Genomic DNA, 144,179 nt, shown 5'->3' with positions numbered 1-144,179 from the left:
GTCTATAAACTGGTAAGAATCTTAAGAGCAAGATGAAAATTACAGGAAAATAATTTTGCTTGTACTATAAGAAAAATAAATAGTATTCTTGTTCTAAGAAAAACTTAATTGAGGGGCTCCTGGGTGGCTCAGTGAGTTAAGCGGTCTGACTCGGCGTCATCTCAGGTCACGGTCTTGCGGTTTGTGGGATCAAGCTCCAAGTGGGGCTCTGTGCTGACAGCTGGGAGCCTGCTTGGGATTCTCTCTCTCTCCCTCTGCCCCTCCCCCACTCTCGCCTTTTCAATCTCAAAATAAACATTTATTTTTTTGTTTTTTTAAAAAATTTTTTTCAACGTTTTTTATTTATTTTTGGGACAGAGAGAGACAGAGCATGAACGGGGGAGGGGCAGAGAGAGAGGGAGACACAGAATCGGAAACAGGCTCCAGGCTCTGAGCCATCAGCCCAGAGCCTGACGCGGGGCTCGAACTCACGGACCGCGAGATCGTGACCTGGCTGAAGTCGGACGCTTAACCGACTGCGCCACCCAGGCGCCCCTCAAAATAAACATTTAAAAAGTAAAAACTTACTTGAGTTGTTAGATCCTGTAATCCCAGGACAGCTAGAACTGTGTTAAATTCCAAGCTGCTCCATGTATTTGCTCTGTGATCTTGGGACAGAGTCTAAGCAGATCAGAAAATCAACTTTCTTAAATGGAAATGATACAGTATCCATCTCATAGGACACTTACAGGAACTAAGTAAAATTTCACATGAAAATACAGAGTACAGAGTTTGTATGATAGATTAACAACAGTTCACCAACTGCTAGTTATTTGAGCCACTTTCAGTAATTGAAATTTATTATTAATCTTATCTTAATACTTAAGCTTAACACTTCTCCAACAATTGTAATTTATTTCAATCAAAATCAATCATTGGGGAGGGGCGCCTTGTGGCTCAGGTGGTTAAGCATCTGATTCTTCTTGTTTCTGGCTTAGGTCATGATCTCAATTTCTCTCTCAGATCCTGCTCTGCTCTTGTTGGCTCTTTCTCTCTCTTTCTCTCTCTTTTTCTCTCTCTTCAAAAAAAAAAATACTAATAATAGTAAAAACAATTAAAAATCATTGGAAAATTAGGACTATGTTTTTTGTTTGTTTTTATTTCTAAAGTTTATTTATTTATTTTGAGAGAGAGGGGAAGGGAGGGTCTGAGAGGGAGAGAGAATCCCAAGGAGGCTCCATGCTGTCAGTGCAGAGCCCAATGCAGGCCTGGATCTCATGAACCCTAAGACCATGACCTGAGGGAAACCAAGAGTAGGATGCTCAATCAACTGAGCCACCCAGGCACCCCAGGACTGTGTTTTAAATATATTCATATATTGCATACGTTATGTTTTCAATAAACAATTATGCATATATAAATATCATAAATAAATAGTATCTTTTAAATTATTTTTTTTCTTTTCAAGATTCTGTAGATCTTATTGAGATAATTAATTTTATAGTTTTGCAAATCTTTTTCTTATAACCTGAGTATTGTGTAGCACTAGGTAAATTTAACCACTGTGATATTCTCTAGAACTGAGTTTCAACTGCTGTATTATTATTTTGACCTTTCAAAATCTTTTTAGAACCTCTTATATAAAATACAAATGGGTTGTCATTGAGTGACTGGCGTCAAAGTCTCATCTTCCAAAAAAAATCTTGTTCTTTTCTATTCCAAAGCATAAAACATAGAGGTCACTAATATTTCAATCTGAAAGAAAAAAATTTATACAATTAAATGGATATTTTTAAAAAGATAAAAAATCATTGATTTACTAAAGTATCTATCTCAAGAAGTTAAAAAGCCAAAGGAAAAAATTAAACATAATGAATGTGGAAGTTAAGAACTATTAAAAAATAAGAGTAAAAAAATCAAAGTAGAAGACAAATATAGAATTGAGAAACCCACAAACTACAAAGCTGAGTCTTTGTGAAGTTTAATAAAATTAAATATTATAAGAATTATTTTAAAAAAACAAAATTGAAGAGATCAGAAATATCAGCAACAAACTGAAAATAAAATTTAAAATACTAAATAAATTAAACTAAAATTAAAATATTACTAACAAAAGGTATAAAGAGATCAAATAAATAATACTAAAGTTATATAAGATCTTTAAAACAAAACAAGATAATATTATAAAATATGTTTGAGAAAAATTATAAAACAAATTAGGATTATACTATACTTATGGATGGATTCAGAGAAAACATTGTAAGTATATTAATGTTTTCAGAATATTCACCTATAGATTTAATGTAATCCAAGCAAGTTCCTAGTAGATTATTTTATGAAAATTAACACACTGATTATAAAATATACACGGAAATGCAAATGATCAATAATAACAAAGACAATGGTGGTACTGGATATTTAACTTTCATAAAATTTTAGTGTGAGTGAACAGTGAGGTATTGACATATGTATTAACTGCTCAAGGGAACAGAATATGAAATACAGAGGCATACCCACACATATACAGTCAGCTAATTATGACATGAAAAAAAGTAACCTAAAAAAAAGGAAAACTGACAAATTGGACTTCATTAAAATTAAGAAATTCTGTTTCTCAAAATACACTATTAGGAGTTTGAAAAGGCAAGCCATAGGGAAAAGATTATATGTAAACATGTGTGTGGTGTATGTGTATGTATGAATGACAAATTTGAGAATACAAAAAGAAGTATTTCAATTAACAATATCAAGATAGACAACCCAAGAAAAAATAAGCTAAAGATTTGGTCAGGTACTTCAAATAAAGGCCATCCAATGATCCATAAACATGGAAACATGCTCAACCTCATTCATCATCAGGGAGATGAAAATCAAAGCAATGAATTACTACTCTACACTTGCTAGAATGGCTAAAATATAATAAAATACTTCCCATTTCCAAGTATTGGTAAGGATATGTAACTCTCATAATATATGGATGATGGGAGTGTTACTTTGTACACTAGGGGAGTGTTTTTTCCCTTTGGAAAAGTGTTTGAGGATATTTGCTGAAGCTAAGCATACATACATTTTGCAAATCAACAATTCTATATCTATGTATATAAGGTGAATACATATGCTCATCCAAATACATGAAAACAATCATTTTATCAACATTACTTATAGTAGATAAAATATCCATCACTATTAACTAGATCTAGAATTATGTATCCATATTATGGAAAGCTTTATGTTAATGAAAATTAGTGAACTAGTTATGTACAATGACATTGATAAATTTCACTAACATAATGTTAAGCAAAAAAAGCTAGAACAAAATGTACATATGGTATAATTTCATTTATATGCATTTCAGATGTAATTAAAAGTAGTTAACGGTGATAGATGTTCAAAGGGGTAGTCTTCCATGGTGGAAGCAACAACTATGAAACATAATCATATTATTATTGAGTTATGGGATGTACAACTGTCAGGAATGGAACATATTGCATTTCCTCTCTTTAGTTTCTAATATATATTTTTAAATAGGGTTTCTTTTTTTATTATTTTTTAAACATTTATTCATTTATGAGAGACAAAGAGCACAAGCAGGGTAGAGGCAGAGAGAGAGAGGGAGACACAGAATTGAAACAGGCTCCAGGCTGCAAGCCGTCAGCACAGAGCCGGACGCGGGGCTCGAACTCACAAGCTGTGAGATCATGACCTGAGCCGAAGTCGGACGCCCAACCGACTAAGCCACCCAGGCGCCCCTGGTTTCTTTTTTAAAAATACTTATTTATTTTTGAGAGACAGAGAGAGACAGAGTGTGAGCGGGGGAGGAGCAGAGAGAGAAAGACAGAATCTGAAGAGGCTCCAGGCTCTGAGCTGTCAGCACAGAGCCCGCCGCGGGGTTCCAACTCAAGCCGTGAGATCGTGACCTGAACCGAACTCGGACACTTAACCGACTGAGCCACTCAGACGCCCCTTAACTAGAGTTTCCAAACTACAGGATTGCCTTTGCCTTTAGTAACAAAAGATGAAGAACACTTAACAAGTAGATTCTAAAAGAAATATGATGCAATCTGTTAGCCTTGTTGATCCAAAGCTAACCTGTTTTAAAGATCTATTACATCTCATGAATCAGAATCGAAACATATGTGTTCAGAATAATGCAAGTCAGATTCACTGAAATTCTCTTTGCTTTATTCCCCTAGAAATCAAATATGAATACCTTGAAAAGGTGATGGTGGCATCCAAATTAAATGATGACCTCTGATTTGTCATGTTGTGGACCCATTTATAATCTTCCCCAGTCTCAATTAGCAGAATAAAGAGGAAGGACACTTTCAATTATCTTATTGATCCATGTATAACGTGAACAATGTTGAAACACATAGTGGTTTGCTTTTCTAAATCTGACCTCAGGAACTAAAGACAAAATTGTCAAGCTTCCAGCTGTGCTCATTCTCTGCCACAATCTAAATTGTACACTCATGCATGTTACACCCTCCCCTTTTCTTATGTGTTTCACAGTGTGTAATTTTGCTAAAACAAGCCCTTTAATTATACATTGCCAAAAGTGTCACCTACTGTTAAATGATCCTTGTGCTGCAAACAGAGAAACTGTGGGTCCTGTAAGGTTCTGAAGTTTCCATTATGTGCACAGACCCCAGGAGCATCTGTTAACAAATCTGTTGGTGGCTTTGTGTAAAAAAGAGCCAGGCTGGACTCCTGCTGTACTTTTGGTCAGAGAGTGCAATTTACATCTTGACAAGCTTAGTGGGTAAGAGAGAAGACCGCACAAGTATAAAAACAGCTCAACATGAAACATTTTGGACTAATAGATTACTAATATTGAAAGACTTATTAAATAATGAGGAGTGATCAGAGATAAATTTATCTTGGGGAAAAGTAATAGGAAAGCTATTTATTTTGATTTTGCATTACTCATAAGTCTATTTTTTTTAAAAATGTATAGCGTAATAGTCTATTAGACTGTTTAACACAATTCTGATTTGATCAAAATCAAGTAGAATAAGATAAACCTGGGTGGTAATACAAATCAGTTTTGTCTTTAAGAATTTTTTTTAAATATTTGAATTCTCTGTTCTTTTATTATACTCTAAATCCTTTATCTATGTTGGACTTCACTATTTATGCCAAATAATTTAAGCTATAAGAAATTATATATAAGTACACATTATGTAACTTTTCCTGGTAAACAAAATACCTGAACTTTCATTGTAGTCACAATTCCATTTTTTTTTTTTTAGCAGACCTTAAACATAGTGATTTAGAGTAGAGAATAAGTAGTGCTGGATTTAAATGCTAAATCTAAATGAACTATTATTGTAGCCAAATTATTTTACTCAAGTCTTCACTGGGTAATAGAGACAATAATAACTTCAAAAATGTTTACATCAACCATAGATCTCACCATAAAAGAATTCACATTTATAAAATGTTAATAAAAAATAAAGTCATCTTAACTGTGGTAGATTATTTACCAATATTTAGTGCTTCTCTGGTGGCCAGACATACATAAATACCTTTGTTTTCCAGCTTCTTTGTTTCTCTGTGGGGACATGAGACATAATCTTGGCTGGAATGCAAGGCAATTGAATATCCCTCTGACACTTTCTGTCTTTCCTCTCCCAAGCCCTAAAAAACTGGCAGACACAATACAAGGTGGGGTATACCTGAGTCAGAGCATGGAAAGGAGCTGTCCACAAGAGCTGTCTAGCAAGGACCAAAGTACTGGACCTCACACAAACGAAAAATAAAATTTTATTGCATTAACCACAGAGATTTAGGGAGTCATTTGTTTTCATGGTTACTCTACCCTGAGTAATATTATTATCATACAAATATTTAATCAAGATATGCATGCCTTCCTAAAAAAAGGTCTGAATTAACTTCCTTAACTTAAAGTTTTCTTTTGTTGTTGTTGTTTGCTGTTATTTTTGGCAAGTAAGCTAGACAATTAGAGGCTAATGTGGTAGAGACTCTAGATGCGAAACTTCGAATACAGAGACTCAAATATAGTACATGAGTAACCAAGAAAAATAGCATAATTCTTTTGAGATTTGTAACTGTTGTCTTAACTATCCATTATGTCACAAAAAATAAACAGATAATTTTAGAGATAATTTTATTTTATTGCAAGTACCCATGCTTTGTTTTAATTACATGCTGTGTAAGCTACATAAAAACACAGGAATTTTGCCTTTAAAAAAGTGGCTTATAAATAAGTGTACTAAAATGTGCATTTAGTTATCAATAAATAGTATAGTAACTCTATAATTCTTATGTATATAGTATTTTTCAGACTAAAAACTCAATCCTATTTCTTTAGTTATATTATTGTATATCTAACCAATTTTTATACAAAAATTTTGTAGATTATACAGTCTATACAATAGATTCATACAATCTATTGTATAGATTAATATAACTAAACATTTATTTAACCAAAGGGGTTGGGAGTGAAGTAACATTGTATATATAATGTTATGTATATAATTATCATGTAATACAATGATTCCCCGAAAACGAAGTGCAAATCATATGCAAAACTAGGAAAAAGTAGTTTTCTGAGCTAAAACTTTTAAAACAATACTTTCTTAGACAAGTATACTATAACATTTTTCTCAAATAAAGATCTACAGTGAATAGAGAACATATCCTGAAGACAAACAGATGATGATTCATTTTAGTGAGTCTCTCTATGACTAACACGTTTCTCATTTTTACATTTTCCCTTGAAGGAGCAACATGTCGTAGGCCCTGAAGTGTCCAAGGCAAACACCTGCTTTGTCACGTTTTCCATTTCCGCATGCTGTCCACCTAACTTCTTTGCCCACCCCCCCACAGTCCCACTAACTTTCTAATTTTCCCACCGCTCAACACATTCTGTGTGTCTCCAATTTGATCCATGTAGCTATCAATCATCATTCCATTCAAGGTGGTACAATGACTTAGTACCAGAGTGAGTGCAGTGTTATGCAAATGATATTTCCAGACTGACTGGCAAACTTGAAGCTTAGCCTGCCTTATTGACACTGCAGCTCTGAGCAATATACAGGCAGTCCCCAAATTATGATGGTTCAAGTGGCCATGTTTCAACTTTATGATGGTGTGAAAGTGACATGCATTCAACAGAAGCTGTACTTTGAGTTTTGAATTTGGATCTTTTCCTGGACTAGAGTTGTGTGGTACAATCCTCTCTGGTGACACTGGGTGCAGTGAGCAGCAGCTACCGGTCAGCTATGCGATCACAAGGGTAAACAACTAGATACACGTACAATCATTCTATACTCGTACAATCGCTGCGTTTCCTTTTCGGTACAGTATTCAATAAATTACATGATATATTCAATACTTTATTATAAAACAGGCTTTGTGTCAGATGATTTTGCCCAAATGTAGGCTAATGTAAGTGTTCTGAGCATGTTTAAGGTAGGCTAGGCTAAGCTAGGATGTTTGGTAGGTTGGGTGTGTTAAATGTATTTTTAATTTATAATATTTTCAATTTACAATGGATTTATCCTGACAAAACACCATCATAAGTTAGAAGGATCTGTACAAAGGATCTTAATAAACTTTGCCCCTGGATGAGTTTGAGCTGTAGTGTGGATTGGGAAGTTCCCAATCAATTCAGAGATTTCTGAACCAATGTTGAAAATACAACCCATTAAAGCCACTGGTTTAAAGCAAGCCAAGTATCAGGACATTGAACAAATGGATCTAGGAAGGGTTTAATCCAGACAGTTGAAGATCAGCATGGAATAAACCCATGTGAAATGAACATATTTCTGATAAGAAATTTGTTTTTACCCACCAAGCAAATTTTGGATCAACGTGGTAGATTGAACACAGAGGAAAAGTACCAATCAGCCAAGCCTGTAAAGCCATCCTAATATATACCAATACAAAACTATTTTTTTAAACTTTATTCAATGTAAAGAATTGCAACATTTTACCTTTAATTCATTTTACTGCCAGATTTCTTGAAAGTTCTATAGCATGCTCTGCTTTTATATATTTTCAACTGTAATTCACTACTCTCTCGACTCTTTACATCTGGTTCCTTTTTTCATGTTTTATCAAGATTTCTGTCTTAAAGATCATAGAGAGACTTCAAATTTGCTGCATCCTCAAATTGTTCTAAGGCCTCATCTCTGATATCATTTACTCACACTCATATTAACAAAATGCTGTTCTCTCAGACACAGTGACATCATTTTTCTGTCTGATTTTGCTTTATGTGATACATTTGTGCCTTCCTTAGTTTTTTTTTTTTTTTTAATCATGCTTTATTTTGCTGCACCAGATTACATTTCAATTTACTTGTAATACTCTTCATATCCTAACTGCTATGGATTTATCTCCAAAATACTTGCTCTCATATCAGATGCTTCAAATGTACTGAATTTCTTTTACTTGCTTGTACATGACATTTGTGTGAGCCATCCTCTCTATGGAGTCCTTTGTACTTTCCTTCTAAATTATGCTCAGCAAAATGGCCTTCAAATTGCCCTCAGCTTGACTGGACTTTCAGCAGGCTTATTCCTGCCTCTAAGCCCTGACCTCTCTATCACAGAGATCTTTACAGAATCTTACAGGCCTAACCACAGAGGTCTACTGCCTCCCATTTCTTAGAGCACTTACTTAAAAAAATTGCACCTGTAAATTTTGTCTCTGTCCCTTTATGGTGTCAATCTTTTAAAAACTTCTTACCAGTTTTACATCTCAGGACTGTCTGTCTCAAGGACCTGAGAGCCACCACTCCAAAATGTAATCATTAAGGAAGATGGCATCTCTATCTCCAATCTCTGTGGGAAGTTCAGAGCCTAACTTCAGTGGGCGCCTCGTCACACGTTGTAGTATTACCTCCTGTTATAAAGATATATGCAAGTGTCCTTTTCCTTGGGGTAAGGCCAGTTAGCAACACAGAATGCCTATAATCTCCCACCCCAGCGATATGGAAATGGCCACCTGAGAGAGACGTTGTCTTCAGTAAGGGTCACTTGCAAATCATAGCAACCCTGATAGAAGAAAACTAGGTTGGCAGGAGGTTAATGGAATATACATCCTGATCATCCTCGCTCCTTTCCCACTATTTGCCTGCCAATACCCATCTGAAAGTCAGGGGTTAACAGAGCCTCTGGATGAGGTCATATGGGCCATAGAGTAGAGCAGCTAGTTGATTTACCCATCTGTTCCTTAACTCTTCAACAAACATTTTTGTGACAGACATTATATTAAGTCCTAGAGATGAAAAGATGAAATACAGCATTATATTAATCGAAGCCCTATAACTGCTATTATAGAAATGTTTCCAAACCCTATGGAATTCCAGGAAATAAAGTTAGTAAAGTAGTGAAATCTTTTTTTACTACCATTTGATATAGGACTTATAGATAAATACACTGCCAGAAAAGATGTGGAAGCTAAGCTTGCTAGGCGTGAGGAGCTCCATACACCTGGACCATGTTAATGAGTGAATGAGATTTAAAAAAAAAAATTCAAAGATGTTGGTAAAACAATAGATAGACGGTGCATAGATAGAACATCACATTAGAGACAAAGAAAGGAAAGGGTTTCCAGTGGTTACCATCAGCAGTGTTTTCAATGTGGAATATTCAAAGAAATCAAGACGATAATTGACCTTTGAGTTTTGATTGTGAGATGTGTTGACCTTCACAAGATTGCATAACAAATTACAAAAAGTAGATCTTTATTCCAAGTTGAAGAAGTCTAAAAAAATCTAAATAGTTATGTGAAAATGCTTCAAAATGATCTATGATAAAAGGGTTAGCTTGAAGTACAACTGTTTTTCTCATTTTTTTTTCCTTTTTTGTTTTCTGACAGAGGAGATTTTATTTATTTTATTTTACTTTAAGGTTTGCTTATGTATTTTGAGAGAGAGAGAGAGAGAGAGTGAGAGCAAGAGAGGGGTAGAGAGAGAAGAAGAGAGAGAATCTCAAGCATCCCAACACGGGGCTCCATCCCAGGAACTGTGAGGTCACGAGCTAAGCTGAAATCGAGAGTCAGACACTCAAATGACTGAGCCAGCCAACTGCCTCACAAGAGATTTTAATGGTGTATTGTATTCTCACTGTCTTCCAAACCCAGCCTTTGTCATCAGCGAAAAGAATAAAAAAAGGTGAAACCATTATCTACAGACAGCACATGAGATGTTCTAAATTGATATTACCATGTATACATAAATGTTGAGCCATATCTACATAAATCCTAAATGTATAAGAAGTGAACTCACATTTTTAATCTATCAGATCATTCAAAAGAATATTTTTCTATCATTCATTTTCTGTTTTTTACTTATAAAGCATCAATGAAATTGTCAACTACAATCTATTAATTATGAACTTGTGTCCTACTTCTAGGTAGTGTTTGCAAGTTGTTAATTATAGGTTTGATTATAAGTACTATGGGGAAATATTTATACCTTAGTATTCTAAAATTTTACTTTGAAAATTGATATCTGATCCTATTTATAAGAGCTGCTCCAGAGAATAAATTAAGAGTAAATACAAGAATGGGGCAGCTGGCTCACTCAATCAGTGGAGAGTGTGACTTTTGATCTCAGGAATGTGGGTTTGAGCCCCATGCTGGGTGTAGATTACTCACAAAATTTTTAAAAATCTAAAAAAAAAAAAAGAACAGATATGAAGAAAGTACATATCAGCCTATAAGAGAAAGATAAAGGAGTGCCGTAAATCCAGATGGAAAGACAGTTTCACTATAAGATGCAACAAAACAAATCAAAGTCTAAATAGATCATACTAAGAATATAACTTTTAGAGACAAAGATAATAAAACAGATACAATATATGTCAATCTAACAAATTATGCTAGTATACCCTTATTTTCCCATTAATTTTGAATTCCATTGTCCATTAAGATATTCTGCAACTTTGGTGGCCAAAGATGTTAATGGAATTCTTATCATGTGTCAGTAAATTTGTGTAGAATTTAGTATGTTTTGTTATTCAGTTAGGAACCCATAATAGAGGGATTTTTCCTAGATAACCCATCTATTGGTGCTACAGTGTTGCATTTCACATTATAACATTATTGCATGTATCTTTTCTCCACTCTAGACTCTAAGCTTCTTAAGGCATAAATTAAACGTTTTCCACCTACTCATTTTTCTCTTTACTACCACAGTGACAAACAATGTATGAATAAATTGGAATGTAGATATATATAACACAATAAACAAGATACCATAATATACATGGTAACAGTTTACATTAAATTATATCAGAAATTCTAGAAATCAATCAGTGGCTTCGTGAAAATTCTGACATGCTGAGCAAATACTAAAGGAATGGCCAAATGTTTGCATGACCCAGGGATGTTTTACTTGGAGCCTGGCAGATTTGGTTTCAAGCTGCTTTAGGAAATTAATCAGAGTCTGAAAACCAAGATTTAGGAAGAATTCCAATAGATAGATGATAGATAGATAGATAGATAGATAGATGATAGATAGAGATAGAAAGAGATAGCTATCAGTGGCAAAAACAAAACAAAACAAAAAAACTTCTGAGAACTCAGAGTCAGCTGACATAAAGCAAACTGGTCATGAATTCATAAGGTTCTGTAGGTCATTATAAAATGCCAGTAAGCACAGAATCTAGGTGACCCTAGCTAGAAACTTTTGTTTCTGTAATCTCTTCTATAGTTAGAGACACATGTGGTTGGTCTTGCCTGTGACTAGAAGGTACACTTAAAAGGCAGAATCAAGAGTAAGAGTTTTTAATTTTTCTTTCAGGGAAATAGATATTTCTAGGATTATAGGGAACATTTCTTATATAGAAGATAACAGCAAAAATATTTTGTCATCAATTTATGCAACAAGCAGTTCATACACTTAGGAAATTAGCTTTGTAAAACTTGTCTGCCACCAAAAGTAAGAACCAAGTGTGGAGTAAATATTTAAATGAATATATATCCATTTGTGGTCTTTTAGAATCAGACTTTGGGTAGATATATGTATATACTATCTCATGACTGAATGAAACTTACCTTCCCTATTTCCTCCACATTAAAAGAATTTTAGCATCCTTAGGGGATAATATAAGGTCTGATAACAAGTTTTAAAAACACAATTTTGATCTAAAGGTCTAAGCTTATGAACCTTGAAAAATATTTGAAATCATTAAGATTTTGTCAATTTGCCTTTCATTGGTAAATAAAGCATCTGGAGTTTAAGGGATTTTTGCTATTTTTTTTTCCCTTCAAAGCTGAAGTAATAAACGTTTTGATAACAGGTTTTAGAGTGGAACATGCTACCACATGAAGAAATTAGCAACCGCATTAAAATTCCCAAGCCATTATATTGTATTTTCCTCCTGAATTTATCATATATGTAGGCCTATGGAAAAGTTTTTTGTTAGAAGACAATGTTTTACAAGTATAATCATGTATGGATGTGGATGTCCAGTTGTATCAGAAATGCTTTGTGGTTGAAGTGATATTTGGTATTGCCAGGGAGTGTCACCTGTAATTAGAAGAAGACATGAAAAAACAAATAGGGCATAGTGTGTGGCCCTTTCTGAGTAAATAAGTGTGGAGAGACTTGTGTGACCAACAAAACAACTTATGAATCAACTGCATAATTGAATTTTATATTTTCTAGAACCTTTTTTCTTCTAATACAAATAGCAATTAATCATTATTTGAACTACTAAATACAAGCTTGAAGGGATGTCAGAACAACTATTTAAATAGTAGATATTATCATTTTTAAAAGTCATGCCTGGAAACCCAATTAGATACCACATGCAATTAAGCAGAAAATATGTCACAATGCTGCTTCTATAAAAACACATCCGACCAGATTTCCAAACTGAAAACTGATTAAACAAGATGATTCTAAGTATAATCCCTAAGTACACTCTGTGTTATGAATTTCTTGAGAAATTGATAAACTCTTCTATAATAATTTGCTTGATAAAATAGTATTTATTATCCAAAATTCTTTAGGATTCAGAACACTAAGAACTTATTTTGCCTTTGCTGCCTTCATTTTCTGTCAGAACCAAAATATTTTTAATTCTGAAAGCTCATCCTGAGAGAAGAATGGGTGTAAGAGAGTTTTAGATATATATAAACGTGCTAAAGGACTATCTATTGGGTTAGACAGGCAAACAAGAGTCTATTTGCATATAGGAGGAGGTGTTGAGGGCTCTTCTGAAAGAAAATGAATTCTAACATGAGAAAGATCTGGACTCTACAGACATAACCCTATAATAATACCACCAATAAAATTATAGGCAGGAGTGATAATTCTGAACAAAATTTAATGCTTACTAATTATATTTTTCTTCTTACCCAGCCTCTTAGTGTGAGGGACCATAAATAAACACTGAAATCTATAAAGCACTGGACCACAAACAATATTGTTTTAAGACATCAAACGCATCACTGAACTAGAAGAGTATAAGGTTCACAAATATACCCTCTTAATTCCCACAGATATCACCTTGCTTTTGTACTGGGTGACAGTGTGAGTTATCAAGTAGAATGGCTGAAATAAAATGTTGCTAAGGCTACTAAGGGGCCTGGAAGAACAACAGTGGTGTCTGGAGGGAAGCCATGAGTAAGCCATGAAACACCCTCAGCACTGGTGCTGGTAACACTGCTCATCCTTCTTAGGAGCAGAAGACATAACTCCCCAAGGGTTTCTGTATGTATCCTTTCCTCTATCTCAGTCTGTGACCTGTATATCTGGAATACACATAGACTTACACTGGATGTGGCAAATTTCTCATTTCATTTATTTTTTATGTACTTTCACACCTTTTTTGTTCCTAGTCCTGAAATGATGTATTCAGGAGGCTTTCTAAATAACTAACATGTTTCTCTGAAGCACTCACTGTGGTATCTGTTGCTTCCATATTACTGGCAACCCTGTTTTCTCTTTTTATTTTTCTTTTAGAGAGAGGGAGATGTAGGGGCAGAGAGAGAGAGAAGGAGAAAGAGAATCCCAAGCAGGCCCCATACTCTCAGCTCAGAGCCCGATGTGGGGATCAATTCCATGAACTGTGAGATCGTGACCTGAGTGGAAATCAAGATTCAGACATTTAACTGACTGAGCCACCCACACACCCCTGGCAACCATGTTTTCTATTTCTCTTTTATTATCAGCATGATGGAATAATTTTTTTTGTATCATGGAAATCTTCAATTATATAGTTTATGCAAAATAGTCCTTAATCTGTTTTCATAGAGATTTTCTTCCAGTGAGGTTCATTTGTTCTAAGTGTTCAGATGATACCCGTATTTTAAGCCACTCTTGCCCCCATCCCTTATACTTATTGGAGATTTAGTTTAGTCAGTATTGGTGTTTATTTGGGCTCTATTAGTAATAGTGTAAATTCACTGTTTACTTCTTTCAAACACAAGCTAGAGAAACATGGAAAATTCAGATTTTTCTTTCTCTTTGGTAGTACCAAAGCATTGCAAGTTATACAAATATGTGTCAACGCTCTAGACACAAAAATGTAGGTAGAAACTTGGGAAATGTTTATCTTGAAACCCTAAAGTCAATTAGGGAAAGGAAGTTTTTGTTGTTGTTATCGTTGTTTCATTTTTACTCTTCAGCATCTGACCTGGATGATTGCATTTGCCATTGTGACATCCCATAAACACTTGTTTTTGTTTTTGTTTTTCAGGAAGAGGGTAACTGCTCTTTGCAGGCTCATGATTGATTTGGAAGTTTAGGATATATCCCATTTCTTTCCTGTCCTTAGCCATATTTCTGAGTTTTTTTTTTTTTTTTCTCTATCAGACTCTTGTCTGTTACTCTCTTAGACTCAACTTTCATCAAATAGTCTTTGTAGAGCTGGAATGTGGACAAGTATGTGTTTTACCTATTCTCTGGCCGGTGAAAGGATTCTAATTTGTCACCTAGACTGCTCTGGTTCTGAAGACAGATGGGTGTCAAATGCATGGGCCTATTAGACCACTACATTGGTCCTGAAAGTAAGAGATAGATGATGGATGAGAGAGACAGAGAGAGAGAGAGAGAGAGAGAGATCTTCATAACAGCTTTATTGAGATATAATTCGCATACCATACAACTTTGGTATATTCACAGAGTTGTGCAACCATCCCCATAATCAATTTTGAAGTGTATCTGTTACCTAGAAATGAGAGTCCCTTTAGTTATCACTCCCATATCCCCAAACCCTAGAAAAGCACTGATATAATTTCTGTCCTTATAGATTTGCCTATTCAAGACTTTTATATAGATGGAATTATATGTGATCTTTTATGACAAGTTTTCTTGACACAATGTTTTTAAAGTTCGCCATGTTATGGGATGTGTTATACTTCATTCGCTTTTGTGACTGAGCAATATTTCACTGTTTGGGTATAGGACCTTTTATTTATCCATCTGTTAGTAGTTCAACAATTGAGTTGTTTCCATGTTTTGGTTATTATCAATAATGTTGCTATGAATATTCGTGTACAAGTTTTTGTTCCTTCATATATTTTCATTTCCTTGGGGAATGTATCTGGAAGTGGAATTTCAGGGTCAAATTATGCCTATATGTTTAACTTTTTGAAGAAATGACAGACTGTCTCCTAAAGTGACTCTATCACTTTACATTCCTACCAGTAGCTTATGAGAGTTCCAATTTCTCTGTATCTTCGCTAACACTTTTTATTATCTACCTTTTTGATTATAATGATCTTAAGAATGTGAAGTAGGGGCGCCTGGGTGGCTCAGTCGGTTGAGCGTCCGACTTCGGCTCAGGTCATGATCTCACAGCTCGTGAGTTCGAGCCCCGCATCGGGCTCTGTGCTGACAGCTCAGAGCCTGGAGCCTGCTTCTGCTTCTGTGTCTCCCTCTCTCTCTGCCCCTAACCCACTCACATTCTGTCTCTGTCTCTGTCAAAAATAAATAAACATTAAAAAAAAAAAAAAGAATGTGAAGTAGTATTTCATTGTGATTTTGATTTGCCTTTTCAGGGAAAAAGCACATTTTCATGGGCTTATTCACCATCTGTGTATTTTCTTTGGGGAAGTTTGTTGACAGTGTCAATAGTGTTCTTTTTTTTTCAATATATGAAATTTATTGTCAAATCGGTTTCCATACAACACCCAGGGCTCATCCCAAAAGGTGCCCTCCTCAATACCCATCACCCACCCTCCCCTCCCTCCCACCCCCCATCAACCCGCAGTTTGTTCTCAGTTTTTAAGAGTCTCTTATGCTTTGGCTCTCTCCCACTAATAGTGTTCATTTTGATGAAGTACAATTTATCTAGCTTTCTTTTCTTGTTTGTACTTTTGGGGTTAAAGATGAAACTGCTGCAAATTTCAGGATGATGAACATTCATTCCTTCTAGACTTTTATAGTTTTAGCTCCTAAGTTTCAGTCTTTTCTCCATCTTGAGCTAATTTTGTGTATGGTGTGAGATAAAGGTCCAATTTCATTCTTTTACTTGCATATATCGCTTGTCCCTATACCATTTGTTGAAAGACTATTATTCTCATCGAACAGTCTTAGTACCCTTCGATAAAAACAATTGACCATAGTTATATTCATGTATTTCTGTACTCTTGATTTGATTCCATTGATCTATATGCTTATTGTTTTCTTCTTGTTTATTGTTAAGAATTGTTTTCTTAATTTTTTTGTGCCTGGATTTTTCAATCTGGTGGACACAAAAACTATTGATTTTTTTTATTTTGTTTCCTGCAACTTTGCTGAATTCACTTGTTAATTTTAATAGATTTTTAGTAGATTTATTACTATTTTCTATATATAAAATAATGGCATGTGTTAATATACTTTTACTTTTTCTTTTCCATTATGGATTTTTTTTTCTAATTTTGACTAATTGCCCCTGCTAGACTTCCAACACAACGTTGAATAGAAGTGACGGGAATGGACATCCTATTTTTGTTCCTGATATTAGAGGGAAATTATCTAATCTCTTATTTTCAGATGTGGGCTTTTCATAGATTTCTTTCAAGTTGAGAATGTTTTTTTTTCTACTAGTTTGTTTTTCTTATTACAAAACAGTGTTAGGTTTTGTCAGATGATTTTCTGCATCAATTGAGATAATCATGTGGCTTTTTATCTTTATTCGATTAATGTGATCGTAGCACGTTGATTGATTTTCATATGTTGAAACATCCTTGCATTTCCAGGATAAATGCCACTTGGTCATGGAGTCTGTTTAATAATATTTTTAAATATGCTTCTGGATATTGTTTGGTAGGGTTTTTTTTTATGATTTTTGTATTAAGGGCACCTAAGTGGTTCAGTTGTTTAAGTGTCCAATTTAGGCTCAGGTCATGATCTCACGGTTCATGAGTTAGAGCCCCAAATATGGCTCTAAGACGACAGCACAGAGCCTGCTTCGGATACTCTATCTCCCTTTCTCTCTGCCCCTCCCACTGTTCTCTCTCTCAAAAATAAATAAACATTACAAAAAAGATATTAGCATTTATATTCATAAGGGATATTAGTCTGTAGCTTCCATTTCTTTCATGCCTTTGGCTTTGGTGTCAGGATAATGCTTGTCTCATAGAATGAGTTGAGAACTGTTTCACGTTCTATTTTTGCGGAAGAGTTTATGAAAGATTGGTATTAATCTTCTTAGACATTTGTTAAACTAACTAGTTAAGCCATTTGGCCTGGAATTTTTGGGAGGATTGTTATTTCTTATTATTAATTCAATTTCTCTACATGTTACAGATCTATTTAATTATCTATTTTTTCTTAAGCCAGTTCTGACAGCTTGCGACTTTTTAATAATTTGTCTATTTCATATAAATTTTTATAAATTCATTGGCATACTATTATACATAGAATTCATATATATATATGAAATGTTATATGTATATATATGTAAGATATATGTATATCTTCATTCCCATAATAGAATGTATCTATTCCCTTTCTGATGCTAGTGATTTTAATTTTCCTCTCTCTCTCTTTTTTCCTCATGTAACTAATCATTTATATATTTTCTTGATTTTTTTAAAGAACTAATTTTTGGTTTCATCAATTTTCTCTATTGTTTTTCTATTCTTTATTTTATTAGTTCTTTCAATCTAATAATTTTTTTCCTTTTTGTTCCAGATTTATTTTGCTCTCTTAAAGTAAAAGTTTAGGCTACTGATTAGAAATTTTTCTTCCTTTTTATTATAGCTATTTACAGCTTTAAATTTTCCTCCAAACACTGCTTTACTTACATTTCATAAGTTTTGGTGTGTTGTGTCTTCATTTTTATTAATGTCAAGGTATTTTTTTAATTTTTCTTCATTCTGAGTGTGGAAAAGTTTAAACCTAAGAGCAATCTCAAAATCACCAGAAGCTTTGGTTGAAAACAATGAAAAGGAGATTGAGATATTTGAGGTGAGTTAAATATGACCCAACATTTGAAATATGTTAAATCATAGGCCAATTTGTTTGTCAGAGAGGATGAATAAAATAGGTTAAAAAGAGCCTTCTTGAGGTCAGAGCAGACCTAAAATATTGAACTCAAATAAACTTGGCTATTGGAGGAATAGAAGGAAACTCAGGTGGCTGTACTATGGTGGATGAGGAGGAAAACGAATATATATTTTTAGTCTTTCTGTCATCAAATCTCCTAATCAAATAAACATATGTAATCAACTAATATCAACAGCTAACTATTATATAAAAATGTAATTCTCACTCCATACCCCAGATTTTGCAAATTCTATGAAACATGATTATGATTACTAACATGATCTCCTGTTCCCATCATAACTGATTATTCTTAAAATGTAGGTATTTTGTCAAGAGAACTATTTTCAAGTTAGATTTGATCCTTTTGTTATTTGTCTATATTTGATGTTACTCTAAAATGCTGAGGGGTAATTCGTAATATGGTAATTCATTTATTTCCGCTTCTTGGATTTCGACTTCATTTACTCTTCTTCCATGAGTGTCCTATAACTTCATGTAGGCAGATTATTAAATAATTTCTAATTGCTCCAATCTAGAGCAAATTTAGCATTGTTAACCATACAAAGTAGTTGTAGAACCAATATACAGGAACTTTGGAAATTATGTTGCCTGTGTAAAGAGCAGAGAAATGTGTGTGGTTCATAATAGAAATAAACAAAAATATGGTTTGTTGTTGTTCTTGATTATTTCTCTTCTCTCTTCATCACTTTTCCCTTGCATGAGAAGAACCTGAAACAGGTGTTGGGGCTCTCTATTTTTGTACATCCTAATGGCAGGCACAGTGGTGTTTCAGAAGGAAATTGTAATAAAATGGGAAATCACAGGTTTTGGTACCAAAATACTTGAGCTTGTGGGTTAGTACCAATTTTTCTTGGTTATGTGATCTTCAAAAATTTACTTAAGTTTCTGAATGTTAGTTTATTCCTTACATTACAACTGGTGGTAAGATCCCACAAAAGAAAAATGTTATGAGGAATATATAAAGTGAATAGATAAAATATAGAGAAGCATTCTGTAACTGTTTTTGCCATATTATTTACCGTTATTTTGCTTGGTTTAACCAAAGCAGTTAAAATAAGTAAGACCGGTGGGAAGAGAAAGGGGGAAAAAAAAGTTACAGAGAGGGAAGGAGGCAAACCATAAGAGACTCTTAAATACTGAGAATAAACTGAGGGTTGATCGGGGGTGGGGGGGATGGGAATATGGGTGATGGGCATTGAGGAGGGCACCTGTTGGGATGAGCACTGGGTGTTGTATGCAAACCAATTTGACAATAAATTTCATATTAAAAAATAAAATAAAATAAAGTAAGCAGCTATAGGAATTTTCAAATTACACAATTCAAGGTTCGTTTATACGCTTAATGATCACATCTGGCATCTTTTTACTTTATGGAGATACAGTGTTCTATTATACAGCATATATTCTATTGAAGACTTTGTAACTTTTGGTGTCCTTTGAGAAAAATTGGTAAATACCCTAAAAAGACATGAAGATTATAACTTTTTTGAAGGTTTTTTAGAACTTCATCCCAAGCCAACCTAAGTTAGTTTCAGATATTACTTTAGGGTCTTCTTTATTGTTCTTTGTTTAAATCATTCACAAGAGAGAGATCATGAGACCACTTGAACTAAAGTCGCATCTGGCACTGTCTGGGGTGGGGAATAGTGCAGAGTCAGGAGGATTGGGCAGGCATCAGGTGCTGTTTTCTGTTTAACAGTTAATAATTACGTTGAGGAATTTTGCTCACACTTCTGTTGTGTTCTAATTATTTATAGTTCAGGTCCCCAGCTCTGTCATCCTACTTTCTGCACAGGTCTCTTGAGATGTCTGAAAGCAGCTGCAAGAGGACAGTGACTTCAGGCCATGCACTAAGTTGGATTTAAAGTCTTCATGTTGTCGAATATGTTACGTTGGTTTGTCCTTCCTATAACGGCAACAAAACATCTTTTGCTTTATTGATCATTTCCAGGCCGTGGCAAAGAATGACAATCAATAGATAAATTGGAGGGGGGGAAAGGGCAAAGAAGAGGTATTACATTCATGCAAGATTTCTGTTTATGCTGCTTGACGTGACATATTCAAATGTGGTTGTGAGTGTTGGGTAAGGGAAAATATTCCAGAAAAAGTTGAGTTCTTAAAAGACAGAAATCTGATTAAAACACAGAATCATACTCAGAGAGTGTACTGTACCTTTCTTGTTTTAAAATTTTCACATGTTACATTAAACAGGACATGCACCAATTTCGGATATGCAGAGGATTAAAAGATTGAGAAAAATCTTTAAAATACTAAAATGAGTAGGAGAAGTTGAAGAAAAATGAAGTAAAGACAAACATTGAGGAAAACAGCTCCCTTGGCTAAAAACTTCCATATAGCATATTGAGTTGCTTCTCAAAAAGTGTCAAAACTATACTTTGTACCAGATTGATTGAATCTGGCTGTCTGTGGTTATATACCTGTGTAGACAGCAAAGAAAAATGAAGGTCATATTGAATGTTATATGCAGTTACTATGTTTTTTAAAAACCAAGGAATAGCTACACTTTAAATGGAATTTAATTTTTTTTAATTTTAGAAACTGAGATGATTTTGTATTTATTTATTGCACATCAATCATTTAATATGAATAATTCAACTTGTAGATGTGAAATACTCTATACTTAAATATTTTTTCAAGCTATAAATTTTATTACAACACATTCGTCTAGTCTGAAAAGCTTGTCAGTATAAATCCCTTGAATTAATGCAAGATACTAGTCACAAAAATGGTTCCAAGTTCTCTCCAACTTGTAAATTCCTTAAATATAAAGATCAATACTTTGGCTCCCAGTGAATTAAGAAAAATCCAAATTCTAATATTACTACGTATATAAATATGTGTGCAAATATGATGATTTATATGCATATTTTAGCTACATTAACAAATTAACTTCACTTGTAGCTTTTTTATATATATAATTTTATACATTCTTATATTTCAAAAGAGATAAAAGGCTTCTTGATATACATCAGGGTAGTCTTGATAGTGAAACTATGTTAAAGGTCAGCTGATACAAAATAGATGACCCACAAAGGCACCCTACAGAGATGGCATTAAAAATTCTCAAATCTAGGGGAGCCTGGGTGGTTCAGTTGGTTAAGTGTCTGACTTCAGCTCAGGTCATGATCTCATGGTCCGTGAGTTCGAGCCCCGTGTTGGACTCTGTGCTCTCAGTTCAGAGCCTGGAGCTTGCTTCAGATTCTGTCTCCCTCTCTTTCTGCCCCTCCCCCACTCACTCTCTGTTTCTATCAAAAAATGAATAAACAGTAAAAAAAATATTTAAAAAAAATTCTCAAATCTATATGCATTTCTGTCCAGTTGCTTTCAATGAAAAAAGTTCTATCAAAAATTAAAGTAATTTTTAGTTAATTGTAGAACTAACCCAACTAAAATGACTTAAAAGTATTTTACATAAAGAATCATATGTAGAAATACATGGAAAAAAATCAGCTACACTTTGCAAAGATACTCTTCGATTAAACAGCAAGTTGCTCACAGAACTGTTCTAAATTGAGAGTAAATTAGAGATATAAAAGCATAAGTGAATGGAATTGGCAGGTCTTTTCCAATATTAAATTTTTATAATTGCATGACAACATGTAAATCCACTAATTTACAATGAAAATAGTTGAGGACAATGGATCAAACAATGATGCAAATTCTAAATGTGATGGCTCCTTAATCTATTTTTTGGTGGGCATAAAACAAAAAGGTGAGGTTTCAGAGTCATTTTTTTTTAACTTTTATATTTGTCTTTCATTGCTACTAAATTGCTAAATGCACACTTTTCCCAACATTATCTGGCATGCTGAAGAGAAAGAAAGATACTATACTTAATCAGATATCAGCAAATTATTGAAAATGTGGCCCCATTTGAAAATCTTACAGTCACACAAATATGGTGTTACTGTGGGCTAAGTATAGCCTCAGAGCTGAAATAGATACTAAAATTTATCTGATTCAACAGCCCTCAATTAAAGGTTGGAAGAATGAAGACTCAGAGGTCCTAGGATCAGGTAGAGAGTTAGTGCCAAGAACCTGAAATGGAAAACTTTCTGAATTAGAATCCATTTCTCTTTTGATTAGACATTTAGTCTCTCCATTTTATTTTGGCCTATATTCAGTTTTATCCATTATACTGGATTCCATTCATAGATGATGTTTAGTGGGGTAAGGAGCCAGGAGGAACTGTAATGCCTAATAAAATTTACAAAAATTTAAAATTGTGAATACTTAATATTATTTTAAAATGCATTTGATTTTCAAGCACTGAATTAACAGTGCTCATATAAAGAAATTGTCGTCAATATATGTGGCTTCAGCCAACGATGTCAATTGATCATTCATATGCACATTAAATGCTTCTGATATTTTTAGCAGAAAAATTACTCAAGCATCATTTCTTGTCAAAATTATTATAATGTCATAATAATGTGTTTAAAAGGCTATAATTAGGAATGTCAGCAGTGCCATTTGAAACTCAAAATTGAAAGATGATTATAGTTTAACCCGATTACTCTATTACACATGATGTCAGCCTTTTAAGAAGTAACTAAACTTATATTGTATCTTTACTGAATATGTGCCACCTAAAATATTCTGATGATAAAGCTCCTGATTAAAATCATGTGTTTGAGAGAAAACAATCTGATGATCTCATGTATTGATAAAAATATCTAAAATACTCAAGTTTGATACTGTTCAAAAATGAGAGAAGCAAACCCGAACATATTGAAATAATGTCTAATTTTCTATGAATTGGCAACTTTTTCCATTTGTTTTGTGAATTCACAGGAATCGAGACTGGGAAAAACATATCTATATTTTGTCAAGTGAAATTATCTTCTGTTTGCAAAATATTTGTGAACTGCACTGGAAGAAATTGAATCTTATACTTGGGGTAAAATGCAAAGCTAAAAAAGAGAGAAGATAATTTTCTATCAATTTATGCTCCATGATCCCTTTTTTTTGCAAGTTGTTTCTAATGACCATGTATTGGAGGCAGGCAGCCTGGTTCTTAGAATGAATCAAATGGCACATCAATAAGTCACTTGTTCTTGTTCTAAATGGCAGAGGATTTTAAAATGTATTCATTCTGTTACTCTGTACCTGATGTAGAAGTTACTGGGTTCTTCCCACCTTTGTGATAATCTCCCATGCTAAAATTTTAACAGAGAAAATGTGCCTACCTTCCTTGGCTTTTAGGTGCTTGGGTGCCTAGGATAGTTCAATTCCCTTTAGATGGATAGTACTTAAGCTATCTGTAGTGAAAAAAAATTTTTTATAATTATTCCAATGTATTGATTTTGTGAATCGAGACTTTTGTAAAATAAAGTAACTAGAAGATTTAAAATGTACACAAACACAGCCAAACTGGACTCCAGAAAGATAATATTATTATGCTGTAAAATTTCCAAACACCTATTATATTATGGTGTTAATCTCTTCACTGCTGTTAGTTTACTGGCAGGCACTGTAGTCTTTGCTTTGTGTAGCACTGCTTATTGAATGGGGTCATGGGAGGGAGAATTAATTACTTCCTGGCTTATTCTTGCCAGTTCCATTTCCTGAAAATGGAATCTTTCTCATTGTCTATTGTCTTTCGTCAAGTAGAATTCTTGGCTTGGCTTCGGTTCTGCCTGATTTATTTCTCTTTTTCATGCGTGTAATGAAGTTCTCTAACTCTTTACCTGAGTCTTCCTCTTTTTCAGCTCCCTGTGTCCTGCCTCAAACCGAAGAGAATCTTTGATCTTTGTTCGTGTGGGCTTTATATGACACCCAGTGTATTGCCCTGACCACCAAATGGTTCCCTACCTAAAGGTACCCCAGCTTCCATTTCAGTCTGAAGTACGCCATGATGCCGTATTGCTTACCCTAACTTAAAGGTTCTTTTCTTTTTTTTTTTTTTTTTCAACATTTATTTATTTTTGGGAGAGAGAGAGACAGAGCATGAACGGGGGAGGGGCAGAGAGAGAGGAAGACACAGAATCGGAAACAGGCTCCAGGCTCTGAGCCATCAGTCCAGAGCCTGACGCGGGGCTCGAACTCACGGACCGCGAGATCGTGACCTGGCTGAAGTCGGACGCTTAACCGACTGCGCCACCCAGGCGCCCCTAACTTAAAGGTTCTTAACTGAGCTTCCTAGACTCTATAGATTTACCTTAAAAGGTTCATGAATCTACTAAACTACGGTCAACATTTTGGGCATTGGTACACATGTTCAGGTTTAAGTCTTTTGTGTTAAAAAAGATTTATTGTCACAATTTATACGGAAATGTTATTATGCCATAAGGCAATAAACTGTAATAGATTTAAAATCCCAATCTTCTTGATAGGTAACTTTGGCTCAAGGCAATAATAGCATTATTATCTGTATCATTGCCATACATCAGTACAAAGCATTATTTTTCAGGAGTTTAAAAAAAAAAAAATATATATATATATATATATATATATATATATATATATATACAATTTTTGCCTTCTTGTGCTCTGCACAGGCCAAATACAGCATTAACAAAAGAATCAAGCATATTTCTATCAACATTCAAATCTACAGCATGTGATCATGCCCAGCAGGTACAGGAAAGATTTGAACATGATACAACAGGAGAAAGAGGCAACCGGCCACTGCTGGTTTCGAGATGAAAGGGGATCACAGAGAAATGAGAGCAGCCTCTAACAGCTAGAAAAAGTGAGAAAACATTCTTACCTAGAAACCTTTAAAAAGGAAGGTAGCCCTACCAACCCCTCAATTTTAGCCTAGCGAGACCCATTTCAGACTTCTGACCTTCAGAATTTTAAGACAATACATTTCTCTTGTTTTAAAAAGCAGAAGGGGACCCATTAACATGTAGAACAAACTGATGATTGCCAGAGGGGAAGGGCAGGGGATGGGCAATATGGGGGAAGGGGGGAATGGGAGGTACAGGATTGCAGTTATGGAGTGGATAAGTCACAGGGATAGAAGGTGCAGCATAGAGAATATAATCAATGATATTGTCTTTTTTAAATTTTTTTAATGTTTATTTATTTCTGAGACATAGAGAGACAGAGCATGAGTGAGGGAGGGGCAGAGAGAGAGGGAGACACAGAATCGGAAGCAGGCTCCAGGCTCTGAGATGTCAGCACAGAGCCCGACGCAGGGCTCGAAATCACAGACCATGAGATCACGACCTGAGCCGAAGTCAGACGCTTAACCGACTGAGCCACCCAGGCGCCCCTATAATCAATGATATTGTAATAGCTTGTGGTCACAGACGGTAGCTTCATTTGTGGTGAGCATAGCATAATGTATAGACGTGTTTGTTGAATCGCCATGTTGTATACCTGAAACTAATGTAACATTGTGTGTCAACTATAATTAAAAATGTGTTGTCTTAAGCTACAAAGATGTCCTGTGATAAGTTGTATATTGCATTTTATTTAAAAATTTTTTTTAATGTTTATTCATTTTTGAAAGACAGAGAGACAGAGCACAAGCAGGGTTGGGGCGGAGAAAGAGGGGGACACAAAATCTGAAGCAGGCTCCAGGCTCTGACCTGTCAGCACAGAGCCTGATGTGGGGCTCAAACTCACGAACCCATGAGATCATGACCTGAGCCGAAGTCGGATGCTCAACGGACTGAGCCACCCAGGCATCCCTGTATATCACATTTTATAACATAAATGTTACACAAATGTTATAACATAAAGTCTTGAATGAAAAATAAATCAAATTTGTAATGAATACACCAGAAGTGTTTTCTTGCCAATACTCACCCTGACATTCTTCTTTTGCTTCCATTTTTACTTTTTTTTTTTTTTCCTCCAAAAGTCACAGTAAATGGCCATGGAACTACACAGTAAAGAAGGATATTTTTAAAGACTATATTCGATTTTAACATTTTTAATTTCCTAAAAGCCTTTCAATAAGTCAGTATGTCTATAGTTAGTAATTTGAAGAAGCCATTTAATAATCAGATTGCAGATGGATACACACTTCCATAAAAATGAATTATTAGACAAATTGAAAAATGAAGGAAGCTATATTTAGGTGTAATTTATTCATGTTCGATGCAGGCCTATGGAGCAGCAAAGACAAATTACAATTTCTAATAAATGATTGCAATGTGTAACATTTTTAAGAAACCATGACTAAATAATTCTGTGTGCTGCAGAATACATATTGAAGTGGCAGGTGTTGCGTGGGCAGTAAGTTTAAAGAGCTGCCATAAGTGTGTGTGTGTGTGTGTGTGTGTGTGTGTGGGAGAGAGAGAGAGGAATTAATGTCTATGTCTATCCATATTAAACTACGAAAAATGAGTTCTTTTATTTAAAAATATATTTGTATCTAAAAATGACTTTTATCTTTTTATCTATACCAGAATCAACTTTATGGGTTACTAAAATAACACCTATTTTAAGAACTAGAAACACATTCAATAATCATCCCCAATTCACTTATGTGATCCCATCAATGTTTTATGAGATGAAAATGTTTTGTAAAATGAATGGGAAGGATCATACCTAGTGAAAGGAAATTATTTCCTGCTAATTAGAAAATGTTTATCAAATGTTAGTGAGTAAAAGTCATGAATTTGACATTATAATAATATGATATAAGCCATACCTCCCAAGCCCTTCAAATTTATGATATAGTGAAAAATGTTTTACTTTAAACACATTTTCATGTTAAAGACAAAATAACAAAAGGAAACATGTCACAAACTAGTCCCTGTTTATTTGCCAAATGAATTGCTATGACATCGAAATAAAGTTATTGAAGTAATAAACCTATCTAACTCTATCCAAAGTGGCTCAGATAAATCTATCTAAAATGACAAACAAAATGCCTATTGAATAAAACTAATTCCTCAATTGTTATAGGAAGGTTGATACCTGTCTGATGGCACAAGATTTATATAACCAGATATAAGATTCCCTAGCATATAGTATGATCTCAGTCTATATAAACATATTTCTATATATTTTAAAGTGTAGAAGAATGAGAGAAACGTCGATTATATTCTTTATCTTGAACATTTATTTTATTCACATACATAAAAGAATGTATACAAATATTTCCAGCTTAGATATCTAAATGTAACATTAGTATCAACTGTTATATTTGACTAGTGTGAATTCTCCAAAGTTCCAATGTTTTGCATATATTGCTGTCATAAAGAAAAATATAATTATCACAAAACAATAAATAAACATAAAACAGTGAAATTCCAAAAGAAAATGAGTTAGCTTCAAAAGATATTTATGTATATGCCATAATGAGTGTCTTCATTTTCTCAAGCACATCTCGCTTTCTCTATCTCTCTCCATCCCTCTCTCTCTCTTTCAAGTAAGGGAAGAGTCAACACAGATTTAAATTCTATGTAATTACTCTAGTTGTATTTTGGAGAATGAACTAAAGGAAGATACAGAAATCACTGTAAAAACTTGTAGCAAGAATTCAATGATAGTGGACTAGTTTAGTAAAGTGTCAATAGAGGTGGAAGGGAATAACTTACATGGGTTTTAAGAGTTATTTAGAAGGCAGTATAGACAGAGAATTATAATTGCTCAATTTCAGAGTATGAGGAAGAAAGAAAATAAATAAGGGGTTATGGTTTCTAACTTAGAAATATATAAAGAGATGATGTTGCAATTCATTGGGATAAAAAACAATGGTGAAAATTGGAAAACAGAGTCATATTTGCAGTATTTTGCAATATCTATATTAGAACTAGGCCAGTAAGCAATCAAATGTGCATGTTTGATTTGAAAGCTATCAATAAATAATGTGATCGAATCATCCTAGGTAGCATTAAGATAAAGTTTAAGGAATGTGTAAGAATAAGAAGAGAGAGTTGGGAGCAGACTATGTAAAATCAAAACATTTGATAAGTAGAAAGAAAGAAAGGATCACAAAGTGTCAATATCACAAAACCTGGGAATATGGACTTTTTTCTTTACCAACTTTTTTATAACATTTTTATTTCAAATAATACAAGTTGGCCTAGTCAAAGAATTGAGATGTGATTTTTTGTTCGATATTAACAAGTAGATTGACGATGAAACTGTTAAACTTAGGATGTGAGTTTCACTTCCTTTTGAGGTGAAATTTCCTTCTTTCTGCATGATGCCCTTCAACATCTCCCTGGTCTCAGTGCAGATGACAAACATTATTTGTGGCCATACACTTATCTTCATCTTCTTACTCCTGTGTCAATGACTCCTGAGATCTGAAACACACAAAATTATACAGTTTATTTGTGTGGTGTAAGCCAATTGTTACCATGTAATTTAGTGCAGGTATTTTTAACCAACATTATTGAGGTATAAATTACATATAATAAAATAAGTCAATTACAGATCAATGAATTTGATAAATGTATATACATGTGAAACCATCAAAACAATCAAGATATATGAGATATTTCTATCCGCCTTTGAAGTTCATTCTTCAAATTCTGATACTCACAGTGTAAATCATCATGCCCAGTATGCAATGAAAAATTAGTAGCCATGTGAAACAAGAGGAAAATATGATTCATAACTCATACCAATCAAACAGAGAACTAGTCATGGCAGAGATGATGAAATTACCAGGCAGATATTTGGAAAACAAACAGCTATTATAAATCTGTTAAAAATTACTGAAAATATGTGTCAAGGAGAGAAAGAAACTATTAAAAAATGAACGAATTTCTTTATTTGAGAAAATATATATGAAATTAAAATTTGTGAAATGGGCTCAAAAAAAGCCAAGGCACAAGAACAGGGGCACCTGGGTGGCTCAGTCTGTTAAGCCTCCGAGTTCGGCTTAGGTCATGATCTCGCGGTCCGTGAGTTCGAGCCCCGCGTCGGGCTCTGTGCTAACAGCTCAGAGGCTGGAGCCTGTTTCAGATTGTCTCCCGCTCTTTCTGACCCTCCCCCGTTCATGCTCTATCTCTCTCTGTCTCAAAAATAAATAAACGTTAAAAAAAAAAAAGGCAAGGCAAAAGAATAGTAGATCATTGAATTTAGAGGCAGGAAAACAGAATCTATCAAAATTGAAGTACAGAGAAAATGAGGGGAAAAATATTAAAAAATGAACAGAGGTTCAAAGACTTGGCTAATGATGTCACAAGAATCTAAAATATATGTAATTGTAATTGCATAAATAAATCAAAGGCAGCATATCATAATCGAGTCTCCAAAAACCAATGATAAAGAAAAACCTTAAAGGAGCTATAGGGAAAAAATATGTACAGAGAAATACATGCATGTTCATAAGATTCTCACCAAAAACAATGTAAGTCAAAATAAAATGGAATGGCATGATTGTAATTGTTTTTAAAAAAGTTAATATAAAATTTATATTCCACAAAAACATATTTGAAAAATAAATTAAGACCTAGAAAGGCAATGAAATGATGCTTATAGCTATGATGTTATTTCTGTCAGAACATTTTAATAAAGTTAAGTACATCAGACCTTACCATTAGGGGCTTATTAACCAAAGTCAAACAGCCTTTTTATTGGAATACAAATAAACATCTGTGAATCCAAAGAAGTGACTTTGGGCCCATTTAAGTCATTAGCAATCATGATTTCTATGTATCTGAGTTTCGTGTTCATATTAACAAACAGTGAATTGAGTCTACATAAACTTTTCCAAACTATATTTTAGGAAACATCATCCTATAATCTGATTAATAAAATAGAATTTCATGCTGAAATAAAGCTTAAAATGTGATTTTTAAATATTAATACATCAAAGGCTTTGAGAACTCTTAAAGACATTTGTCAACAACTTTTTAACTGAAAATATTTGGGTAGTATATTTTTTTCTAGATCAACACTCAATACCATTGTATTATATTCCTTTAAGGAAATGTTCTTACTCCCATTTCAAATTTCAAATTTTATATTCATATTGTAGCTCCATATGCTACTATATCCCAAATGGCATAATATTGGCTTGCAAGGATATAATTATTATAATGCTCAGAGGCCTTGCCAATTTGGGTATTACCTTTACAGCAATGGACCATATCAAATGACACACAGGTAGCAAAAGTTTTGTGTGAGAACATTGATGTTTTTATATTATAAATCAGATACATGGGCTAATTAAAAAGTTAATCCATTAACTTAACTGTACCATTTCCTACTGCTACTGTAACAAATTACAAAAATTTGAGAGCTCGAAATAACACGAACTTACTATCTTTTATTTTTGAATGTCAGAAATCTAAAATAGTTTCACTAGGTTAAAATTAAGGTGTTGTGAAGGCCACATTCCTTTCCGGAGGCTCTAAGGAAGTATCTGTTCTTTTACCTTTTCTAGCTTCTTGGCTATAGTCCCTTTTCAAATCTTTTTCTCTATGATACTCTTGTATTTCACTTCAGCTTTTATTAGGACCTTTTTGGTTACATTGGCCACCTGGATAAAACAGGATAATCTCTCCATCTCAAGATTATTAATTTGTTGACAGCTTGCAAATTCCCTTTTGCCAAAGAAGGTAACACATTTCTAGATTCTAGGGACTAGGGATTCTGGCATGTCATTTTTCTGACTGCTGCAGTAACAAATGTAATTTAGCATCTTCCAGTGCTGGACATCATGCAGGCATCTTCCCTGCTACAAAGTGATCATCAGTGACATATCTGTAGACAAAACAGATACACATTTATGCTCTAGTAGAGCTTACATTCTAGCAAAAGGAGACAGACAATAAAGAATAAATATAGTAAGTATATATTTTAGAAGGAGATAGGTACTAGGGAAAAAAAGAGCAGAGTAAGATAAAACAGGATTGGGGGTTGGTGGAAGTGACAACTTATATGGGTAGTCCGGAGAGAGAACACTGAGAGGTAACGTTTGGTTAATTCCATGCAATTATCTGGAGGAAGATGTCAGAGGAAATAGCTATTGCCAAGGCTCCAAGACGGTAGCAAGCATGATAGTCTAAGAAAGTGAAGAGACTAATAATAGTTCGACTGCAGTGAAAGAAGTGTGGCTGGTGGATCCTTGTGGGCACATGCAAGGACCTTCACCTTTCTGTGCATGAAATGGAAACCATCCGAAGGTTTTCAGTAATAGGGAAAATGACTTAATTCATGTTTTGAACGTTCACTATCACTTAGAAGTCAGAGAAGGGAACTAGTTACCTGGCTATTGTGCAGTCACTCGGGCAGATTTGGGTGGTGGTATATATATATAGCAGCGTTTATGATAAGTGTCTGGATGAGATATTTTGAAGGAAGGTTCAATAAAATTTTCTGAAAGAATGGATGTGGGGTATGAGGAAAAAAATAAGAGGGGCACATTTTTTTCTGTGTAAATAAGTTACAATTTGGGTCCATTTCTATGTTAACTTTTCTCAGCATACATAGTACAGTCCTGTCAATATATTTTCTCCTCCTTATGATTTTCTTAATAATATTTTCTTACCTCTGGCTTACTTTATTGTATATAATACATGTACAAATATATGTGTTCTTTGACTGTTTATGTTACTGGTAAAGCTTCCAGGCAAGTAGTTAAGTTTTGCAGGAGTTAATAGTTGTACTGGGATTTTCCACCATGTAGAAGTCAGTGCCCCTAGCCCTTATGTTGTTCAGGGTCACCTGGAATTTCAATTCTATATAAGAATCTTATATCTGATGCTTCGCTAATGTTTCTCAACTTAATAGATCTCATTACAATAATGCATACTGAAAAGAAACTCACTCAAATGAAGTAACACACGTGGAAGCAGTGTTTAGAGGAAACATAATTAGAATTTTACCGCTTGCTTAGACATTTCAGTGTTTTTCTAAAATTTGAATTTGTGTTTGGTACAATGCGAGATCAGTCAACTGGTATGAATGAGTGTCGAGATTGCTCCCGGTTTATTTTCGAAATGCAACTTCATTTTTCCTTATTTGTTAACCTATTTATACACAATTGCTCCCAAATTTACATGTTTATTATTATATGTGGTATTTTATTTTTTATTTTTTTAAATGTTTATTTATTTTGAGAGAGAGAGAGAGAGAGAGAGAGAGAGAGAGAGTGGGAGGGGGGCAGAGAGACAGAGAGAGAGAAAATATCCTAAGCAGGCTGTCAGTACAGAGCCCAACGCAGAGCTCGATCCCATGAACTGTGAGATCATGCCCTGAGCCCAAATCAAGAGTCAGACGCTTAACCAACTGAGCCACCCAGGTGCCCCATATATGTAGTATTTTAATTTATAAAATAAAATGTAATTTAAAGCCTACAGTTCAGTGTTCTCAGGAATTTCTCTTCTTGCGACTATGGAGATACATCACAGATTTCTGATTTTTCATGTCCTAAGTTTTCCATGATGAAATTTGTGATTCCCTCAGCATTTAGTTTATGATTACCTAGGTGAGGCTGACAAACATATTTATAATAAATAAATAATTGTACACAAAGAATTATGAGCCAAATTTATTATGGATATTTTCCTAAAATCATATTTACATAAACTGTCAGCGATTATAATTCAGAGACAAATTAGCTACTCATTGTAGCATCATTTTCTTGAATGATGAGGGTAAATGGGATTTTGGCAAAAGGTGGTTGAGACAAGAGCACAGTAGACTGGTTTTCTTAATAGAACCTCATCTTTCTTCTTGAAAACTAATTGTCTGTTTGAAAATTAAAGTTGAGTGCATTGTTTTAATCCCATGCCAAAATGTCACATATAAATTATATTGTAATTAACATGAGAACACACGGTGCATATTTAAGGCATAAAGTTTTAACTAAAACATTTTCAAACTATGATGTGCATTATTCATTTGTGGGCTGTATAAAAGATGCATGCCTATTCTCTGCTGACTCAGAATCTTTATTAATGGAACTAACTTGGAGAAAAAAAAACTAACCTGTTTCTTGTGTGAGTCAAAAACACACGTTAAGCATAGCAAATTTTGAGAGCAACTGAACTAATATAGTCTTGCTTCATCACAAGTTTAAAAAGTGTTTTCAAACGCTATAAAGTGAAATTTGACTTTAAAAGTTGCTACATTGTCGCTGAGTAGTATTAAAAATTGAAATTGTGGATTTCCTGATAGGTGTTATATACAATGATAAAACCAGACTTTCTGCATGTGGGAGTGGGGTGGAGTGGATAAGCAGTTTCTTTAATGAGAATTTAGCTGTAACTCATGTTTTTGTAATACTACTCAGATAAATGAACAATCTCCATCAAGTGTATAATAGTATTTTTTCTCTGTGCTATGTTTCTACTGCGATTATGATGTAACCACCAAGGAAAGAAATAGTCAAGAATACATTTATTTTAGTTTTTAATTCATATGCAGCAACATTAAATTTCACAGTGTGCAATTCTGTAAATTTTGACAAATATGTAGTGTCATATAACCACCATTACTATAAGGATACAGGAATTACAACTTCTTCACCAGGAAAAATTACCTATTGTTGTTCTTTTGTGATCAAATCTTCCCCCAATCCCCCAGTCCCCACCACCATCACTACCACCAACCCCTGGCAAACACGGATCTATTCTCAGTGCCTATAGAGTTGCATCTGCCAAAATGTCATATAATTTTCTTTTGGGGCCACCCTGGGTGGGGGAGCAGATCTGGCTTCTTTTGTCAGCTTAATGAATTTTAGATTCAGCCAGTTTTTTGACATTCCATCATTCATTCGGTTTTACTTCCGAAGCTTTATATTCTCCTAGGGCACAAATATATTTATCCATTCACCTGTTTAAAGATACTGGGGATATTTTAAATATGTGAGGATTAGGAAATAATGCTGATATATACAATCGTGTGTATGCTTTTGAGTGAACAAAACTTGTATTTTCTCTAATGCAAATACTCAGATCAGAACTGTGGAGTCATATAGCAAGTGTATATGTGTATAACTTTAATAACAATGTACCAAACTATTTTCCAAAGCAGCTGTATTGCCACTGTGATTTAGAAAATTTCAATCTCTCCACCATCTTTGCCAGCAGTTAGCATTCTGAGCTTTTCATTTATCATTCACTTATTCATTTTTATTCACTCATTTTAGCTAGCCTAAAAGGTATGTGTGAGGGGTGCCTGGGTGGCTCAGTTGGTTAAGCATCCAACAGTAGCTCAGGTTATGATCTCACAGTCCGTGAACTCGAGCCTGGGCTTTGTGCTGACAGCATGGAGCCTGGAGCCTGGAGCCTGCTTCAGATTCTGCTCTCTCTCTCTCTCTCTCAAAAAGTAAATAAATATTAAAGCATTTTTTTTTTAAAAAGGTGTGTGTGGAAATTTCATGATGTTTTAATTTGCATTTTCTTAATGACTAAATATGTTTTCATGGGATTTTGCCATCTATATACCTACTTTTTTTTTAATTTAAAAAAAAATTTTTTTCCAACGTTTATTTATTTTTGGGACAGAGAGAGACAGAGCATGAACGGGGGGAGGGGCAGAGAGAGAGGGAGACACAGAATTGGAAACAGGCTCCAGGCTCCAAGCCATCAGCCCAGAGCCTGACGCGGGGCTCGAACTCACGGACCGCGAGATCGTGACCTGGCTGAAGTCAGACGCTTAACCGACTGCGCCACCCAGGCACCCCTATATACCTTCTTTAATAAAGTATTTGTTCAAATCTTTTATTTATTTTTATTTGTTTATGTTTGTTTATTTTTCAGAGAGAGGAGAGAGAGAGAGACAGCTTGAGTAAGGGAGGGGCAGACAAAGAGGGAAACAGAGAATCCAAAGCAGGCCCCAGGCTCCGAGCCATCAACACAGAGCCTGACACGGGGCTGATCTCACAAACTGGGAGTTGATGACCTGAGCCAAAGTTGGACACTTAACTGACTGAGCCCCTAAGCACCCCACTTTTGCTTATTTTTAAAATTTGGTTGTTTGCTTGCTAATTGTTGAATTTTTAGAGTTCTTAGCATTTCATTTTTTGAATTTTATTGAGATATAATTGACAAATAAAAATTGTATCATTTAAGGCATACAGTATGATGGTTTGATATACATATACTTTGTGCAATGATTGCCACAATCAACTTAATTAACATATCATCATCTCACATAGCTATCATTTTCTGTGGGGGAGGGGGAAAGCAATGCTTAAGATCTCCTTTTAGCCCAATTTCAAGTGTACAATCCAGTAGTGGTTTTTTAATTTTTTTTTTAACATTTATTCATTTTTGGTAGAGACAGACAGAGTGTGAGCCGGGAAGGGACAGAGAGAGAGAGAGAGGGAGACAGAATCGGAAGCAGGCTCCAGGCTCTGAGCTGTCAGAACAGAACCCTACGCAGGGTTTGAACTCTCAGAACGGTGAGATGATGGCCTGAGCCGAAATCGGAGGCTTAACCAACTGAGCCACCCAGGCCCGTCTACAATACAGTAGTATTAACTTTAGTCATCATGCTGTACATTAGAGCTCCAGAATTTATTCATCTTATGAAACTGACCTTTGATCAATATCTCCCATCTCCTCCGATTCCAGCCCTGGGAGTCAATATCTACTGTCTGCTTTTAGGAGTTCAAAGTCTTTTAGATTCCACAGGTAAGTTATCACAACTTCCTTAAGTGTTTGGCAGGTCAAAAAAAAAAAAAAAAAAAAAAAAAAAGCAGTCCTTCTTGGTTGTACACGTGAGTGGAGAGTTCATGTTCTGTGCATTTCCAGAATCGTCATGTCCTCCACTGAATGCAGTGGCCCTACTGTTTACATGCAAACCAAGGCCATTCAGGTCTTCCCAACTTGTTTGCAACCCACGTGCAGTCTTCTCTCCCCACTTCACTAAGGCACACTCTCTGCCCTACAACACAACACCCTTTCCTAACCCTCTGAAGAGCACCAGGACTCCCTACACGGTCACGTTTGCTCTGGGGGAAATGGCAAGAGAAAAGAAAGAAAGAAAATAAATAGAGTTTTTCCCTAAACAAATATCTCTACTGGTCACTCCGCAAAATCCCTACGTCAGGCTCCGAGCTGCCAGCACACAGCCCAACGTAGGGCCAGAACTCACTATGCCGGTCTCGAACTCACAAACCGTTAGATCATAACCTGAGTCAAAGTCAGACCCTTCATAAGACACCGCATTTCCTATGAACAGCAATACACCACCAACGTACAATAAAATGAATTAAATTAAGAAACAAGTGCATAGATCCCCTCAGTGGTAAACAGTTAATATTTTGTTGTCCAAGATCAATTCTTCAAACACTAGGTTTTTCCTCAGGGGAAAAAAAGAAATGATTGCATTCCACTCTACCCAGAGAGGCAGGTTACTGTACAGAATCTGAATCAAAGGCAGTCAGATATGACATAGGGATTTTGTGGAGCGACCAGTAACAATGTTTGTTTATTCCAGTTCACTTAAAGCAGTATGAAAACCTGCTTGGAGATTCAGGAGACAACAAGTGGGGCTCTCCTGTGCTGCACATGTATGAGAATGGCTAAAGCACAGAGGAAAGTAGAGGGGCACCTGGCTGGCTCGGCTGGCTAAGTGTCTGCTTTGGCTCAGGTCATGATCTCATGGTTCATGAGTTTGAGCCCTGCATCAGGCTTTGCACTGATGGTGTGGAGCCTTCTTGGGATTTTCTTGCTTCCCTCTCCTTCTCCCCTCCTCTGTTCTCTCTCTCTCTCTCTCTTTCAAAATAGATAAATAAACTTAAAGAAAAAGGGCAGAGAAAAGTAGAATCATAAGTGATACACCAATATACACAGATAGAGAGTAAGAAAGGTAAATCAGATGCTGATGACATCACCTGAGCCTGGATTTTCTAGAGACTAAAGAATATTTTACTCCTGGGCTTCTCAGTTAAATGATCCAATAAATGTCTCTTTTTTTTTTTAAGGTGTTAAACCAAGTTTGATTTTCTGTCATTAGCAGTTATATATGTCATATAATTCCTTCTGGTGCCCAGTATCATAATTCTGTTTTTTCAAACTTGCATGATCACAAGAATCAGTTGGTATTTATTTCCCTGGGTATTTTGTTTTAGTAAGGGTTCTGTTTTTAAGAATGGTCTGGAGATGAATCTTATGGTCAAGAAACATGAAAATCATCATAATAGTACAATATCTGCAAAAGAAGAAAAAATATCAGTATGCTATCACATCTTACTTGCTATATATTATATAATTCTCCGATTTTCCCAGTAAATCAGCATACAGCCGCAGAATTATAAAACTGTAGAGATGGAAAGAATGGTATTTATAATCTGGTCCAACAGACCATTTTTTACAATGAGCAATTGTAGTTGAGTGAAGTAAAGTCACACATATAATCTCATAGAATTAGTAGCAAAACAGATACTATAACAATCTCCTGCTAGTTTCAATTTTTTTATTACCAAAATTACATTTCTTTCTTTCTTTCTTTCTTTCTTTCTTTCTCTCTTTCTAGAAAGAGAGAGAGGATGAGCAAGGGGTGAGGGGACAGAAGGAGAGGGAAAAGAATCTTAAGCAGGCTCAATGCTCAGTGAAGAGCCCAATGCAGGGCTTGATCCCATGATCCTGGCTGGGATCATGACCTGAGCCAAAGTCAAGAGTCTGAAACTCGACCAATTGAGCCACCCAAAATCACATTTCTAAATTAGAAAAACATAAGAAAAATCATATCAATAGCAGGATGCTGAAAATTTACCTTTATTCTTCAAAGGCATAGAAAATTAACTAATAGAGCTTATAGCATATTCTAAATTCTTAGCATCTTTATTATGAATGAGCACTCATTATTTGGCCATTATAACATTAATGAATTCTTTACTATTTAAACAGACTCTAAACACTTATCCTAATCCATGCTGTGATTTTGTAACCATACCCTCTAATGCTCTTATACCAAGTATTTTATTTATAATAAAATATTGAGAGCTATTATGGGTAAAAAGACTTTAAGAGGGAACAAGTCTTTTCTTTATTGTTTTTAATCTAAGAATTAACATAAGAAATTGCCTGAAGAATCAAGTGGTCTAAATGCAGGGGTCTCGCAAGCAAATTTATAGAGTTTTATATCCTGAATAAGGATTTTTCCTAGTTTATTTCCCTAGTGTTTGCTAAAGAACTATAATCAATAAAGACCTCCACCAGTGGTGGCTGCTTATAGGGGTTATATAAGATCATCTGATGGATGTACAGGAACAAGGCTCCTTCACATTATAAAATAAGGCATTTTCAACTAAACATCCTCGTCATTTTTTCCTCCTCTTGAGGAACAAAAATCAAACTGATCACCAGCTATTGCTGAAATTATTAAAGAAAGCCTTCCATAAATGTCACAAAAGATGATATTCTAAATTTCCTATTGCTATCTTAAACTTGAATGCCCTTAAAAATATGTAAGTCATTGTTCAAATAAAATAAGATACTGGCATTGCTCATATAAGGAATTTTTCCAAAGCATTATATTTACAATTATAAGCTGAAAAAATACATGTATTTACATGAATATTATCATCATATAAATTCACTGCAGATATATTTTATTTCTAATAATAATGTTTTTTCACAGGAAATGTTTCTGAGTGTCTTTAAATGTAAAAGGTCAAGCTTGTTAACTATTTGTAACGAGAATAAGCAAATACCCACAGTTCGGGGATGGATTCGGAAGAAAAGTTAAAAATGTTTATGCCATTATACAATATTTGCTAACATTATAATGAAATAAAAATTTCATTTTTTAATTTCAAAAAAATGTTTACGTTTATCTATTTTGAGACAGAAATAGCACAGGTGAGAGGCAGAGGAAGAGAATTCTCCGCTGGTAGCACAGAGCCTGATGCACCGCTCCAACTCACAAAACTGTGAGATCAGAGCAGAAACCAAGGGTTGGACTCAACTGAGCCACCCAGGTGCCCTCCAAATTTTATTTTTTTTAAGTAAGCTCTATGCCCAATGCGGAGCTTGAACTCACGATCTTGACATCAAGAGTCACATGTTCTACCAACTGAGCCAGCCAGGCACCCCAAAATTAAAATAAAAAAATGCTTTGTCCCCAAATAATCTAAACCATTGTTTTCCAAATTTGGCTGTATATCAGAATTAGCATGGAAGCATTTCAGAAGACAGACTCCCAATTATAAACTTATTGGAAGCTTAAGAAGTAGTGCTAAGGACTTTGTATTTTTTTTAATTGTTGGTTTTTTTGTTTGTTGTTTTTCATTTTGAGAGAGAGAGAGAGAGAATGCAAGTGAGAGAGAGAGGCAGAGGGAGAAAGAGAGAATCACAAGCAGGCTTCACGCTCATCATGGAGTCCGAGGTGGGGCTAGATCCTACTACCCTGGGATCATAACCTGAGCCGAAATCAAGAGTCAGACGTTCATCCAACTGAGCTACCCAGGCGACATCGGGCTCTATTTTTTTAAAGAAACTTTCCACCCTCATTTCCAGAAGATCATCCATATCATCACTGAGCTCTTTGTGGATTCCAGCATCCTATCTAGAGGGAAAGGTGGACAGCAGCATCTTTTGCTACGTGTTGGTCAACTACACATGTCTATCAAGCCTTTTTGTAGCAATAGACGGTTTGATGTTCAAAAGATCACCAAACTGAAATGTGTCTATCCATCTCTTTTCCTTCAGCAAATAATAACAGCAACTAATAAGGTCGATAAGATGTTCTGATGAAGGTTATTAGAAGCTCAGATTAGTGTTGATTGTCTAAAAGCACTTTAAAGCTTCTTGAGTTTCAATTTAGTTGAAAGGGTGAAAATTAAGTTATTTTATATAATCTCTGCTGTCTATGCCTGCACAATCTAGTTACAGAAGTAGCTCTACGCATTTATAATTACGGGAATCAAAGAGAGGGACAGGCACTGAGAGAGCTCCTTCACATGGTTTGTTGCGGTGCCTTTGAGTAATGTGCTGTTTTCATCCTGTGCTTTTCCCCAAACCAGTGTCAGTTTGCATCTTTAGGGATTAAAGATATAAACACTGAATACATTTTTATGTGGTACTTCCACTTCTTGGATGTTTCAGCTACCCATCCTCTCTACCTTCTGAATTTCAAATCATCTTAAAAGTTGATAGCCTCATTTGAAGTGTTACACTCTTGGTTTGTTTTGATATGGAAATCACTCTGAGACATCCATACAAGCTGCCTTATTACACAAATAACAGAGACTGGATTTTCATCTTTTAAGTGGTTTTGCAACTCACCTCTTTGAATGAGAAAAGTGCAATAGCTCGCTGAGGCCTAGACACATATAATTTTATTTATTTTGAAGAATCTCTATTTCTCAATAAACTATAATTTGTTATTATGAGGAATTCAAAGACAATGCTACTAGAATATTTAACACGTGAATTACCATACAACACATTTCTTTTCTCCCAACAAGAAGTACCCTATGCGCTATGAAAAACATACCAGATATGCTTTCTTGTCACCCAAGATATAAACAGTAAGCTGTCTTAATTTTTATCTATTTTTCTTTCTTTATATGGTTTGGCTGCATTCACTTGGATCATTTGTTTTTCCTGTTCTTGATGTTATTTGAGAAACTTTAATGGTATGATTAAAGTCAAAAAAAAAAAAAAAAGGAAGGGCAGACACAGAGGGAGACACAGAATCCGAAGCAGCCTACAGGCTCTGGGCTGTCAGCACAGAGCCTGATATGGGGCTCAAGCCCACAAACCCCGAGATCATGACCTGAGCCAAAGTCAGACTCTTAACCGACTGAGCCACCCAGGTACCCCAATATAATGTCATAAATGTGGTAAAGAAAAGTAAATTAAAAGTGACTTATAATAAAAATATACCAATATGTTTTAGACTATTTATCAATCTTACAGTTTTCTTTCTTATGTTTTCATGATTAAATATTTAAATATGAAGATTAGAAGCCATCCCATACAAGAAGAATAGGAAAATGTACAGTTAAAGATATGAGTGAATGGACACCATAATTAAAACGAATATTAGACCAGGTCAATATTTGAAAAATCTATTTCTATATATTGGTTATGGACATTTGAAAGTCAAAATTTAAAAACAACAGATATATTTAGATGTGATTCTAATAATATATAAGCAAAATCTGTATGTTAAACATTAGAAAACATTAACGAAGGAAATCAAAGAATGTCTAAACAAATTCAAAGAAATACTGTGTACATGGATTGGAAAACCGAATATAGTTAAGATGCCAAGACTCTTCAGGGGCGCCTGGGTGGCGCAGTCGGTTAAGCGTCCGACTTCAACCAGGTCACGATCTCACGGTCCGTGAGTTCGAGCCCCGCGTCGGGCTCTGGGCTGATGGCTCAGAGCCTGGAGCCTGTTTCGGATTCTGTGTCTCCCTCTCTCTCTGCCCCTCCCCCGTTCATGCTCTGTCTCTCTCTGTCCCAAAAATAAATAAACGTTGAAAAAAAAAAAAAAGATGCCAAGACTCTTCAAAGTGATTTATATAATCAATAATTCAAATCAAAATCTTAGCAGGTTATTTAGTAGATATTGAAAAGCTTACTTAAAAAATACATTTAAAATATATTTTACAATATCTACTTTCAATATCATGATCTCGAGTTTCGTGATATTGTGCTCTGTGTCTGGGCCTTGCATTGACAGTGCAGAGCCTGCTTGGGATTTTCTCTCTCCTCTCTCTCTGTCCCTCCTCCACATGTGTTCTCTCTCTCTCTCTCTCTCTCTCTCTCTCTCTCAAAAATAAATAAAACTTTTTTAAAAAGAAAGAAATCCACATATATATGGTCATTTGCTTTTTGACAAAAGTGCAAAGACAATCATAGGAGAATGGATAGTCTTTTTAAAGAAATAATGTTGGAATAACTGGACATTTTTATATAAACAAACTCATCTCAACCAGTGCCCTCATACCTAATATAAATAGTAACTTAAAATGGATCAGGGATTGAAATATAAATCCTAAAATTTCAAAACTTTTGTAACAAAACCTGGGAGAAAATTGTTTATGACTTTGAATTAGGAAAAAATTTTAAGTACCATACCAAAAGCACAAATACATTCATAAATTAGAGCTCCATAAAACAATATTATTGTCTCATGTAAGATACTGTTAAAAAAAATGAAAAGAAAAGTCACAGACTAGGAAATACTTTGGCAACTGCATATCTGACAAAAAAAAAAAAGTAGTATCCAGAATGTTAAAGAACCTTCAATCCTCAATAATAAGAAAAGAAACAACAAGAAGATACTGAGCAAGTAGAATTCCCATTTTATGGCTGGTGGGAACACCAAATTGTATAGTCATTTTGGAAAATAGTTTGGCATTTTCTTATGAAGTTAAACACACACTTACCATAGAACCCATCGATATCATACCATCAACACTTACCCAAGAAAGGTAAAAACTCATGATCCCACGGAGGCTGTTAGATATTTATAGTAGCTTTGTTCATAAGCACCAAAAACTAGAAATAACACAACCCTCTTCCAACTGGGTGAAGGGATAAACAGACTGTGGTACAACCATACTATGGAATATGGCTCAGCAATAAAGGGTAATGACCTATTGACACATGTAACAACATAGATGAATCTCAAACATGTTATGTTAAGTAAAAGCCAGACTTGAATGTCTACCAACTATATGATTCCACTTTCTATCGTATCCTGGAGTAAAACTAGAAGAATAGAAAATAGTCCAGTGGCTTCCAAGCATTATTGTTGGCAGCAAGAGAGAATTTAAGGGGGGGATGGACCTGTTCTGTATATTGATTGATGCTGATGTCTATACATTTGCTTGCATTTGTTAAATGAAATAGTTGATACTGACACCATACTGATATAATAGTTTACTGACGAAACTCTTAAACTGACAGAATTTACTCTATGTAAACTTTAAAAAGTGAATTAAAATTTTAAATAAATAGATATAAAGCAGACTAAATTTGTGCTCAATAAGGCAGAATACACTAACATTCTAATCAGTGAAAACATTCCAAAACACACGGCAGACCACTGCCACAAAGTGACGCATAATGAAGTATGACGCATTCAAAGGCAAGCTTCCCTTATTTACATTGACAGATTGTCATCTGACCTATGTTTCCTATCTTGAAATATCATCATACAAAGGAAATATACTTTGTCTCTTGTACTTAAAAATACCCCAGAGAGGCCCCAGGGTGGTTCACTTGGTTAAGCATCTGACCCTTGATTTCTGCTCAGGTAAGGATCTCAGGGTCATGGGATACAGCCCCAAGTCAGGCTCAGCACTGGGCATGGAGCCTCCTTGGGATTCTCTTTTTCTCACTTTACCTCTTATGTTCTCTCTAAATACATAAATAAACAAATAAATAAGAATAAAATCGCCTCAGAAATAATATCTTTAGATTGGGAGCAGGGAAAAAAGATGTAATGGGGTATGGGGGTGGGGTAGGGTGGACAGAGTTGTAATATAAGAAACATGAGGAAGCTGGTTTACTTTTATTTTTTTCCAAATAGCATTGGCTTGGCATAGTCCAGGGTCATTTGTGCTATTCCTAAAGAAACAATGGGCTTTTTATTTCTTATTTAATGTTAAAATTCTTTTTTTTTTTTTTACCATTAAAGTGACAGTTTTAGAATTTTTAAAAGTTTTCTCTAAAGCTTGGAGGTACAATCTATTTGCCAACTTTATTAGCATATTTCATTGTAAAAAAAATTCAACTTAATATTTAATTATTTCATTAGAATAAAAATAGTGTCAGCAGATTAGGAACATTGATTACTGTTATTTGTGGCAGATATTTAAAACTCAACTTGCAATATACAACCAAAAATGTTGATATATGTTATTTGTAGCTAACGTGTTGGAATAAGAAACCCTTAAGAAATAAATGTTGGAATAAGAAATTCATACAAAATAAATATTTTCTTTTTTTAAGAAATAATTATTTTCAAATATTAATGTAAATTCATGTGCCAACACACACTGGCACGAATGTACTGGCAACTAAAACCCCTTACATAGCTTTGCCTTAGTCGTATGATTTCTAACATTTTTAATTACATTGGGTAAACTTGAAACCAGCTAGAGTATAATCACTCCTTAATTTACTTATTAGATTTATTATAAAAAATTAAGTATCATTAAGCCAAGCAAAAGTAATTTTTGTGGATTTATATTAAAAATTTTTTTAACATTTGTTTATTTTTGAAAGAGAGAGGGACAGAGCAGGAGTAGGGGAAGGGACAGAGAGACAGGGAGACACAGAATCGGAAGCAGGCTGCAAGCTCTGAGCTGTCAGTACAGAGCCCAATGCGGGGCTCGAACTCATGAACCATGAGATCATGACCTGAGCCAAAGTTGGACGCTTAACTGAACCACCCAGGCACCCCTGTGGATTTATTTACATTTTAAAAGATGTATTTTATAGATTTGTAATGTACATCATTATCCATCAAAGCATTTGAATGTTGTGTGGGATATAAAACCATCATTTCTAGTTTAAAGTTATCCTCGGGGCGCCTGGGTGGCGCAGTCGGTTAAGCGTCCGACTTCAACCAGGTCACGATCTCGCGGTCCGTGAGTTCGAGCCCCGCGTCAAGCTCTGGGCTGATGGCTCAGAGCCTGGAGCCTGTTTCCGATTCTGTGTCTCCCTCTCTCTCTGCCCCTCCCCCGTTCATGCTCTCTCTCTGTCCCAAAAATAAATAAACATTGAAAAAAAAAAATAAAGTTATCCAACCCATGACAAAATATTTTGTATCTATGGCACTGAACTACTAACTGCCATCATCATTAACATGTCGTTGAAACAAAATTCAGATAATATCCCCTAGAATTGCACCACACAGATAAAATCTCACTGCCAAAGACCATGGGCCTCAATCTATCCAACGGGCCTTCTCAGAATTATACTGATCATGTCTCTGCCTAAAATTTACAAAAGCTTGGGGCATCTGGGTGGCTCAGTTGGTTAAACGCCTGACTTTGGCTCAGGTTCATGAGTTGTGGTTCATGAATTCAAGCCCCAGGTCTGGCTCTGTGCTGACAGTGTAGAGGCTGAAGCCCACATTGGATTCTGTGATTCCCTCTCTCTCTGCCCCTCCCCTGCTCACACTCTGTCTCTGTCTCTCAAAAAATAAATAAACATTAAAATAATTTTAAATTTACAAAAGCTAGCCCCCAGTTTCCTTAGTCTAGCACCTAGTATCTTCCATCATCTGGCTCTAAAACCCAACTCTATCTCTGCCAAGACATTGTATCTTAATGTTGCAGTCAGTAAAGAACTTTTACTCATTTTGAACTGTTTTTCTTTCTTTTACATGGTATTTATGCTGTCCTACTCTACTCCTGGTATCTGTCTGCATATCTACCTTGATTTGCGCATTATGTGGATTTGGTATAGATGAATTATTCATCCTAATTGGGTTTGTCCAAAATTTGTAGTTACTAGAAGTAAATTCTTAACCTTCACAAAATTATTATACTATGCCACAAATATTATTCACACACCTATATCCACAAGTAGAACAACATTAAGGTGTTAAGAAACATTAAAATCTTTTGGGAATACATTTTATCCCAAAGCTCAAATAACAAAATGCAAAATATAAAAATCCTTCTCAGATATTCAACTGCTTCTGCTCTATTAGCAGCTTACTTAACAGACTTGCTTGGTTCTCAAACCATTTTTGAGAATCATATTCTCTCTGGACTCCTAGAATTTCCACTGCATTTCACCTGACACAAAAGTGACAAGAAGAGTTTTAAGCCCAATTAAAAAATAAAGCTTTCAGAGTCAGGCTGAGACTGTATGTATGTAGTTGAATCAAAATGATCTATAGGTTTTAGTGGGGTCAATCTGTTACAAAGAGCCTGCATGATTCTCCCAGTAACAGAAGCTAGACATGAGAGTCTCAACTGTACAAGACACAATGTGCATAAGTCACAGTCAATCAGGTCTATAAAACCACTCAGTTACAGAGTGATCTCCCACAGAAATGTAGACTCTGTCAAAGATACCCCTTAAACTCTCTTAAGCCTAGAGGATCTAATATTAAAGAAAAATTTGATCTGTGTGTTATATATGAGTCCTTGAACGAACTACAACAACAAAAAAAAATACATGGCTTTATATTTATGATTGAAAGATATAAATGAAGGGGGAAATACAGAGCAGAGAGAAATGTTAATGGCTAAAGACAAAAAATTTTTTCTTTTTTTTTTTTTTAATTTTTTTTTTCAACGTTTATTTATTTTTGGGACAGAGAGAGACAGAGCATGAACGGGGGAGGGGCAGAGAGAGAGGGAGACACAGAATCGGAAACAGGCTCCAGGCTCTGAGCCATCAGCCCAGAGCCCGACGCGGGGCTCAATGCGGGGCTCGAACTCACGGACCGTGAGATCGTGACCTGGCTGAAGTCGGACGCTTAACCGACTGCGCCACCCAGGCGCCCCCAAAAAATTTTTTCAAAAGATTGTACTTAGCAAGTTAAAGGGAAAGTAAGAAAAAAAATAAAATTTTATATTAATTAGGGAAGTCAACAAATTAATGGAACAGGTTATTCCCTTCTTGATAATCGCAAAGAGGGAAATTTTGAACTAGCATCGACTGGCCTGGTGTTCTACAAAAACATACTAAACTAGATTCTTCCTTCAATTCTACAACTTATTAACCAGTGACCTTGCTCAAATTACTTAATTTTTGTGAGACTCAGTTTTACCTGATTTCTTTGGACCTTGGTTTCCTTGTTTGAAGAAGAGTTGCTGGTCTTTATCACATCTCTCAATTACTAGAAATTCAAAGTTTATGACTAAGATTGGACAACATTTCCTGTTCAGGTTGTTTTCACAACCAATCTTTTAATGAAGTCTTTCCGTGAAGAAGATCTTTGTGGATTACATGCTTTGGTTCCCACCTGAACCACATGCAGATGTAACACACTACTTTAAAGAATGATACATTTTATTTTGTTTGTATACATATGTGATGTTTTAACTGAATTAATTCCTGAACATTCCCATGATCCTATTGACTTACTTGAGGTTTTACTCAAGTTGGTACGATGGGATATCCCCTTACTCCCTAGGGCCCTTGAAAACTGTTCATTCTTGGTTCATATGGGAATCAAACCAAAACCCTGGGCTACATTTGAAGTCACCTAGTGCCTCTCTCAACTCACACAGAGTTGTGACAGTCCTTACTACTTCTATAAAGAGCATACATGTAACCACATTAAATAAATTTGTACTGCAAAACATTTTCACCAGCACAAAAGGGACACTCTCTCCTGCAAAGTAACATAAATGCTTGTCACCTACCTAAGTGTAGCAAATCATTTTTTTTCTGTTGATCATAAGCAAAATCAAATTTCACATGTATATAATATATACATTTATACTTGTGTGCATACTTATACACACATATATAAATATTTCTGGAATGGCCTAGATATTGATATATTTGTGGTGAAAAAATATATTAACAAATTTTTGAAGAACTTTGACTTCAGCAATAATATTGTACTGGAATAAACTTGCCATCATGAACAACTATAAAATTGGGTGAAATGTGTAAGACAACTTTAAGCCTTCAATTTGTCTGTACTGTCAGTTCAAAACTACAAGTCCTGAGAGAAGAAACACTCATGATTTCTATATAAATTTCCCTACGTCTTTGCCAGAGGATAATTTCCCAACTGTGATTCAGTGAGCTGGAGTCCAACAGGCGATGGCATCTCTTCCAAGATGAGGAGCCAGAGAACAGAAAGCTGAAGAGACAACAAAGAGAAGGGAGGCACAGAATGATGTTCCATTAGGAAGGCCCTGTGTAGACTGGCTGGGAGACCACGACTAAGGGGTGGGCAAAGTGGTTTTAAAAACCACTGCACAACCTGTATGATGGTTAAAATTAACACATTTGCCATTTGATAGCAAAGGAGATTGAGGCTTAAAATGCATTGGAAGAACTTGGCAAAGCTCACAGGGCTGGTCTGTGTAACTAGGTGTTCATAAAGCCAGATGTCACTCTGAGGCCTGATGGCTTTCCACTGTGCATCCTGACTCTGCAAATTTGTAAAAACTGAGCCCAGGTGATGACAGTCAATGACTGACTGCTGTAGACATCAAATATAAAATGTGAGGATTCCACTTATGGCTGTGATTCAATTATCTTTTCTTATTACAAGTTCTCAGGGTTAAATAAAATGCTTACAACATCTTCCACTACTTTGGCTTTCTTGATAGATAACAACAACAGCAAAAACAAAAACAAACTTTTCTATTTGAAGCAGTCCTTCTACAATTAATTAGTTTTGTACATGAAAAAGCAAACCAAGAGCAATGAAAACTATGGAAGAGCATTTTGAGAATAGTGTAAGATAGGAAGATCATCCTACACTGAAAGTACATTTTTTAGATTCTAAGCTTAATATATCTGCTCTCCTTACATGAAAGTAGTTTCTCATTGGGGTACTCACTTATCCACTTTGGGGAACATATTCTATATACTTTCATATGTTTGTTTGTTTGTTTGTTTTCTTTCAGATTCTGTGATGTGTTTGCCTGAGGCTATTTGCACATATCCACCTATTTTCTGATAAAACCAAGCTACACCTAACAGAGTTAAATCCAAATATCCACCCCCCCATGCCAAAGAATGTTAAACCTATTTAGAATTCCTAAGCTTAATTTCACTATAATGTGGATCTCAGGCATCTTTTAATTATGTTTCCTAAGTCACTAAGCATATGCAGTCCTGTGATATTAACTAACACTATAGAAAAATATAAAGTAGACTGTTACTATTTTAATTACCCAGTGTTTTGTTTCCTTTTTTGGGGAGTAGTATCCAGATGTTTCGTCCTCAATACTTAGGCACTACGCTTCAGTAGAACTCACTCATGCCTGGATCCAAGGGGTAGTCATGCAGCCACAGTTAAGCCAAACTTGACATTCCATTCTCTGAGTGCCTGATACACATCAGACCAATCAGGTCAAAAGTAACAGAGCACAGGGATGCATGGGTGACTCAATAGGTTAAGTGGCCGACTTCAGCTCAGGTCATGATCTCGCCCTCCCTGAGTTTGAGCCCTGCTTTGGGCTCTATGCTGACAGCTCAGAGCTTGGAACCTGCTTCAAATTCTGTCTCTCTGCCTGTCTGTCTGTCTCTCTCTCTGTCCTTTGCCTACTCACTCTCTGTCTCTCACTCTCTATCTCTCAAAAATGAATAAATATTAAAAACTTTTAAAAAAGAGAAATTTTAAAATTTGCACAGAGGTGCATATTGAGGTCTGCAACCCATGACTGAAAAGGACTCTAGTTCTTAATTTTTCAGTTGATATGGTCCAATGAATACTCTTTTTGTTGAAGCCACATTGGATAGAAGTCATAGCACCTATTTATTAGAAAAATACTATCTGATACAAGGTAGGTTAAAGGGGAAGGGAATACCAGGAACAAATTAATATACAGTGAATACATAGCCCTGTGTAGACATCATCTCATCACCACTAGGGATAGTTCAAAAATCATCTTTTAACTTCCATTCCAGCTCACACTGTCTTTCTGGACCATTCCTCTGCTATCATTATTCATCCTGTTCTAATTTCTCCCTAGGGACTCCCCTCCTACTTCCCATCTGAATGGATAGTAAAACTAAGCATTTTTCTTAGTTTATTATGCAGGCAAGATAGCATTTTCACAGGATTTGTCAGCCACATTATGATGATGACGATGATGATAATGATGTCTTAATTTTTAAAGGCAGTACATGTACCTAGTACAAAATTAGAAAGGCACCAAAGTATACACAATGAAAAGTAATTTTTCCTACATTTACTATCTCCCAGATATACAATTTCCTTCCATATATGTATCTCTATATATATCTATCTATAGATATCTAGATAGATATATATACCTATATATCTATCTATCTATAGATAGATATATATACCTATATATATATACACAGATATATATAGATATATAGATATAAAGAGATTATGCTTTCATCAAGCATTACAAAAAATATTGCTTTAGTTAAATTACAGTAAATTATTATGCAAAAAAGTATAGAATAGAAATAGAATTTTATGTTTCTTAAGGAAGTACATAGAAATTGCCTTTTCTGTTTGCCCTTAGATTTATTCCAAAAAATAGATTAATAAGTTATGAGTTAAATAAAATAGAAAAATGATTCTGTATCCCTTGGTTATAATATATATTATTTTTAGGTTTGCATTAAAGGATGAAAGAAGAAAATTATTATCAATTATATAAAAACATAAATATTTTGAAATATGCAGATGAAATATTCGCCTAAAGCTAACTGTCAATTAATCAGTGTCTTGGTTTTCTTTTTACAGTTGAACATCCTAAGGTTAACAATGAACTAGTCTTTAAACCTCACTAATTTCTTCCACCATGATTTTAAAAATATATCAGTTGTAAAAGAGCATATATTAAAAAAGAAAAATTGGAATGTCTATGAAATGTACTAGTATTACATTTACTTTATGCTTATTCTTCGAGCTCACCGTATCCTGGTCTAATTCTTGCCATCCAGGCTGTATATGTGCGGGAGACAAGGACCTGAGCACAGATACACATATACATTCATTGAACAATAACATTGTTTTATACTGGTTTTCATGCAGTGTTTTTCACTACTTCTTTTGATTATCTGTGAAACAACCACATAAAAGTAGAACCAAATCTTCTTTTAGTAATAAGTTACATGGCATAGCTATTTCTGTCAACTTTGATCTTTCCATTATCTTGCATTACTTAACATTATTTTGGATAAAGAATCTGTACTTTTGCTTCAGAGGATGGATTATTCTTTTCCAAGCCCCATCTAGTGCTCAGTAGGAACTCATCTTTTCTACCTACATATTTTATATTTTGAAACATCAAAACCACTAATAAAGCTTTTAGGCTGTACTTGGGTAGCAATTTTCCTTACTTTATACTTGAGAAAATTGTGCTATAAAAAAAGCACGTTTTACCAAGTATTACTGTTCTCACCATGACAGGCTATTTTTTTGTCCCCTTATCACTGACATAACGGCTTTAATGCAATAAGCCTAAAATGTCAGGTATCTGACAATCATTGAAACGAGATACATACAATGTCCATTTTTAATCCCAAGTGAGAGTAGAGAGGGGGGCAGAACAATATAATCCTCAATGAAATGGAAATCAAATTGTATTATTCTGGAGTCAAAAAATGAACATTTTGGCTCCAGTATTTTGGATATTGATTATAGTTCTAAAGAAAGTACATTATCATTATCCTAAAAGAGGAATTGAAAACTGGAAAAAAAAAAAGTGAAAAATTGCCAGAGAGAGGATAAAAAAAAATGAAATAGACCAAGGTTGTGTGTTAAATGTAAAATTCAATAAACTGAAAAGAAAGATATGCTTTCACAGATCCCAAAAACTCTCTTTCATGGGCCCAGTCAGTGTGAGAATTTTTCTAGTACTTAAATGCAACATATTTGGTCTATTTCCATTGAATCAAAACTTCTTTATCAGCCTGCATCTGGAAGGCCCTGAAAGACAAGTGAAGCATTGGTAAGATCTTGGAGAAAAGGATGGGTAATTCTGGTTGATTATTGCAATCAGGGATTCCTGAACAGAAGAATCTGGAAGGAAGGATTAGAAACTTCATGTGGTAAATGCAAATGCCTTATAATGGATAAAAACAATTCATTTAGCAAGGCTTAAAATGTTGTTTTATTCTTTCAGTCTTTTTCACCAAGGAAGTATGTTTTTTTTGACAAAAGATTTATAGATGGATTCCAGTAATAACCTCCATTTGTGCAGCAATCATACTTTACAGAATGCTCTCACATACGTGATTTCAATGTGCTTCTCATTTTCTCCTAAAAGTAGACCCAAATTTTGGTCTTATAGTTCAACTTAGATTTAATGCTATTATGTTAAGAATTGCAAAGTGGTTGCAAGAGTCAACATTCTTTTCCAAACTGGCACTGGTTAAAACCAATTTTCAGTAACTCATCTTCTCTTACAGATAGCATCATGAACATGTTAATTCACATATCACTGTCTAACGTTGCTAAATAATACACACATAAAAACAAAGCACATATTGATACTGGCGAATGATTGGATAGCAGTGCTTCTGAGGAAAATACTGCTGATAACTGAAGACATGCTCCACATAAGATTATGCAGTGTGTCAGAGTGAGACAAAAATATGAATTGGAGAGAAAGTAACTGCAAAAAAAAAGTAGGTATGTATGTAATACTTCTTGAGAAGAAATACACTGAAGATAAGGAAGGAATAAAGAATGCCAGCTCTTTTAGTTAACTTTTCCAATCAGACTTTATGATCTGACTCTATGATTATCTGCCTGTAATTAATTTTGTTGGGAGGGTGGGTTAAAATTTCACACAAAAGATCCAGGTTTGCTTAACCTAACACAAATTTCTCCACTAATGTTGCACATAATCAGATTTCCTTTATTGAATTAGGTTTGTAAGTTAGGTATCAATAATTTATACTTAAGCATGAAGAGTTATTTACATAGGCACCACACAATGTGTTAGCAATCACATGTCTTTATTATTTCTTAAAGTCAATGAGCATGAGAGCATTTTATTTCAGGAGATGGTATTGCACCATGAGCTCCTACCTAACAGGGGCTTCTGTATGATGGGAGCAATCAGCTAGTTTAATAAGAGGCATTTCTATTGAAACAAAAGAAAAAACAAAGGTTAATAGTTCCAGCAAAGTCTAAACTCAGTTTCTGAGTTTGCAGAGCCAATTGAGATTTTTAAATTTGAGTCTGAAGTGGGGCGCCTGGGTGGCTCACTCGGTTAAGCTTCCGACATCAGCTCAGGTCATGATCTCATGGTTCCTGAGTTCGAGCCCCGCGTAGGGATCTGTGCTGACAGCTCAGAGCTTGGAGTCTGCTTCGGATTCTGTGACTCCCTCTCTCTCTCTGCCCCTCCCCTGTTCATGCTCTGTCTCTCTCTGTCTCTCAAAAAATAAATAAACGTTAAAAAAACAATTTTAATTGAGTTTGAAGCATTTTTAGATGATGTAATGTGGATGTCAGTTTCAACTTGATGGATTTGTCCTGGTTTGTAGCTTGACTGTCTTTGAGAATGTTGATTTCTGTTAACTTATTTGAGTGACCTCTACAGCAACAGACATGAAGCCTGTCTACACATGACCTGTTGTGGTGACTCCTTGAAGTTTACAAATGGATAATAAGACATCAAAAACAATGAATAGGACTAGAATCTGATAATAGGTACACTACAGCTTTTTAGTGAAACACAACTTTTTTAATAGTCATTTCATTTTTATCAAAGACAATTATGGTCAAACTAAATTGTTTATAAAATAAGTCAGTCTTATTAAGCTTCATCTGATTATTTACAAAAATGTAACAAGAATGAGAATTCAATGCATATTCTAAAAGATTTGTTAATATCCAGGAGCTTTATTGGCTCAATAAAATCAACCTTATTTCTGTAAAATAGTTTGGTAATGAGGAATGTCAGATTAGACCTTGAAAAGTCCCTATAGACTAAGAAACAAAACTGAAGACTTCCCTAATTGTATCTTACTACAAAGAGAACAGAATCTTTTCTTTTTTTAATTTTTATTTTTTAATGTTTATTTTATTTTGAGAGCAAGAGAGCATGAGCTGGGGACGGGCAGAGAGAGGGGAAAACAGAATTCCAAGCAGGCCCCATGCTACCAGCGCAGAGCCCAATGCAGGGCCCAAACCCAGGAACACTGTGATCATTATCTGAGCTGAAATCAAGAGTCAGACGCTTAACTGACTGAGCCACCCAGGCGCCCCAAAGAGAACAGATTGTTATTGACCATATGTAAATATGCTTTTTGCCATGAAAGCGAATACTTATTCTGAGTTTCTGAATTCTGGAGGAATCAGGTAGGAATAGAAATATAAACGTTTTAAACTGTATTTTTCCAAATTGCTGCAAGTTATAGACAGCTTAAAAGAAAGGAGGGGAAAAAAAGATCTTTTATATCTGGAAAACAAAACATTAAAGAACAAGCAATGTGGGGCACCTGGGTGGTTCAGTCATTTAAGCATTCAACTTCAGCTCAGGTCACGATCTCACGGGTCCTGAGTTTGAGCCCTGCATTGGGCTCTGTGCTGACAGCTCAGAGCCTGGAGTCTGCTTCAGATTCTGTGTCTCCCTCTCTCTCTGCTCCTCCCCTGTTCATTCACTCTCTCTTTGTCCATCTCAAAAATAAATAAACATTAAAAAATTTTAAATAAAAAAGAACAAGCAATGTTTTATTTTACTTTATTTTAATTTAATTTATTTTTGGGGGGGGTGGGAAGGGGCAGAAGGAAAGGGAGAGAGATAACCCCAAGCAGGCTTCATGCTCAGTGCATAGCCTGACGAGGGGCTCGACCCTGGGCTTGATCCCACAACTGTGAGATCATGACCTGAGCCAAAATCATAAATCAGATGCTTAACCAAGTGAGACATCCAGGTGCTCCAAACCAGCAATGTTTTAAATAAAGTCATAAAAGTTATAATTATCTTCATCAGTTCATCCAGTCTCATGTCATTAATGCTTGTTTTGCTTCATCTTAGGTTAATGGCTTTAGGAATCAATAAGTTTTCCATTAAAGTTTTAGAAATTCTTACCCAGTTCAGTGTTACAGTATTAAAGTTATCAGAAACCTGTGTTCTAGAACATTTGTCTGGGTCTTTTCCATGAATGTCTTGAAAGATGAAGCATTGTTTGTCTGTAGTTGATTGTAAATATTTTCAAAGAGAATTGGGAATAACAGAATAACTGACTGGAAATGACAAAAGAGTTTAAAATAGCAATGATTGCCAAGTAGTATTCCATTGTATATATAAACCACATCTTCTTTATCCATTTGTCAGTTGACGGACATTTAGGCTCTTTCCATAATTTGGCTATTGTTAAAAGTGCTGCTATAAACATTGGGGTACAAGTGTCGCTAGGCATCAGCCTACTGTATCGCTTGGGTAAATTCCTAGGGAGGGAGGGGAAAGTGGTTGATGGGCATTGAGGAGGGCACCTCTTGGGATGAGCACTGGGTGTTATATGGAAGCCAATTTGACAATAAATTTCATATTAAAAACAATTAAAATAAAATAGCAATGATTAAAGATGTAGAAAGAGTTGGTACACAAAAAATGATGTAATTTACAAATAAAGACAGGTGGCCATGAATATACATATTTATCATTTTCATAATACTTGCAGCTTCAATTAAAACATGTTTATTTGTTGAAGCTGGAGGCTCTACATAATAGGAAAATATATTTATGGGAAGAAGGCATCTTCTAGTCATGCTTAAATTTGAGAGCCTGAGCCTATCCTAGTTTCTAAAAAACCACATGGACCCAGGACTCAGGATGAGGAATATCAGTCAGTTTAGGCTACCTTAGGTTTAAAAAAAAATCCCCAAATGCTAATTGTTCACAACAACAATGGTTAATTTTTCTCTAGTATGGCAACCTTTCATGGGTCAGCTGCACATCCTCATGCTGGGACTCAGGGCATATGCAGTGGGAAATGAGAGAAGTAACAGATCATAAGAAGGCTCTTAATATTCCTTAGAGGCACATGTTATGTATTTTTATGTTCATACTCTATTTGGCAAAGCAATTAAGATGACCAAGTCTCTTTTTTTCTTTAAATTTTTTTTCAACGTTTTTTATTTATTTTTGGGACAGAGAGAAACAGAGCATGAACGGGGGAGGGGCAGAGAGAGAGGGAGACACAGAATCGGAAACAGGCTCCAGGCTCCGAGCCATCAGCCCAGAGCCTGACGCGGGGCTCGAACTCACGGACCGCGAGATCGTGACCTGGCTGAGGTCGGACGCCCAACCGACTGCGCCACCCAGGCGCCCCAAGATGACCAAGTCTCAATTCCGTGATTTAAAATGTTTAATTTATCTGTAGCAGGGGGTTTTATAAAGGAAGGCTGAATATTTTGAGAAGCTGTGATCCACCAAAAGAAAGTTTAGATTTTATTTTTCTCTCTGTCTTCTCTACAGTTCCTCTGTAATAGTATTTCTTTTGTCTCTGGCTGCTTTTAAGATTTTTTTCTTTATCTTTAATCTTCAGAAGCTTAATTATAATGTGTTTTAGCATGGATTTCTTAGAGTTTATGAAATTTGGGGTTTTCACAGCTTCTTTAAGCAGTATGTTTGTGACTCTCACCAATTTGGGAAAGGATTTGGCAATTTTTTTTTTTTTTTTATTACACTCATCTGATTGTTTTTCTCATCTGATTCTAGGACTCTGGTGATACGAATTTTGGATATTTTTTTTTGTCCCACAGGTTCCTGATAGTCTGTTTTCTACCGATGTTCAGATTTAATAAACATTATTGCAGGCATGCCTAGAAGATATTGCAGGGTTTTTCCAGACCACCACAATAAAGTAAATTTCACACTAAAGTAAGTCAAGAGAATATTTTGGTTTCCCAGTGCATACAAAAGTTTTGTGCACACTATACTGTAATCTATTGAGTGTACAAATAGCGTTATGTCTAAAAAAACAATGTACACAGAATAATTTAAAAATACTTTATTGCTGAAAAATGCTAACAATGGTCTGAACCTTCAGTGAGCATAATCTTTTTGCTGCTGGAGGGTTTTGCCTCAATATTGATGCCTGCTGACTGAACTGCTGAAGGTTGGGGTGGCTGTGGCAATTTAAAGAAATAATGCAACAATAAAATTTGCTACCTATATTCCTTTCAGGAAGTATTTCTCTGTGTCATGAGATGCAGTTTGATAACATTTTACACAGTAAAACTTCTTCCAAAATTGGAATCAATTCTCTCAAACCCTACTTCTAATTTATCAACCAAGTTTATGGAATACTCGAAACATTTTGTTGTTATTTCTGCCATCCTCACAGCGTCTTCACCAGGAGTAGATTCCATCTCAAGCAATCCCTTTATTTCCTCGTCCATAAAAGTAATTCCTCATCTGTTAAAGATTTATCAAAAGATTGTAGCAATCCAGTCATGTCTTCAGCCTCCACTTTTTTTTTTTAAGTTGATTTTTATTCATTTGGAGACAGAGATAGAAAGCAAGCAGGTGAAGAGCAGAGAAGGAGGGAGAGAGAATCCCAAGCAGGTTCCATGCTGTCAGTGCAGAGCCACTTGTGGGGCTCAAACTCACAAACCTAGAGATCACGATTTGAATTGAAATCAAGAGTCAGACACTTAACCAACTGAGCCACCCAGGCACCCCTCCACTGTCAATCCTAGTTCGCTTGCTATTCTCACTACATCTGCTGTTACTTGTTCCACTGAAGTCTTGAACCCTTTAAAGTCATCCATGAGGGTTGCAACCAACTCATTCCCAACTCCTGTTAATACTGACATGTTGACCTCCTTCTATGAATCACAAATGTTTTTCATGGCTGCTAGAATGGTGAATCCTTTCCGAAAGACTTTCAATTTACTTTGCCCAGTTCATCAGAGGGATCACTATCTATGGCAGCTATAGCCTTAAGAAATGTACTTCTTAAATAATAAAACTTGAAAGTTGAAATTGATCCTTGATCTGTGGGCTGCAGAATGGATGTCGTGTTAGCAGGCATGAAAACATTAATCTCTTTCTACACCTCTATCAGAACACTTTAGTGACCAAGAACATTGTCAATTAGAAATAATATTCTCAAAGGAATCTTTTTTTTCTGAGTAATAGGTCTCAACAGTGAGCTTAAAATATTCAATAAACCAAGTTGTAAACAGGTGCACTGTCATGCGGTTTTGTTGTTCAGTTTATAGAGCAGGCAGAGTCGATTCAAGAAGTAACATCTGCATAGAAAACTATAGGAGAGAACATACAAGAAATGTAGGACAGGACATAAATATCTAAAATACACAAACTTAGACTCCAAGGAATTAAGCAGAGAGAAAATGAGGCACAAAACTGTATTAAGAGATAATAGTGTAGCATTTTCTAAAACTAATAAGACATTAAGCCACAGTTTCAAGATTGCTATGAACTTTAAGAAAGGTAAGCACAAAGTAAGTCAAACCTGCAACCAAAAGAAAAGAAAGGAAAAAGAAGCCAGCCAAAAGAAATGAAAAAAATAAAGGAAGAAATATATATATATATCCAGATTAAAAGAAGGCAGTGAATGACATCTTCAAAGCAATGAATAAAATAACTAACAAACTAGAGCTCTATATTTATCAAAAATATCCTTCAAAACGGAAGGCAAAGTACAGACAAATAATGTCTGGGAGAAATTATCACCAGAAGACTGACATGAATGTAAATACTGAAGGAAGTTATTGAGTCAGAAAGGAAATGACCCACAGATGGAAACACAATTAACACTGCAGTTAATGGTGAACAGTTAAAAACATCTTCCCCTCCCTTGAAATTAAGAACAAGACAAGACTGTCTGCCATCAGTTCTATTTAACGTCATACTAGAGGTCTTATTCAGTACAAAAGACAGTAATTGTTTTCAAAAAAAGTTTAATGATTGGCCCATAAGAAATAAAACATTCGTTATTCACAGATAATATATTTATATGAAAAGAAAAGCAGGAAAGATGTCTCTTGTATTAGACATCACAATACGGGTATCTTGGTGAAAAATCTAGAAGGTTGCAAGGGAGGATTTGGAAGGGGCTTAAGGAAGACTCCTGGGGCTTGTCTTGTATTATATTTTGATCTAAATGGTGATTAAATGGGTGTGTTCTCTTGGCAAAAATTCATTTAACTCTCTAGGTTATACTTTGGTGAAAATTTATGTACAAGCATTCACACGTACACATATATACATGGAAGAAACCACAGGTCTACAAGTTCATCAGGAGCAAGAATTTTTTCCAGGGCATCCCCTTTTCAAATATCGATCAATAAAAGAAGTAGAACTTAAATAAAACAAAAGCATTTATTCAGAGTCTGAGATTTGCAATTCAGAGAGCACAGATTTGGGTAACAACCCAAATCCTGTCCCCCTACATAGGTAACAAAAGTCACGAATTTTTAAAGACAGAGGGAACACTTGTATGTGTTGTTTAGGAAGAATTTTGATTGGTGTTGGTAGCAGAAAACTAATCTTGTCTCACTAAGCAGTCTCCTACTGTAGCAAGTTGCAAGTCTTTGGGCAGAGTCCTTGATATGTTTGTAGTTTGGCCCCGTTCAAATTTCATGGTTTCAATCCATGAGAACACGCTTGAAGCTGACTTCCTTAATGTCCTCCCAGATCCATTTTAAAACCCCTTAATATAAATAACTCCACTTACGTTCACCTTTCACAGAACCAAATTTAAAACTTTCATAATTGGGGAACCACTAATTTTTGGGTAACCCATGCACACCAAAATACTTGCAATTCTCTGCATGATGGAATGAGAGATGGTTTTAATTATTCATTATTTATATTTTCTGTATATTTAATAATCAAAATGCATTGCTTATAAAGTAAGAACATTAAAAATCAATTTTGTTTTTAAAGAAAAATAGTTACCAATGAACAGAAAGCAAATAACAACCCAGGATAGAAACCAAAGTGATAACATTGCCTGTTGTTGGTGATTTGAATCCAACTAACAATGCCAACTTGTGAAGGCAGATGACAGGACCCTTCTTAGTTGCTCTCACATCAAGGTGTTAAGAAAATGAAGACTTGTTCTTAATGAGAAAAATAAAATTAGCATCTGATCTCTGGAACTAATCTGATGTTCACAGCTAAATGTCAGTGTTATTACAAGTTAGTCATTTTGTTCTCCATTTGATCATAAACAATCTTGCAATATACCAAACTCATATAAGGAATACTCTAAAACTATGATAAAACGAGACAAAGAAAGGTCATCTCACAATTTAATTTAAGCACAGAAAAAAATCAAAGTTACTGTACACCCTAAAAATGCCAACCAATCCCCTCTCTTGGCTAAAAGAGTAACTGCTACCTTTGTACCAATTACAAATTTATCTTCATTCTAGTCTCCTTTTCCTGCATATGAAATGTGTTGAGATGGTGAATTACAGAATTGCCTCTGATGTATGACATCATTCAATTGGCAACAAACCCCTGTTTCCTTAGATCCTCCCCCAAACCATCTAATACATCTTTTACTGAAATACTCATGTTTCCCCATGGTATATATTGTCCTTCACTGCAATAATAAACTTAACTTGTTTAATTTTACTTTTTTTAACTTGTTTAATTTGAAATATCTTCCTGGTGAACATTTGCTTAAGGACATACATAGAAGATTCTACTTTCCTGATAACTTGTTGACTAACTTTATTGAGCAATACTCAATTTTGGTGAGATTTAGAGTCAAATATCTTTCTATGCTTGGGTAAGAGATATAAACTATTAACATTAATTTTTGTATTTCAAATATTAGTCACAGAAAGAGAATCATTTGTGTTGCTAAACTCTTATTTGTTTACATAACTCAATTAAATGGAAACATGGAAATAGTTCCTTAAATTTGTCTAGAATTAATAATATATAAAGCCTACAATGTTGTAGAATTCACTTGCAGCTCTAACTGAACATTCCCAGTTGTTCTCAAGTTACTCTGAATACAGTGATTAAAAACAAATCACCTCCAGGTACCTAGATAATCTCAGAATATAAATATTTTACTCTATATATAAATGGATATTTCATGTTTAGGAAAGTTGGGTTTTTCAATTATTAACTTATATATTTTAACAATTTTTGTCAGTTTATTAGAGCATATTTCCTTATAATTCTTTTTTCTCTGGTTTTCTTGATCTACAATTGACATATAACATTGTATGAGTTCATGGTGTACAATGTGAGAAGTTAATACATGTACATTGGTAAGTGATGACTAAGTTAACACCTTATCACCTCATATAATTACTATTTTTTTCTTTTGTCTTTCTTTTGTGTGAGAACATTTTTTTTTATTTAAAAAAAATTTTTTTTCAACGTTTTTTATTTATTTTGGGGACAGAGAGAGACAGAGCATGAACGGGGGAGGGGCAGAGAGAGAGGGAGACACAGAATCGGAAACAGGCTCCAGGCTCTGAGCCATCAGCCCATAGCCTGACGCGGGGCTTGAACTCACGGACCGTGAGATCGTGACCTGGCTGAAGTCGGATGCTTAACAGACTGCACCACCCAGGCGCCCCTGTGTGAGAACATTTAATATTTACTCTTTTAACAACTTTTGAGTTTACAATACAGTATTCTTAACAACATACTGCATATTAGATCTCCTGACTTTGCAAATGAAAAGAATTTCCTCTTTTTATGGCCGAATAATATTCCATTGTGTATGTGTGTATATTATATATAATATAAACATTATAAATAATATAAAAATTTATATATAATACAAAACACACACATTCTCTTTATCCATTCATCAGTCAATGGACATTGAGGTTGTTTTCATGTCTTGGCTATTGTGAATATGCTGCAATGGACATGACAATGCAGATATTTCTTCGATGTAGTGATTTAATTTCCTTCAGATATGTAGCCAGAAGTGAAATTATTGGATCATATTATTGGATCATTAGTAATTCTAATTTTTGAGGAATCTCCAAATAGTGGCTGCACCAATTTACATTACAATCAACGCTGCACTAGGGTTACCCTTTTTCCACACCTTGCCAACATTTGCTATTTCCTGTCTTTAATAATAACCATCTTAACAGATGTAATGTGATACCCACTGGGGTTTTGATTTGCATTCCCCTGATGATTAGTGATGTTGAGAATCTTTTCTTGCACCTAAGGGTCATTTGGATGTCATCTTTGGAAAGATGTTTATTTAGGTACTCTGATCATTTTCAAAATCAGATTATTTGTTTTTTTGTTACTATGTTGTATGAGTTCCTTATATATTTTGGGTATCAATCCCTTTTCAGATAGACAGTTTGCAAATATTTTCTCTCATTCTATAGATTGCCTTTTTTATTTTGTTGTTTCTTTTCCATGCATATGCTTTTTTAGTTTGATGTAGTCTCACTTGTTTATTTTTCTGTTTGTTGCCTATACTTTTGGTGCCTTATCCCAAAAGTTGCTACCAAGGTTAATTTCAAGGAGTTTTTTCTCCATATTTTCTTCTAGGAATTTCACCATTTCAGGTCTTACAGTTAGGTCTTTAGTTCATTCCAACTTAATTTTTGTGAATGGTGTAAGGTGGGGTCCAATTTCATTCTTCTGTATATGATTATCCAGTCTTCCAGCACCAAATACTGAAAATAACATTCTTTCTGCACTGAATATGTTTGGTTCCCTTGTCAAATATTAATTGACTGTGTGGGTTTGTTTCATGGATCTTAATTTTATTCCATTAATATGTATTTATTTTTATGCCACTTACATACTATTTTGATTAGTATAGCTTTGTAATAAAGTTTAAAGTAGGGAATTGTGATGCCTTCAACTTTGTTCCTTTTCTGAGGATTGTTGTTGCTGTTCAAGGTCTTTCTGTGGTTCCATACACATTTGAGGAATGATTTTTCTACTTCTGTGAAAAATGCCATTGGAATTTTGATAGGGATTTCATTAAGTTTATAGATAGCTTGAGGTTTAATGAACATCTTTATGTTAATACTTCCAATCCACAAACATAAAGTATCTCTTCATTTATTGGTGTCTTCTCCAATTTCAGCTTCTGGTTTTCCTTCCTGTTATTGATTTCTAATTTCATACTATCTTCTTAAATTTGCTAAGACTTGTCTTATGACCTAACAAATGCTCTGTCCGGGAGTATGTTCCCTGTTCACTTAAGAAAAATGTACATTTTGCTGCTGTTGGATAGAATATTCTGTATGTGGCTGTTGGATCCATCAAGATTAAAGCATACTTCATATCCAATTTTTCCTTATTGAGTTTCTGTCTGGATGATATATCCATTGCTGAAAGCAGGGTATTCAGGTCCTCTAATATAATTATTATAGCATTGTCTATGTCTCCTTTCTGATTTGTTAATATTTGCTTAATATATTTGGATGTTTCCCCGTTGGGTACATATATATATAGATATTTTTAAAAGTTTTTTAAATTTATTTTGAGAGAGCAGGAGTAAGAGAAGGAGGGGCAGAGAGAGAGAGAGAGAGAGAGAGAGAGAGAGAGAATCCCAAGCAGAATTCACACTGTCAATGTAGTGCCCAACACGGGGCTCAAACTCATAAACCGTGAGATCATGACTTGAGCTGAAATGAAGAGTCAGACGCTTAACCGATTCAGCCACCACAGTGCCCCTGGGTACATATATATTTACAATTGTTATATCCTTTTGATGAATTAATTCCTTTATCATTATATAACAATCATCTTTGTCTCGTGTTACAGTTTTTTATTTAGTCTATTTTGTCTGATTTTAGCATAGTTACCACTGCTCTCTTTTTGTTTCCATTTGTGTAGATTATCTTTTTCTACTCTTTTCATTTTAAGTCTATGCTTATTCTTTTTTTATTTTTATAAAATGTTTTTTTTAATGTTTATTTATTTTTGAGACAGAGAGAGACAGAGCATGAACGGGGGAGGGGCAGAGAGAGAGGGAGATGCAGAACCAGAAGCAGGCTCCAGGCTCTGAGCCATGCCCAGAGCTCGACGCTCGATGCGGGGCTCGAACTCACGGACCCCGAGATGGTGACCTGAGGTGAAGTCGGACGCTTAACCGACTGAGCCACCCAGGTGCCCCAGTCTATGCTTGTTCTTAAAGCTAGTGAGTCCTTTGTAGGTAGCCTAAGGTTGGGTTCTGGTTTTGTTTTTTTTTTTTTTTTTTTTTTTTTTTTATTCATTCAGTCACTATATGCCTTTGACTGGGTAATGTAATTCATCTGCATTTAAAATAATTATTGGTAAGTAAGGACTTATTAATGCCATGTTATTCATTGATTTCTGGTTGTTTTATAGTTTCTTTGTTCCTTTCTTCTTCTCTTGCTGCCTTCTTTTGTGAATTGATAATTTTCTGTTGTGATATGCTTTGATACCCTTCTCTTTATATTTCGTGCATCTACCATAGGTTTTTGTTTTGTGGCTATCATGAGACTTACGTAAAATGTCTTCTAGATATAGTAGTCTATTTTATGCTTATAACTTGACTTCAATTACATGCAAAAACTTTATGCGTTTACCTCCCCCCAAGTATTTTGTTTTTGATATCACAATTTGCATTTTTATTTTGTATCCATAAACAAATTGTTATAGTATAGTTATTTTGTAATACTTTTTTTCATGGCAAAAATGCTTTTTCCCAGTTTTTGATTTTTAAGATTCATGAAAATAAAAGAAAGCAAAGAATACAAATAAAACAAGTAAAGTAAACAACAGTTAATATATAGGAAATAACTGAAGGAGTAATATACTGATAATATGTGATAGTTGCTATTAGGTAGTATCCAATAATTATTGTATTTTTACAAAACTTATTCAGTTAATCAGAAATAGTAAGGTAGATATTGGATTTTATACATTAAATAGTTACAAATATTGAATTTTAGACCTGTTCCATATTAGAATAGCAGAGGTTTTAAGTCATTAAGTTATACATTCTATTTCTTAATGCATCTTGGGATATTATTAATAGTAAACTATGTAGAAATTATACAGTACATGATAAAGTTGCAGTTTGATTCTATTTAGGACTTTTTTTAAGGCACAAATAAGAATAAAAATGGTCTATTATGTGAATTCCAAACATACTTCATCCACATTTTTTGAAAATGTGTAAGTATATAAGATTTTAAGATTTCTGTGTTTTTATTTTTTTTCAACATTTTTATTTTAAATATCATATAGCTCCATTCATCATAGATCTGAGATGGTCATTTTTTTTAATTCAGTTATGTTTATTTTTCCTAATTCATTTGTGTATTTTCACCTAAAGGATGTTATTTTGGGGCCGCCTGGGTGGCTCAGTCAGTTAAGCTTCCAACTTCAGCTCAGGTCATGATACCATGGTTTTGTGGAGCCCTGTCAGGGATTCTCTTTCTCTCTCTGTGCCTCCCCCACTCACATGCACACGTGCATGGTCTGTCTCTCTCATGCTCTCCATAACTCAAAATAAATAAATAAACTAAAAGAAAAAGAATGTTAAGGGGCACCTGGGTGGCTCAGTCAGTTGAGCGTCTGACTTTGGCTTAGGTCATAATCTTGCGGTTCAACTGTTCAAGCCCCACATTAGGCTCTGTACTGATAGCTCAGAGCGTGGAACCTGCTTCAGATTCTGTATCTCCCTCTCTCTCTGCCCCTCCTCCACTCTCTCTCTCTGTGTCTCTCTCTGTGTCTCTGTCTCTCTCTCTCAAAAATAAAGAAACATTTTTAAAAAATGTTATTTTCCCTGCAGGGAGAAAATGAGATTGCTCCCCATAGATGGTTATTTTAATTCTCTTTTTGTAAGTAATACGCACATTCAACAATATACCGTTCATTTACTCATTAAAATCAATGTTTTTAAAATAACAAATCACATAATAAATATATATTTGCATTATGCCAAATACATATTACACATTTACTAAAACAAAAACTAGAAAAAAGTTAATTCAACTGTGCATTTCTAATCTAAACAATTAAAATTTTTTTCTTTACATCATAATGAAATGAAGTGTCTATCACTTAAAGTGGCTTTAAAGTGGAGTGGCATAATTCCATACGTCATTTCAAAAGTCACGCACTGGATGGATTAGTGATGCAGTACGAAACATCTTCCCCTTCAGGGCAATCTATTAACACAATAAATTATAATAAATGATAACTGCACCTAGTTGCAATTTGCTATTGCACAGCACAGTAAGCAACCGAGCATTTTTTTTTAAGTGAAATCATCATTTGCCTACATTATAATCTTATGTAAGATTTTGGACATTTTTCAGACTCCAATTTAAAAGTAGTGGTTGTCAATTCTGGTTGATATGTCGAATCATCTAGACAACTTTTAAAAATTCTTATGTCTGGGATTTTTTGTTTTTTCTTTCAGTAATTTTGATGTAAATACTCTGGAGTATAGCCTGGGCAAGAGTATATTTTATCTAGTTAATGCCATAAGCATAAGACACAGCCAAAGTTAAACAGCATTGCCTTAAAAGTCACCTACATGTTTCCTGTTAACATATTTCTAATTAAAATAAATAGCTATTATACCTACTATTCTCTTTTTTTTAAGTTTATTTTATTCAATTTATTTAAGTTAATTTATTTTAATTTTGAGAGAGAGAGTGAGCAGAGGAGGGGCAGAGAGAGAGGGAGAGAGAATCCCAAGCAGGCTCCACACTGTCAGCACCGAGCTCAAAGCAGGGCTCCAACTCAGCAACCCCAAGATCATGACCTGAACTGAAATCCAGAGACAGACACTTAACTGACTGAGCCAATCAGGCTAAGAACCTACTGTTCTTAGACTCTGCAGAATATCACTGGTTATGACTTGCTATGATACCAGTTTAGCACTTCACACTTGGGAGAAAGTCAAACTGAAGATTAAAAATTTTTAAAAAGTTGACATATCAAAACATTTTATAAGTGTGTTTCTTTTTAAGGGCACAAATGCCTATTTCTATAGATAATGAAATAATCTACAGGATGATTTCTTAAAAACATTATCTTTAAGGCAAACCAGTATGGAAACGCAGGCTCTACTGTTTAATATTGGCTCTATTGTTTAATATTGCTTAATGTTACTTACTTTTCCTAAATCTTGATTTCTTCCTTTCTAAATTAGAAAAATCACCTAGAGTCATTTTGAAAATTAATTTAAGGTAACAAACAATTTAGTAGGTACATTGTGAATATCAGTTTTCTCCCAAAGTGTTCTTACATTTTTATGTATTAGATAATTAATTACACAACTAAAAGTCAGATAGCTTAATTCCTTGAATAAAATATGTATGATTCTCCTTTGAAGTCCACTTAGTAATTATATACTAACTAATTAATTCATACTAATTAAACCAATGAAGTAAGGATTGACTACTGAAATTTCAAATAGAGTTGTTTTATAAGCGGACACATGCATAAATATTGTAGTACCAACCAAAGTCTTTCATAATATGATTTAATCAAACATTGATTAGCTCTCAGGTTTTCATAAATATATCAGTTATGTAAAGTATATGACATCTCTAGTTTTTCAGGACTATTAATGGTACAAAATGTTCCTTTTGGCCTATTACATAGAATACAGTTTTTGACCTTGATCACATAACATTTCTCCATTATATACACATTCACATTCTTCTTGCTCTGCTCTTGATTTTCAGACTCAAAGTATTTCTGTATAGCCATTACATTAAAATTTCTGTTGTAGATCTATATGGTCATAATTTCTAATTAGGTATTTTTGTAAAAGGAAATAAGGTATACTAATTTCTCAGATATCCAGAAAGGCTATATTCAAAAACCCCAAAACCTCATCAATTCCATAAATTATATGTCTTTGCTCAATGCCCAGCCTGACAGGCTCAGGGAATGTAGAATACAGCAACCTATAAAACAGGGAACTCTTTGGGCAACTCCCTTAACACAGAATTATGTTGAGACATAGCTTTTGCAGTAAAAGCAACAGAATGCCTTTTTTTTTCATTGCATTTCCTTGCTTTGCTAAGTATCCTGTCTAATTTTTAAGTCTCCAAGTTTAGTAGATTTTGCCTGTCATAATCTCTCTTCTGTGGTTTACAGAATTGCAGTTCTATCAGAAATGACCTTTCATTTTCTTTCCCCCTTGTTAACTACACTTCATCCCTCAGATTCATCTCAGTGTTGCCTCTTCTGGGAAGCCACCCCTACATTCTGCCTGCTGGCTAGTTAGAAAGTCTAACCTGTGTTTCTGAGAGCACAGTATTTTTTTTCCATATAAAGTACTTCTCAGAGTATACAGAAACTGCTTACCTCTACCTAGAGGTTATTCAATAAATAACAATCACAGCATTTCACAGAAAAGTCTAGATAGCTAGTTTCTCAGGAAAAACACATACCTCTGCTAATACTGGAATGACATGGCACTTGTCAAGGCTGAGTAGATGCTGTCTCCTGAGAGGGGGAATGACTACAACTTTTGCAAATACCATTTTAAAACTAAACCTCAGCTTTCTAGCTAAATTTTAAAATGTGTCCATATAATTACCAAGATAACAATCCAAGATCAATATTGTCAAAGTATAAATTACATTTAAAATTCAGTTTTGGGGCACCTGGGTGGCTCAGTCAGTTAAGTGTGCAACTCTTGATTTTGGCTCAGGTCATGATCTCAAGGTTCATGAGATTAGCCCAGATCCTGCTTGGGATTCTCTCTTTCCCTATCTCTCTGACCCTCCCCCCCCCCCCCCGACTGCTCACTCGTTCATACTCTCTCTCTCTCTCTCTCTTTCAAAATAAATAAATAAATGTTTTTTAAAAAGAAAAAAATAATAAAATTCAGTTTTATTAAAGAGATAGAATAACTAAAAATAATAAAATAATACATCAGCACAATATGCATGTATTTAAGACACATCAATCACACAAAGAGTACATGCAAAGAGAATTAGTAGAAGGATTGAAGAAAAGGAATTCTTCACTTAGTAATGTTCTAAATGGATATGGTTTATGTGAAATAATGCATAAAGTCTGAAAAAAATCTCATAAGGGTAACATTGCTGTGGCTTTGGTAGCCATAACCTTTATGATCCATAATGTAATGATTTAATGGAAAGAAAAGTAAACTCTGCCCATGGTTTACTTAATAAAGCCTGGAAATCAAAACTAAGCACAAAAAAAAAAAAAAAAAGATTACTCACATCAAATTAAGTTCAACATGAAGGAGGAAAATACATCAAAGATATAACATGTATGTTAAACCAATAGCAAGAATATACCAGTCATAAGGAAAATCTGTACTTACAATTTATACAAAAAAATAATATTCTGACTCCATGAAAATCAAAACCTACAAAGAAAACTATTGACAACTCTCTTGCTTACTTTATAAAATCAGCATTCTGTGACATAGAGTATCCGTTTCATACAAACATTTTAATAGATGCTAAATAAAAATTTAATACACTGTCCTGCTAACTTACTATATAGCATATTTGCTTTTGTGAAAATTCTATAAATATTTTTGCAAGAATTTTTGACCTGAACTGGTTATAAGTAATTCTAACTGTTCTTATTTGGAAATAGACTTGATCTTATCAAGGTCAATTTTTAAGTCAGTGGTAGGGAAATTGCAGAGCACGCCATATAACAACTCAGCTGTAACCGGTATAACCTCAAACTTGTCTCTCAGTCTCCATCTAGGTTAACGTGACACAGCAAAGGGCAGAAGAGAAGGCTTCCACATATGTATAAGAACTGTTACCCTAAACTTCTCTTTGATACCAGTGTAATCCCCCTTAACTGATCCAGATTTATGTGTGTTTGACATTTATTTATTTATTTTTATTTTATTTTTTTGTTTATTTGTTTGACGTTTGTTTAGTGCCTACTAAATGCCAGGCACTGTGCTACAGACACCTGCCTGGTGATTCCTAGGGGGCATATTAAGAAAATAAAATATCATTATGTATTAACAATAGCAAATACTGAAATGGTTTAGAACAAATTGGTGATGAATATTATCCTAGAGCTAGAGATGTGAACATCAGTACACTGGATGCATTACATTTACCCTAAATATAACATTATTGATTTTGTGATTTCTATTCATATTTTAAAATATGTTCACACTGGCATTGGGCTTCTATTCAGTTTTCATATAGAGTATGATAAACAAAAAAAGTACATAAAAGGAGCTCACTGTCTTTGAAAAAATCTCCGTCTTTTCTCTTAAATATGATAAAATTAGACTCTTTTCTTTTCTTTTTTTTTTTTTTTAAGTAGGCACTCAGTGCAGAGCCCAATGTTGGGCATGAACTCACAGCCCTGAAATCAAGACCTGAGCCGAGATCAAGAGTGAGATGTTTAACCAACTGAGCTACACAGAGACCCCAGAATGGATGTTTAACAACTAAGCAAGAAAAATATAAAAACGTAAATGTGACCAAAAGCTCATTTTATATGTAGTCTATACTTGAATAACATTAGGCATGTTTAAAGTTACATTTGTTTAAATAAACCGCGACCTTACAATGTAGGTGTGGTACCCTAAAAGAAGTCAATTGAATTAATATAGTGTAATTGAATAGATGCTTCTTTTTGTAAATACTTTTGTGAAACTGATGATTTTTCCAAAGTTTTCATTGTTTCACCTTGGTTTTGATTTTGTAGACCGAGACACAGAAGGGTTCATGTGACCTCCGAACCCAGAAATAGGCATAGGAGTAGAGAACTGTTAATTTGGTTCAAGAAGAAAGTAACAGAACTCCTAATGCTTATAGCATCTGGCGGCCTCATGCGATATTTTTATAACTCCAGTCAAGCATATGGATAGTGTTGTCTTTCCCTCACCCTCTCTCAAAAAACTGAATTACTTTGAGGCAACTTGTGACAGATTAAAGGTGTATCAGTGGTGACAGGATGGTTTTCTAGAGACTTTTGTGGACTCAACTTGTTCCAAGAGAGGAAATGGGAAATATACTTAATGGTTTTTTTTTTTTAGATTCCAATTTTAAAAAGCAATCCAATATCTTTACAGTAAGCAAGATAGATTATCATCCACCTTGCACAATTCAAAACCACCTGTTTGGATCACAAGCTCAAGATCCGTTTGGGTCATTACACAAAGTAATGCTTGTCTCTGATAACAAATACAATTTGAAATAAATATTTTTTAAAATAAACAGGATTTCTTAGCTACTTGGTATTAGACAACACACATATAGACAAATGTTAAGTCAAAAAAGAAATCAAAGCAAAAAAAAAGTATGGAAAGTAATAAAAAAAATACTGTGAACACAACAGTATATTTACAGGAAATATTTTAAAATTAAAATGATGAAAACAAAGAAGTTTACAGTCAGATTAATCAAAATAAATTAGTCATTATATAGAAAAGATATTAATGGGGCACCTGCATGGTTCAGTCGGTTAAACATCTGACTCTTGATGTTGGCTCAGGTCATAATCTCACAGTTCGTGAGACAGAGGCCTGCATCAGGCTCTGCGCTGACAGGGTGGATGGAGCCTGCTTTGGATTCTCTCTCCCTCTCTCTGTCCCTTCCCCACATGCTCACACTCAAAATAAACTACATACACATTAATAAAAAAGAGAGTAAGCAAAGGTATAGGCTGAAATTAACAAAAACCAATAAAATGCCCTTTGTAAAACTTATAAAAAAGGAATATAGATAAAAATATATATTAGAATTGAGAAAAGGTACATAGACACAGAAAGAGCATACTTTGCTTTCTGTCTCTCATCGAATACAGCTAAATGTGGAGAGAATACACAGGGTAGCAACGTGAAGACTCAAAAAAAAGAAAAAAATGGTGTAACAGATCTGGGAAGAAGACCAAAATTCAAAGTATCACTGAATGAGTTTACCATTTAATTTTTCTTCCATATCCCTGACTCCTCATTTCCACCCCTGCCTGATCTCAAAAGACACTAAAATCTAGAAGTGGCCAGCAGTGCAAAGTCATAGACAGTTCCAAGAGCACCCTGCTAATTCTGGTTCAAGAAGAGGGTGACAGAACTTCTAACACTGTGTGAAGATTCCTCATTTCCTTTTTCTGCGCCTTCTCCAGTCCTGGTTCCCAAGCAATCCTATGGAGGTCATGGCCTCAGCAGCAAAGGAAGCCCAGAGCAGTCAATTTCCAGGGAAGGGTAATCTTCCTCTCCAGTTGGTGGAGCTGTAGTTCCAAGAGTGTGGGGCAATACCCCTCATGCATTTGCCTTTCCCCCCCCCCCCTCCCCCCGTCCACCTGCTACTTGGCCTAAGAAATACATGCATTTTTGGAGTCACACACCAGAGCACACACCCTTTGACCAGAAGACTAAAGGGAACCAGTAAATATCAGGGAGATTGCAGAGACTGGGAAGAAAAATTAATGCCACAAAGTTGTTTGTGAATACTCTGGCTCACTTCTGACTTGTACATACATGGATCTGACCCTGAACAATAAACCAAAGATTTCCGAAAACTGAACTAAAAATTACAAATACCAAATCCCAGTACTCCTTAGTCAGAAGTATAACCACATTAATCTTCAGAGAAAACACAGTGTTTTTCATGGCAGTTCACAAAATGAGTTCATTTCCAGGAAGGTGTTTTGGTGAGAAGAGATGTTGACTCTACAGAAATGTCCCTAGCAGAAATGTTTCCTCCTCAGCTCACTTGAATCAGAATGCTGTTACAAATATTTCACAATTATTAGTGAAAGGTATAAGTGATGAAAAATAAAAATAAAAATAGTTTCTACCTCAAAAGACTTCATTATTTGTTAGTGGACTCAAGTTGGCACTAACACTGGGACAGAAGGAAACATCCAGAATAGCAATAGGCTCTTATGCATCACTTTTCTTCCAAATACCAACAATTGTGCTTGCCCACATGCGTGTGCACATGTATGTGTGTACATATTTGATATTGGGACATAAAATAATTTTATGAAAACTGAATATATTTATTTCAGCCCATTAAAAAATTTCATATATTGGAATCAGAGAACAAAGATTTTAATATTGGTGAAGTATTTAAGGAATATGCTTATTTAAAGAAGTTTCCCCATTGCGTTTAGGGCATTTACTCTCTCTTTATTATGATGTATTTATAGAGCGATAAGTCTAACAAAAATAGAAGATTATTGGAAGTCAGTAAACAGAGTGAGGTCATGGCTCCCTCTATTTGGCTTAGGATCCTAGAAATATCAGTAGTGAAAAGAGCAAAGTTTGAGTCTTTTCAAATGTTCTTACAAAAGATTTATTCCTCAACCTCCCTCCCTTACTCCCTTCGCCCTCATGGTCTCCTAATCACACTCAAATATCCACAGAGACCTGTGGATTGTTATTTCCTAAATTGTGGGGAATATAAATGTGATGGTAAAATATTTTAATGGTTGTCAATAATCTACATGTGATCTCCTTGTTTTCCAGTTGTCCCTGATGATGCTGGGAGTGGAGTCAGTTGTAAAGAGTAAATAAAATATAAGAGAAAGTGGGTCCTTTTATGATAGGAAAAAGATAGGATAAAATAGGAAGAGAGGGGAAGGATAAGACCTGAAGTCTAAGGGTAGGGGAAAAACGCGGATTTGGGAACAATGCTGGGAGAGCCTGATTACAGCAAACCCCCTCGGGCATAAAATTCCTCTTAAAAATATAAGAGCCACCACCTACTTCTCCTAGGGTTCTCTTCAGGAATTTGACAAAAGAGCTGACTAAAAATAAGTAGTAGACCATAAAAGGTATGGCCCACAAGCAACAGTATGACCCAAGAGCACCCCTCAGAAAATGGAAATGAGCCAATCAGGAATGGACAACCCATAACCTTGATTTATCTGGCCAATAAAGATAGAACCTGAGAAGGAATAAGGCGGAAGGGGTTGGGGAGGCGACCAGACGTTATATACCAAGGACCCTTGCTTATAGTTGCGGGCATTCACTTTTGAATGTCCCCTCTCTGTAAAGAGAGCTTTCATACTATTCTTACTTTCTGATCTTATACTCTAATATAAACTTTTGCCTGCTACTCATTTTATTTTGGGTCCACCTCTTCATTCTTCGAAGCGGCAAGACAAGGAACCCCGGGCATTGAGGTAAAAAAAAATCCTATAACACTTTTAGGGAACCTGTATTACAGGATTTTTTTTTTACTTCAATACCCGAGATTCGTTGTCTCCAGCTTTGAAGATTGAAGAGATGGACACAAAATGAGCAGCAGGCAAATGAAGGCTTTTGCTGTGGTCAAACACTCCCAGCATCGTTCCAAAATAAGTGTTTTCCCCATCAGGGACCTCAGGTCCTAACCTTTCCCTCTTTGTTCACTTTATCTTATCTTTCCCTATCATACATATATATTTCCCTATCATATCATATATAAAGAAACTGTGAAAAAATGTCAATCTTGATTGGTTTTTTTTGTTTGTTTGTTTGTTTTTTACTGTTTATCTTTGTGTAAGAGAGAGCATGAACAGGGGAGGGGCAGAGAGAGAGGGAACAGAAGATCTGAAGTGGCATGCGGACAGCAGAAAGGTGGAGGTGGGGCTTAAACCCACCAACTTTGAGATGGAGACCTAAGCCCAAGTCCAACACTCAACCAACTGAGCCACCCAGGCACCCCTGTCAACCTTGACTCTTAAACACGGAGAAGGAACTGATGGTGACCAAAGGAGGAGGTGAGTGAGGGGGATGAGCAAAATAGAGGGCAAACTTCCATTATAAAGTAAAGAAATCATGGAGATGAAAAATATAGCCGAGAATATAATCAATAATATTATAATACTGTTGTTTGGTGACAGATAGCGACTACACTTATCATGTTGAGCACTGAGAAATGTATAGAATTGTCAAGTAAATATGCTGACACCTAAAACTAATTAACATTGTATGTCAATTGTACATCAAAAATACAAGAAAAATATGATAGAAAATAAACAGTAAAATGGCATAAATAAATAAAGTCAACCAGTACTTTGCATTTTGTGATCAATATACACAAATATACACATTCAATACTTTGAGGAAGAGGATTGTTCTATTTTTGCCTTTCTGAACTACTTAAAATCTCTGTCTAAGAGCATAAAATTCATTTCTTGACAGAGGGTTCTATTGTAATTCTGATCTGACCTAGATGTGTTTAGGAAACAAAGAGAGTTAGAAAATTTTCTATACCATGAATTGGATTGAAAGTCTTTCTCAAGATCACTTTAATTTTCAGGAGGCCAGCTTCTGACTACTTTAACCTCTAAATAATAAATAGGGTCTCCAGGAAGAGTCTCCTGGATGATTAAACCCTGTCATTAAAAGTGGGGCAATTCTGGGGTGCCTGGGTGTTTCAGTGGGTTAAGTGCCAGAGTCTTGCTTTTAACTCAGGTCATGATCTCAAGGTTCTGAAATTGAGCTCCTGCATCAGTCGTCAGTTGGGCTCCGGCTCCAGCTCCAGGCTGCTTAAGATTCCTTCTCCCTCTTCCTCTGCCTCTCCCTTGCATTGGGGCACACTCATTCTCTCTTTCTCTCTCTTGCAAAAGAAGAAAAGAAAGTAGGGCAGTTACCTTTTTTTAATTTTTTTAAGTTTATTTATTTATTTGAGAGAAAGCAAGAACAAGGGAGCAGGAAGGGGCAGAAAGAAAGGGAGAAAATCCTAAGCAGGCTCCCTGTAGTCAACAAAGAACCCAATGCAGGACTTGAACTCACCAACCGTGAGATCCTGACATGAACTGAAACCAAGAGTGGAGTGCTTAATTGACTGAGCCACCAGGCACCACAAAAGTAGGGCAGTTATTAAGAGAAACAGGGTCTGAGGTAGTCCTGCAGTAATGTTGAGCCCTTTTTAGCTTAAGAAACTTGTGATTGCTGTGTTCACCTAAAAAACATCAGTAAAAATTATGCAATTCTCCTTTCTTTATGGAAAACCTGGCAATAACAAGCAAACTCAAGAGTAATAGAAAATAATGGGGAAAATAGTAGTTCAGACTGAGAGACATAATGTGACATGCAGTTCACTTTTACCATGTCAAGGGAAATAAAAGGTTATTGAGTGTTATGGAAAGTACTAGCAAAGCAATAGAATTCCAGGTATGCTTTCTATGAATGAAGGCCATAGTGATACTGCTTCCTGGTCATATTTTGATTTTTTTTTTTTTATGTCAATACATTCCTGAGTTCACATCTGAGTTCTTATCTTAGTTGTATCTTACTACAAGTTTTATTTCTCCTCTCTTCTATGTAGAGGGATATAAGTTTACTTCCTTTATTTACATGAAATTATTTTATGTTCTGTGATGACAACTATTAAAATCCTCTTTTAAGATTATGCACATGAAAAATGCACAATACTAAACATTTATGTACCTAATCCAAATTTAAAATTAATTTTATAATGCTTGAGTTCTGGTTTTCTTTTGACCTTTATTTCAAGTCTATTCAACATCTTTTTCATTGTTCATCTGTTCCTAATAATGCTTAAGCTGGAACAAAGGTATTAAATACCTGCTATGCATGGCAGAAGCTGCAGTAAATGTTCTATTGTTATTGAGGTAAATGCAAATTTAGTATAATCTAAATTCTCCCTGAGCATTATTCTCTAGCTTGAGGAATTTTGCAGGCTGTAGACCAATTACTGAAAATCTTTGTGACTAGATGCCCTCTTGTGAGCATATGAATCTTGAAAGAGAAATTAAGATTTAAAAAAAAATTATTTATTATTATTTTTTTAATGTTTCTCCATTTGCTTTAGAGAGAGAGAGAGAACAAGCATCGGAGGGACAGAGAGAAAGGGAGACACAGAATCCGAAGCAGGCTCCAGGCTCTGAGTTGTCAGAGCAGAGCCCAATGCAAAGGTCCAGTTCATGAACCTTGAGATCATGACCTGAACCGAACTCAGAGGCTTAACCGACTGAGCCATCCAGGTGCCCCAAGAAATTAAGATTTTTGACAAGCTTTTGGAAGCTCAGAAACTACAAACAAGTGGGGTTTTTACTCTCTAACCACAGTGGTAAAATCTCCTCTTGGAATTTAAGAAGCACTGGGAAAGATCACTGGAGAAGGGCAGAAGGAAGAAATGTGACACTGTGTGGTTCACACAAACTTGAGTCACTCATGAATTTTGATAATTCTTGGAGCAAAATTGTGGCTGATGTTAGATCTGATAGGAACATAACTGCAAAATATCAAATGCTGTTTCCCTTGAAGTAATGGCATTATTCTACCTGCTGACCTAAGCTTTTGGGAATTCTGAATAAATATAGCAGCATCTGTAGTTCTTAAAAAATACCTGCTGATGAGGTAACTGCTTAGGCCTCTACCTCAGGAATTTATGCCACCAAAGCTGCCACTAGAAACATTTATGGAGAGTAAGATTGGAAGAACAAAAGCTGGTGATGGAAGGTAATTTATATGTGTGATATATATGTATATATGTAATAATATATATATATATTATAATTATATGGAATACATAACATGTTATGGTTATATATTACTGTAATATTTACATGTAATTGACATTAATTAATGTTTAATGAAATTTATTATTATTATTTTAAATAAGTATACTCTTTAATCCCCAACACCTATTTCAGCCACCCCCCATCCATCTCCCCTCTGGTAACCATGTGTTTGTTTTTTTGTAGTTAAGAGTCTGTTTCTTGACTTGTGTCTCTCTCTCTCTCTTTTCTTTGCTTTGTTTCTTAAATTCCACATATGGCTGAAATTACATGTTACTTGTCTTTCCCTGACTGGCTTATTTCACTTGCATTATATTCTCTAACTCTATCCATGTTGTTGCAAATGGCAAGATTTCATTCTTTTTATAGCTGAATAATATTCCATTGTATATAAATACCACGCCTTGTTATCCATTCATCTATCAGTGGACTCTTAGGCTGCTTCCATAATTTAGCTATTTATATAATTCAGCAATAAACATAGAGGTGGATGTATCCTTTCCAAGTAGTGTTTTTGTATTCTTTGTGTAGTCAGTAGTGGCATTACTGGATTGTAAGGTAGTTCTATATATTTTTTTAATTTTTTTTAAGTTTATTCATTTGTTTTGAAAGAGACAGAGACATGCAACTGGGGGAGGGACAGAGAGCCAGAGGGAGGGAGAGAATCCCCAGCCAACTCCACGCTGCCAGCTCAGAGCCCAACACGAGCTCACAAAAGTGTGAGATCATGACCTGAACTGAAACCAAGAGGTAGTCGTTTAACCAACTGAGCCACCCATGCGCCCCGAGATAGTTCTATTTTTAACTTTTTGAGGAACCTCCGTACTGTTTTCCAGAATGGCTGTGCCAATTTGAATTCCCACCAACAGTGCACAAGATTTCCTTCTTTTCCACTTCCTTGCCAACAGTTATTTCTTGTGTTTTTGATTTTAGCCATTCTGACAGGTGTGATGTGATATTTGTAGCTCTGATTTGCATTTCCCTGATGGTCAGTGATGATGAGCATTCTTTCATGGGTCTCTTGGTCATCTGTATGTCTTCTTGAAGAAATGTCTGTTCATGTTTTCTGCCCATTTTTAATTTATCATATGTAATATACAATGTGTATTAGCTGATGGAAAATCTTACCCACTTTAGATGCTGAAGGTAAATGTTTGTTGACACATTGATTAACTGACTAAAAAGATGTAAAAAAATGAATTACATATTATTTTTAGCTCCCAGAGTAAGGATGAGGCTTTGGGTTTTATGAAGTTCCCCAAAATAACGTCTCATTTACCAATTTGAGTTGTATGCCCACAGACTAAGACAAAGGAGTATGACAAATAGAGATCAAAATATCCTTATCACCACTAAAGGTTAAATATCAGAGAAAATGAATTATTTCTAGGACAATTATATTTATCTATTCACTCAGCCCTAAGTAATACTGCAGAGGGGGTATGGCTTTCAAGATGGGGCTTTCCTCCAAGAGTTTTAAAAAAGGAATGGCTATGTCCTGCAGGCAACTTGATTGCCATAAAATTAACTATCGTATTTTCTTTATCTGATGCTCTTTATTCTTTGTGCAGATCTAAGTTTCCATAGACCAATTTTCTACCTGCAAGAATCACTATTGTTAAGATGTCAGTTCTCTCTAAAATTCTCCGTACATATACAGATTCAATGCAATCTTTTTTCTCCTTGGGAAAAAAAAAATCCCCAGATACTTTACCAAATCCTGTTGACAAATCACTTGTTAGGAAAATGAAAACTAAAAGTGCAATGAGATTCTACTACATATGTATTGCTATAGCTAAAATATAAACAGGCTGACAATGCCAAATGCTGGTAAGTATGAAGACTAGCAACAAGACATCATATACTTATGTTAGGAATAGAAAATGCTGATAGCTGCTTTAGAAAAAAATTGGCAGTTTCTTATAAAATAAATCATACACTTAACATATAACTCAGCAATCCTAATCCTATGTATTATTTATCCAAACTAAATGAAAACTCATGTTCACATAAAACACCGTAGGTACATGTTCACAGTGACTTTAGTCATAATGGCCAAAACCAAGAAACAGCTTAAATGTCCTTCCACATGTGAATGGATACATAAACTAGATACATCTTTGTAATGGAATACTACACAGCAATAAAAAGCAATGAACTTTTGATTCATGGAAGAGCACGTAAATGCATTATGGTAATTTATAGAAGGATGATAATTGATTGAAGGCCAACTCAAATGATTACATACTCTGACTCTGGAGAGGCATTTCTACACGCAAGGAGATAATTTGGGTTGATGTAACTGATCGACATCTTGATTACGGTGGTAGTTGTATAGCTGTATTCATTTGTCAAGACTCATAGGACTGTACAACAGGATGAATGGATTTTACTGTATGTAAATTACATCACAAGAAAACATGAATTGAGAAGCAGGAGAATTTTAATTTTGATAGTGGAATAAAAAAAAGTTTTCCAATCATAATTTGCTCTATTACAATAAGATTTGCTTTATTATCAACAACCACCCAGCTTGCTTGCTTAAGAACCACATTTGAGTTCAATTGCTCCTAGTCACTAAAATGTTTAATAAAAAAAAAATCCTTGCAAAAAATTCAATGAGACTATTAAATACTTGTTATGTGAGAATTGAAACAGTATGCTAGAAAAGGAAAAAGCTAATTTATGATGATGATGATGATGATTAGAATAAGTATATAAAGGAAATGTCATTTGTGAAAGGTACTCTTGAATTTTTAATAATTGTTGCCCTTTAAAAATAAGATCAGTAAAATTATTGGTTAGATTCATTTAATCCACCTCCTCATCAGTTGGTAAAAATATTCAGATTCTTTACAGGTCAGACAATACTCTTAGCATTTCTGGTTCTCTTCTCAAATTATAATTTTTCTTATTTTTTCTTTTCTTTTCTTTCTTTTCCTTTTTTCCTTTTTATTTCTTTTTATTTGAGAAAGAGAGAGAGATGTGAGCAGGGGAGAGGGGCAGACAGAGAAAGAGAGACAATCTTAAGCAAGCTCCCTGCTCAGCACAGAGCCCAACCCAAGGTTTGATCCCACTGCCCTGGGATCATGACCTGAGATGAAATCAAGAGCCAGGCGCTCAACCAACAGCGGCACCCAGGTGCTTCTAAAATTCTATTTAAATTATAGTCATGTGCAGCAGCATTATTCTACAAGAACAATTAAGAATTATCTAGTCCAATCATTTGTGTGGTATGTTATTCCCTTTCACTCAATTCCCTCACTCAATGAAGAGAGGTAAACTAACATGCCAGGCAGGTCTATCTTTAACCTGGGTTGTGCTATTGCACCTGAATTGTCCACTTTGAGGACCTTCAAAAACTCATTTAAATATAAGGAAAATCCCTTTAGCTACAGAAACTTCGTATCCAGTTCATCTGAATAAATGAAATTCCTAAGGGTCTGAAGGCAAAGACACAGAGACTTTCATATGGAACTCGGAAAAACTGAGAAAAGTAAGCAAAAGTGTGTATTATCAGACTGGGAAGTATCATCCACATGTATCCCAAAGGATAGATTATAGAGTGCTTTCAAAATAACTCAAAAAGATTAAATCAAGATGTATAGTTCTATAGCATTAGATTTGGGTGTATTTGTTTACTTCTTATTGAAGGAATCATTTCATATTCCTCTGAACCAGAAGGGCTAAACCATAGTTCCTAACACAATTCAGGTTGTCAAGAGGGAACTAAATACTACTAACTACTGAATTTAATTCAGTCATCATACAAAACTTTTTATGACTGAAGTTAAGTCTGACTTTTAAATATGACTATAGATAGTGCTTCCTGAAAGGGTTATAATTATAGATTTGCTTTTTCTCTAAGATTTTATGAATGATTAGAATAAGGTAGGAGAATCAATCATAAAATGACTGAAATTAATTTCTTACATATTACAGAATCTTTCATAAATCATGTTTCCATCAATGATCCTAAGGAGCATTTGTGTAAAAAACTGAATAACTTAATGTAATACAGAAAGCACCGGCCAGATTAGCTTACAATAAAAGAAATGCCTATAAATAACAGCTAAATTACAAGACAAACATACACATAAATAACATCAGGGGGAACAAACATATCAACTATTTAAGTTAATACGATGGCTATGAGTGAAATTCAAAGGAGAAAATAACTCTCGTTCTATAGGAAAAAGAAGTATGTACATTTTCCTGAAATTAAGTGTTTCAAAATTTGATCGCAGAATATTTGCAAAAAGACCTTCAGCAAAATCATAAATATTACTTTGAGCATTAATCTGATGCTGCTAAAGCATTGTGTAACTCACTGCTGTAGGACAAGCAAGTTTACTGACACTGAGGCCTGATAAGAATTGCACATTAGTAGTGTCAGTGTTTATAACCGAAGACCCATCTATTTTTTTGTATATTCTTTTGAACCATATGTTTATTTAATAATTGCTTGTTCTATTCCTATTCTAAGATTGACACGATGCTAAGCACCTAAAATAGCTTTACTTTTATAGAGTAAAAAGCTTTCCTGATTTTGCCAAAGGGAGATGAAGTCTTACCTAAGATTTTTATATGATACTGTTTAACTATTTTCATCAGCTTTTAAGCTCAATCTATGGAAATCATACGTACCTTCTAATTTATTCAAAATTAGCATTCAGAAACAGTTGGAAAACACCAGAATCTTGGATGGTTTTTCATTTTTCCTCACACCATTTCAGATAATTGGCATTAATACACATGTTTGCTTCTGAGTACAGTGTGTTGCTGGCCATCACTACATATTGCAACTTTTCAAAAAGAAATCAGATAATTACTTTATTTTCGTGAGAAACCAATAGTGTTTATGATGATTACACTTAATTTTAGAAACAATACCATATAAATATACTCTAATAACTATCCACATAGATACAAAATGCACTAATACTTGTAGAGAAATTGCAGTTTTCAGTGTGTCAAAGGCAATTGGTAGCAGACAAAACAAGGCTAGGCTGTACTAGAATATATGCCCACCAGAAATAAAGCAATGTCATGTGTATTAGCAGGGCCTTCCCTGTGCCATTTTCAGAGCACTAAAGCCAAGGTAAAGCTCTTACATCCTTGCAGTTGGAGAGCAACAACAATAAACAAAAAACAAACAAACAAATTCCTTCCCTATGAGAAACTCAGTTTCTCAAACGCAGATCTTTCTGGTCTTGCCTTAAAACAAATAATTTAGAAGAGCTCTGAGAGGCAATAATGGAGTCACAGAAAGCAACTCTATTAAAACTACCAATTGGGCTAATAGCTTGGTCTGTGTCCCTGTGAAGTAGTGCTTTGGGAATTGAATTTCCTTGCTGATATTTTTAGCTCTGAGTCCATCACGTAAAGAGGATCATCCATCTCTTAACTAATGCAGTTTCCATTTTCTATCTTAGCCTGGAAATCAATTGAAAGTGATTGAAGGTACAAGGAATTCTGTCTGCTGATGGAAGTCTCTCAGCCGTTGTGACAAACGATAGAGAAGGTCTACAATAGTCTGCTCTTATCCCACCTCGCCAGTATTTCCCCAGTCCAAACTGCAATCATTTATTACAGTCAGAGTGATCTCTATGCTGTCCTCCAAATGTGGCAGATAAATGCCCAACCCTGACTTTAGAGCATTTGACCCAAAGCCAGACAGCCTGGATCCAAGTGCTAAGGCTACTACTTATCATACTTTGTCAATCAACTGTTTTGAGATCATTACCACATCTATAAAGTAAAATACTAATGTTACTTTCTCATAAGGTTAGTGCGAAATATATATGTAAAAAAATTAAAAAATAAGATCTGACACTCAGGAAGTGCTATGTAACTATTCAGTTCTTTGTTCAAATGCTCTTCTGTCTTTCAAGGGCCAATTTTATGCTTTTCAATTGCCAACTTGAGCAATAATTTTGCCTAACTACTGTAGTTTATTCAGACTTCGATTTCTTTTGAATTTCTAAAGCACTTTGGTAATATCATTCATGTACTTAGCGATTTGCTAATTGTTTCATACATTTCATCCCTCTACAAAGAAATTATTAATACTTTAAATAGGTAAATTTTCCTTTATTTCTATGCATTCTAAATTTAGCCCAGTGCTAGGAAAATAAGGCACCCAAATCATTTTTAAATGATTGACTTATAAAACCCAGTTTATAAAATTGAAGACTGTATTCCATTGCAAGTGACTATGAAATGTCAGGTTCACAAACTTTTTTTTTGTTTTTTTTTGTTTGTTTGTTTTTTGGGGGGTTTTTTGTTTGTTAGTTTTTAGTGTTTTTGTTTTTTGTGCGTTTTTTTTTTTTCTTTTTTGAAGCCCCAATATGCTGTTAAGCCCATTCAGGAATTTTTATTGCAAAAACTGTATTTTGAATTTAAGAGTTCCATTTTTTTTAAGTTTACCTTTTTGAGTTTATATTCTATATGCGCTCACTCATCATGTACATCTTGTCCTTTAAATAAAGTTAATAATAGCTGTTTTAATATTTATGCTAATATCTAAATTGTGTCATTTCTGAATCCATTTTTGGTTCTTAATATACCTGGTTTTTAATATACTTAGTTATGGGTTATAAAATTATGGCTCTTGAAACATTCATAAGAAATTATAGACATTATGTTGTTAATTAATATATATTCCCTTCATTTAAAGAGTGCTATTATTTCTGGTTCCCTTTTAGAATACAGGAAACTGGTAAAAGCATTGCTTGCATTCTTCAATCAACCAACCAACCAACCAATTGAGACAACCTGCATCATTATAAATTTTCAAAAACTGATCACAAATGGAAGGTCACAAAAAAACAACCAACCTGAAATCTAAAGAAAGGCAAGTGCTTGCAAGGAAAGATAAGACGTGAGCATTTACATACCTCAGGCAGATGCAGCTACAGGGTAGTAAGAATTTGGGCAACAATGGTGATGAGTTGATACATGTAGAGTGTATTCTCAGCAAGAGAATGTAGAAACCCTGGTGGCCACAGATATAAGGAGAATAAACATCTATTCACAGCTTCTACTCCACAAACATCACAGGGGCTCCCCAAAAAATATTGGTGACTGTAGTGATACAGAGTCATTTGTGGTTTATGCCATAGGAGACGAATAGCTGCTCTATGGGAAAAAAAAAGAAAAGGCAATATCTCTCCCCACACTCTTTTTCCCTTTTCTCTCCCAGAGACAAATATCTAAACTGAGCCAAGTGGGAAGGAAATGTTTTTTTTTTTTTTTCCTTTCCCGTGGCAATAGCAAAATCCTTTGCACCTGGAAAAAGAAACAAAAGAATACTCTCTGTATCTGAGGAGAGGTGAAGAAATACATGCTGAGCACAGAACTGCAGCTGGCAATGGGCAAAACCACTGAAATGAGCATACGTATGAGGTCCAGAAACAGGGTTTTACCTTGGATTGAAAGGTAGCTGCAAGAGTGAATATTCCCCCTCCCACCGCTAGGGTAAAAAACACTGATTTCTGGGGTGCCTGGGTGGCTCAGTCGGTTGAGCGTCCGACTTCAGCTCAGGTCACGATCTCGCGGTCCGTGAGTTCGAGCCCCGCGTCAGGCTCTGGGCTGATGGCTCAGAGCCTGGAGCCTGCTTCCGATTCTGTGTCTCCCTCTCTCTCTGCCCCTCCCCGTTCATGCTCTGTCTCTCTCTGTCTCAAAAATAAATGTTTAAAAAAAACAAGAAAAACCACTGAGTTCTGTGAGCACACTAGAGCTGGTAGAGATTTCTAGGAGCGCGCCACAAAGGGGAAACGTAAGGTCCCATATACAGTAGACAATGAGAAAAATCTTCTGTCAAACTAATACCAACCACAAACACAAGGTCTCAGAAAAGGAAGTTAAGGCTTGCAGTGCAGGATGGGAAACCACACCAACAACAGACACTAAACACGGCTCAACCCTCGACTGTATCGAGTCAATTCCTGACACAAAAAGCCTTGCAGAAGAAAACTTTGCCTATTTCATAGCAAAATTTCTATTTCATGCCTAAATTATTTATCCACAGATATTCACTGACTGAAAAAAAATTTAAGTCACACTCAAAATCACTTTCTTATAAAACCTCCCATTATTATTTTTTATAGAAGCACACTTTCTTCACAACTCTTACTTTTATCAGAAATTATCTTATTTTCTTGATTACTTATTTGTTTTGTCTTCCTTCCTTTTATTCTTTATTAGTATGGACTTTTTCTTAAATAAGAATCTTGTACATGAAACTACTATAACATTGTATATTAACTATACTTCAATAATAAAAATAAAAAAAAAAAAAACCAAGAATCTTATCTCTCATATTTGCTTCTGCTCTAGGTTTCCAGAAATTAGAATAGTGGCTGACACAAAGTACTCACTCAGTAATATTGAATGAATGATAAGTGAATAAATATTTTCCTAAAAATATTCTTTTAATAAGTCTCAGCATTTGATTTTTTTTAATTCTTATTTAAATTTCCTGAACAATTCTTAATTGGAATATGTATTTATTTCCTTCCTTCATAACCTATTATGCTCATGAGAATTTAAAAATTAAGAAACTTTTCCTGCTTTCAAAATCAATATATATTGAATACAGAAGGGATTTGTGAAAATCAGTTCTTTGAAGGTATCTATAAGTGCATGGGACTCTTTATGAAGTTGCATGAGTTTTCTTCAATGAAACATTTCTTGGCATTATGATAGTTTCCATTCCATATAAATATTCAGTAGTTCAATATAAATGACATCTTTTATAATAATGGTATCTTTGTTGTTGGGTAGACTGTTATGAATAATACGTTTTCTGTTCTATTTAAAGCTCTTTTTATTTTTTGAGGTTTTTATATTTACATAATTTTGCATTTAAGGAAAAGTCACAAAGGTATCGGAGAGTTCCTGTACACCATTCAGGAGCTTCATTTAATGTTAGCATCGTACATTTATCAAAATTAAAAATTTAACCTTAGTATTTTACAACTGACTATGTTATCAGACTTGCAGATATCACCAGTTTTCTTTAATACTTAACTTTTTAGAGAAGTGTTGGGTTCATAGCAAATTTGAGAGGAAGGTAGAGAGATTTCCCATATACTCTCTCCCCCAACACATGTGTAGCCTCCCCTGCTATTAACCTGCCTCACCAGGGTGGCACATTGGTCATAATCAATGAACCTGCATTGGCCCATCATAATCACACAAGGTCCATAGTTTGCATTACAGCTAACTCTCCGTGTGTATTTCTGTGGTTTTTGACAAATGAATAATGTCTTATTCACCATCATAGTATCACTGCTCTAAAATTCCTCTGCATTCTGCCTATCCATCCCTTCCTCCCCATTTACCCCTAGTGGCCACTAACATTTGCACTGGCTTCAGAGTGTTGCCTTTTCCAGAATGTTATATAATCGGAAGCATACAGTATGTAGCCTTTTCAGATTAGCTACTTTCACATAGTAATATGCATTTAATTTCCTCCATGTCTTTTCATGGCTTGATACCTCATTGCTTTTTAGTGCTGAATAATATTCCATCATCTGGATGTGCCACAGTTTATTTATCCATTCATCCATATCCATTACTGAAGGACACTTTGGTTGCTTCCAAATTTTGGCAATTATGAATAAAACTGCAATCAATGTCCCTATTCAGGCTTTTATGTAGATGTCAGTTTTTAACTACTTTAGATAAATGGGAAGGAACATAATTTCTAGATTGTATGGTAAGAGTATGATCAGTTTTATAAGAAACTGCCAAACTGTCTTCCAAAATGTACCATTTTGCATTCCCACCAGCAATGAATGTGAGTGATATTACTGGTTTTTACACTCGGTTTTTGTTTTGTTTTTGTTTTTGTTTTTTCACCATCTCAGGATTCAATGCAGGATACCATATTGCTTTTTGTCATTATGCCTCCTTCTGACACTTTCTCAGTTGTTATTTATTTTTCATGATCTTAATACCTTTAAGGAGTACTGGTCAGGTATTTCATAAAGTGCTCCTTAATTATAGTTTGTCTGATTGTTTTTAATGATTGGACTGGGGGTAATATGACAGAGAAGGATGCTTTTCATCCCAGCATATCAGGGAGCACATAGTATCCATATGACTTATGACTGGTAATTTTAAACTCAATCACTTGGCCATCGTGATATCCATCAGATTTCTCCATTATGGTTAGTGTAAATAACATTTTTGAATTATAGTGGATGCTCACTTCCTGATTGGCAACATGATTTATGTAATAAATAAAATGAATTTTCATTCTTGGACCAATAATGTTGGTATCGTTGTACTTTTTACCAATTTCATTGTAACTCCTTCTGCATCTCTCTTGAGTAGTTTTCAGAGCTGACCAACTAAACGCAAGAAATAGATTTAGAGGAACTCTTAAACTCCTACTACAAGTAGGAGTTTTATTCCATTACTACAAGTTGAGATTGATAAAAAAGGAAGAGTGAGAGCAACTCAATTTTCTATTTCATTTTTAATAAAGTAAGAGTCAATACCGCCATTAGGCTAATTTTACTATAATGTTTAATCAATATTGTTAACATTAATGTATTTTGTTTCCTTTGTGTTATTTCAGAAAAAAATTGAACCAAGGAAATCTTTTCTTTGATGCTTTTTACCTTCATTCAATGAGTCTTTCAAAGAACCTAAACCTTCTGAGCCCCTTGGCTGGGCCGAGAACACTCACTTTTTGTAGCAGACACATCCCAACACCATTATCCTCCTTCAATTTTTCCAAAACCATTCATCCACATATGAGGAGCTAGGCTAAGCTCATAGGCGTACATGAAAATTACATAGACTGTGGTCAGTATTTCCTAAGAACTTACAATTGAATTGGGAAAACAAGGGTTATTCAAGAAAAGAGTCAGTGAATGCATAATAAAGGAGATGGAAATTAAAATGTGTCTTTTATCTAAGTGGAGAAAAGAACATTTAGGAAGCATGATAAAATAACTTCAATGATGAAATAATGAGATGTGGGGTGGGGAAGGAAGTGAGCATTAGAAAGCCAAAAGAATAAATGGGGACTTGTCACAGTTAAGTAACAGGATACAAAGTAAGAGATTTTTCTGAATCATCAATCAACCAGTATTATAGGGAGCAAAAAGTAAGTGCTTAGAAATTTTATTTCCAAAGGATCCTCATTTCTGTAGCTAGCTAATGTGATTAATAAGGTTTGTTAAAGGGTGCTAATGGCTAATCTGTGATGTGTTTGCATTTTTAGACAGTGATCTAAATAAGTGGATGTGATGAACGGAATTGCATATTGGAGAAAATACTCTGGTTATATCCATCAACACGTACTTTCAGAGATATCTATTTAAGCCAATAAATTGACTATCCTCATCCATTAAATGTAAATCAGGGCTCAATAATTACTAGGTACTGCAAATACTAAAAATATGAAAGTGCTCATATATCTAAAATTTTATCTCACATCATATTAAAACCTTTTAGTCCAATTAGAATCCACAATTGCCCACAGAGGAAACTTTTTAAAGATTTATTAAAGATTAAAAAAACTGATATTTCCATGTGAGGTATAGGATTGTACTCTTTGATTAAATCTGGATATTATCCTTTCTCCCAAATTCAATTAATTAAATTATTTAATGACTCTTTTTTTTTCCAGTCAAGAGCTGATAATAAATATACTAGGCACGTTCAAAGTACAAAATGAGCATTTTAAAAAGTTATTAATTAATATACAATCTTCTGAATGACATATTTCTTCCTATGATGTCTACTAATATCTCCACATTCATCCCTAAAACTCTGGTTAAGATATTTTTAAATGATGCACTTATCTCTACAAAACTTAGTAAAATCCAAAGATCTAGCAATTTTTGATGTAAAAATCTTCCAAAGTCCATAGTAAAATTTAGGTATAAAGCATCTGCTTAATACTATCAAAATATTTTTACTAAAAAATATTTAGCCATTGGGTTACTGCACATAACCTTTCACATAGGGCATTGATGTAGTTATTTTCAATTTCATTATAATGATTCTAAACACCTGGGCTTAGTGGAGTTTTTTTTTTTTTTCTCACCAATTCATTTATTCATTCACTATGTTTGATGTCCAGTATAGAGAAGCACACATGACAGAGCTAATTTTGAATCAATTTTGTCCATGGGTTTTATTTTTGCTATTTTATTTACTCTGTGTTTTCTTTCTTTCTTTCTTTCTTTCTTTCTTTCTTTTTTTATTGTGGAATTTGATTGGTTTAAAAAAAAGAAAAATATTATCCTGACTTAGCTGTTGTTTTTCCAAATCCCATCATAATAGTTTATATTTTAAGAGAGAGAGACAGCATAAGTGGGCAAGGGGCAGAGAGAGAGGGAGAATCCCAAGCAGGCTCCCTGTGGCCCTCATAGAACTTGTTGTGGGGCTTGATCTCTTGAACTGTGAGATTATGACCTGAGCAAAATCAAGAGTCCAACACTCAACCCACTGAGCTACCCAGGCACCTCTCTACCCAGATGATTCTTAATTGTACTCTCTTTTGCAACCAAACTTATAAAATAATATATTTCTTTTGTTTGGAGAATTTAAAGAATGTCACTGGGGCTGTTCCAAAGTCTGCTTAAGTGGTACCATTGAGTTTTGACCACTTAGTAATCTTTAATGCTCTTAAAATGTATGTTCTGACTATGATAACTGTGTAATTTTTCTACAGTCGTGGTGTGAGGTCTCAGGAATTGGAATGGCTTTAATGTATATTTTTGTACGTGTTTGTTCAGTGTTTTGCTTTTATTCTTCTTTTTAATGCAAATGTTGGTATACTGTAGATCTAATCAAGATTGCCAAAACCCTTCGTTTCCCCCAGGGAAATCTAGGATATTAAAATAAGTCTATATTTTTATCATTCATGTTGGCCTTGCCTAGAGTGTCTTAATTTTGAGGGACAGATCTGTACTTTGGTCACACATAACTTTTAAAAATTAGGTCTTATCACATTCATGTTGAATGGATATTGTTTTCTCTTGGGTTTTGTTCCAGATATATTTTGTCTTTGTGGATGCATACATATGCTTTCAGATGAAAGGTTACCATCCAATATGTTTTCTCTTTTCCTTTGTTCCAAGAAAACTAAGAATAAATTTCAGTACCATGTTGCAGTTATCAATTTCTCTTCATGTGTTTGAAAACATTTACTCCTTCTGTTTTCTGTAAATGTATTTCATTTTGGTTAACCCCTCAATTTATTTATTTTTCCAACAATGTGTTTTTTTTTATTTTTTTTTAATTTTTTTTTCAACGTTTATTTATTTTTGGGACAGAGAGAGACAGAGCATGAACGGGCGAGGGGCAGAGAGAGAGGGAGACACAGAATCGGAAACAGGTTCCAGGCTCTGAGCCGTCAGCCCAGAGCCCGACGCGGGGCTCGAACTCACGGACCGCGAGATCATGACCTGGTTGAAGTCGGACGCTTAACCGACTGCGCCACCCAGGCACCCCATCCAACAATGTGTTTTAAGCATGGATTACTTAAAGTCTCCTTAGAAACAGATCACTTGTCAGGGGCGCCTCAGTGGCTCAGTGAGTTAAGTTATCTCAGCTCATGATATCACAGTTCATGGGATCAAGCCCCTGCTTGGGATTCTCTCTGTCCCTCTATTTTTGTCCTTCTCCTGCTTGTACTCTCCCTCTCACTCTCTTTCTCTCTCTCTGTCTCAAAATAAATAAATAAACTTTAAAATAAGAAACAGATCACTTGTAAACCACACACACACATGTGCGTATATACTTAAGAAACTAAGACACTGGCCAAAACATTATGTTGACATTAACAGGAATTAATACATACTCTTCTTGAAATAGAAAAATGAAAGTTGTATCCCCTTAACATATAAAGGATTAGTATTAACTAAAGATTAAATTTCATGTAGGTAATCACAAATATAAAGAAGAGATGAACAAGTCAATGGTTGCATAATATGACAATTATTTTTAGTGCATTAGTCAGGACAGTAGCATTACAGAAATCAAATAAAGAAAATGTAAGAAAAATGTGGATCAATTTATAATTAAGAAGCATTAAAAACTTTAAACTATACAAATTTTACTAGAAGAAAATAATTTAAAAGATTTTCAAACCACAACTCTTTTTGCTGCAGTTTTGGATTATTTGTTTTCTCCCCAAAGGACAGGACCAATGCAGCTGCATGATAAATCTGAACACTTCATGTATAAAGCAAGAAATTGGACGAAACATTTTGTGAACCCAGACATGAAAGCCATCAAAGAAAACTTTAGTGGAAAAGTACAAGACAACCAGTTTCTCAAGGCTCTGTGAGACCCAAAGAATTTTCATAGGTTTTTGTGACCTGTAAAGATCAAAGAGAATAAATTTTAAAAATTCTAAAAGAAGAAACCATGGGTCTTGTGATATTCACCCAAATATGACCTACTTAGATCAATATGTTCTTGGACGTAATGAAAGTACACCAAAATTCTTCATGAATTAAATTTTCAGATGCATCCATTTGTGTGGTAAAGGGAAAACCACAGCTGCATGTTATTGGTATCGAGATGAGCAGAATATGATTATTCAGAAACACAGATACATGGTTGTTTTCCTTTTTATTAATTCCCTGCCAAGAACTTAGAGTTTAAATCTCTTTGTGAGCCCACAATTAAGTGACATTTTCTATTCCTCTGCTGTTTCATTTCTCCTTCCCACCAGAATGATACATTGATGAATGCTGTTCTAAGTCCCCAGGAGAGTCACATGGTAAGTAAGCATCCTGTGCTCACGTCATGGATCAAAATGTCAGGAGCCAGAAACTGATCAATCAACTTCCTAGCTGCTGTTAGTTTCTCTGAAGCAAAATCATGCCAGTTTCATTCAAATATTCCCACATGAAACATCACTAAAGATAGAAGCCTGCCATCCTTATTAAATGCACCTTAAACAGAGTTTTAACTAATATTTGGGATGTACATGCAGGCTAGAAGAGTATACAGTTTGGAATGCTCACAGTTGCAAATTGAAATAAAAGATGGAAATGTGCATAATTATATTGTCCATATGGCACAGCAGCAGTATGATTTTATAAGATTAAATCTTCTATGGGGATGAGAAATGATAAGCCAGTGTTATTATTATGAACCGCACAATAACATATGGGATGTAGGCCAATAGCATCACTCTAAATCAACCTTAGAATTTCATAAGCCACTGAATGTCACAGATGGAAGCTATTATTCATTCCACCTGCTTGACATGATGAGAGATAATGATAAAAGTTTAGAAGTAAAATTAAAATGAAGACAGCTAAGCCTCCCTGGATTCTACTGACTACAATTATTAGCGATGCAGTGGGTGCAGAGGCCAGAGGTTCACATTGATCACCGGGCTATGACAAGATGACAGTACATTAATTCTAACAAAAATTTAATAGGAACCTAATTTTATCATTTACATGAGTGAAAACAAGGCTCATATAATCCTCTTCATAAAGAAGATCCCAAAAAGAAGAAAACATGTCAGGTTATCTAAATATATAGATCACCTATGCATTATATACAGATTTAAGATAAAGCAAAGTAGAGGAAAGGAGTAACTAATTTCTTCCTGGTTACTTAACTTGGGATATTATTTGTCATTTTTCGTCAATTTGTATACCTTGAATCCAGGCTTATTATAAAATATTACAATACAGAAATTTACAGAAAGAAAAAAATGAGTGTGCATCTTCTTTTCCTTTCACATGTACATATAACCTTAGTCTTCTCCTTAAGTAACCTGTATATGCACATATCTTATACAAATGCATATGATTTTGTTTACATACACATGTATTATTTTTCCCATGTAAATGGAATTTCATTTTATATGTACATTAATAGACACAAAGTAGATTTGTATTTATATAAATGATGTTGTATTGTATATACTTGTCTTGCACTTTTTATTCAACAATATAAGCACATGATTTATGTTTTTTTTTAAGTTCTGTATAGTATTTCTCATGAAAGAGATAAGGACATTTACTTAACGATTTCTTTACTAAATACTTTGTTTTTATTTTAATTTTTCACTATGTTAAACAAGCCTCAAGAGAAAATTATATATAGGTATATATGCATATATAGATATAGAATTCTATATAGATATAGAATTAGATAGATAAATATAAACTGAATACATAGGAATGTATATATTCAATACACACACAGTCTGTTTTCCCACTTGCTTGATAACACAAAAAACTATTGACATATAACTCTTTTTTTCTCATTTTATCTTCTAGTCCAATGTTCTTTATAAATAACAACACACTAGTAATATACACTTTTTATTTTTGTATTCTTATAATGTTTTAATATATAGATGAGAAAGACTTACATCTTTAGATTACATTAAAGAACTGAATCATATAATTTTGATGTTCGTCAACAAGATACCTTATGTCTTTCAATAACATTTTAATTTTTTTCATAAAACATTTGTATATATGTGCTCACATTTGTTCCTCTATATTTATAGAGCCTTGTGGGTCTATAAAAGTAATTATTTTTCCCATTATAATTTTTACCCTAGTTTGGCTGGTGAATAAGATGACCTTTTATTTCTATTGAACTGAAAACTAACCAATTCCTCAAATTCTCTTATTTGCTTTAAACATAGCTAAAAACAAAACAAAAACTCTTAAAATTCAGTGAGTTAAGCAAGGTTACAGTATACAGTTAGAAACTGATCAGATAACTTAGCATGCTAACACTGTCAATTCTCCTTCAACTGATCTATGGATTTTTCACCATTATTTTTCTCCCAGCAGGATTTTGGTACCTATAGACAAAGTCACTTGAAAATTTATATGGAAAGGCAAACGAACTAGGACAAGAAGTAGATTGACCTAAACAATTTTAATAAGGGAAAATCAAAGATGGACAAATCATGCTATCTAGATTTAAGACTCTTTGTGAAGCTATGGTAAATACAAAAGTACAGAGTTGGTAAAAGGATAGACATGTGAATGGATAGAGCAGAAAAGAATCCAGAGACAGACCTAAACAAATATGGCCAATGATTTTTTTTTAAGTACAAAGGCAAATCAATGGAAAAAAAATTATATTCTCAACAAATGATGTTGAAACAGTTAGAAATATAAAAAAAAGAACCTGAACTTCAACCTGATACCTTATATAAAAATTAGCTCAAAATTAATTATACATCTTAAAATGTAAAACTCAAGAAAAATACACTGAAGATACTTTATGCCCTTGGGGTTAGGCAAAAACTTAGACAAGGCAAAAAAAAATGTTCTCTGCTCAAGATGCTGTTAGTAGAATAAAAAGAATGTCACCGACTGGTAGAAGATATTTGTCAATCACATATTTAATGAAGAATGTGTATGTAGTATATATAAAAAATACTCCTTAAAAAATAAACAGCTCAGTTAAAAAATGGACAAAAGCCTTATATAGACACTTGACTGAAGAGAATAAGTGAATGTAAAATAACACATAAAATTTTATTTGTCACCATTAGATATTCAAGAATTACAAATTCAAACCATAGAAAGATACTACTGTTATCTAATGGACTCATTAAAATAATATTTGTATATTCTTACATATATATGTAATATAATATATATATTGCTGATAACAGGAAGTGCTGGTAAGGATTATGAACAATGAGAATGTTCCTATATTGCCAGTGGGAATGCAAAATGATTCAGCCATCCCGGAAAGGAGATCAGTAGTGTCTTAAAAATTTAAATTTATACTTACTCCGTGACCTAGCAATCTCAGTCCTAGAAATTTACTCAAAGGGATTAAAAATGTATGTTTACACAAAAACCTGTATATTAATGTTCATAACAGCTCTATTCACAATTGTCAAAAATTGGAAAGAGTGTGAAGATCTTTCACAAGCAAGTAGATAAACTGTGCTATTTCTCTGCAATAAAAGCAGTGAGCTCTGCATACACCCAATACCTTGGATAGATCTTAAGGGAATTTTGCTGAATATATATATATATATATATATATATATATATATATAAAAAGCCTGCTTCAAAAGGTTTAATACCATATTCTCCCATGTATTTGACATCCTGAAAAAGACAAAGCCAAAATGAAGGAAAAGAAATTAGGGGTTGCTAGGATTGTGGGGTTGAGAGGCTGTATCTGCAACGTGATAGGATAAGACAGTTTTTGGAGAGAGGCCATAAAATTGTTCTGAATTTTGATTGTGGTAGTCATGACCACACAGACCTATGGAGATGTTAGAATTCTTAACATCCTGCACCAAAAAAAAGCATGTTAATTTTCAAAAAAATAAACTCTAAGGAGAAAGGAAAATAAATTTCTCTTCTCTTCCATTCCAAAAGATTTTATCTTGCGTGATGTTTCCCGGAATACTTGTTTCAAATATTGCGAACAATTTGACATCCATCCTTTGATATACTCATCAGGTTGAAATACAGTGAAATATATGAAAGAAAATATAGCGTAGTGTGGATGGTGTGGACGAACAGGTAAATAATATCTTCTGAACGCTTATGTACCAGGAACTTCAACTGAACACGTTGCTGTTTCCATAATGCTTCAAGAATATAAGCAGCAAGTACTCTATGGTAGATCGTATTTTCCAAATGTGGCTATATCTCCCATGTCATTTGCCTTTTACCGATGTCACCTTGCCACTTCTGTGTCTAAACATGATATCCATCTCTCTACCCCCTTAATCAAGTCTGAACAGGCCTTATTATTGCCATAACCAATCACGTATCACTCAGTTCCCAGATATGGTCCCTCACAGCTCCAGAAGCTGCTGCTTCCTCCCTGGTGGGGCCTTTGTGATAATGCCAGTCTGAGCTGTTACTTGACACAAACCCATGAGAGATCCCAAACAAGAATTCTCCAGCTAAGCCAAAAAGTCAGGGAATGCTAAGAAATAATTATAAATCTTCATTGCCACTAAGTTTTCTTAGACTGTAATAGGCAACTAGAACATAGTCACCACCTCCAAATTCAAATGTATACAACTAAATGTGTTACATACAGCTAACCACCCAGCTCCAGCTTATATAAGAATCTGGAAAGATCAAGAGAGAGGTGGAATGCCAGAGAGGGAATTTAGTGGAGAGAGTGGTCAGTGTACTTCCTCATCACAGGAAAGTAATGAACAGGGCTCCAAAGAGGCCATGTAGGGCACTTTATAAATATTTTCAGGAGTTTGCAGTGGACAATAGGAAGGGGGTCACATAGATATGTATCTGCCTCAATATTGAGCAAAAATTCAAAAACGCAAGAAGCTTAAGAAAGTGGCCTGTAGCAGCACAATAAAAGACTATGAAAGGGGAATAACTATTCTCTGACCAACAAGAAATAAAATATTCATGTTTCAGGTGGACCAGATATATGAATATCTGGAGGAAGGGGGTGGGGTGGAGAATGTGAGATACTTGCTAAGAATGAAGCTTGTCCCAAGACCGATATCATGTGGTTTCATTCACATGTGGAATTTGAGAAACACAACAGATAAATGTGGGGGAAGTGAAGGAAAAATAATACAAAAACAGAGAGGGAGGCAAACCATACGAGACCCTTAAATACAGAGAACATACTGAGGGCTGCAGGAGGGGGGGGGTAGTGGGGGATGAGTTCAATGGGTGATGGGCATTAAGGAGGGCACTTTTTGGGATGAGCACTGGGTGTCACAGGTAAGAGATGAATCACTGGGTTCTACTCTTGAAACCAAGGCTACACTGTATGTTAACTAACTTGAATTTAAATTAAAAATAAATGAATAAATAACCAAAAAAAAAAAAAAGAATGAAGCTTGTCCCATAATGCCTGCTGGGCCCAGAGTGTGTCGGCCCACCACAGCAAATAAGACCTTCCGTGCTCTATATCTTGGCCCTTTTCTTCACTTTAGCCACGAGGCAGTGAGGAGTAACAGTTAAGGTGAAGGAGGAGCTGGCCAACTCAAGAGAGAAGAAGCCTATTGCATTCTTTGTCCACCCCCCACATTCGTTCCCCTGTTTCCATTTCAACTTCCTGTCATAAGCAAGTCTGAGCAGAGAAAGGAAGAAGACTTTAAATAAACTGCGAAAGTTTGACGATGATGCAGAACATACATTTTAATTATGAAAATGAGAGTGGTTTTGTATCTTGAAATCCTGAAGGGTTTTTGTCTGTTTGTCTGTTTGTATCATTATCTGAGAATGACCAAAAAGACTTTCCTAGATTTCACCCCTGGGTCAGGCTGGATTGCGTTGGAATGGACAGAGAATAAAGTTGTTTTCTGTTCATCTGACGGGTTGCACTTGTTTATGAGTTTGGTTATAGCTACTATGTTCTAGGAACGGTGATAAATTGCTTAGTTCATTCTCAGAAACACCTAGTCATTAGTATCTTCATGGGAAAAACTGATGACTGGGAAATTTAATGACCAAAATTTTATAGTTGGAGAACAGGAAAGCACAGTCCAAGAACTTCCTTCCAAGTCATCTGGTAGGACTGCTCATTAGCTGTGGCTTCAGGCACATCCTCTCTGAGAAATACAAGGAAAGACAGCAGGCAGCGTCTTGCTGAATTATGCCTATTCATATTTAAGATCCTTATTAAAACAAACACTATTGCTCTCAAGTGGGAAAATCCTTTGCTTTCAGCCTTGCATCTGTAAGAATGGTGACTCTTTCCTGAAATCTAGTCATTAAACATTTTTACTGATGAATTTTAAAAAGAGAAGTAAATAAATCATTAAAAAACATTTTTTTAAATTTCTTTCATTACCATGGCTTTATGTTTGGGATATTATACTTTCTTCTTTCCTATTTAGACCTAGTTAACAATGCCTTTTTGAACTATACTTATACAATTTTTATCAACGTTTTTTTTTTTGTTGGTGTTTTTTTTTTTTTTGGGGGGGGGACAGAGAGAGACAGAGCATGAACGGGGGAGGGGCAGAGAGAGAGGGAGACACAGAATCGGAAACAGGCTCCAGGCTCTGAGCCATCAGCCCAGAGCCTGACGTGGGGCTCGAACTCACGGACCGCGAGATCGTGACCTGGCTGAAGTCGGACGCTTAACCGACTGCGCCACCCAGGCGCCCCAATAACTTTATATTTTAAAGAGGCCTCTCCTCATTTTTAAAATTCCCCGAAAAATTTTTTTTTTTTTTTTTTTGACGATCATGTGTATATCTAAGAGATATGTGATTCCCATGTGATATTTAGCCTAAAGAGTTCTCCCCTACCTTGTGGCTAAGGTGGTATAATTTAATGATTGATTTTCTGGTCACCAAGCAATGTCCTTAAGCTTCTTTAAATATCCTTTCCAGGATGGAAAGTTTACTTTACTAGGAGACTTTTATTCAAAGTATTCAAATTAGTGACAAAAGACAAAAAGCATATATTCCTGGAGCATTCATATCTGCCCTTGGTCACACACAGTGCACTTGACTTCTGTATAGTATTTTCTTGAGAGAGAGATTTGGAAATGAGCACACAGGTGCAAAGCAGTGGTCTGGGCACCGAAGAAGAAGGTGTTGCTAAGGGACCACCAACGTTGCAAGGGAGAGTAGATTTTGGAAAAATCATGTTCAATCCAAAATATTGCTGACATTTTTTAAACATTTGGTGGCTCACATTAAATTTCTTTACAAAATCTTCCTCTTTTATTTCCTCTCTCTCTCTCTCTCCCTCTCTCCCTCTTTTCTTTTTTTTACCTTTTTCTCTTATTTTCCCTTTTCTTGGCATTGTTTCTGTTTCTTACCTATGCCTCAGGCATGTTGTTAATACCAAGAGACCCCAACAACGGTTGAATTCAGGAACTCTGCATTAAGCTCATTAAACTTGTGAGTCGCTTTATAAGTTTTAATTTAAATTCTTTTTATTTTCACAAAACATAGGCACTTGAAATTGATTTTCAAATATTTCTAAAGTAACATTACAGAGTAACCATCTTGACTTCTCAATTATTTGATTTCACTTGTCTGCTTAATTTACCCAGTAATTGTAGGCAATGTATTTGTAATAACAGAAGAGAAAAAATAGTAAATCACCTTTGTGACATCTTCTGTTTTGTCAACTAATCCTGACATTTGCTTTAAAAAGCTTGATATGGTTCTCTGTGGGATAAATTTTGCAAAATCATCTTCATCGACTTAATTTGATTTTCTCTTAAAATGTCATATAGATTTTCTTCTAATACAGCATAAATACACTTTGCCTCTTAAGTGGATAAATGTAAATAAATTCTTAATTTGTTTTACAAAGACGAATATGTGTGACTAATTTTGTTAAACATACAAGACAAAAATAAAGAATATTTTTACAATTAAAAATTTTAAGAGCAAATGCCAAGATCTTAATCACCACTGTCTAAAAATGAACAACTACAACTGGTAGGATATTTATCGTTAAGACTTGAGGCAAAAAAAAAAAAATCTCTGAATAAGTACTATATATCATTCTTCAAACAACTATGCAAAAATATCAGAAGAATGTTGCTCTATTTAACTTTTATTGGTAAGTGCTAGGAAAGAAATAAAAGGAAACAAAAAGGATTCCTCTTTTACATGAGAAATTTAAGACTAAAAGCCATGTTAAACCTATAAAGCTACAAATGAATAAATAAAAGTCATGACTTTGGCTCCACTGTCAGTTACTGGGCAACAAGAAATAGATTTAGTCAACAGGAAAGCTGAAAATCCATTTTACACCACAGCAAAACCTTTGGAGAAATAGCAGAAAGATAATAGATAAGGCTTAGAAAAATGGAAGGTTTACAAACTCCCTACTGAGTGTATAATCCTAGACGACATTGAAAAAGAGTCAACATTTAACTTATTCTTGATTCTTCCAACAAGATATTTCCAAAAGCAATGAGGTAGGGAACAGACTAGCTCTTCTGGAAACAAAGGAAGACAATATGGAGAACCCAGATCTTAAGCTCTTCCCAGTTTTGGAAACGCCAATGGTTCCTGCAGCCCAAACAGCAAAAAAGTAAAACTGAAAAGATGTTGAACAATAAAGGCCCCAGAGAAGGACCAATAAAGGGGGTAGAGTATAGGGGTCTTTGAGCAGTATAAGCCCTTGAAGAAATAGCAAAAGAAAGGCCCTTGGTTTTGTGACAAAACATAGGTACAGCTTGCCCTTTCTAGTCAATCTTATGGTTTCAGAGGGTTTCAAGGTAGCTGCTCTTTAGCAGGCAGAGAAAGAGAGGCAATGGCACAAAATAAGCAAAGAAATAAAATAGGCTTAAGCACCAATTCTAGAGGGGTGCCTGGGTGGCTCTGTCGGTTAAGCAGCCAACTCCGGCTCAGGTCACGATCTCACAGTTTGTGAGTTTGAGCCCCGCGTCGGGCTCTGGGCTGACAGCTCAGAGCCTGGATCCTGCTTCAGATTCTGTGTCTTCTCCTCTCTTTCTGCCCCTTCCCATGCTCATGCTCTGTGTCTCTCTGTCTCTCAATAATAAATAAACATTAAAAAAATAAAAAGAAATAAAAAGAACTGTTTCTAGAAAACAACTGGGAGTGTGACTAAAATCACATAGAAATGTGTAGACGCAGAGAACACTACTGAGATTTTAAACTAAATTATTTACTGAAGTCTGCACATATGTACAAACATTCACAAAATATAAGTTTGATGAATTTCAACATGGTTAAAAAAAATCCCTGTAAAGCCATCACACAGAGAAAGAAAAATAATGTTCCATATACCACAGACGTCTCCATGCCCATATTTATATAAATTAAATAAATGAATACTATCAAATATAACTTGGGATATATTTTTATTAGAAAAGTTTAAAGTGGCATTACATGTGTCTGTGCCTTCATAATAATTTTCTAACAAGTATGCTTTGAAAGGAAAACTTTATAAGTTTTTTTTTTTTGGTTTGCCTTTTTCTGTAGAAGACAAGGATGTTCTGTTTAAAAAAAATACATATATATTTATTTGACTAGGATGATAAGACCAATTAGACAAAATTTGTGGTTATGTATCCTTTCTAATAGAGCACAAGTTAATTTTATTTACTATGAAACAAATATTCCTTCATTGATTATTTGTTGTTTCTTATACAACATTGGATAAAAAGTGAAAAGGCAAGCCCATTCATTTTCGGGAACTATAGTGAGTGACTGGAACCAAATTAACACCCTTCTCATCTCGTCATAAGCTGAGAAGATATCGAAAAAATGTATCTCCGCATATTTAAGCTTAAATTAATAAAACTAGGAGGACCAAAGCAACAAAGGTAATTTTAAAAACAAAATGTTTAAATCAAAATTAACTTCATGTTTTTATTTCTAGAGTTTCACTTAGTCGACTCACTGAACATTATAATAGATAAGAGTATCAACCATTATATCAAAAATAATTAACGCTGAAACAGGGTAATATGAACATCGTTAAAGATTTTTAGATCGCAGAGTAACTGTCTTGCATTGTGTGGGTAAACTCTACTGAAATCAGAAAATTGGGTCAGATGACAACTAGTTACAAACCATTTAATGTCTACTACAAGCACTAACTAACTTTGATGTGATATAAAACTTAGAGAGTAAAAGCTTTGACTCTAGGGATCAGTTGGTATTCATAGCCTGTTCACTTCTCTAATCTAAATGTGAAATTCTAGATATAAGAGAAAAGTGCTAAACCTTTCATAAATGCAAGCCTGAATATTTAAAAGTGGCTACCACAGACTAAAATGATAACCATTAGCAGTTGACACATTCAAAGTATCGGAGAAGAATTAAGAAGTTAAGTGTATCCCTTCAGTGCACTTTGATGAAACTAATATCAAATACTATCAATAGGATTTTTCACTCCTTCGAACTACAAAGAAAATCTGTCGCCAGACAATTTTCACAGCTCTAATTACAGCATTGCTTCTGCAACTCTATAATTAAGAGTGAACTACAATTTTGCTTCCTACTCTCAGCTGTACAAAATAAAAATAAAATAAAAATAAAAGAGTTAAAAAAATAAAACTTGTTCTGAATTTAAGATGGTATTTACGTCTGTAGTTCTTCATCATATTTGCCTCCAAAATTTTGTGGAAATCAAATTCAATTCACTTACAGATATTTCTAATTAGCAATAGATGTCAGTCTTTTCAAATGTATGTCTATCTCAAAATGTCAGCTTCTCACAATGCCTGTTATTTTCTAGATTTCTAGGTAATTATTTTCAGTAGCTCATCTGTATGAATCAACATGTTTACAAATAAACTTGATTTTCTGCTTTCACTCTTTCCAAGGTGTGTAATGTTTCCCAGTATTTTACAATGTTACATGTTTATATCTCAGGCTAAATGCTATTCTTTAAAAATTACATGATGCTTCAGATATTCCTCCAGCTAATATCTGGATTCATTTTGCAATTCCCTCTTGACATTATGGCTCCAGCTATTAACCCAAGCTATTAATTGTTTTCCTCCCATATACCACATGATTTTGCCAATCTTGATAAAACTTCCAAGGAAGCAAAATTCATTTAGCATGGCAGTTTGGAGAATAGTTAAACATGCAGTTGAATCCATTGGTAGTGCTTATATGTACCTCATGATCCAGTCTATTGTTCACATGAGACATTAGAAAGGAAATACTTGTAGCCTGACTTTCAATCCTAGGAAGTGACAATTTAGTGTTACTCGCTCCAGGGAATAAAGTTGGAGGACTTTGCAGCCCATTGTTTAAAGGTACAAATGTGAGCCCATATGGATCTTACTCATGCTAAACCAGAGAGCCTGCTTTGGAGTTTCCACTCTCTAGGACTCCGAAGAGTCAACCCTTCTGTTACTTTAGTCAGACAGATAAGGCTACTCACCAGCCTGTGTTTTTCACCTTCCTGTCTCCTCCGTGCTTCTTTATTTTTTTTTTAATGTTTATTTATTCTTGAGAGAGACAGAGAGAGAGAACGAGAGTGCAAGTGGGAAGGGAGAGAGAGAGAGAGAGAGAGAGAGAGAGAGAGAGACAGAATCCAAAGCAGGCTCCAGGCACTGAGCTGTCAGCACAGACGCCGATGCAGGGCTTGAACTCTTGAACCATAAGATCATGACCTCAGCCAAAGTCGATGCTTAACCGACTGAGCCACCCAGGCGTCCCTCCTCCCCTCACAATTCTTGCCTGGATTCTTCTTGCAGTTATTCTACCTCCTCTCTCTTGCTCTTTGTTGTCTCTTTTATCTTCTTTTTATATCCTTACTATCTTCTTCTCCCTTTTTTCTGGCTCCCCTTCTTGATATAAGAGAGTCTAGGTGTAGAAGTAAACCAAAGTGGGGTGACAAAACTTTTCAATAAAAGTATCATATTCCCTGGGAATGCAATCTGGTGCAGCCACTCAAAAACAGTATGGAGGTTCCTCAAAAAACTAAAAATAGAACTACCCTACGACCCAGCAATTGCACTACTAGGCATTTATCCATGGGATATAGGTGTGCTGTTTCGAAGGGACACATGCACCCCATGTTTATAGCAGCACTATCAACAATAGCCAAAGTATGGAAAGAGCCCAAATGTCCATCAGTGGATGAATGGATAAAGAATATGTGGTATATATATACAATGGAGCATTACTCGGCAATCAAAAAGAATGAAATCTTGCCATTTGCAACTACGTGGATGGAACTGGAGGGTATTATGCTAAGTGAAATTAGTCAGTCAGAGAAAGACAAAAATCATATGTCTTCACTCATATGAGGACTTTAAGGGACAAAACAGATGAACATAAGGGAAGGGAAACAAAAATAATATAAAAACAAGGAGGGGGACAAAACAGAAGAGACTCATAAATAAGGAGAACGAACTGAGGGTTACTAGAGGGGTTGTGGGAGGGGGGATGGGCTAAATGGGTAAAGGGCCCTAAGGAATCTACTCCTGACATCACTGTTGCACTATATGCTAACTAAATTGGATGTAAATTTAAAAAATAAATAATATTTTTTTAAAGTATCATATTCCCCAGTACTGTGAATCTCGGAACTCTGACAATAACAATGGTAGAGAAGTAGTAACAGTAATACTAGTAACTACAGTTACCATGTGCCGGACATCATTCTAAGCACTTGCTATATGTTAAGTCAGTAAGTCCTCACAGCACCCCCTTGAGGTAGATGGTATCATAATCCCCATTTAACCTATACAGAAATTGATTTGCTGAGAAATTAACTAGCTAACTATTCTGGGGTCAACCAGCAGGTGAAGAAACAGATTTGGTTCTCTAGTGCATATTTTTAAGAAATGATTAGCCCTACAGGATCATCTAGCCACAAACTTTCTGTTACAGTCAAGGTAAATATCCCATGTAAATCTTCCAAGATTTACTGTTAAAAGTTCTGTTGAAAAGTGCACTTTACATTGTTGTGATTCTTAATTTTGTCTCCAATTACATTGGAGTCATTGCTACAAATGTGAATTCTAGCATAAATATTTATGCAGTTATTATAAACAAACTTTACACATAAATAAAAATAAGACTATGATGGCCAGGATGGTTTTGGGAAACTTGTGAAACATAAAAGTAACAAACAAAACAAACAAACCTATGAAGTTGGCTATAAGCTTTTTAGCAAATAGACCTATCCAAATATAGCGACAGCTTCGGGGGCCATCTGAAACTGCAAAAAATTGATACCTTTTGATGTCAAATGATTAGGATCAACAGATACTTGCCCAAACAAGAATTCTTTTGGCACTTCTCAATATGCAAATTTATCACCATTCTTCTAAGCCGCTCTTGTTATTCTGTTTGTTGTGATTCATTGTGTTTATCTGCTTGTTGCCTGATACAAACTGCTATGCCCTTGCTCATACTTATTTATCACTTGTCAAATTTGTTTCGATTGATCTGTAATTTTATTCTGCATTATGATGAGAATGAGGGCTCTGTGGTATGGCTTGGATTGATAACCTGGAGCAAGCAGTTAGCTAAGCCTTGCTCCTCTGCTAATCGGCCCTGTGTCTTTCTCCTCTCCCTAGGTTGTCAGCTTCCTCTTTTGCTAATGAGTTGTAGGTGACATCGCAGGTCCTTTACCTGTGATCTAATAGTCTGATTTTCCCTCCCTTATTGGGGAATTGAAAAGTAAATGAATGTGTGTACTTCTCTGAAAATAGGCTGCTCTCCGCATTGTGTTTATTAGTGTTTGACTCTCCTTGTTATAGGAGATGGATGTTTAAATAAAGATCTCCATCCTGACCAAATGAGTGTTTCCTTCTTGCTCTAAGCTGGTATCTTATGCTTCTTTTATATCATTTGAAATATTGTCTGCCATGTCTTTTTCTTCTCTTTAACTGGAATAAGCTATATTTTATTTTCATGTATAAAAAGGCATAGTATGAGTATCTCTCTATTAAACATTACATACACTGCTAAAACTCAACACCATTAAGTTGAATTACCAAAAAGAAGACCTCTTCTTTACTTCACTGTTTTCTTCTACACTACAAATGCTGACTACATCACCGTTACCCAAGGGGAAAGTACTGGAATAACTGCTACCATGTTCTCAGTTCTACATAAAAAAACAATTTATACAAAAAGGTATCAACTGTGACAAAAAATTAACAGTATTTCTCTTTAAAACACATTTTTGTAATACTTTCGTTCCTTTGGCCATTCAACAAATATTTATTGAGCACTCACTTTCCCCTAGACTAGGATGATAGCATGCGTGCACGCACACACACACACACACACACGCACACACACACACAAAGGCCTGCCTTCATGTATTTATATTACAGTAGAAGTGAAGATAATAATCACAGTGATAATAATAAAATTATTTGTCAGATGGTGATAAACATCACTGAGTATAATAAAACAGAATAAAAAAGAGAAAATAGGGAAGACTGGGGGAGTGTGAGTGTAATTTTTAGAGTGTGAAGAAAATCTCTGGAAAGATGGCATTTGACTACAATTCTGAAGAGAATGAGGTACAAGCCAGGCAGAGGGAACAAATATAAAGACGCTGAGATAGGAGAATTTTTAGTGTGTTCCATGAATGGCAAGTTGCCATGTGGCTGTAGTGGAGTTTACACACAGGAAGTGGGAGACGAAATAAGGGTACGAAACACATGATGTTGTGGGCCCCTGAAACACTGTAGCTTTTGCTCTGAGTGAGATGGGCTGCTGGTGCAGTATTTTGAGCTTTGTAATTATATATTACAGGGACAATTCAAAGTAATCAATCATACTTAACATTTCGACAATCTGCGTGCAGGTATTCTTTAAACTCAGTTTATCCATGTGTTCAATATGTTTTTTTTTAAGTTTATTTATTTATTTTGAGAGAGACATAGACAACGTGAGTGGGGGAGGGGCAGAGAGAGAGGGAGACGGTGAATCCCAAGCAGGCTTGGGCTCGAACTCACAAACCGTGAGATGATGACCTGAACCGAAACCAAGAGTCGGATGCTTAACCAATTGAGCCACGAAGGCACCCCACAATATGTTTTAAAAGACCACTCTACTTCCTGAGTGGAGAAAAGACAAGAAAATCTCCAGGGTGCAGAAAAGGAGATTATTAGGATGATATGTGAGAAATATATACAATATGATGGATAGGTGTGCATACTTCTACATTTGAGCATAAACTTATCACAATCACCCAGCATCCTTAATTCACCTTGGGGTTCATTTTTGCTGTTGTACATTCTATGGGTCTAGACAAATGGATGATGACATACACCAATCATTTTAATAATATATAGAGTATTTTCACTGACCTATAAATCTGCTGTGCCCTACTTATTCACTTCACCACCACAAGCCCTAGCAATGATATTTTTTTGTCTTCATAGTTTTGCTTTTATCAGAATGCCATATAGTTAGAATCATACAGTATGTAGCCTTTACAGACTTGGTTTCTTTCAATTAGCAATAGGCATTTAGGTTTCCTCCTTATCTTTGCATGGTTTGATAGCTCATTTCTTTTTAATGCATTATCTGGATGTACCATGGTCTATTTATCCGTTGACCTACTGAAGGACATTTTAGTTGCTTCCATGGTTTGGCATTAAGAATAAAACTGCTATAAACAGATGTGTGCAGATTTTTGTGTGAACATTAGTGTTTAACTCATTTGGGAAAATACTAAAGATCCTGATTTCTGGATCATATAGTAAGAGTATGTTTACTTTTGTAGAAAATTTCCAAACTCCCAAGGAGTTGTATCATTTTTTTATTCCTATTAGTAATATATGAGAGTTCCTGTTGCTCCACATCCTTGTCAGCATTTGCCATTGTCAATGGTTCAGAATTTGGCCAATCTAATGGATGTATAATGGTATCTCATTGTTTTAATTTGCATTTCCCTAGGACATATGATATGGAGCATCTTTTCATAAGCTTATTTTCCTTCTGTATATCTTCTTTGATGAGATATGTCTTAAGGTCTTTGGTCCATTTTTATTCTGGTTGTTTATTGTCTTATTGATTTTAAGTGTTCTTTGTATATTTTGGATAATAGTCCTCTATTGGGTATATCTTTTGTAAATATTTCCTCCCAGTTTGAAATTTGTCTTCTCATTTTCTTGACATCGTCCTTCAAAGAGTAGGAATTTTTATTAATTTCATTATTTTAATGAAGTCCAGCTATCAATTATTTATTTCTCAGATTATCTCTTTGATATTGTATCTATAAAGGCATCACTATATCCAAGGCTATCTAGGTTTTGTTCCATGGTATCATCTAAGTTCTTTAGAGTTTTGCATTTTATATTGAGATCTCTGATCCGTTTTGACTTACTTTTGTGAAGGGTATAAAGTCTACATCTTGATTCAGTTTTTGCAAATGGATGTCCAGTTATTCCAGCATAATAATATTTTAATGGTGTTTTCTTTAGTCATAATTTTTTATTAAAATGTGTTAATTAATTATTTTTTAAAAATGTTTATGTATTTATTTTGAGAGAGACAGAGAGGGAGAGAGAGTCCAGGGGAGAGGCAAAGTGAGAAGGAGACAGAGAATCCCAAACAGGCTCCATGTGCTGTCAGTGCAGAGCCTGACATGGGGCTTGACCCCATGAACCATGAGATCATGACCTGAGCTGAAACCAAGAGTTGATGCTCAACTGACAGCTGCCTAGGCACCCCAAGGTTTGTTAATTCAATTAGCAACATTTTAGATTAGCTAATATGTATTGCCATTCTTATTTATTTTTTAAAGTTTATTTATTTGTTTTGAGCAAGAGAGAGCACAGGTGGGAGGGGCAGAGAGAGAGGGAGAGAGGATCCCAAGCAGGCTCTGCACTGTCTGTGCAGAGTCTGATGGGGAGATCACACCCAGGAGATGTGAGATCATAACCTAAGCCAAAACCAAGAGTCAGACCACCAACTGAGCCACCCAGGCACCCCAGTACTATTATTTTTAATAGATAGAAATTTGGTACAGAATATATGAACAAAAACATATTTATAATCAGTTAATTACATATACATTTTAAAATAAGTGGAATCGGGACTCCTGGGTGGCTCAGTCAGTTGAGCGTCCGACTTCGGCTCAGGTCATGATCTCACAATTCGTGAGTTCAAGCCCCGCATCGGGCTCTGTGCTGACAGCTCAGAGCCTGGAGCCTGATTCGGATTCTGTGTCTCCCTCTCTCTCTCTTTCTCTCAAGAATAAATAAGCATTAAAAATTAAAAAAAAAATAAGTGGAATCAATTCTATATATTTCTATAATCTGCACATATATAGTATTCAATGCATAGAGTGATTTAAAAATGTATAAGTACACACTTATATACATATACACACATATACATTGCCTAGAAATATTTAAATATGCATGTGTATATACAAAATTACAACTGAAATATTTTTAGAACTATATATATATATATAAAATATATATATGTATATATATATATTATATATATATATCCTGCCACAAGTTTATTTGTACAAATGGAACAAGAGGACACTGGCCCCATGCAGACAGAAACCCAGGGTTGGTCACACCAGTCCTTCTGCCTTCACATCAGCAGACAGAAGCCTCTACACTGGAGCCTTCATAGGAGCCTGGTCATCTTTGGGAGTCTGAGCCATAGCAAGAGTCTGGGCCTTGGACTATGTTCACCAAAGCCTGAGACTCTTAGCAATGTAGGTACGATCATGTTTCCAAAGCTTGAGGTGAGAAATGTGGTCAAGTTGATTGAGCTTGTGTCTGCCACCCTTTGGGATGTGGACTTGACCTCCTTGGGTTCAACAAGGGTTTTGATAGCCTAGCATGTGCACTCATGGTGCTGGCATTGTTGGCCTGCATCTTCTTTAGGCCCTTTTTGTCGTGCTTCTTGGCAAAGTGCATGTTCCTCAGGATATTGGGGTCTACTCTCCTAAAAGATTCATATCTTTGTGACTCATGCTGTTTCTGTGCCATTTTCATGACTGGTTGTGCATGGTGTGGTTCTTGGACTTGGCTGTGTCTGCGCTGAAGCCCCTGGCCCCCAAAGCACCAGAAAAGAAAGAGAGAGAAAGATAATTAGAATGTTTCTAAGCTTATTTCTCCATGCAGTCATTTTTCTTCTTAAAATTTCTCATAAAAAGTTCTAAACATAGTGAAGGTGCAATGAAGGTAAATGATTAGTCTCTAATCATATTCTTCTGACTATTTGGATGATGCTTTCATTCTCAACATTGTTCAAATGGGAAATGTCTTATTGAATATTTTACCTACAAACAATTCATATGCCACTCAGGACTCCTTTAACCTAATCTCAGATTTTTTTTTCTTTCACAATTAATAATAGAATCTAAGTCAAAAGGAGGGTGGCAAATTTTCTAGCTATCAATCATTTTCCAAGTTTTGCACCTCACAGTGTGATTGTTAAATGAGATTATACACATGAAAGCACTTTGAAAAGAGCTGCACAAATGTTAATTATCATTTTCAGATTTTTTTCCCTAGATTGCAGCTCTGCTATCTAACTAGATGCATGACTTTGAAACATCCTTAAACTTACTGGCTAGATCTGGAAACTTTTTCTTATCACTGGGGCCTTCTTATCCTTCATATCTCAGGTTCATTATCACCTTCTCAGAGAGGGTCTCCATGACTCATCAAAATAAATTATTCACTTATTCTCTTTTCTGGAAACTTATTCCTTTGTTCACACAATTTAGCACAGTTTGTAGGTATGCAATTTTAGTTCTTGTGTGGGACTATAAAGTACATGAGGTCAGGGACCTTATCTATTCTTCTCACCACTCTATTCCCAACACTAATCACAAGTCCTAACTCAGAACATTTACCAAATGGGGATAAAAATAATCCATGTATTTATATTGAACATTGTCATGATGATCAAGCAAGATTATTTATATAAAAAAAAGATTCACAAACTTACAGAAACAGAGAAATTTAAGGTGCTATAATTATTTTGAGGAATAAGCTTAAGGTGTTAGTTTTCTCCAACCTGTTCTCCACCAACCCCTCAACATGAGGTACAAAGCACACAGGGGACATGGACCAATAAACGTATATGCTCTATCATTCTGGTCTTTGGCTTAAAAGACAGTGTGAAATCATGGGCAAACATCAGGACCACATGAAGAATACTTTCCTTAAGTTGAGAGGTAGGTAGATAAAAGAGACGAGGCCTGGAATCAAAGCAAGGCCAGTGCCCACTGCTGCGTGTCTCCCCTCGAGCCCTTGTGACTCAGAGAGGAAAAAAAAAAATCATTGTCCAGAGCAGAGGGCCAATTAACTTGAGCTATTTCACACCCAAATAAAACACATTCTGTCTGCCTATAATCTCTTCTAGTGAGGAAAAGGCTTCTTATACTTTTATTCAGGTTATGAATAACATACTTGCTGCCACTTTGGACCCTCGGGATCATCCTCTTTGGGAAACTAATTCTGACACTTTTGTGTATTTCACAGTGTACAAAGATAAGAAAAATTGAACATTTCCAATATCTATCTGCACTTCCACAAGTTTCTGCCTTTATTACTGAGTTTGCATCAAAGAAATATACACATAGTATTGTTTTGCCTGTTGATTATCGTACAGTTCCATACAAATGCTGGAAGATGAGGAATCTCAACTCCCCTTGAGTTCTGCAAATTAACTGCCACTGCTGTCTGCTGGCACCAGAAATGCACTTTTTTTCTATTTTACATTCTATAGCAGAACAAGGGAAAACGAGAGAAATTACACAAACTATATGGGTTTTTGGAAGCCGGAGAACAATTTATGGGTTTGGAACTCAGCAGTAATGAAGGCTGCACCCTTTTAGGATAACTTCCGGTGTTACAATCACATGCAACATTCACTATCCCTAGCTGAACATTCAGGAACTTGTGTTTAAATTGTTATTTCTATTTATATGTTGGCAGATGTAGATATTTTAGTCAAAATTAAATGCATATTCTAAGGCAAGAAGTATAATTAAATCCAAGAAAAGGAGAGATCACTTGTGGTTTGTATGAACAGGCGACACATGTTAGAGATGATGGATAGTGATATTTAATCTGGAATGTCAAGGCTCGTGAGATCTCATCAAATGTATGTCAAGATGAGGGGTATTCTAAATACTTGAAATAAATGTCTGTTGCTTTCCTTCAGGGATACACAAGCATCTAAATGAGTACATGAAGAAGAGTAGGAAAAAAGAAGGCCATAAAGGTAATTTGAGTCCAAATATGAAAATTCTTTAACATCAAGTAAAAATGTAACATTTAAAATAAGAAACAATGGCTCCCTGCCAGGTTTTGAGCAATAGATTGGCACAATTAAAGCTTTAGTGAAATTTGTCTCACAGCTTATAAATTAAAGTGAAGAGAATTCAGAAACAGAGATTTGAGGTTTTTAAGAAGTCAAAAGGTTAAGTTATAGGACCAGATAAGAATGGCTCAACCAAGAATTGTGGCTGCTCAAAACGTTTAAGATAGAAGAACTCCCCAAAGACTTTTCATTAGGAATGTGAGACTCAACGTCATATGAAAATAGTGATAAAATTTTATAAATTTGCTGAAATTATGATGTGTCCCCTAACAAGGGCATTTAAGTTTCACCAGCTGACAAAAGATGGTAATTCAACAATTTTCATTAATTGAGGCAAAGTCAATGCCAAAGTATACTATTATGTTCTGAAAGAAACATAATTAAGATGCAGAAAAAATGATATACAAATAAAATGAGAAATATGATAAAAATGGAAACAGCTCTAGTCTGTGAGTCAGGAGACATTTTCTCACAAATCATTAAGCTTCTGTGGACTTCAGTTCTGTAACTACATCACAGTAAGTGCAGACATGCTGTCCTACATGGCCCCTTCCAGTTTTCTTAAACCCTATAATCCATGACTCAAGAGTTGGAGATTTCAAACAAGATACTAAGATTGTTCTCAGCTATGATATTATATCATTCCATAAATCTATGTTTTTCCATGTTTTAAAAATTAAAAAATCTCCAGTTTTCTTAACTATAATTATAATTACCAATTATTGGATTAATTTCCATTGACATTTCATTGGTTGTATATGGATATCTTTTGGAAAATGCTTTGAGGTGATTTTTTCCACCATTAAATTCAATCATCTCCCTTGTAACAGCTTTATCACATTATAGTTGACATGCAATGAACTTCACATATTTAAACTATAAAATTTGATAGGTTTTTACAAATTTGTATACCTATGAAACCATTGCTACAATCAAGATAGTGAAATATCCATCACCTTAAGAAGCTTTCTTAGGACTCTGAATGGCTTTGTCCTGTCTACCCTCAACTTCTTTTGAACGCAGGGGTTATTTCCAGTTTGGTGATATGGTTAAAAAAAAAACTTCTATGAATATGTGTATACAAGTATTTATATTGACATATATTGTAGTTGCATTGTTTTCAACAAGAAATCTGTCATCTTTGTCTTTGTTCCTCTGTACATAATTTATCTATGACTTCTTTAAGATTTTGTCTTTATTCCTGATATGCACAATTTTATTATGATTTACCTTGATGTAGTTCCCATCATATTTCTTGGAATTGGGGTTCATGGAAACTTTTGCATCTATACGTTTATACTTGTGGTCAAATTTGGGGAGGTTTTGGTTATGACTTCCTCAAATATTTTGTTTCCTGTCCCTTCACTGTCTTGTCTCCTTCAATCTTGCTCCAAGGACTCTAAATGCACATTTGATAGGGCTGCTTAAAGTGGTCCCACAGCTTGTGGGCACTGTGTTCATTTTATTCTATTTGTTTTGTTCTTATTTTGTTTTCCCTGTCTCAGTTTGGATCGTTTCTATTGTTATATCCCCAATACTAACCTTTTCTTCTGCAACAGCTAATGTGCTATTGATGCCGTATGTTTTCCATCTTGCACTGTGTTGTTTTCATTTCCAGAAATTTGATTTTTCTTTTTTTTAATGTTTATTTATTTTTGAGAGAGAGAGAGAGAAAGAAAGACATAGAGAATGAGAGGGGGAGGGGTAGAGAGAGAAGGAGACACCAAATGTGAAGCAGGCTCCAGGCTCTGAGCTGTCAGTACAGAGCTGGAAGCGGGACTGGAACTCACAAACCAAGAGATCATTACCCGAGCCGAAGAAGTCGGACGCTTAACCGACTGAGCCACAACACCCCCCCCAGTTTGTTTTTTCTTTATATTTTTCCTATGTATCCTTAAATTTTAGAGGACATGGAATGCAGTTATAATGTTTTAATGTCAGTTTTTGCTAATTCTGACATCTCTCTCAATTAAGGGTCAGTCTTTGTCCTCATTATGGTTCGTATTTTCCTGTTTCTTTTCATTTTTGGTAATTTTCGAATGGATGTTACAAATCAATCTTACTTTGTTGTGTGTTGAGCCCTTTCGTATTTCTATAAATATTCTCGATATTTCTTTGGGGGCAAAATTAAGTTTGCTGGAAAGAGTTTAAACCTTTGAGTCCTACTTCTAAGGTTTATTAGTCAGAAACAGAGCACGAGTGGCTCTAGAGGTAATTATTCACTAATTATTCACTACTACTGAGGCAAAATTTTTCTGAGCATGCTACCCATTGGTCTGTGAATCTTGAGATTTTCAATCTTCCAGGAGAGAACAGGCCCACCCTGTCCTAAGCCCTGTGGGACGTCTTGTCATTGCTCCCTCTAATCCTGCCAGGAAGTTCTTTCTCAGCCTTGGGTGGGTTTCTCACATACATTGACTGATCAGTACTCATCTGAATACGTGAGGGGACTTTCCATATTTCTCTAAAATTCTTTCTAAGGGCAGTGTTCTGCTATCTTAAACCTTCTCTTGTGAACTCTGTCTTCATTTGCTCAACTCAGGGAGTCTTCTGGCCTTAGCCAGGTTACACTTTCCCTGTTCCTGTTGCCTGGCAACTCAAGGGAGTAAGCTAGTACAATCATAGGGCTTCATTGATTTGGTTCCATTGCCTAGAAAATCACTGTCCTTCATTGTCTGATGTTCAGTTTCTGGAAACCATTGTATCATGTAGTTTGTCCATTTTTGTGTGGTTTCAGAATGGAAGAGAGGGCAAATTATGTTCGCATTTTATTCCATGTTAGCCGAAAGTTCAATATCACATTTTTGGTTTAAAACCTTCAATCTCTCATGACTTTTAAGAAGTGGCAAGGACATTCTATTTTTTTTAATTCTCATTTATATAATTAAGTACATTAATATGAGTCTTCTGTTTGTTCAAGAATAACAAACTTCTTGCAGAGGAAAATTCATATAAAGCCTTTAAACCAGATTCCCTCTACTTCCTGTGCAGACATGCCCTTGTCACCAGGAAACTGGGTAGTGTCACCTAGGAAATGATTACTGGCAACCAAACAATATCTCCCTGAAGATGGCATTTAATTTGAACTCAGTACTGACTAAAACGAGGCACTTTATTTTGCAACTGAGAAAATGAGTCATGTCAGTGTGTCTTTACATAGATACTTGAGACTCCTAGCTTCAGCTAAAGAATTAAAGCATTCTACACAAAAAGAAGTAAAAAAAAAAAAAAATGAAACAAAGGCAAAAATTGAAATAAGCAAATATATATTGAACACCTACTCTATGCCAGGCACTGATTTAGACATGGACAAGTAAAAATAAAATACTCATTTATAAGTTTACAATGAGAAATATAATTGTTATATGGAAACCACACTGCCTTTTTGTTCTGTTTGTTTTCTATTATGCAGTCACTGAAAAGTAAGCACGCCTAGTGACTAAAACTTTATATGTATAATATCATAAAATTAGTTCTTTGTAAATGCATTTACCATGGTAATGTCCATTGTGAAAAATAAATCCATCTATAAAGATAGATTCAAATGCTGCCTTGAGTTGTTAAACCTTCCACTGTATCTTAAATATGATTCGATTGGAAAACCACTTCTCTCTATACTAGATTTTGAGTGGAATTTGCTTTTGTAAGATGAAGACTGTTGCATCTACTGTGGGCTTTGGAAGAATATTACACTCCAGCTACTTAACTGACTTCTTCAGTGCATATATAAATGTTTTACAAACCATTTTAAGGAGACTCAAACAAACATTCTTGTTTGAGTCTTTACTTTGTACTTCAGATTTTTATGACACAAAGGGAACACCTAATGTGAATGACAAATACTATTATCACATTTTAGATCAGTATTATAATTTGCAAATTCTGCTCAAGCTTTTCTGTACTTGATTCTACAACATTAGGAAACTCCATACTTTTCTTAGAAAGGTTGCATACATTTGCATTCCAGTCTTTCGAAGTACCAGATTACCCTTGTATGTATTTATTTATACCACTCAGAACTCCCTACTGTTTCTGTAATAACAATGCAACAGTGACCAACTAAGTTGTTTTTTCTTGGGGTATCTGCCTCTATGCCTCTAAGAGAAAATTGTTTTTATACATTAAAACAAAAAAAGAAAAAAAAAACTAACTTCTATTCCAATTGTTATACTATAAAAGAGTATCTGTGTACTTTGACACTGGTTTTCAAAAGTTTAAGGATGTTTCATGGGAACCAGGAACAGAGGAAATGAAGGCTGACCAACATTAATTAAAATTAATTAAATGTAACTCTTCCCATTCTCAGAGTGGCAGACTTGAGAACAAGGAGCCAGCTGAAGGAGTGAGACCCACTCTCTGAAGTGAGTCTGCCAGGACTTTCACTGTGAGCGTCGGTGCTAGGTCCTGAGAATTAGGGAAATGTTCATGATAATGTATCCCATACACTGTCTCACTTCCAGACCCTCTCTCAAACAGAGTAAATAATTTTATTCTAATCAAAAGCTGTGTCAGACAAAGAACATGACCCTTTACAGATTAAGAAATAGACTCCATTGTCCAGAAAGAAGTCTCAGTTTACCTCCTTCACCATAATATGCACAGACAAAAACAATTACAACAACATTGCAAAAGAATTCTGCAGTATCAGTAAGCTAAAAAGCTAACTCCACAGTAACATAATTAATATAGAAAAGAGATGACTGTGTTAAAATTAATAAAATAGATGTTCCTTGAATTATCCAAGAAGGAATCACATTCTTTTTTTTAAGCTTATTTGTTGATAATCTCTGCACCCAGCATGGGACTTGAACTCATGACCCTAAAATCAAGAGTCACATGCTCTACCAGTTGAGCCAGCCAGGCGCCCCAAGAAGGAATCACATTCTGAAATTAAAGCCAGATTCAAAAATCCAAAAGCAAAATAAAGCAAAAAAAAAATTTCAATACACCATTTTCAAAAAGATGTCAGATCCCATCTCACACCTTACACAACAACCAGCACAATAGATAGAATGTTGATCAAAATGCTTTTTAAAAAGGTAAACTATAGGCAATAGAGATAATTCAATTACAGTGTATCCATTCTTTATTGCTGAATTCCCAGCATCTAAAAGAGTGTCTGAGAAACAGTGAGTGCTCAGTGAATGATAAGTGAGTTAATGAGTTGGTTGCAAACCTTAATTTCAGTTGGTTTATACCCCAACTCTTTTCTCTCACTATGAAAGTGGGAAAGTTGAACCAGAGAATCTCTGTACTTGGGAACATTCACAGTGATTAGCATCATCACTGTAATGAAAATAAAGAGCTGTGGAAATGTACAGACTGAATGTACAGACAGCAGCTTTCCCTCAATCTTTTTCAGGAATGCCAGTATCCAAATATCAATCCTTCCCTCATGACTACCATTATGTAGGAAATTGAAATATTCATCTCTGCAAAAATTAAATCTCCCCAAACTCAAAACCCCTATGCACTGACATCTGAATGTCTTACAAGGAAGAAAGTGACTTACCTTCTCCATAACCTGATGAGTAGTGAAGTCCACTACTCACCCTAGAGCCTCCAATCAGATCATTGGTGTCCTCTTATCAAAATGAACAGGGAAATTCCACTTGACTTTTGGAAAAATCCATGGGAGACATTCCAAAAATTATGCAGAAAGAAAGGAAAGAAAGAAAGAAAAAACATGCATAGAAAATAAAAAATCTACACTATCTCCAAGTCCACCCATAAAACAAAGCAAGGGTGCTATGAGAAAAAAAAAAAAAAAAAAAAAGGACAGAGACCAAAAAAAGTAAAATGTGGATAGTTAAAATTGAAAGCTTAATAAAACAGCATTCAGAAAATCTTTATGAAAATTTTAAAGTTGTACAAAGTGATGGATGGTTGAAAAAGAAACATGAGTGGGCCCCTGGGTTGCTGAGTCACTTGAGCATCCAACTCTTGACTTCAGGTCAAGTCATGATCCCGAGGTCGTGGGATTGAGCTCCACATGGGGCTCCATTCTGAGCACAGAGCTTGCTTAAGATTCTCTCTCCTATTCCTCTCCCTCTGCCCCTCTCCCACCTCAAAAAAAAAAAAAAATACAGTAGATTCTAAAAGAAAAAGAAAAGAAAACATGAGCAAATTAGAGGACTAATCCATAAGAACAATATAAGGACAGCTGAAGCACCATCATACCTGACATACTGCCTGAGTTTGAAACCTAGATCCTCAAAGTACCAGTAGACTTACCTTACTAGTTACATGACACTGGAGGTCAGCTACTTTATTTATAAATCATCTTCCTCGTATGATTGTAAGAAATTAAATGTTAATATTAGCCAAACTTCAAGAACAGAACCTGGTAAGTTGTAAATAGCATATCATGTTTATTACCAGTTGGTGTTCCCTTATAGCTCCAGTGACCAATCTGTGTCCCCTACACCTCCAGTGACCTAATTTTCCTTTGGCAGCTTAAGGCTTGTTGAGGTACCATTTTGACATCATTCAGGTCTGTTCAAATAACATCTTTTCAGTAAGGGTGCCCTAATCATCCTGTCTACAGTGTAGCCCCACATCCTCTCTAACTCTTTATCCAACTTTATTTTTATTTGTAGTAGTTATGTCAACTTGAAATTATATTATAAATGTATTGATTTATTTGGTTATTTTTATTCTCCATAACTAGAATATATGTTCCATGGGGCAGGAACTTTGTCCGTTGTGTTCATCCCTGAGTCTTTAATGCCTAGAAAAGTCCCTGGCACATAGTAGCTGCTCGGTAAATAACTGTTTACCATAACACAACAAAGTGGTTAAGAACTAAAGCTTTAGAATGAACTTATTCCCTGGCACATAGTAGCTGTTCAATAAATAGCTATTTATCATAACCTAACAGAGTGGTTAAGAACTAAAGCTTTAGAATGAACCTGCCTGTGTAGATTCCACTTCTGCCATTTTGCAGCTCTGGGGTCTTCAAGTAATTTACTTAACTTGCATGCCACTCATTTAGCAAAATTGGAACAAAAATAGTAGCACCTATGTTTAATCTTGTGATGCTTCAGTACATATAAAACTCTTTGAAGCTGTTTGGCATATATCATTTATAGATGTCAGCTATTATTTCTAACCTATGTTGAGAGAATGAGGACATAAGTGAATTTATGAATGAATAAATAAATGTGGAGCATAAGGGAAAGAGGACTTTCATTTATATATTGCCCTACTTAATTCTTTTATGACAATCATGTGGCTCTTTGTTACCTTCCTAATGTTTAGAAAATTAATTTTAACATTAAGGAGAATAAGGAGTCTGTGTTTTCCTCCCAGAGAAAAGAAGGCATGTGGCTTAAGATGCCTTTCCCACTTCTCAGTTTTCCCTGCCACAAACATACTGCCCTTGACCTTGAAGTTCATCTCAGGTTACTCAAATTGAGAATAACAGCTGTGCAAATATGCCAGTCATTCTCTTTTACTCTCTTTTGTCCCCAAACTCATAATCCAAAGTTTGCCCTTCTGTGCCCTGCTTTCTAATTTGAGAGGCTGAATTCTGTGGACTGTGTGATTTTCACTCTTTTACTTTCAGGGCTCCAGTTGGATTCCAGAAATAAGAGACACTGATAGGAAATTGGAGAAGAAGGAAGAGAGAGCATGAGAAGGGTGGCCTGTGTCCCCTCACCTCCATGCAGGGTACCAGGAGTGTCAGTGGCTACATCCCCTCGTGACCACAGCTAAAGTGGGCCTGCTCCTCTTCTATGGACCCCAAATCCACTCACTCTGCCTCCCTTGTCCCTTCATGCCTAGGGAGGGTAAATAACTTCCTGCTGTTGCTAATCCTTGGGTGTCTCACCATCCATGGTTACTGTCTATTACCCTAAATTATTAAATTTATTTTCCATTCATTAAATTATTTCCAGTCGAAACCTTTTGAACAGGCCATATATTCTTTTTAAACTTTTTGAGTGTTGTTGACACACAACGTTATATTAGTTTTAGGTGCACGGCATAGTGATTCGAGAACTCTATATGTTATGCTGCTCAGCACAAGCATAGCTACCATCTGTCACCGTACAAAGCTATTACAATACCATTCACTGTATTCCCTGTGCTGTGCCTTTTATTCCCATGATTTATTCATTCCAGAACTGGAAGCGTATATCTTCCGCTCCCCTTACATTTCTAGACCAACAGTCAGGAAATTATGTTTCCTGAGAGGTCTAGAGCATGTGACAAATCCATTTGCATCCACCATCAGCCCTCACTGCACAAAGGTAGTGACCCTCCAATGAAGACCATCCAGTTTCTGCTGTGAAGTCCATAGCCATCTTTATTCTTTGTGTTGGGTTTCTCCCTCCACATTTCCTGAGGCTTCTCATAATCAGTTATAAATGGAGTATGGATGGATGGAAGATGGCCATTGCTACCGAACGTTCTATAAATGAGAACTTTCCTCGTGATTAAGTCCACAAAATGTTCTGCTAATCCTCTCTGGGAAGAAACGAGGCTTACCTAAATTCTCAGGAGTCAATTCTTTGGAATTTTGAGTGGCAATTTGCGATCAACAGTTATAGAGGGGCAATAACTTGGCATAGAAATGTTCAAAAATTCCTCTGTCCTTGGTTAAGCATCCAACACTTGATTTCAGCTCATGTCATGACCTCACCTCTGTGCTGAGCATGGAGCCTGCTTAAGATTCTCTCTCTCCCTCTGCCCCTCCCCTACTTGTTCTCTCTCTCTCTCTCTCTCTCTTTCCCTCCCTCTCTATCTCAAATAAAAATTCTTCCATCTAGACAAATGTTAGGTCTCTTGGATATGCTTTTTTTTTAAGTTTATTTATTTTTTTGAGAGAAAGCGAGAGAGACAACAAGTGTGAGGGAGGAGCAGAGAGAGAAGGAGACAGGGAATCCCAAGCAGACTTTGTGCTGTCAGCACAGAGCCCGAGGCTGTGGAGCCAGACAAGGGGCTTGAACTCATGAACTGTGAGATAGTGATCTGGATCTGAAACCAAGAGTCGGATGCTTAGCTGACTGAGCCACTCAGGTGCCCCTCCTGGGTATGCATTTCTAAAATGAAAATAACCACTCAAACTATCCTAATGTCAGCTTCAAAGAGGGCCAAATAGGGATGCTCTCTATCTGAATTGTACTGGTCCTGTCCTTCCTATTCCCCATGGGCATTGTCTTCTCTACATACCTGATTTTTTAGGGGAAAAAAATGGTTCTAGGGATGAATAAGTAGAAAAGAATAAAACCATTGTCACTGATAGTTAATGTACTCTAAATAAATGCCTATTTCTGTATTTTAAAGACATCAACGTGACATAAGTTTGTAGTGAAAAATCTTTGAGAAGTAAGAAGTGAAGTCTTCATCTGTTTAAAGATTGCTTATATTATTTTTGGATTGAGTATATGTATTTATCCACATTAATGTTCCTCTGAGGATATCTTTGAAAAAATTTTGGACTCTTCTGAGTACAGATACTTAGTTTAATCAATCCATAAAACTACATTGGTATATTTCTTAAGTAAAGGTATAAAAAATGTATTAATTTTGTTTATTTATGAAGGTTTTAATTACTTCCTCCTTTAAAAATTTACCTTTTAGGGGCGTCTGGGTGGCTCAGTCGGTTAAGCATCCGACTTCGGCTCAGGTCATGATCTCGCGGCTTGTGAGTCCAAGCCCCGCCTCAGGCTCTGGGCTGATGGCTCAAACCCTGGAGCCTGTTTCAGATTCTGTGTCTCCCTCTCTCTCTGACCCTCCCCCGTTCATGCTCTGTCCCTCTCTGTCTTAAAAATAAATAAACGTTAAACAAATTTAAAAAAACTTCCTCTTAGAATGTTCCCAATTTTTTTTCTGTTATCAAATTATTTGTTAAAAATAGAACAATAATTTTACTTTTTCCACATAAAGCTTTTCGTGTATTTAAGATCTTTTTTATATTGAACAAAGAAAAAATTAATTGTATGGTTTTGTAAGTGGGTATATGAAACATTGGGAAAGTCCTTTACATGGCTTCAAAAAGGTTATTCTTTGGAACTTACCTTTGCTGGTTATTACCTATGTCAGTTGTATAATGCTCCCTTGGAATCAGTATTAAAACGCATACATATATATAGATGCATTTTAATGAAAGGAGCCTGGAGTGCATGGGGGAAAGAAGAAACAGATCTAGAAGAAAAAAGAATCCCAAGCGATAGAATGCGGTAACACTTTCAAAGAAGAAAAGATAACACATTCAGGCATTAGGCCTACTGTGGGAAGAAATGCCAAACAAAAAAACAAACAAGGGAAGGCCAGACCTAACAGTAGAAAATCTCCTATGTCACTATCCCCAGAGGTCACTCAGTGATAAGGAGCAGAGAGTGAGGAAGAGAATTTGAATGTCTGAATCACTTTTAGCACACTTGACTTTTTTTCTAGGTCCAAAACCAGAGTCCAATAAAGTGCCTGTCTTGCAATGCTGCAGTTGTGAGGAGCGTGGTGACAGCTGAGGGGCCCCAGAGAGGTGGTGAGAGGGCCCTTCCCATCACCCACTTCATTCGCTGGCACCCGGCAGCTCCACTTTGATGAACATTTCATTCCTATAGCTGAAGGAAAATTTGATCAAAAAGAAAAAAAAAGTAAAGAAAAGAAAAGAATTAACACTTGAAGCCTCATCAGAAATATAAATCCTAGTGTGAGAACTTCATCTAGTGCCGTCTGGATAAAAAAGAAGTTTCTGACAGACCGAAGATGGAGAAAATAAGAAAGAAATATAATACTGAGTGTCTTGGAGAGTTTGAAGCAGGAGGGTAGTCAAGGTGGCTGGGGAGAAAGGCAGAGAAAAGTGCAAATTTGGATGCCAAAGATAAAATTGGCTTCTTTCTAATTTTGTCTAAAATGACATAATGAAACCTTGTCCCGAGCACATGCAACATCTGACCACCTGGAAATGAGAAATTGCCTGAAAACGATGGAGGGATTTAAATGCTAAGGAGAGTATTAGAAAGGATTTCTGTCATTCTATAGTTATCTGATCTGTCTATCCTAGGGAACCACGGGCAGTTTTCATTTAACTGTATCTAGGCTCTCTTTAAACAATACCTATTACACGGCATGCTTGTAGGGCCACAATTTCATCTTCCAAATTCTCTGACCGTGTCTGCAGAAATTTGAAGATTATAATAATATTGTAAATTCGTGAAACTTATTCAACTGGTCAAAAGGACACAGGCAATGGCATTAATTCATTCCCCATTCCAGATGGAAGAAGAGCTATGAAACCATAGTCCAAATCAACTGGACTCAGTGGCCAGGTTATCTATTGTTCAGTGGTTTTTACTAATCCCTGAATGACTCTTCGACTCTGCTGTTTAAAATCTAGTTAGTATTTTGTCCCTTACACTGTAATGGATTCTGGCAGTCCATTGAGTGTCTCTAGAATGAATTACTACCACATTCATTGTTCTACTAACCTTCCAATGATTCTGTCAAACCACCTACTAGATTCCAATTTTCGATTTCCTCAGTGAGATATGTGATTTCAGTCAGTTGTTTTGCAGCTCCATCAAAAGGAGCTTGAAGCTACAATAAATCATTGAAGGTTATCCGGGGAAGAAAGAACCTGTAGCCTTGAATCAAGCCTCCTTTAGAAATATGCTCAGCACTAGCATAGAATAATACAGGAGAATCTAGCATAAAAGGAACACATTGAACGTGCTGTAAGTCTTTAGTTTGAAGATCCCTTGTGAATTCTTATGAGTGCATACCTCAGTTTCTTCCTGCAATAAAACCTCCACACAAAGTTGAATATAAATGATAGCAACCACTCCAAGTCCTCAGTTTGCCTCTATTCCTCTACACCAAGTTTTTGGTTTGGATGAATATCCATCTATTTGCCCAACTTTCAAATATAGGAATTATCTTTAATTTCTTGTATTCTTTTAACTCCCACATCCATTCATACATCAAGTTTTACCAGATCTGACACCTACACACCTTCAGAGTCCATCCTCTTTTCTATTTTCACTTCCATTTCTTTAATGTGTGCCCACCTCATCTCTTACCTAGATTATTTTAATAGCTTTCTAACTAGGCCTCCCCTCCAAGTCTCATGTTTTTTAAAGAAAGAAGTTAATTGTAAGAATCTCTTATTTAAATAAGCCACAGAGATAAAATTCTAAAATATAGCAAGCAAATCTAGTCTTTTCAGGATCTGGCCTGTTTCTATTTCCTATAAGCATCCTTACATACCCCCATATATGCCTTAACTTCCCACATATTGCTGAATGAGTCATCTTCTCTTTTGCTCACTCTTCTGCCTGGAATACTTTTCTTCCTCTTGTCCACTTAGCAAACATTTACTCATTCTTCGAGATTCATCTCAGGTATCACATTTCCATTTAAACCTTCTCCAGAGCCAGTTTTGTCCAGTCAGCAAAAAATGACCCCAACTCTTGGATTCCCAAGAATCACAGACATGATTCTATTAAATAGTTCCTACGTATGAGTGAAATTTTTCACATGTATATTTGTCTCCACCAGACCCAGGCTATATGAATTTAGGGGCCACATCTTATACTTGTGTTTAAACACATTGCTTCATAGTAAGGATAGTAAGGATGTCATAACTATTTGTTGACAGTGATATCTGAACTCTATGCAAATTTAAGGTAGTTTTGCAAATACCATGGCTTTTAAAGCTAGGTTGATATTCTCTTACTCATGTGTATTGTTTCATTACTTTTTGGATATCCTGTATGAATTCCTAAATCTTAATGTCTTACTGTCTTAAGCGTCTTAGGAATATTAGTCCATTCCGATAACGTGTTTTGTTTATACAGACTCTAGCATACCACCATATTCCTATTGACTCTCAGATCAGATACCTTGACTGAGGTTATCTGAATGGGGCAGTGTTAATAACCAACATTGCCAACCATCTCAAATTAGAACTAGCTGAAGAGAGACAGAGAGAGTGAACTTTAAAAAGATGCTTGCCATTGCCAGAGAATCATCTGGTAAGAAGCCATTTCTGGAAAATAATCTGTGCTAATGAGAAAAAGAAGTGAAGAAAAAGTGGGATGTGAGCTTTGCTATTTTCAGCTCTTTGTTTTGCTTTCTGCAAGGTGTCTTCTAATCCTTGCCATGAATATTGTACATGCTGTCTGGGTTGCATGCTCTGAGAAGTGCAAATGAAATCATGCCAAGCCACAGCCCATGATATGTGTAGGAAGAATAACCTAAATCATTAACTTAAAGACAGTACCTCTGGAGAGAGTTATGCTGAACTTGAAAGACACATTAATTCATTTTACTATTTGGGACATGCAAAGCTCCAAAGGAAAATTGCAAACTGAATAAACAAACAAAAAGATGGTAAGCCATGAACACATAATTTCAATGATTAGGCATTCTGTGTTCAGATTCTAAAAAGAAGGGTTAGAAAACACAAACTCCTGGACTAGCTCTGAAAAACTCAGAAACTTGCAACCTGCATCACTTAAAAAAAACAGTAGGTGATGGGGTCCCTGGGTGGCTCAGCTGGTTAAGCGACCAACTCTTGATTTTGGCTCAGGTCATGATCTCACAGTTCATGGGTTCAGGCCCCACATCAGGCTCTGCACTGTCAGTGCAGAGCCTACATGGGATTCTCTCTCCCTCTCTCTCTGTCTGCCCCTACCCTGCTCGTTCTCTCCCTCTCTCAAAATAAATAAATAAACTTAAAAAAAAAACCAAGAAGGGAAATCATTTTCAAACAAAATGCCATGAATTTGAGTAGACTGAGTGTAAGAAAAGTTACCATTTATCCCTTTTGCCTCAAATTATTTTCCTGGAGGCAAAGTAAGAACACTCGAGTCTCTTAGTATCTCATTATTTTTCTATTACCTTATCATTCACAAATAATTAAGTAGGTATTCAACCTGCTTTCATATTTCATTTTGTTCAACATTTGTTTCACTGCATGTATTCTTTTTAAAACAGTTTTTAAAATAAATTTTATTTACTTGAGAGAGAGAGAGAGAGAGAGAGAGAGAGTGTCTGAGCGGGAGAGAAAAGCAGAGGGAGAGAGAGAATCTCAAACAGGCTCCACACAGAGTCCAATATGGGGCTCGATTCCACAACCCTGGCATCTTGATCAGAACAGAAACCAAGAGTCAGGTGCTCAATTGATTGAGCCACCCAGACACCCCTCACTGCACATATTCTAAATAAAGAAATAAATAAACAAACAAACAAATAAATAAATCACATTAGAATCCATTCTTCTACATTAAATAGGTAAATAAAAGATTTTCCCCTTTTATCCCTTTGTCATTCCATATTGTGCACCAACTGAGCTATAAGTGATACAATCCCAGAATACACTGAAGCATAGCTAATACCTTTTTATTTAGATACAGCCTCATCTTTTAAAGCAAATAAATGGAATTTTTCTCAGATATGTCTTCTAGAATGCCAACGTTTTCCACACTTGTTACAGAACCTAAAATAATTTGGTGAGCTTCTTCAGTGCTAGAGAGCCAAAATGTTAAGATGTTTTAGATAAGGCTTTTTCCAGGTGAGGTGATCATTCAGGATGGAAGTATTTCAGGGCAGCTGGGTGGCTCAGTCATTGAGTGTGTGACTCTTGATTTCAGCTCAAGTCACGATCTCATGGTTCATGGGATGGAGCCCTACATCGGGCTCTGCACTGACAGCACAAAACCTACTTGGGATTCTCTCTCCCTCTTTCTCACTACCCCTCCCTTTCTCTTTGCCACACCCCCTCACCCCTGCCAACGCTGCTCGTGCATGTGTGTGTATGTGCTATCTCACCCTCTCTTGCTCTCTCTCTTTCTCTCAAAATAAATAAACTTTAAAAAAGAGGAGTGCTTCAATTTATAGATCTGGGAAGATGATGGAGAATTATGTTACCCTATAAGTCACTAAAAATCAGGTTGTTCATGGCTATCCTTATCTTTCTGTATAATAAAAGCACAAGTTGATGGTGTGAATAGGTGTGCAATAGATACTGTTGTTCTGTCATCTATATCCCAAGTGAGAATAAAGTATTTTCAAGTACAAAAAGTCTAAATTATAATTCTGTTATTAGGTTCATATTATCTCTATACCCAACGAAGAGCATTTCTGTATCCTTAACTACATGGACAATCTTAACATAACCTTGTCTTTTTATTAAACTTAAAGACAAATTTCTGGTTTTCAGTCATTCTAATAATCAGCACATCAGCGTATACATATACACACATAACTCGTACCTTGCAGATTACAGGGTGACTGACACAGCAGTCTTGTAAGGTATATATTACATCTTATTCCTTGCTTATATTTGTTCAGATGAGGAAACTACAGCTCCTAACTTCTGTAAACTGATGGACATCACCAAGTATGGAAGTGATGGGCACAAGATTTAAACCAAACTCTTCTCTTGGACCCATACTATCTAGTGTGATAGCTACTAACCACATGTGTCTATTGAACATACGATACATGGCTAATTTAAAGCGAGATTTATTGTAAGTGCAAAATACCCATCAGATTTTGAAAACTTGAGATGAATAAAAGTTGAAAATATCTCAATAATGCCTATATTGATTGTATGTCAAAAAGATAATTTTTATATATTAGGTTAAATAAAATATGTTATTAAAATTTATACCACCTGTTTATTTTTCTTTTTTTATGTTTATTTATTTTTGAGAGAGAGAGAGAGACAGAGACAGAGACAGAGTGTGAGTGGGGGAGGGACGAAGAGGGAGACACAGAATCCAAAGCAGGCTCCAAGCCCGAGCTGTCAGCACAGAGTCTGACGTGGGGCTCGAATCCATGAACCGTGAGATCATGACCTGAGCTGAAGTTGGACACTTAACTGACTGAGCCACCCAGGCACCCCTGTTTTTATTTTTTTATAATTTAGCTACATTAAAAAATTTGAAATGCCATATGTGGCTCACATTTTGACTCCTATCCTGTTTGTACTGGACAGCATTGTATCTGACCATATGTCTACACCTCTGTAGGAAAATTCTCATTCGATTACCTACTGGCGTTTTAAGAGAAGTAAAACACTTTTTAAAAATCGGTGGGGCGCCTGGGTGGCTCAGTCGATTAAGCGTCCGACTTCGGCTCAGGTCATGATCTTGCGGTTTGTGAGTTCGAGCCCCGCGTCGGGCTCTGGGCTGATGGCTCAGAGCCTGGAGCCTGCTTCCGATTCTGTGTCTCCCTCTCTCTCTCTGCCCCTCCCCCGGTTCATGCTCTGTCTCTCTCTGTCCCAAAAATAAATAAATGTTAAAAAAAAAATTAAAAAAAAATAAAAATCGGATTGTGCTATCAGCCTCAAACTTACATGTATGCTTTTTATTTATATGTACCCCAAATGCTGATTACCCTTGAAAGAAATCACTTTCCCCAAGAATGTGCTTCCCAGTTTCAGCCTAGAGAGACATCATATTCTCTGCTCCGTGTTTTTTTGTTTGTTTGTTTTGTGTTGTGTTGTTTTTCTCTGCAAGGACTGTACTCTCAAGTATCATCTGTTCTAGTGAGGATTGTGCTGCAGAGAGCTTTCAACACCTGGATACTCTGCACAACTGGAAAGTTTCTCAGATAATCAACAGTGTCAGGAATTACATCCTCATATTGGGAGAAGGTCAAAATTGTGTAGCAGCTGCTCTCACACTTTTGATGTACATAAAAATGGTGGGGGCAGCCTGTTAAAATGATCAATTCCCAGGTTTCTACTTCCACTGAGTTTTGATTCAGGAAGTTTCCATAGCATCCAAATGTCCAGACTTCCCCAGTAAATCTGATGTAGATAGCCTGTAGACCTCCTTTTGGAAGTCACTTCTCCAGAGCAAAGGCTGGATCTGAAAGCAAGAACATAAATATCTGACAAGTGGGGTGGTTGTCACTCATCAGAACCCAGGTCTTATTTTTATGTGTTTGTTTACAAAACTATCAGCTACTCTATAGAGCGTGGAGACAAATCAGTGTCATGTTAGGAAATAGAAACTAACCAGAGATGAAATGATTGTGGATAGATACATAGGTTTCAAAGTCCTGCATTTGTAAATAACAAGACTTTTTTAATTCCTTAAATTTCAGGTTCACCATCTGTAGAGTGAAATAGAATTATGTGCATCACTAGAAAGTGCTGTAAAATGTTGTTATTAATTCTCCAAACTTTATACATGAATGATACTTTAAATACATGAATATCTGGGAAGATCCAATACATAGCCTTCATTGTAGGTTGGAAAAACATGCAACCTAAGTAAGAAATTCATCAACATTATTAGATTTATTCTCTGAGTCGGATCATATACAGGAAACCTTTCAAAAACATTGAAATGGTATTGATATTTTGAAATGTATTGTTTAATTGATAACGTGAGATATTATATTATATTATATTATATTATATTATATTATATCATATTAGCTTTCAGATGGCCAATTACTGATCTTCTTGTCTTTTGGCATTTACAGATATTATCTGCAAAATTTACACAAGAAAATGTCCAGAGCCCAAAGCAATCTAATCTTGCTTTCTAGAGTCAATTATTGAACTTTGTGATTTATTAAATAATGTCAATAGGTTACTGAATTGGCAAAGATGTGGCATGGGTATGCTGCAATATATATGATTGGTTTCCAACAATAAAAGGTCAACACATACAACTACACAAAATAAAGTTATTGCCTTTCTATTAATAAAAATCCAGCAGCCCATCTCATTTCTCCTGTTCATAGGGGAACATAAAATGTTAAAGTAAATGGGTTACAGCAATTATTTCCCAAGAATCATTTCCAATAGAACTGAGTGATCATAATGTGTAAGGCATCTTACTAAGTACATTGTTATAGGAAAGCAAAAGTCATGTCTGTGCCTTGCAACATAAAGTTTGACAAAAAGTCATTTAGAATATACTCAGCATTCATTAAACATCTGATGAATAAACGAATTAATTAACAAACGAACAAATACAAATGTAGCTAAACAGCTCTGTTAAAATTCAGGACAGGACACATCCTTAGCTACCAGTGCTCTCTTCTCAGGGTATATGAAACATTTCTTCTCAGGTATCAATAGCTACTTCTGATAGTTGCTGGAGGAAGGATTCTGAATGTTAAATGTAATTGTCATAGACACAACTATGTTAAATACTATATTGCACAGGCTGAAGATTATCATAATTAAAAAAAAAGTTAAAAAAAAAAACACCTCCACTTGCCAGCTATGAGAGTGGAGTCTGAGAAGTTAATATAATTCACTTAATGTCAAGTCCACTAGTACACAAAATTTGGAATGACGGGATGCAAATCTTTTAGCAGGTGGTTTTTTGCTAGGGCAATGGTCACAACACACAATGCTTAAATTCACAATTAATGCTAATAATTAAATATGCCCTAACCATCAAGAAACAAGACTGATAGCATCAGGACAATACGAATAGGGAAACTAAAGAGAGGGATCCAGTATTTGTTGAGGGCTTGCTATGCACTAGATCCTTTAATTTTGTTTATCTCAATTAATCCTGACACCAACACTGAGGGCTAGGCATTACTCTAATTTTTCAACAATGGAAATTGAGCTTTTCTATTCTCAACTACTTAGCAATCTGTATGATAAGTAAATGATGGAGTCAATATGTCAACTTTAATTCTTCAATTTTCTATGCTTTTTCTTCCCACTGTACTGCCCTTCAAGGACGAATATGGCTTCACAACTGTCTGAATAGTTCCTGGCATCATTGGTCATAGTTTTAACTTTCATCCCACTCACAGAGCCTCTGGTATCTTCTAATATTATTTGCCAGACAGAAAAGAAGAAACAATTATGAATAGGAAAATGTCCTAATGTTCAACCCAAATGAACTCTGCATTCGAAAACAACATGGAAGGTGGAAGTGCAAGTAGGATGAGTCTATAAAGTAAGTAGAAAATTGTACTCGCATAGGCAGAGTCTGGAACAATCTATCAAAGGAGCCACAACCTTTGCATGAACCCATGCTGATCCCATTCATTTCCCTGGAGCAAATTAGACAGGTGAGAGGGAAATAAATAATTAGCACTTGTCCAGTTCCGGTAGGTTTTTCTCTCTAGTTATATGTGTATGTTTTCATGTCAGCAAGTTTGAAACTGGGAAAGCAATCATGGAACCAAAAAGAACACATAGTTAGTATCTCTAAACTGTTCAAGTTCTGTATTACTTTTGTGCAGTCACTGTACGTCTTTAAAGAAATGACCTACTTTATGAAATGAAAGAGAACTTTTGGGGGGGGGGTGGAATGCAAGCATTTATGTTAAAGAGGGAGAAAGTCAACTGCTCTGAGAGGGCAAGTCTTAAACTAGTCCTAATTTGTACAGATGACAAAAGCTATATACTGGAGAGTAGCTGACAGAACACTAGAAACTGTAGGAAGTCACGTATATGGGAAGTAGATGCTTGTGCAGCGGATATTGATCTCTGTGGAGAGATATCTGGAAATCCCTTGCCTGCATGCAGGATTCATCTTTCCTGAAATGGATAGGGAATGCTATTTAAGTAAAACCTTTTCTGACTATGGCTGTCTGCTGCGGAGTCCCTCCACCCCACCCCCTTTTATTCTGCAACATGCCTTGGGAACATCTCCATTCTTGTGTTCGCCATACTTTATAGGAATCGTTTATTTATATGTTCACCTTTACCCATTTATTTATGAGCTCTGGAGAGCAGTGACTATGTTTTATTTATTTACTCACTTCACCCTCAAAACGTAGTGCCTGGCAACACTGGAACCTAGTTCTTTCACCCATATACCCACATAGACAGCTCCCACTAAGAATTGGCTACTAGTTTCCTAACTTGGTCCATGGTTTAGGTCCTCACCCACATATTTCATTACACTTTATAATCTCTTCATGTCTCCATGAACACCTTGGCTCCCGTTCTATTGTCTCTCTCTTTTGCCTGTGGTCTCACATATGCTCCCCTTACAAGTGGCACTTCATGCTGAATCTACATGAATTGGCCCATGAATTTGGTATGAAAGGCCGGGCTTGACTTACCCATGAGTGATAACCAGACATTTAATTGGCACTCAAAAAATATTGCTGGCTACATTAATATTTAAGATGCAAGACGTCTTGCAAGGATGAATGATGATATCACACAATGAAACAGAAACTAAGATTGATTCAATTCTATGCACCTAACATTAAAATAAATAAGAAGCTTCATTTACAATCTCAATATAATTTTAAAATAATTTAAAAATATACTGGTCTTCCTTAATATAATAATTTCAGAGACAAACTTTAAAAATAGACACACAAGGCAAAATCTGTCATTATATTTGAAGATTCCTATGCTCAAGCACAGGGAATTGTGATGTGAATTAAAATCTAAATTAGTTGTAATTTGCATGGGTTCACAAATCCTCATATGCAATTCCCAGAGCCATATACAACAGCATTCCCAATATGGGCTCATCAAGCTGACTTGGTTTCTAGGGTGTCCCAGTGCTTGTTTTGGATTTGTTCACACACAGATTCAGATGCATTTTAATCTCCAGCTCAGCCCATATGGTCACCCCATGAGCATTCAGAATAATTCTCAGGTACATAGTCACTCAGCTCTAAAACAAAAGTATGAACATGTCAGGCATGTAACTTATTCATCATCTTCTATATAGTAATTCATGAACCTTAAAGGAATGGTACAAACTCTACTGAAGCCTATTAATTTTCAATTGCATTTAATAGCAGGATCAAAAGCTGCCTGTGCTCCGAATGTGAGGAGCATGCAACGTTAGAGAATGGATACTCAGAAACGCTTTCACCACCAAGCTGAGGTAGGAAGCTTCCATCTGAGTAGGAGTTCAGGATCTGTTCTGTGATTTCTGTTGCTAAGCAACCGCTTCCTTTGTCTGCTTTGTTCAGAACAGTTGCTTTATTTATACTTGGTTTAAATGATGCAGATCATAATGTGAAATCATAAAAGAAAACAGGAAAAAATTTATATTAAAATTGTTCCAGAGAATTTGTAATTCTGTATGAAAACTAATGAATGTTGATGCAAATAGAGCTCCCACCAGGAAAAAAAAAAAAGAAAAGAAAGAACTATAACCCAGCAGGCCCCATCTACCTGATACTTTTTGAATAAGCTACATAATAACCTAGAGTTGACTTTTGAAATCATCTGTGTCTAACCAAAATAAAACCAAGTATTTAGGCAACAATTCAATAATATAACATGTATCTTGAGAGCAATTAGCAAGAATAAATAATTTGTTTAATGTGAGATGTTGAGATGATTTGGAGAAGATTAAAACGCATTAAAATTTTCAAAAATTAAAAAAAAATAAACTGAGAAGCAAGGAATGCAAAATAAGGAAGCAGATTGAGGGATACAGGAGAGGAACGGTATATTATTAAATATTCCAAAATCTTGAAATATGTAACACATTTTTCCATACCTCTGATTGGCACATACTATAAAAATTGAACTAATCTTAACTTGGAATCTATCGTAAGTGACTTTGTTATTGGTTGTGATCCATTACTTTAAAGGTGATTTTTAAATGAAGCAAAAACGAGGCTATGCTCTGATCATGTTAATTTTCACTTAAGTTTTGCTTGGGCCTTACCTGTTCATTCCTTTTATCATTAGCAAGTTCTTCATTTTTTTTTCACCCATTAGTAACAATAAACAAGTACCGGCCCACAAGGATCAGATATTTCAGCACTTTATAGATCTTAGTTCATTTGATCTAAGGGCCCTTGGAAGAAAGTACTATTGTTATTTTCATCCCCATTGTATAGATGAGAAAAATGAAGCACAGAGGTGTGAAATAATTTTCCCATCAGGATCCAACTACTAGGTGGCAGAGCAAGGATTCAGATTCACATATTTTGATGTGGATTCCACCTACTGAGCCACTAACTTATGAATTGTGATCCCCACCCCACCCCCACTGCAACACAATTTTATGATTGACTATTTTCTCTCTAAATACCTTCCTTGATTTGGGGTTTTCATAAATAACCAGCTAACTCAGTATCTTTCATCTCCATCTATTTTCATTCTTACGCTTATGCACCATGGGTTATAAAACATTTGAACTGCTGCGTTCTAATTATAATGAGCCCTACCTAAAATGTCTCCTACCTACAGCATTAACTTTCTCGCCTTTCCTACTGTTGCTTATGGTGCTGAGTTGGTGAACTGTTCCTATAGACAGCTTACTTGCACAGTTATGAATGTCTGTCTTTGGTTTCTCCATTATGTACAAAAATGATAAATAAATACTAAGAATTAAGACCAAACACAGAGACACAGACTCTGTGTGACAAAGTCTGACTATTGATACTGTGGCTAATGAAATTTGAGCTTTTATTAAACTAAACTGAAGTCTCTGCATGATTTTATGCCCCCATAATTACAAATCCTTTATTTATTTATTTTTACTCTACCTTGTTATTATTCCACAAGAAAACAGTTGGACAAATTTTCGAAGCGGTAAGGTGTCACAAGGTGTTTGTTACCCGTATGTCTATAAATGAACCTTGAATTTGAGAGGAGTGAAGTTTCCTTTTACCCTATGCAGAGGCATCCTCAAAGGAAAACAAGAATGGGAAGAGGGGAGAGATTTTGATGCCACCGGGATTTTTTGTTTTAGGGTTAAACGTCAACAGGGGTCCAGCTTGCTGTATTCCACATGCAATTGCCTCCTGATGAAATCTTCAACTCTAAATCTATAGTGCTCAAACTTTGGGTCTCAGATTAGAGAATAGAATCTCATGTGTATCGTGACCACTTGCTTCTTCATTGAACCAAGAAAGATGAGCAAAACCAAAGAAATCAAGATATACTGTGTAGGATGAGGGGGCATCTAATTTTCTTAAGGCTTATAATTTTCGTGTGATTCCATCCAACGGTGTTTTGAACCAAATGAAGATCATTTCAATTCAATCACAAAATTATAACTTTTAGGACATAAACTCTTTTCTCTATCAAGAATATACTTACAATGAAGTTATTTGTTATTAAAATTATTATTGCTGCTCTTATTATTATCATCTTTAAACTCATAAGAAAATTTATTAATGCTCCTTAAGATCCCCTTTGGAGTAATGAACTTAGACAATGACCGTGTTTTATATAAGGTAATCTTTTTAATAGCTTTCATGATTTTCAAAGACCGGTATTTAGAAATATTACTAATTTCTCAAACATGGAAATATATCTTTTTGAAATAAAATGTACAATATATTATAAAATATAAAATATGCAAATAAAAATTGTTAAAAGTAAAAACTATAATGTGCGGTTTAAGGAAGGAAGCCCCTTAGCTGCACTGAGTATGCGATTGAAAAATGAGCCAACAACTCCAACAATAAATGTCTTTTCTTCATTTGCTACAGTGCAGAGAACACTCAGGCTTCAGTCAAAGAATAGACAGGGGTAGTACAAAAGTCTACCATCAAATGTAACAAAGTCGCAATAGTCACTGAGAAGAAGCAGCATCAGTAATTCAAGAAGTATGCAGGAAAGCAGGACTGAGATGTGAAGAAGCAGGACTTCTCCTCTTGTAAAAACATTAGAATTCTTCCTCTTGGCAGTTTAGCATATCAATTTGGGTTGAAGTTTCTCTTCATAGCATCACAGTATAAAACTAAATGACCACAAAGGCCACACAGGTGTCAAAACATTTGGATCGGGATAGGTATTAAATAACAAGAAGTGCTAATTATTTGAATGAAGACTTTCACATTTGTTATCTGGAGCTAGATTCATAATCAGCCCACTGAAAACAAACAGGGGATCATTTTATATAGTAACATGGGAAATATTATTTATTTTCATTTAAATAAATAGTAACCACAAGATGGAACACTCATAATACTTACTTACACCAAGCACTACTTTAAGACTTTTTTATATACATTGGTTAATTTAATTCACATAGTAAACCACCAAGTGGATACGATTTTATCCACATTTTAGAGACAAGGCACAGAGCAGGTAGGTAGTCGCTCCAAGGTCGCATAGCTATTATCTACCGTAGCTAGGATATGAACCCAGGCAGTCTGGCTCAAGAATCCCGGTGTTTACATTGACCTAACTTATTAATTTGGGGTAAATATTGCTTTGCCTTTCAAAAAATAATGAGAGACGCCTTGATAAAAACGATCAATTTAAATATAATTTTCTTTTTGTCTGGGATTTGTCAAATTTTTCTTAAAAACTTAGTAACAGAACCAAAACATGACAGCTAGGGCCCATGTTCCATAATTACAACTCGATATCATAAATGAAATCTACTGGAATGTAGACTGCCCCCTCTGTTCCAGTAATAGATCACTTAGACTTAATGAAACCTGTTTCTGTATTATCATGTATCTTCTTATTAAGTATCAAAATTGTCTTTAATTTTGTAAAACCAATAGTGGGCAAATAATAGCTCAACTTCAAATTATACTGTTAAGAAAAGAAAAAAGAAAAGAAAATATAAGATGATGACACTCATATTTCAGCAAAACAAATTATTTGTGTAATAGGATGCCTTCTCTGTGTATATAATACTATGTGTGTCCCTCTCATAATATGTGTAATTAGATGTTTGAGCAATGAAAACGGACTAAGGTAACATGGGGCTTCCTCATACCTGTCAGAATACAATCACTCAAGATTTATAGGCAATACCTGAGTTTATATCTTTATTTTTAATTAAAAACGTTTTAAAAGGTATAACGTTTATGCATTGTTTTTGGTATTTTTGCTTGATCTATCACGCAAAGAGTTGCTCCCCCCCCCCACCCCCGAACCCTTACCAGAGAATTATAGTGAAAGCTAAGAGCACCTTGGGCTCTTAGTTGACGGACTAACTCGAGCTGTTTTTTGATCTCTGATTAGGGTAAAATCCCAGGACGAGGAATTCAAGTCAATTAGCGATAGACTAAAAGAAGTTGTGTTCTAGGTAAATAAAAGTACACGTTAAACACCATATTATTACAACCTGTCTATACCTCGGAAAATAGAGGAACTAGAAACAATTCTAAATGGCCAATGAATCGTGAATTTGCCATTTGTTGGTTAGAATTACTAAAGAATTGTATTTTGTTCTCAACAGCCTTATGTGCTAGAAACTGTAAATATTGAATCAAGTAAAGACACATTGTCTATTTATATTTGGAGCCATGACAGGGCACAGAATTACATGCCATTCGTTATCATTTAAAAGCATTTTAAGTGTTAGATAAGTCATAGTATTTTTCTCATACTGAAATGCAGCATCTTCTAATTCTAGAATGGGGCATTCAAATGCAAGTATGTGTTTAAACTGATGGTGTTTCTTGGTCCACAATTTCTTGAGGCTGTGTAAATAGGGAAAGTGTCCTTTGTGACATAATAAATTCATAAGAAAAACTCGTGTGGTGAGAAGGATTAAAGTTGAGACATTGGGATAACAATGAAATGTGAATGCTCTATCTCCTTTGGTCGACTCACTTTATCCCTAGTTTAACTTTTTCTTTAACTGGGAAAATTTTATTGGTTTGTTTATAAATTTCTGACAGTTTCTTATAGGGCAAATCTGGGAATTTCATGCTGATTTAAGTACATACTACAAATATTTATTTAAAAAATTTTAAAACTCAATTTAGAAAAATCTCCTTTTTAAATAATCTTTGATAAGAAAAAGGTTTCTATTTTTGTTCACACGCTGACTAATTAGGCGTAATTATATGGTGATCCTGAAAGATATCTGGATTCCCTGTTGGAACATTGCTATTCTTCTGTAGTGCCCCTTAGTTATAAACTCTGTGCCTCCAGGATTTAAAAGACTCAGTATATTAATGACTGTGGATTAAAACCACAACCATTTGGCACATAGAGAAGGTTTAATGCATTGCGGGTGGTACCATCAGCAGGAACAGCAGGGATGAGCTTTATGAAAGTAGTTTGCCAACCTCTGCCTATAAAACTCAAGCTGTTCTTAAACATTAGTCCTGATGTAGGTTGCCTCCTAGAAGTGGAATTCTTTGCAAAATTTCACAATGCAAGTTCTTACCCAGGGCATGTCAATGGGTTTTTAAAAAAAGAACCAAAGAAATAGGAACAAAAACCTTTTCTTATTGGTTTTAAATATTCTGACATGCTTTCTGTCTATAGTTTCCACTTTAGCTCATAAACATATGCTGCTAGATTTAAATGGAAACAATCAAATTATATATATTTTAAGATATGTTTTACATTATGCACTTTTGTCCTGTGTTCTATCCAAGCTCCAAAGAATTTGGTTGACATCTGGTACTTTACATTTGACAACCCTATTTTGACATAACTAAGTCCATTTTTAGGAGATATTAGAAGGTTGAATGATGGCAGCAGATAACACATTCAGTCACATCATGGCGATTCTTGATAAATTAAAAAACAAAATTTTAACATTTATTCATTATTGAGAGACAGACAGAGACAGAGCATGAGCATGGGAGGGGCAGAGAGAGGGGGAGACACAGAATCTGAAGCAGGCTCCAGGTTCTGAGCAAGCTGTCAGCACAGAGCCCAACACAGGGCTCGAAGTCACAAGCTGCAAGATTATGACCTGAGCTGAAGTCAGACACTTAACCGACTGAGCCACACAGGTGCCCCAATAAATTGTTAGATTGATCCTGTTCTTGAAGACTGGTTGAGTCTTATGTGTTCATCAGACTGAAAATATCCTGAATTTCTAGCTTCAGCTTTCTATTTTTTATAGATTCTCACAGCATTAAAGAAGCAAGTTGTTCCTTAGTGTTGTAAATTTTCTAGTGATGCTTTTGGATGTTCCTTAATGTGTTACGTGAAAAAAAAAAAAGTAAGAAGATAGAGAAGATTGCTTGCGCCAAATTCACTTTTATATCTACCTACATACATGTGGCATGAAGGTCCCTGCTGAAAATCATTGCATGGTCAAGGATTAGTTCTTGAATTTGCAACAGAGAGGCTAAAAGGAAGAATCGAAATAAAGTAGTAGCATGAGGCATTTAGATAACGTAGAAAGAAGAATTTTACAGTCACGCTTAGTGAGGTTTTAATTCTTAAGAACTGAATAGCAAATTACCAGTCCACGTTTCTCTCAGCCTAACCTCCCAAACCAAAGTAGATGCAAGAACAGAGTATTAGAAAATCTGTTGCATGAACAAGTGAGATCTGGAAGCAGTCTGTTGTCCTATACCTTAAAGCAAAGCTCCTACAGTGAAACAGAACCTAGATGCCATGGGAAATAGTGGCCTCATCTTACTAGATTCTGCCCAGAGTTTTCCCACATCCTTGGTTCAAGTATCTTAATCTGTGTGCTGGTCAAAGAGCAAGAGATAGTCCATTTTTTCTTTCCTTTTGTCCTTAACATTTCCTAGTGCTGGGCTATATATATATATATTATCTTGACTGATTTTTTTTTCATGCCTGCAATCAACACAAACTGAAATTTGGTTGTAAGAAATACTTCCAAAATGCTAAAAGACATCATTTCCCCTTTGCCCAGCCCTGAACTCTTCACTTACCAAAACAGTCTGAATTCTGACTGTCTGCAATTTTTGTTTTGTTTTATTTTGACTTTAGTTTATCTCATCTTTTTAAAAATAAATTTATTTATTTTTGAGAGAAAAAGTGCAAGCAAGGGAGAGGCAGAGAGAGAGAGGGGGAGAGAGAATTCTAAGCAGGCTCCACACTGTCAGCACAGAGCCTGAGGATGCGGGGCCTGGATCCCAGGAACGGTAAAATTATGATGTGAACGGAAGCCAGACGCTTCACCAACTGAGCCACCTAGGTGCCCCTATCTTATCTCTTTTTTTTTTTAATCTCTGTTAACTTCCAGAACAGAAGAAGTCAACCACCCTGCTTTGGTGTTTCCCCTCTTTTGATTACTTTTTCCTGAAGCCAACATTGTCCCCATGGATCTCAGTGCCCTCACCATCCCTCTCTACTGTGATAAACAGTATATATGGAGTCTGATTGTGATTTTTTTTTTTTTCTGGGAGGTTGGTAAGGGACAGCGACCTTGTGTTTCTATTTCTTATCAATTAAAAAAAGAGTAATAAACTTTTACTGATCCATTAATATCTCAAGAATAAAATAATGTGGGTCTTTTATTCTTAGTTTTCCTAAGCAAGGTAATAGTAAAAAAGTGGAAATAAGTGGAAACCCAACACACTCTTAGGTGTAACAATGATAATAAGAATTAAGGCCCCTTATCTTGGGTGAACACGTAAGGAATAGGTGGAAAGAATACTGAATGATTATTGACTCCCCATGACAGAATGACCTACTGTGGTGCATATCTTACCTGTTTACGTGACACCTTGAGGACTGACCCAATCTTGTTGACTTTTCCTAGGAGAGTGACCTTGGAAAAGATCCAGTGCAATCTAGACATCATTAAAAAGAATCGAGATGCTGAATCCATTACCTCCATTCATTTGCAGAAAAGAAGCCTAATCCATGGAGACAGCTGAGCAGAGTTACAATTTCCATGGGTTCCTTTCAAAGATGATGGATTGTGCAAACACATTGCCCTCCTTTCAGCCACAACGCCCTCTTGAAATGAGAATATAGTTTCACAAAAGGAATAAATCCTTAACAGCAACGAGGATGGAAAGGAGTGTCCTTACTATAGGACACAATTTTTAAACCTTGTAGAAGATATAAATAAGACGCTGGTGCATAGATGCTAAAGAGGAAGAAGCATGTAACTGTCGGTAAGAACCCTGGGGAGGATGGAGGTTCTATCAGCAGGTATATGCAGTTTGAAGTGAGGGACGGGGGCTGCAGGGAACTGAAGGTCCGTCTGTGGATCAACTGTCCAATCAGAGAGAGTTACATTACAATGAAATTGAACTTTAGCATACCAGCCAGGGATGGACACTATTTGCCTCATCAAAATGATAATGAAAATATTTTCAAATTATTCTCAATTTTCAGAGTCAGGGTATAGGCAAAGATTTAGATGTGATTAAGGATGTACTATAATTTTAATTACTGTGACAATGTAAAAATTAAAGTGAATATAAATAGTATGTGGAAAGGGGAAAGAAGAGAAAGGATTTTGGAGGCATTATTATTCTCATACTCAAAAACAGGGCGTTAATACATGCTATGAAATGTAGCTGAAACAAGAAATAAAAATGCGATATAATATTGAAAATTATGTAAGCAACCAGTACCCATCAAATAATCATATAACTGTCAAACATTGAGGAAATAAGGGCACAAGAAGGGAGGAGGTAAAATGCACCAAACTGGTAGTTTCTTTTTTTAAGATCCAGTCAGTAAATATGTCCTGAGATGATGAATTAAGAAACTGAAGTAGAATAGCATTTTGATAGTAATGGGAAGAATTATCAGGAGAAACTAAAACAGAAAGACTGTCAGAATATTGCTCAAGATAGGAACACCGGAGTTGGGAAGGGTCGTTCTGAAGACATGACTTGAACCACAAACTCTTCTATATTAATTGGTGGATATTCATTACATTTTTTAAAATGACAGACTAACAAAATCAGGTTTATTTAACTCTTGAATTTAGACATGGCTCTAACTTGCTCTCTTTAAGCCAGTTTTCTCAGCTCAAAATGAGATTATGAAGATAAACTGCTTAGCAAGATGCCTCTTACATAATAAGAGCTCAGAAAAAAAAAAAAAAAAAAAAAAACATTTGGCACTAACCTAGTTCTTCCCTTTAACATCGTTTTCATTTTCTCAGGTGAAAGAGTGGTCAGTAGAGAGGAAGAAGATAAATAACAAGTAATGTAGTTATATATCCACATTGTCCTAACTAGTAAACTGGAACTCGCTAGTGGAAAATAAATCCCAGAAATCAGAAACCTATGAGCAGGAAAGCTACATTCCCGCTACCATGTGTAAGACTTCAGAAGAATGTAACTAATGTATTTTGGGATTCTCTCTTTAATATTAACACGATCACAGAGTTTTGAATTGTCCCAAACAGAGATATGAGTTGCAGGTCAGCATTAACACAGTGATTTTAGTTACGGCTTCTCTACTAGTGTCTAACTTGTTAAGTATGGAGAGCATTTAAGCCACTCTGATTCATTTCATATAATTTTTATGCAGCCTACCAACAGGGCAGGATGTTTTGCATACTGCTTCAAATTTTAATTTGAAGTATTTTTCTTTTTTTTAAAAAAAGAACTGCTTTTTATATATTGTTTTAAGTGCAGATTTGATTGGAGATGACAATAATTATAAGTAAGTTTAATTTAACAGATGTATGATAATGAGACAAATTGAATAACCAATTGAGATGAAAATACACACATAGAGAATGACAATGACTATACGCTGGTCATTTGTAGACTGTGTATCCAGTATCTTAAATAACCACATTTAGAATACTATTATCGTTTTTAGATTGAACATACGTATCCTAAAGGTGAGTTATACTTACACCAAAACACATTAATTTCAGTCACGCTGAAATAATATATCCATATTAGGACATTTGTTATTAAGGGTCTAAAAGTTGAGGCTATTATTCTATTCCACAGAATCCTCCAGTAAGTTCTATACTGACATTTATTTTTTGTTGTTGTTTATTTATTTATTTTTGTGACAGAGAGAGAAAGAGAGAGAGAGAGAGAGCACAGGGAAGGGGCAGAGATAGAGGGAGGCTCCATGCTGTCAGCGCAGCGCCTGATGCAGGGCTCAAACTCACGAGCGATGAGATCATGACCTGAGCCAAAAGGAAGAATCAGATGTTTGACTCCCTGAGCCACCCAGGCGCCCTTCTATATTACCATTTAAATTTTACAGGGTAAATTCATGTATTTTTTAATATAATAAAGTGGGTGCATGAATTTCTTTAAATATTATATATACACATAGCATATCAATAATATACTAAAGTCCTAATATGCTTAATTATTTTTAATGCTGATTTAATAATATTTTCTATAATGATTCAATAGCTTTATACATTTCTCGGTGCTCATCAAGATATGTGTTCTCTTAATCCCCTGTATCTATTTCACCCATCCCCATCCACCTCCCCTCTGGTAACCATGAATTTGTTCTCCGTATTTAAGAGTCTGGTTTTTCTTGTTTGTTTTCTTTGTCTTTGTTTATTCACTTGTTTCACTTCACAAATTCCACACAGGACTGAAATCACATGGTATCTGTCTCTCTCTTACTGACTTGTTTCACTTAGCATTATTCCCTCTAGGCCCATCTATGTCGTTGCAAATGGCAAGATTTTATTTTATTTTTTTATGGCCAGGCAATATTTCATTATATACATGTATATATGTATATCACATCTTCTTTCTCCTTTTCTCGGTTAGTGGAAATTTAGGTTGCTTCCATATCTTGATTTAGTAACATTTAATAATTTTAGGGAAGTTGAACATATTATGATGAGAAAAATTAAGAAGGCATTTAAGAGCAAAGTGTGCCTCACTATACATTTATTAAATGATTAGCATAATGGTGAATATGTTAAACCTGCATAGCATATTTCAAAGGGAAGGAACATGATTACAACACTACTCTCATTCTCTGAAAATACAAGTCTCCTCTAGAAGAGACTATAGTGAGAATATTCCAAGCCTTTTGTTAAATATGCTTTGACAACTCCATCAATGTTCAGGTATGTCAACAAGCTTTGCCTTAAGGAATTCTTTTGCATAAAATTAATTAACTAGAATAAGATACTTAAAGATAATCATGAATATGAACAAACATATTCCTGGGGTTGTCAATTCTTTATTAAGATTTTTGAAAAATTTGTCTTTGGGGCGCCTGGGTGGCTCAGTCGGTTGAGCATCCGGCTTTGGCCCAGGTCATGATCTCATGGTTTGGGAGTTCGAGCCACACATCATGCTCTGTGCTGACAGCTCAGAGCCTGGAGCCTGCTTCAGATTCTGTGTCTCCCTCTGTCTCTGCCCCTCCCCTACTCATGTTCTATCTCTCTTTCTCAAAAATAAACAAACATTTAAAAAATTAAAAAAATAATAATAATTTAAACACCACACACGCATACACCACACATTCTATACTATCTCGATAATTACCTTTTAACCAGGCATTACCAATTGATTTCAATGCCTACATCTCAGTTTAGGATAGGTTTAAGAGCAGACAACACAGTGTTATTTGTCCCTGACTGTTGAGA

The sequence above is a fragment of the Herpailurus yagouaroundi genome, unplaced genomic scaffold, assembly GCF_014898765.1.
Source record: "Herpailurus yagouaroundi ecotype Mexico unplaced genomic scaffold, PumYag 140, whole genome shotgun sequence".
NCBI classification, from domain to species: domain Eukaryota; kingdom Metazoa; phylum Chordata; class Mammalia; order Carnivora; family Felidae; genus Herpailurus; species Herpailurus yagouaroundi.
This window is presented reverse-complemented; position numbering follows the sequence as displayed.